The following is a 142,198-nucleotide window of genomic DNA, read 5'->3' on the forward strand; positions in this document are numbered from 1 at the left end:
TGTAACTGTGTTTAAGCATGATCACCAAAACATCACTATGACTGAACAAATCTTGTTTTTATGTGCAGGCAAGCACAAATCTGGATTAATTTTCACCCCTGTGTTGCGAATTCTCCTCTTTTTACTGAGGACCTTGTGATGCCCAATACTCCTTAAAGCCTGTGTTCCAAAATTTGGGCATACAAGAATGAGCTCTTTTCCAGATACACTTCTTTGTCTTCTTGTCTCTCTCATAGAGATTCCTGATTTTGTGAACCTTAATGTTTCAAAAACTAGAAGGACACCCTCTTCCTCACCAAGATTTTTCATCTCATGACCCAGAGAGCAACTGGACTTCTGATTTTATACTGGTTGGACTCAGCACTATAAGCAGAGTAATTCAAATACAGGCAACAGGTAAACTACCAAAATGCCTTTTGCTTTCTGACTGACCCAAAATCCATGTCTAATATTGTGTCAAAAAACACAGCAAACACAGTTGTGTTCAGACATGAGAAAATATCAAACTGAAGACAGACCTTAGCACCCAGAAGAGTTAAGAAGCTGAATGCATCCTTACCTTTTTCTAAGGTCTGTCTTCATTCCCAGCACCTCACATCATGGCCACGGTGTACCTCATGCAGCCCAAACCTTCTATCCTGCTCTCCCTGCATGAATTTTGGGCAATATTCTGTAAGTTACTTTTATGCAGAATAAAACTGAGTTTCACACCAAGTTATGCTCTGCCAATCCAAAGAATCAGCTGCCTCTTTTTTACTATGGGCATGGGGAATATTAGGAATTATTTCCATAAAAGGGTGCTAGGCTGGTATTTGATACCAGGGTCAGAGTAGAGGACATGGTCTCGATTTGACCAAGACAGAGTTTAAAAGTGGTCTGGATAAATGGACTTTCACCGTAGAGTAGACAGGGTTAGAGGTCAGCCTTTGCAGAGAAAGAACAAAAGAGTACTGATCCAACTAGGTAATTTCTGCAAAAAGCAGACTTATTTATCAAAAACTGAATTGATCTGGCTTGCACAACATTAAAGCCAAAGAATAAATAATAAACAGCACCTCCATTTGTCACATAGTAAAAAGAACAAAAGTGCACAACTGGGAAAATGTAATTTGGAGAAAAGTCCAATACGGAAAAAAATAAGGCAGAGATGCAGTAGAGAAATAAACCAACCTGTGATTTATTAGCAACCATTGTGTGCTCTGTGCCATATTTCTTTATTCAAATAGAGCCCTGTTCAGATTCTTCTGAGGTGACTTTTCAGCAGCATTTAGCACATTGCAGGGCAGGGCCTGAGGGTCACGAGTTCAGGAGAGGACTTGTGTTCCTCCATCCTCCAGCCACCTGATCTGAGCTATAGACATGACTTTCCTCAGCTGTGGTGATGCTGCTGGTGGAAAGGAATCGTCTGCCTTGAGCATTATCATCTCCTCTAAATTATCTTAGGAATGAGACTGATATAGCTGCAGACTGAAGCAGCATTTCAGTTGTCCTAGGCTGGTGAGAAGCTACAGCTGACGACAAGAAATGGAAAGGAGGAAGGGAGAGAGAAAAATGTAATTTTGGAGGGCTCAGTATGAAAATTTTGACTGCATTATTTGCACAGGCCAGACAGCAATAAAGCACAAACTTGTTGGAATAGCTTATTCTCCTCTGGCTTCAAGCAATGCAGGAAGGTCTCCCAGTGCCACATTGCCCCTCCCCTGTTTTATTATTAACCTCCTACATTTTCTCTGCCTTTAGGGATAAATTGCTTTCCAATCAGCATGGCGTGACAAGGCTAACCAGAGGCAGCCAGATCCCGTGCAGTGCTGGGCCCAGTCAGGCAGTGACCACTGCTATCCACAGCACTGACACCTCTGTGTTATTTTCCCTACCTCCCCTGACCCTCTGAGATCAGGGGAGCCCTGACCATAATGCTCAAGCAGTGAAAAAACACAAATCCTGCTGGACTTGCAGCTGGGGGAGAAACAACCTCAGGAGCTGGGAAAGGAGCTGTCAGCCTTCATTATTAATATCCAGCTGTTAATATTTAATGTCATAAAACCGCGTCTCCCTCCGCAGCCTAGTCATCAGACATGCAGGGGTCACAGCAGCCAAAATCCTTTAGACAGACAATTCAGTGTCCCTGTGCTTTAGCTGCATGCCAGGACTGCTAAAGGTGTTCTAGATGTATTTGAGATGAAATGCTAGAAGCTTTAATAAAGCCTGAGATTAAAAACAAAAAAAAAAAAGAAAGAGGAAATGGAAAAAACAGTGGTCACGTTCCTCCTGCCTTCCCAGCTAGCCCTGCTCACAACATTGACCCCATCCACAAAGCCAAAGGGCACCTGCAGCTGGAAAAAATAAACAGAGCTGGTCAAAGCATTAGCACAGCACAGACATCGCCCACTGGCGCAGCTGCAGAGCCAAATCGCTGCTCTAGCCTTGGTGTCCAGACACAGAGGGAAGGCTTGAACATGAGACAGAGAGAGGGCCAAGATTTAAATCCTTCAGACTACTAAAGCCAGATGATGCTGCATTAGGAAAAAGACTGTGTAGTCCACCCCAGCCTATGTTCCCAGGCACTGTGGCACACGCTGAGGAGCGCCAGGCAAAGCATGCCAGGAAATGCTGCTGAGTGTTTGATCTCACAGTAGATGAGACAGAGAGAGGGCCTCTATCATGGGGGGCAGACAAGGGACATTTTAGTCGTTATTTTCAGAGTCTTCACCCTCACAGCTTCACAGAAGGGTCAAACACCAACACTGCTTAGAGGCAGTTTTCCTCTCAGCAGGTGCGAGAGTGTCACCTCTGCTGGCACAGAGCCACGGGTCCTGCTCCCTGCTGCAGATCCCGGGCTCTCCCTGCTAGCGATTCCGCTTGCGCTGCCAACACTGCCACTAAAGCTGCCTCGCAGTATTAATTTTTAAAGACTCCTTCCTCCTCCCGGGCATAGATTCCGAGACAGCTCCAGAAGCCCACACATATATACCAGCGCAGCGTAGCAGCCAAATGCGTCAAACGAGATTTTAAGGGAGAATGGGGGAATAAAAAGCACAGCCAGAATGTTTTGGCATGCGGCGCAGAGAAAAGTGTGGCACCACATGCAACATCTGCTACCCTTTGGCCTTCCCTGCCTCTCCTCTTTCCACCTGTAAGCTCAAGATTGATTTCTTTCTTTTTTTTACAGAGCAGTGTAGTCAGAGGGGCTGGAGCACCCCAGGCAATGAAGAAACATAAGTAATGAGAATTCTCCAAATATGTTAGCCTGCGTGACATGAAGACAGCTGAGACGGTCCTCAAAGAATTGGTCAGATCCAGCAGAGCTCATTAGCTCTGGCTTGGGGCTACTTCTGCCAGACCTAGGTTAGCACAAGCTCCCAGGTGTCTGCGAGCCGCACTCTGGGCTCCAGGCTGCCACATCAGCCCAGCACTGGCCTTTGCTGGCACTGTGGCTTGATAGGGCACAGCCCCTCAGCGAGGTGAAGGGCTACAGAGACCTGTAGAGCACCATGCAGAGATATCCAGGGGACTCTCCAGCAAACAACCTGGGTGCAGCTGTGCCCCTACTGAGATGAAGCCATTTAACCTACCTGGGTTTGATCTGGCTTCATGCAGTGCCTCTGTCCTGCAGCCCAAATTTGTGAGTTTAGGAACACAGTGCAGAGACACCCCAATAGCCCTGCCTACAAAACCATCTTGGGTTTGCAGGGATTAGTAGTACAGACTGAGCACTCTGGGGACACAAGGGGTCTAGGTTCCTTTTTGTCTGGAAGCAGACAGCTGTGTCCTCACAGCACAGGGACAGAGTCCAGCTCAGGCTGTTATGCACAAAGGCGGTTCCTACTTCTTATGGATAATCCACAAACCAATTAGATTGCCTACAGTGAGGTATGACAGCAAGTGGATACTAAAAGAAGGTGGTTATGACTCTGGTCAAGTGTGACAAGCAGGACAAGTCAAATCTCCCCTTCTGCCACACTCTGACATGGTAAAAATTACTATTTACAGATAGCATCTCCCTGCCTATGGATAACAGTAACTTCAGACAACTCTTGCAAACTAGGAACTAGTGAACTCCAGCAGTTAATTATAGTAAATATTTACATAACAGCTGGGCCCTTCAAATTTAGAAGGAATAGTCAATGCAAGGACATGCCCTTTAACCATCCCATTTTATTACACAAATCACCAGGGAGCCCAGCACAGTAAGATTTGCAAATGAAGTGTTTGATATTGGCTGAGACATTAAACTACTTACCTCGTGCTATAAAATGCATAGGTACAGTACATCATTCTTTTTGCAGAAATTTCAACCCCATTTACTTTAGTTAACTCTTCCTCGGCACTTAATATTTTGTGTGCTACATAGAAACACAGTACATAACCCTGAATAGACATGGTGCCACCACTCTAGCAGAGTCTGACTTAAAATAAAAATGTTTTCCCCTTTGCTGTTACTAAATTTGGCATCACTTATGTAGATTCTATTGATGTGTCTAATCTACTTAACATCCTCAATGTTCTCCTATTAGCTGGTTGCTTGGGAATTTGCCTTACATGAAAGATTCTACTTCTGTCTCATCCCATGCTTTCTCCACACACACACACTGGGTAATTAAACCAGGTTCTGTAAGTGGGGTATTATCTAACCATCCAAAATGACTTGGTACTCAGAAGCATTGTAGAAAATCCTGTAATAAGCACAAGCTGTGGGTGCTGGGAGCTGTGGGTGCATGGTTTCCAGACAGAGCACAGTTTTAAAAGGATCATGGTCTGAGTTTGGAAATCCGAGTCAGTCCCAAGCACCCTGGACTGGCAGGACTCAGATGTGCCTTGGGTAGGGTGTAATCTATACCAGGAGCAAGATGAGACACTGACAACTCTCAGGAGCCCCCAGCTGTGGCCAGTGGCTGGAGTAACTCCAGAAATACCTGGACACAAAGCATGATGAGCTGATCATCTTTAAGAGCTCAGTGTGGAGGAAAGTGGAAAGTAATGAAACACAAAAATTCCAGAAGATATTTCCTTCTCACTGTTACAAAAGATTGCATTCCCAGATGCACAAATCAGATATGGGAAGGGGTTGACCATGGTTGCATTAGGCATAGTTTTAGGTGGTCCATAAAAGAGTTCTTCTTACTGAAATGTTATCCCAAATAGTATACACTGCTCTATGACTTCCTTTCTAGAGGATTTTTGTGCTACCTTAGGGAGGAAAATGCTGAAAGGTATCATAAGTCAAGGTGCAAAAGTGTGCAGTGTAAAATTAGCTGAGAAGAGAGAAGAGAGGATGAAGCAGCCCAAGAAATGGTCAGGTTTAGCCAAGGGACAGATGCTGCAAAATCAGGAACCCAAAGGACTTAATGGATGGGGGTTTTGCATGCATCAGAAACCTTCTGCCAGGCTGGCTGATTTATGTGGCTGAGAAGGCTCAGATGAACCCTCCCTCCTGAGCTTGCTCATAACATTATAGGGTAGGCTAAGAGGGTTACTCAACGTTATTACTGCTGTTGCTGTTGTTTATTTATTAATGCATCTGTATCAGAGACCGTGGCTGATCCTGGGAGTCTCGCTGTGCTCCGTGCACAGGATGCAGAGCAAGAAGGAGCAGCCCCTGCCCAAGAGAATTCCAAGTGCTCCCTTTCCCCAGATGTGGAGCAAGCTCCCAGAGCTATCCCAGAGACACAGATCCCCCTCTTTGCTGCCATGTTAGCCACTTATTATTTCCCAGCATAAATATGCTTTATAGAGAAATAAAAGTCTGCCGTTCTGAAAAGGGAGTGCTTTCACACACCCGCTTCTCATCTATAAAGCCCCATGATTTGGCATCTCAGGTTAAAGAATGAAATTATGACACCAGAATTGACTTTAGAGTTTCTGATGCTTCCTTGGATGATTGCTTCTATAACTTATAGAGACAGGGGAGCGTTTGTATTCTACTGTACACATAAATTAATATCCATACATGAAAACGATGCGTAGACAGCAGGACAGGGGCAGGGATGAGTTTGCTACAGTGAATAACACCAAAGGAGGGCTTGTCAGCAGCAGTTTCTGTTGTATTTGGAGTGTTGTGGTGAGAGTCTGCAAGAGTAATGAAGTAAAATAAAAGGGGTTTGTAGTTGACTTGTTAAAGCAGCTGAGAAATTCATGGTATTTTCCATCATCATACCATTTGAGGGGGAGTCCTACTGAAAATAAATATACATTTTTATTTTTGCTGGTGGATATAATCCAGAATTTCATATTTTCATGTGCTCTGTGTGTTTCTCACCATGAGCAGGGTGGTGGCCTAAAGAACATACGTAAAGGTATTGGAATCTGGTCTTATAATGCATAAGAGATAAGGTTCTCTTTCTCATGCTTGCTAAAAGCTTTATTTTAGTCTGTCATGGCAGAAACAACATTATTTGATTTTGCTTCTTCCCTGTGTTTCTAACAGTGGCAATATTATACATGTTGAAAAGAAATTGGAGCAAAATAAGAAACAGAATACCCCAACCCCTGCACATCCCTTAGATCTCAAAGCCTATTAAATTCATGGCAAAGTTTTAAAAGCAAAGGGGATGAAAATCACAGCCCCAGTGAAGTCAATGGAAAGCTCTCAGTGAGGGACAGGAAGTGGGAGCTGGATTCCACCACGTCCCCCCACACGGTCTTACATTAGGAACAGCAACCAGGATGTTTCTGTTTCTTTCTCACCTCTGACCCAAACCTTTTTAAAAATTAAAATAAAGTGTCAGAGATGCAGCATCAAAGGGCTGGAGGCACAAAGGAAAGGTGGGCCTGCTCCTAGCCCTGCGCACGGGCAAAGCTGTGATGCTGATGAGCCGAGGCAGCAGGTAAGACATTCCCACCGGCACCGCACGCTGCCTGCTGGATCCTGCAGCATCCTGCCGGTGCCATCAGGAGCAGCAGAGGGACTGTGTGACACACACTGGTGGCTGGACCAGATGGAGGCTTTGGACTGCACTGTGACGTTCAAGTTGTCCCCAGATCCGATGGCAAAGTCATGTGCCAGTTCGTTAGTCTGGAGAGCTCGAAGCGATCCTGGGAGAAACCCTTATCCCACATAAATCGTCTGGAGTTGATGGATGGCAGGAGCCTCAACTATAAAAATCTCAGCCAGAAACATGATAAATAGTTGCATCCTGTTAAAAATAGGCAGCAGAGCAGCAGGCACATGCATTGGCTGAGGAGGATTGCCAGTCAATGACTGAACTGCCAAGGCATTTTGGCGTTCAGCTTCAGAACAGGCTTTCAGGCTATTCTTGCAAGTGAACAACCTCTGTAATAACCTGGTTTTCTGTACACATCGAATTTCCTCTGGGTACCTCAGCAGCTGGCAGAAGAAAGCCCAGAAGAATGTTCTGGTTGACTCTGGTTTTTGTATATAGCAGATACTGGAGCCAGCTTCTTTTGGCCAAAATCAAGTTATTCCCTGTGGGCATCATTTAAATGTGTTTGCTTTACCACCAAATCCTTATTTCATATAAAGTACTCAAGGGAAAAAGTTGTCTCTCTGCCTCCTCCAGCAGAGTTCCTGCATTTACTTTAACAGTAGCGTATTTGCATGGCGCCTGCTGCATTGGAGGCTCAGACTCCCATAGTGCAGGTAATAAACAAATATTACTGTGAGCTTTCTGGAGCAACTCTCTCTCCCTCATAAGAACTTCTATAAAACAGTTGCTAGATTGCAGACGGGAAAGCAAACCTTTCAAAGAAATTCTCTCAACACTTAAAACTACTAGCTAAGTACGTCAGTCACACGTGGTTTGCTCTTTATGCAGAACCAATAAAACCTCGCAAATTTCAGTTGTAGACCTCAAAACCTCCTGTCTATGACACTTGAAACTTTCTCTCACCAAGAAATTTCCACAGTAACGTAATGTCCCAAAACCTTCCCTAGCCCATGGTCTCCAGGCTGTTCTAGCTTCATGTCTCTTCCATGCACCTTAAACATCCAAACTCAGTCTTCTTTTCATCTCTGCAGTGCCCTCCTCCTGCCCTGTGTGGTTTCTACCATGCTTCCATGTGCCTTCACACCACTCTTCCAGCCTTTCAGCTTGGCAAGAGACAGCACATGCTGTGACTCAACCAAAAATATGTAGATTTGGATGGGGGAGTTGTCAGATGCCTATCAACATGGGTAGCATTTTCTCTCCAGCTTTTCTTTGGTGGAAGTACTAACTGATCTCTTTCTTCCCCAAGTACTGCCCTGGCTCTCTGCCAGATTTGATTCCATACTGACCAGTGGGCTCAAAAGCTTGTTAGTTGGGGACTACCAGATAAACAGTGTGTTTGTGTAACTTTTGTGTCCCTAGGAAACAAGGCTAAAACAGAAGTATGACCCATGTCCATGTTTACAGATATCTCTCTTGCTAATATTTCTGTTGAACTTGCCCCTGGGACTCCAAGCAACGCTATGATAAACACTGCATAAACAGATAGTAAGGCATGGTCTCTACTCCAGTTAAAGACAAGGTAAAGTATGAAAATCTATAGCATTCAACTATTTTAAAAATGGCTCTTGTAAATAGGCAGCGAGGAATAAATTGCACACAAACACAGAGATAGTTTCAGGCTGGGACCATCCATATCTGATCAGCTGAAAACAAAGATAGATACAAAGTTGTCCTATCTGAACCCAACTTTAGAAACACAGTCTTACGCATTCACAGCAGCTCATATGTTAAATATAAAGCCTCATTTATCTTAAGAGGAAATGCTAATGAAAGGAGTAAGACTTGAACCACATATCTTGTAGGGCATCAACTTCCCAACTTAAGACTTCCAGCAGAAGCTTATCCTCTCTAGAGATTCACTACTCCACTGCCTTGCCATTAACCATCTGTCATATTTTCCTCAATAACCATGGGTTCAGGACACTCACTGGTAGGGGGGATGCTTGTCTTAAAAATCCTGGCTCAAATCTCTATGGGTGCAGCACCTCCTGATGCTGCTGTTTCACTTCACTTTTCCCTGGAGCAGTGACTGACACCTTGCTCAACCATAATTCAGGGAGATGCCAGGGAACTAGCAATCATCTTAGCTCTAGTTTCAATCTATACAGTCCTGAGCTTGATGGTCAGGTCACTTTGCTAGGAGAAACACGTAGATCTGCCCCAATTAGGCAGGGTGAGGCTTTGCAAACAGGTTTTCCGTCTGTTGAAAGATTGCTCTCACCAATGGATGGTGGGTGGAACTTGCCCACAAGCTCAGGAAGTAGCTAAGTGGGGAACATGGGCCTCTCAGCTTACCTAACCTAGAAGCCTGAATGCCTCAGTTGATTTGGGCCTTACCATAAAAATTTGGTACATAGATGAGCCAAATCAGACCAGACTTGTTCTCCATCAAGGCTCTGCAGAACACTCAATCACTTTCTTTTTGTTCACTGCATCAGGAAGGACTTACGCAATTTAAAACTGTGCATATCAGAGAGTTCAAAACAGACTGAGCCCTTCCCACCAAGAGTCCTTCTGGAGCTCCTTCCCAGGGAGCTCTAACATGCATGATTGGCTCAGTGTCAAGCTTGTAAAAGAGCCCCCTTTTGGTTACCAGCATTGGCAGGACATGACATGAGAACTAGGAATCCTGGTTTGCAAAATACTGCCATGCAAATGTCTAGAAGTTAGCTGCACACATTGCAATGAAAATGGACGTGTAGAGGTTCCCCTCATTGTTTAGCATGGTTTGGGTTTGGGATTTGAGGTTTGGTTTTTTTAAAGGAAAGAGGTTTTGGGTGGGTGTAGGAGACTTGGCAGCGAAGCATCAGGACAGCCAGTCAAATAGACAAGCAGGACTTCCATTTCTACCTCTCTTGTCTTTAATCCCAGCTTTCCTGCAGCTAAATCTATGGGTAGGGATGTAGGGAGGGAAATCTACACTTATTTATTTCTGGAAATTAGGATGAAGTCATTATAGCCTGCACAGTATGTTTGCTATTATGAAGTTGCAAACTGAGCTACAGAAAGGGCATTTAGTGGGAATTATTGTCAGCTGGCAGTCTCGGGCACTTGAGTACCCTCCATAACATGCATAACGGAATCAATTTAAACCTAGTGAAAGGGACATTGTCTGATAAAGTAATTCCTCTTTGAACACAAGATGGCAGCCTTAAATAAATGCAACCCCGCACAGCTTTTAATCTTACACATCATTAAATTCCTAATTTACACATTATGTTTTCATGGGCCAACCCATAACTCATTAGTGTTGAACTCTTGAGTTGTAAAGACCAACACACTAGACAAATGTGGGCTTCTTTATCTGCTTTTCTTTGGGTGGCAGCTCTCTTTTAATTTACCACAGAGGCAGACTTCAAATTCAACGTTAAGAAAGCTTTCTGATCTTGTGTGCTTTGTGCATCCTCTACCCCAAAGAAAAACCTCTCTGATTACTGTTCTGTACCCACAGATTTTACTGATAAAGTGTGGAATATGGAACAGGGAATACCGTCTTTTTTCAGCTTGTTCAAGATACTGGAGTTCCTTGAAAGAGGCATTTTTCTGCAGGAGGATTTCAAACGGGCCTTGAAGTAAAAACTAAAACAGACTGTACATAACACAGGGTCTGGAGCTGGTCTTCCCACTTTTCCACAAAACTTAACACACCAAATCATGTTTTGACCTCTTGTCTTTCCATTCTGTGGTCTGGGTGTTGTCTGAAAGAAGTCACAAACCCCATCTGAGCAGGAGGGTCTCCATAGGGCTCCAGTACCATGACACTAGAAATAATTCTACCAGAATGGATGGAAATGGCAAGAGAAAGGCTATAATCACTTTCCCTGCCTTGGGAACTACAAGTCAAAAATGTCAAGCATAGAAGGAGTCTTTACAAACCCAGTACCACTGCTTTAGCATTGCATGTAAGAACATAAATGGCTCTTGGGGCAGGTCAGACCAAGGGCCCTTTCAAGCCAATCCCTGGTCTCAGATTCCCCATGCAGACAGGGGCAGTGGGAAGTGTGACTCACTATGTGGGGTCAAGGAAAGCAGAGCAGCAAGGCAAGGCTTTGGGCTAAGTTTGTTCTTCCCAGCTGGGCTGCAGTTTATCGTGGCTGCAGGGCCACTGGTCTGCAAGAGCTGCTGCTCTGACAAAGCCAAACTCCAGCAGCACAAGGCCCTGCATGCCCTGATGGAAACTGGAATGAGCTCCACAGGTGGCTGGAAAGGCTGCTTATGCTGGGAAGATCAGGATCATCCTTTTCCACCAGAGCTGAACAAGCTTCTAGGGAAAGTCAGTGCTCCTCAGGAGAATGTTTTGCTATGCTACTGTTCAAAAAAAGCCACAAACCTAAGGAGAGAGGAGGAATATTCATACCTCAAGTGTAAACTATTGCAGGATCTCTTCCCTATCCCCCACTAAGCCAAATGGAGGCCATCCACAATTCCAGAAGAAATCTTGATGAAAGCCCCATCTATTCTCTTTCTACTCATGTCTCCAACAGCTCACAACGATTGCCCCACTGGGCATCTTACAGACCCTTCAACTATTTTAGAGAATGGCAGTGCTGATCCAAATCATCTGCCTGGCACCTCCATGGAGCTAGCTCCCTGTTCTTATAGGATGGATGTCTTCACCCCCAGCCAGTCCTTTTTTCCATTTGTTTTGTTATATAAGCATTCATTTTCCTCTAGTTTTCTTCATCCCTCCTTTCTCTCCCTTTCGGTGGACGAGAACATAGAACCTCGTTCGTGGTGAGTTGGTATCCACCTAGAGAGGAAAGGTCAGCAGAGAAAGAGGTAACAACCACTCAAAGTGTCTTTCTACTGACACCACTTTCCAAGTGGAACCTTCCAGAGAGCTTATGGATGGTGAGGGACAGTGTGTAGCAGCAGGGGTTGTTCTCGTGTGGCAAATAAGGGGACTGAAGCTCTTTCCTGAGACTAAACTACCTGAGGAAGGAGGTGGGCTTGTGATATCAACTGAACATCAAACTCAGTAGGTTTTGCTTCAATTTCTGGCACAGATTTAGAGATATGATTTAAAGCCAAACTGGGCTTCCCTATGCTTTAGTTTACTCCTAGAGGAAATGAGTCTTGCACTTGGAGCATTTATAGGATTCCACTCCATGCTCCTGCAAACACATTGAGAGTTGGAGACTCAAGTTGCATTCTGTCCTTTCTCCACATCTTCCCTATCAGAGATTGGTCTCGAGGTCTAATGCAACCCCCAGCAACATCTGTACAACCTCGTAAGGACATAATTTTAAAACAATGCATTACACAAGCATACCAGGAAAGGATAGATTCCTTCTGTGGTTAAAGCACAGCAGGAGGCCCTCGAAGATTTAGGTTCCATTCTCAGTTCTGCCCCATAGTTTGAACAGATCATTCAATCTTTTCAAGCTCCCAGTTCCCCTTTATGAGAGGGGAGCAGCTCTTGATGGGAATGCCTACGAGGATTAAAGCACGCAACATGAAAGAGGTGAGGGCTATATTGCTAAGCTGCATGACAGCAAGTACTCTCCTTGGCTTGCCAAGTCTCCTACGCTCCTGCCAGAGATGGGACACAGCCTCCAGAGGTGGCAATTAGAGCACTGCCAAGTATTACAGTGATGCGTGGCACACGGCACGGCCACCCCTCCTTGGCAGGGAGCCTCTCCAAACAGGGCTGAGCCACACAACAGCTCCCGGGCAGGGCAGCGTCCCTGCAGGCGGCCCGACACAGCCCACGCAGCTCCGAGCGGCCGCAGGGCCAGAGCTGGCGGCAGGCTCGGTGCCCGATGTCCTGCTGCCACCTCCGCTGCCTGAGCACGGCGCTGGGACCTGCCTGCGCCCTGCCTCTGCTGCCCACAGCCTGCCTGGCCTGACTGCCTCGCTGCCCCACCGCCCGCCCTGCCCCGGCTGCCCCACTGCCCGCCCTGCCCCGGCTGCCCCACTGCCCACACGGTCAATTCTGCCCCACTGCCCGCCCTGCCCCGGCTGCCCCACTGCCCACACGGTCAATTCTGCCCCACTGCCCACCCTGCCAGTGCCGCCCCACTGCCCACACTGCCAGTGCCGCCCCACTGCCCCACTACCCTGGCCCCAGTGCCCTGCCTGTGGCATTGCTCACCCCGGCAGTGCTGCTCCCCTGAGGCTCACAGAGTCCCCCACAACCTTCTGTTCCCCACAGCCCGTAGTTCTGACAGTCCTTCTCCAGCCAGCCCCCACCATCACCTCCAGAGTCAGCACTTCCCAGTGCCTGCCCTGCTGCTGACACCCACACACAGAGCCAGGCCATATGGACCAGCAGTCAAACACAATTTTCCCCTCATCCACAGCCCCTCTGCAGTCTCCCATCTGCCCTCCCTGCTTTGCACACAGGGCTCAGACAACCCTTTACGCGAGGGCCAGCCTCTGCAAGCCTCACCAGAATACAGACGAGACATACCCTTCAGCTACACACTGCCAGAGACAGCCCCTCACACCATGCTCAGGGTTCCCTCTGCTCCCTCTCTTTTGGCCTCCTGTGCATACCAGAGTTACTCCACACCCTGCACAGACAGACCCCTTCACTCCCAAATGCAGTCACAGACACCTGAAGCGTGCACACACGTGTGGATCCAGAACTACAGAGGCACAAATCATTGATCTTGTACAGGCAGGAGACTGAGTGGAAAGGCAGCGAGGAGGTGGGATCAGACCATTAGTGGAGGTCACAAGCCAGTGTGCTGCCTTTTAGGAAATGCTGTTACCACATTTGCAACTGCATCCACCTCAGTCAGACGCCAGCTCTGTTACCCACAACGTCACAAGGTCTTCATCTGCACTCACCACTTGCCTGTGCCCCACTGACATTTATCTTCCAGGCTGTTCTCCAACACTGCTATAATATAGGACAAACCCTATGGCAGAAGCAAATGTTCTGAATCACAAATATCTCTCCACCAGTCTGGCTCTGCATGTGCAAACACACAAGTTCTGCCTCCAGGGCTGTGTTGCATCTCTCCCAAGCACTCCCCACCTCGCTCAATACCTGTGCAACTTACAGGCAGAGAGCATTCTTCTACAAGCATCCCAAATATAACTCTACACTTCCACAGGACTGGCTTCCCAAACTGTGCAACTCAAGCAACACAAATACATCCACACTTCCCACGTGGATTTTCATGTTATCCAAGTCAACAGTGGTCTGCTGGCAGGGCAAGTTACATTGTGGTTGCCAAACCAAGAAACAGACCCCTTAGTTCATCATTAGAGGTAGATGAAGTCTGCTGGGAATGGAGACTGGGACTGCTTAGGGTTTTATTCAGCTTATTCATTTGTCCACTTGTATTAAACAATTTTTTAAAAATTGTAATATTTATTTCTATTTTTGCAGCATTACGTCTGGTGTTGTACGAAAATAGATCACAGGCTGACCCTTGTACCAAACAGAGTATATCCTAAGTAAGAAGACACAACAACTTGTAAATAATAGAGATAATGGCAATATGCAGGGTTGTTCTGTTGTCTTCTCTTGCTATATATACCCCATGATTTTACTTTCAAAATCTCTTCTCATGTTTAACACTACGGTGGGCTGCTTTATGCCTTCCTGCACTTTGGACACTAGGAAAAAACAACCCAAACAACAGTTTTTTTTCTCTCTGTCATATTGGTGGCATAATCAGCTCTGCCTTGGTTTTCCCTGGCTTCTACCACCAGTTCCTGGCCATAGGTAGTGCCTTTGGTGAGATTTCGTCCCATTTTATGCCCTTTCCATTGTCACAAGGTCGGGTCACTTCCTTAAAAGTAACCTGCTGTGGTCAAGGTTATTTCCCTTGACCTGGTTTATTGCCTTTTAAATGTTTTAATGTTTTGACTGTTTCTCAGGTTGAGCACAGGATGTTTGTTGCACTGGTTAGAGGTTAGCATTGCGAAGCCTAGGGAGTGATATATGGACGGTTCATGCTTTCTTTTGGATTTAATTTTTCATCCTCTAGTGCTCTGTGGTAAAAGGAATGTTTGCTGCTTGCCTAGGGAGACACCTGACATTTAGACTTTATCTTCTGTAAAGGCTTGGGCCAAAATTCTCTTCTCTGACTTTGGGAATGGCAGTAAAGGGCACAGAGTTGAAGTGAAGGGGGGGACAAAGAGGGATATGTGTCTTTGTGATACCAGGCCACAGTAAGGAACTGTGCAGCCCTCTGATAAAAGTCAGTTCCTCCAATATAAATGGGGCTTTCATCCCCAGGCACCACGCAGAAATTCCTCAGTCCCAGAGTACTCGTGAGCCTGGGGCTGGAGGAGAAGAAAAGAAGACAGCTTGGGCTACAATGTCCTTCTATAATGTTCTAACCAGGGGAGTGCTCACATTCTGGGTTTGGAGCTTTCACAGCCCCTGCACACTCAGGTAGAATAGAAAGGCTGAAGAAAAGGTAAAGAATGTTCCCCTGCAGTACTTTTTCTCAAGCTCAAAGCAATGAGGCTTTCCTTTTTTTTTTTTTTTTTTTTTTTTTTTTTTTTTGGCTGCCCCTGCCTCTGGCTTTATCTCATGTCCTGAGTCAGTAATGTTGATTTAACAGAGACAGATCTGACAGGAACATAAAGAATAAGGAAAGGACACCTTTCTGGAGATAACCCTCCAGTGTAAGATAGGTGTGTGAATCTTCCCATCTCCAGGGCATCAGGAGCCATGATCTCTCCCTCCAGAGAATTCACTTTCCCAGAGCTGAACACACTGACTTTCAGAAACTCTCCCCTTAGGTGCTTAGATCTGGTTTGCTACCTGGGGTAGGAAACACCAAGAGATGCTGTGCTGGTATTCCCATAGCTCTTCATTCCTGGCTTTCCCTGCCCCAACCAGTCACAGCCCCAGAGGACAGTTCTGAGAAGGAGAGCAGTTCTGTGAGAATATGAATGGTCTGATCATAGGTCAAAGATGCCAGGAGAGGTTTCTTCTGTGAGTGAAAGGTTGAAAGTTTGTGTTCCCCACCTGTGTGTACCCACACCTGCCCCTCCCAATCATCTGGATATCTAAGCTGTGGTGACTGATGGTCCATTAATAGCTAAAAAGCCCCCTTGGCACAATTGCTAAAAGAGGTATGAACTTTCTGTAAATGGCACTGGTTTAGAGTTGTTGGAATAAGTTCGACTTAGATAGTTTCCCAATTTTAAATAAGGATTTTGTGTCTTTCTTCATGAGTTCAGTGTGAGAGAGGATTGGTATGGTTGCAAGTTGCTCTTTTGCTGGCCTTCCTGTGGATCAGTAGCATTTGCTTTGCAGAATTGCAGGTGAAGGCCTTCTGCATGATTCCTTTATTTCATCAGGTATGACGGGCTGTAAAATATAGATCTGCAGCAAGAAGAACTCAGTTGTGCTCTGCCCAGTTCTCTTTTCATCAGAAATTTTCACTTGCGGGTTGTGTCTCTCAGGCGGATTCTCCATAGTACAGGAAGACTGGGGAGTTTTCCCTGCCACGCTTTGAAAGGAGGCCTGAACGTCCTCGGTCTGGCAGAATTTAGAGTGTGTTTAATTTCCCTGTCACTGAAATAAAATGGTATTTGTTTTAGAGATTTGGTGAAATACTGTTGTTGTTTTCCCGGCTGACCTTTGGAGGCTCTGTATCGCCGTGGCAGCAGGTTGCTATGGGGATCACCTCACACGGGTGGGAGCACGAACCAGTGCACACACACACCCTGGGTGCTCCGTCCTGCACCTGATCAGTGGTCCTCTACCACCGGGAATTGCTCACAGAAATCTGCTAGGCTGATCCATGAACACATAGGAGATCGAGTTCCAACTTATGTCCCCTTTTTTCCTGTACTTTCCTGTATTGTTTGGCAAAAGTAACTTTTTTCTAAGTTAGTTACTGATTTTCAGTGCTGCCATAGGTTTTGTTTTCTATTAGGAAATATAACTTGCGGCAAACTGAGGATCAGTCCTGAAGAGCTCAGGTTAAGCCAATGGTTTAAGCTATACATATTTATGATGTAATTACTCTCTTCTCTTTTTTTCCCTTGTTTTTTGTGGTTTTGTATCACCTGTAAGGTAAAAGTATGTCAGTGGTTAATTCCTCCTGGAGAAATCCAATACAAATTCAGCAATACTTTGCTGTTGGACAGATCTCTGAAAGGAAATGATTAATCTACTAACCTTGGATTTAGGAGATATGGATTTGAGTATCTGCTTGCTGCAGATTTTCCATGTGACACTGATGCGTAAATATCCTCAAATATGGCCACTAGCCTCTGTGCTTGAGTTCACAGACTGCAAAATAGCATCACCCTGTCTCTCAGTGCAATGTGAGAAGAAAGAAGGCACATGGCCTCATCTGGGTAATCCCAGATTCTTTACAAGGGAATCTGCTAGCCCACAGCAGCAGGATAAGCAGAAGGTGACTGGGAATGAGTGTGGAAGAGAAAGCGATGGCAAAATATTTTGTTACAGTTTTGGGGTGGTGCAGACACACACTACAAACTGAGGCTGCTGCGGGGATGGGTTCCACACAAATGCCTGGCAAAGGCAAGGCTATTTTCAGGAAACTAGACCATAATTTGCAACTGCTCATGCTGACACAGATTTTTCTATAGTTTCATGTCTCAAGCACACTTCTGTTTTGTATGGGCATAATTAGTGCCAGTGGCTGTCTCCCGAGGGAGTGTCTGAACTGGAACTCAGCCATCCTGAAGATACAATATCAGGAGAAGGTTATCTAAGAAAACAGGTACATCCTCCTAATCCGCATCCTCCTTCCTCATATCCCTCATGCAACCTTATTTACACAGTCCCAAGTATTTATTATTTCCTCGGCTATTCCAGAGGACAGACCATTTTTGCCAAATATTTGCAACCCTGCATGCGACGTGAGACTCACCACAGACTGACTATAAGCACCTCATCCAATCTTCCAACACTTGTATACATGCACTGTCTCCCCTCCCCCTTCCAAAACAGATCATCTCTCTGTCTTTTTGGTCAAAAATCCATCATCAAAAGTATTTATTTGTTTTAAGTGAATCCAGAAATCGAGTCTTCGAACTGCTGTCTTTTGCAATTTCCTGAGCCAACCCCATTTCTCTGCACAATTCATCACTGCTTGCTTTGTGCTCTGCCTGCTCTACCCCCGAGAAGCATTCAAAGACATCGAGCACAGGCCTTAAGAGCACACATGCCTGTGCATGGCTGTCTCTACACATCCTGAGGCTGTATGGGCTGAATTCTCCAGGATTTGGAGCTTGGGGGAGGAATGCATCCAGCAGACACGTCACAGGCAGGGGCCACAAGAAGTATTGCCAGAGCTGAGTGTAAAAGTTGATGTGTTGGAGAGAAAAATCACAAACATTCCCCAGCAACTGTCATCGTGGTCCATCTCCAAGAAGGGCTTCACATCTGGGAAGAAACTGCCTGCAGGTAATTGGGTTTGCTAGAGTTGCCTCTCTAATTAATAAGTGATTTGACTTGGAGATTGGAAATAATAGTTGAAATGATGGCATAAGCACAGGGGCATTGGGGCTGCTGTTGCTGTACTGTTCAGAAAGGACTTTCCTGCACAATCTAATGACACTGTATGGCAGTTTGAGGAATGTGAAGTTGTTTGCCCAGGAGACCAACAATGTGATAATATTGGCATATAACCTTCTAGTATTTGAGTAATTAGTTGCTTAGCTACTTTGGATAGGTCATTATTTTGCAAACTGGAAACATTTGCAAGTGGTGATATTTTCCTCGGTATGGTGAAAGAGCTAAACCTATTCTGGCAGTGTACAACTCCTAGAAATATATATGCATAAATTGTTTCTAATGAGACCATCTGCCTTTTATAGCCCCTTTGGAACTAAATAGTACCCAAAGACCACTCTGTCTTTCAGATATCCGTGGTCAGGAAGGCTGCTCCTGGCAATAACAGTATGTAGTATTTTGCAACTAGAGAAGCTTTTTGATTCCTACATTTCAAGACTTGTTTGTGTGTGCTTGCGTGCATGATGCTGCTTATATTTGTTAAAGTTATTAGGAGTCACTGTCCCAAATCTCTTAAGAGATAGCATCTGGTAACTCATCTGTTAAATTAGTATTTTCAAAGATAACAGAAAATTCAGTCTTTCACTTACAGGGCTGGGGGCAGCTTGGCAATGATTCTTCGCCATGTCAGGATCTTCCTGGATTTGCAAAGAAACAGCACTGTTTTAAAGGAATACCCTCAATTTAAAAATCACAGCTTTCTCAGACTCAACATCTCACTTTGAGGTGCTCACATTTTGACAGTGGTGTAAAAACTGTGTGACTTCCTGGGTGTTGTGTGCCCAGCTCCCCCCGAGCTCAGCATGTTGAGGACACAAAGAGGCTCAGCACCTCTCAGCCTCCAAGCAGCTGCTGTTCTGGTGCCCAAGTCAGGCATAGGCGACAAGTTTCTTCTTTTACTCATATTTATAACCTCACACCGATTACTACAGAAATAACAGGATAACCTGTAATTCAGCACTTGCCTGCTCCTTGCCTTCACTGGGCTGGAGCCGACTGACTGAGAATAGTGGAGTCAGGTGCTTTTCTTCATGTCAAGTTTTCAGTCATATCCCCTCTCAAGCCCTTCTACAGCAACACAGACCTTTAAAAAGCCTCCACTGACTGTTTGTTTGTTTGTTTGTTGCTTTACTCTGCAACCACGTGGATGCATTAGCTTTAGTCTGAGGATTTGTAAAGTCATGCTCCATGTGGTTTCTCTTTAAATACTCCCTGTAGTTTCTGTCGGAGGAGACCTCAGGCATGTGCTGGGGGACAGCCTGTCTGGGAGGGAGGGAGATCTGCATGGGCAGGGCAGGGCTCAGGGTCATGTCCCCTGGCAGCTGCTGAGGCCAGCTGGAGTCCTGACCTCTGGCTCCAGGCTGGCTGTGGCTGGGGACACTGGGTGTACTGGGTGGGCACACTGGGTGTACTGGGCATGCTGGGTGTGCTGGGCAGGCACACTGGGTGTACTGGGTTTTCACACTGGTGTACTGGGCAGGCACACTGGGTATGCTGGGCACGCTGGGTGTGCTGGGTGGGCACACTGGGTGTACTGGGCACGCTGGGTGTGCTGGGCAGGCACACTGGGTGTACTGGGTTTTCACACTGGTGTACTGGGCAGGCACACTGGGTGTGCTGGGCGCGCTGGGTGTACTGGGCAGGCACACTGGGTGTGCTGAGCACTCTGGGTGTGCTGAGCGGGCACACTGGGTGTACTGGGCACTCTGGGTGTGCTGAGCAGGCACACTGGGTGTACTGGGCACGCTGGGTGTACTGGGTGGGCACACTGGGTGTACTGGGCACTCTGGGTGTGCTGAGCGGGCACACTGGGGAGTGAGCAGGGTTAGTGAAACACCCAGTGAAGGAGGAAGGGATCTGCACTTGCACGGAGGGAGAGGAGGCCAGAAACACAGGTCATGGAGCAGGGACACAGCATTCCCACTGCAGAGGTGCCTGGCTGTTGAATGGAAAGGTCACCCAGGGATAGATGGTCTTGAGGCAGTTTCACAAACCTCTCCTTCCTACGGAACCTCTTCTCAGCGTGTGGCTTCAGCACCCCCAGATCCCTCAGAAACCTGGTGTTGGCACGGCCTTTCACCTTTTCTTGGATTAGCTCAGCCAAAAACCATGAATGCCCATGGGACAGTGCACAGGAGGGTTTTCCAGGGTGTACCTGGTAGGTGACCAGCCCTGAGGCAGTCAGATGTTTCCATGATACTCTGTCTTGAATTAAGTATTCTATGCCAGGTCACGTTAATTAACATTCCATCTGTCATAACACAGCAGGGTAGTGAGCTGAGGTGGGGGGGGGAGGAGGATAAACACTTTCCTATTCACTACCTGCTGTTAATTGGAAGAGAAATTAAATAATAAAATTTTTTTTAAAGGCTGCACTCTTTTTAAGGGTTGGTGAATCAGTGCTTTGTGATAACTCAGGTGGTTTGGGTGAATCTAAGGTCTCAACTGTAGCCAAGATTATTCCAGAACTTTAGTCAATGAGCTCAGTGCATATTCTCATCTTAATTACAGCCTGACAGCAGCCATGCTACTTACAGCTCAGGACAAATGCACATTCAGGAGGCTCAGGGTTGGAGTTTTTTCAGTCATCATCTCAGATGTCTCGCTTTGAAATCTCACTTGCCCTATTTCCTCTCAGAGGAAAGTTTTGCTGGGAAGTTTGATAAAACTCCTTTGGTGTTTTTAGAGCTGTAGTGCTTTGAAATGTATCTGAACTTTCCTTTAGAAAACTTTTTCTCCTTTTTTTCCCCGTTTTTCTTTCTCAGCTCAAACACATTCCACAATTGCTTGGCCTTGTTGTGTACTTGTTTGAGGTAGGTTAACTAGCACAATAAAAGTATTGATGAGTTAGCATCTTGTCCAATTTTTTTTTTTTTTTAATGCAACAAAATCCCATTTTCTCTTCTCACATCATATGTGCAGGAGTCACCACAGAGTTTGTGACTTTTTGAATAAGCATTTGTACACACCGTGGCAAGGAACAATATAACACAAGAGAGCTCTGGTAATGTAGGTGGCTGTGCACCAGGTGTGTCTGCCACCACAGCCATGCCAGCTGTGAGCATCCCTGTGATCCTCCCTCATGCAGGCACACTCACATCAAGCTAACCAGGCACAGTCAGCTTGGGGGCTGCTGGAGCTACTCTCTTTTCTCTTTGGCAGGGCTGTTTTTTGTAGTTTTATCCAGCCAGCTTTGCTGCTACATCTATATTCCACGGAGAAGCCTTTGCCAGTACAGAAGAGTGGTATTCCCCCACCTACAAAACACCCTGGTGCAGACACCATGTGACTCAGCTCTAAGAGCACAGCTCTGACACAGAGCTTGGTCCCTGATAGTCTTTGTTGCTGAAATAATGGGATTTCCAAGATATGGGGCTCGGGGAGAGAGTTTGCTTCTCTTTTGAATATAATGGCTGGAGTCGGGTTTGGTATTGTTTCCAGTGAAACACACTTTAAAGCAGAACTTTGTTTTTATCTGGACAGGTTTGTTTGTTTGCAAACACAGAGCCTCTATCATCAGGGCAGATCTTCTGCAAATAAGTGTCTAAGTGTGGTTAAAAAAGGCCATACGTACACAAAAGTTACCATCTGGTTTGTAAACCACAGCCCAGGGATCAGAGGGGGACTTCCCTTGCACTCTTGTCAGAGCTCCAAGATGTTTTCCTCTGGACTGGGTCACAGCTCTGAGCTGTAGTACTCTTTGTGTGTTTCAATAGAAATGAGCAAGAGTTCACATCTCAGTCAACAAATGCAAGGAGCTCTAAAAAGTAAATCAACATGAGCAAATTGCTTCTGTGGCATGGAGAACACTGGTGTGGACAACTTCACTGCTACGTACGCAAATTAAATGTTACGTGGATAAAAGGACTTTCAACCACACGCAGGAAAATTAAAAGTTCAAACGAAAATCCATGAGGTAGAGCAAGGCCCAGAGAAGAAGATGGACAGCAGGTGAAGAGCAGGGATGGACCTGTGGGAAGTCCAAGAGCACGCTGGGTTTAGTCCCTTCCACTGTAATTGCCTTGTGTGACAGAACCCCTGGAGAAGAAGAGAAGTGACAAGACAAATGGCTACATTCATTTTCATAGGTTTGGGCACTGAGGGATGGAATCCAAACTGGCACAGTAGTTGCTGTCAAGTAGTATTTCAGTGGGTAGGAGCGCCTGGAGTGATTTTTACTCCTTACCAACTCCAACATGAGGTGGATTCACCAGAAAATATTTGCCAGGGTGTGACTGAAATCAGAAGTGGACAAACAGGGTCTTCCTTTAACTGTTCTGCCTCAAGTACCACCCTTTGGACATAAAGGACACAATCAGAAGCTGAAGTCAGCGGGAAAGTGTCTGCACCCCCACCAGACCGTGCAGACAGCACTGGCAGATGCTAGAAATAGCAAGGCCTCCAATGAGATCTGGTGTTAAAATCTTAGGGTTTGTGTTATAATGTTACAAAATGTTACAATGGTCTTAAAATTTGACCGCAAGAATTGTCGGGAACCTCTCTGCGTTCCCCTCCTGCCTGTTTTTTCCTGGTCTTCAGTTTCATCTCTATCTTTGTGGTGCTATTCCAGCCCTTTCTGATTTTATTTTATCCTCTTTGCACAAAGACTCTTTTCTTTTAGGACTTGTCCCTGTTCCCCAGACTATTTTTACCAGTTCTACCTCAGTCTCTTTCCCCTGTGACTCACTGCTGGGAATCCTCCCCTGGATCATTCCTCCTTTTCTCATCCCCACAGCGTCACTCCTCCTCTGCTAGAGGTCAGAGCAGGAATCACTTCTCGATTCCTAGCTATAAAAAAAGCGATATCTTGGAAATCCAATGCCTGAGGGCAGTCTGGTGACTGCTCCTTCCAAAAGCAGAGCAAACAGGCTTCTGTGGCTCTTGCAGGGTTTAGCCAAGGTGCCCATCCCTCATGAGGTTTGTACACTGAAAGGGGAGGTGTCCTTACCGTTTCTGTTTGGTGCCACTGCATTTTCCTTTGGATGTTCAACATCTGCCAAAAAGGAGTGGGCACTGGGTGGGAGCAGGGGTGCTTTTGACCCCTTTCTGATGCCCTGGTCAGAGAGCAGCCACCAGCTCCTCCCTGGAGATGGCCACTTTCAAAGGTAGAACTCCGTTTCCTGCTGCTGCCTCCCAGCATTGCTCCTGCAGAAAGTTGTTCTCCTTGTCCTGTTAATAAAATTTTAAAGGCAATAAATCTTCGCTTCTTTTAATAATTCATTTTCATATGACCAGGTTCCAGGTGGGTGTTTAGGCTTTCACTTTCTCCTGGGTCTTTGTGGGTGGCAAGGAGCCTGTAAGCCCCATCGTTTGGACACACGGGCACTCCCAGCCCTGTCCTGACCCTCCCCGGCTGCCTGGGAGCTGCTCCTTTGGCTGCCTCGCTCTGCCCGCCCGTCAGCAGGGCCGTGCAGGGGAGCTGTGTCTTTAAGAGCCGCATCCCTTCCCAATGCCATGCCTTTGGGGTTGTGCTCTCCCTCCCCCAGACCTTAGATTCCCTCTCCGCAGGATGTCGACTGTCCTCCTTGTCTCCTCCCTTCAGTGGGATAGTTTCCTCTGCTCTTGCTGTGATAAGAGTTTGTTTTCTTCTCCAGCATACCCTGGGCTAATACCACTCTCTGCATTTTTCTGCTTTGATACCTGCATTTATGTTCTGATTTCTTTCTCTCTCCTGGGGCCACACTGCTTTTCTTTTCTCACCCAAAGCAGCTCTGCAGTAAAGACAGGTATAACTAATAGCACTGGGCTTCGTCAATGAAGCAGAGTTCAATTTACCCTTTGCAGAGATCGTACAGGCAAGAAACATCAGGCTAAGATTTATGTGGAACTGTTTGTCTAAATGGGCTTCCTACTTCCGTATTTCCATGGAGTGAGGAAGCTGCCAACATCTGCTCTGTGCCTGATACCGCTTCCGATTCCACAAGTAGAAACTTTTCCCAAGAGACCAGGAACAAGTAGTTTCCCAAGCTGGTGGGGATTTTGAATCAGGGGCTCTGTTTGCAGCAGGGAGATGGGTAGGTGTGGGTGTGGGTGTGCTCTGCATCTCCTGGCTGCACACAGCCTGCCTGAGCAGGGAAAATCCTTTGCTTCAAGCAGCTCGAACTCCACTTGCTCTCCAAAGGGAAGGGGAGACACGTAGCTTGAAGTCAGTCTTCTCAGAGGGCATGAGGGCAGAGGAGCTCTTGTTTTGCTCAGGCATCATGCATTTCCCATCCTCTCCAGAGAGAAACCACACTTTTGCTTCCACTGTTGCTGTTGTGCAGGGCTGATGAGAGAGATGATGCTTCTCTTGCCCGAACTGTGGCAGTCTTGTCTCCTGAGGGACCAAGTGCAGCTACTGGAGAACAAGCAGCATGTCCAGAGCAAGCCTTTTGCTGCTGGGCGCTCCAGGGGTTTGGTGCTGAAGGAAGACTCCAGTGAGCCTCAGACCCACAGAGACTCTTTTACACTCAGGCTTCAACTGGAGAGAAATCCAGTTTTCTGCCTAAAAGTTATGTGCTTTATGGCTTTTGGAATGTGTTCTAAAGCTCTTACGTGTCACATGTGGCCCCCTGCAAGGCTGTGCAAGCAGCCCAGCATTTTACTGTGCAGATACTCCTGCCTTCAGATGGAAGGAGATGTTGAAACTAATGAAAAATAGACTGATTTTATACTAGACCTGTAACAGAATAATTTGAGGGGAATGTGTTAACTTTTGTTTTATTTAGCTTTGCCAACTTTCAAGTCAGTTCTCAAGCAACCCAGAAGGTTTTAGAAAGTGTTTAATCTAACTCAGACAATTTCCTGAACTCCCTAACTAGACCACCCCATTTTCTGAAACACTGCCAAAAGGCCTCAGTTACTCACAGGCTCCTGCATGCTGCTCTTTCACAACTCCTTGCTGTCCTCTCACCCCACTCTGGAGCCCTTGTGTTGCCTTAATATAGCCCAGAAAGAGGAACCTCCCAGACCTCTGTCAGTGCCTGCTGGAGCAAACATTGCCAGCAGGGCTGGGGCGCCTGATGAACCACTGGCCCAGTGGCTTCCAGGCTGTGCATGATGTGAGCATGGAAACCCAGCCTGCTTGTGCTAATCTGCTGCTCCGGGTGTGCCCTGACCTCTCTCCCAGCCCCACTGCCTGTGGCACAAGCCTCTGTCCCTAGAGAACCAAGGGACGCTCCCTGTTGGCCCTACAGGACAGTGGTGCAGCCTTTCTTCACCCTGGCTCACACTCTGGGCTTCCTGTCCTGGTGCCTCTGATCCTCCCTGCCTGTGCCTGGCAAAAAGCAGCAGGGGCAGTTTCTCATGGCCAAAGGACAGAGGTGATGGTGAGCTGGGGTTGTTTAGCCTGGAGAAAAGGAGACTCAGGGGTGACCTTATCACTCTCTACAGCACCCTGAAACATGGCTGTAGTCAGGTGGAGGTTGGTCTCTTTCTCCAGGCAGCAACTGACAGAACGAGGGCACACAGTCTTAAGCTGCACCAAGGGAAATAAAGGTTAAATATTAGGAAAAAGATTTTCATGGAAAGAGTGATAAAGGACTGGAATTGTCTGCCTGGGGAGGTGGTGGAGTCACCATCCCTGGGTGTATTTAAAAAAGACTGGATGTGGCACTTGGTGCCATGGTTTAGTTGAGATGTTAGGGTGTGGGTTGGACTCAGTGATCTTGAAGGTCTCTTCCAACCCAGTGATTCTGTGATTCAGTGTGAATTCCCTCACCTCCCTCGACACCGCACGCTGAGACTATACAGCTGGATACACAGGGGCACATAGAGCACACAAGGATGCCAGAGCCCTCAAAGATCCATCTTTCAGACATCAAGAATTATTTATTTTTCCAGCAGAGCCGGGACATAGCACAGTTCTAACAAAGCTGCAACAAACTGGGGTTTTACTCACTCCCTCACTGAGAGATGCTTGCTGTTTGGGGACTTATCATCATGTGATAAAAGTGTCCTCCTCAAACTTCGCTTCCTGCTCTTCTCCTGTGCTTCCCTCTGTTGTCCACCCACACTGCTGGCTTCAAATAAGGGCAGTGAGTTCCCTAGAGCTCTCCACCACCTACTCATCACCCTGCTGTCCTTCCTCCCCTGCCTACTTGCCCGGTCCCCTCCTGGTCACAGAGGAAGTGGGATGACAAGAAAAGCTGGCTTAACTTTTCCAGGGATTTCTGGAGGAATTTGTTCTCTCAGCCTGGACCTGGACCTGGACCTGGACCTGGACCTGGACCTGGACCTGGACCTGGACCTGGACCTGGACCTGGACCTGGACCTGGCTGACTCATCTTTAGGATTTTTACTGGAAAAGGTGTTAGGCACCCACAAATTCAAATGAAATAAAAAGCTGAGGGGAAGAGGATAAAGACAGCAATGAGAAAAGTGATGATGAATGAAGCTGCTGGGTTCTACAGCTTCTTGCTGGTCAAAACTGTCACAAACCTCACCAGAAGCCATCCAAAGTGCTGGGGTCAGAGCTTGCCTTGCTGCACAGTCCTGCCATGGGATGATCAATCCCAGCATGTGCAAGAAGCTGGTGGTGTTCCCAGCTCCCCGGGCAGGGCTGGAAGAAGTGATGAAGCCTCCAGAACTCACAGCTTTTCCTCTCTCACCCACGGGAAGCAACTTTGCTGCAGGGAGGACACTGCCAATAGGGAACAGTAATTTTGTGAAGGCAAAATGTTGCCAAGGGCAGGGACTTTCCTGGAGGAAGATGGGAGCAGAGCCACTTGGGAATGGCAGAGCTGGGTTCCACGTACTCGGGTTGGATGGCTTTCCTTGGGTCTTGTAGGAGAGATCCATCTCTTAGGAGGTTAAACCTCCTGCTTCCACTCACTGGAAGTCTCTGCTCTAATCAGGATGGCACACAGGGCTCCACAGCTTCAGAGTCAAGGAGTTATTGCTCAGATATCATTTCCCTATCCTTCACAGAATTATTGCAGCAGGAAGAGGATTAACAGGTATGCAAATCGCAGTGGAGGTGGGGGAAGAGCTATGCTAAAAAATTAATAAATGCCACAGTGGTACTGCTGTTCAGGCTCTCAGGTGCCGTTTTAGGAAAGTTAATGTGTTTGCAGGGTGGCTGCAAGCCTGATGGGAAGAGGGAGCCAAGAGCCAACCTTCCCCCTCCCGGCTCCTGCTCTGGGTCGGGTAATAGGATCTCCTGCACAAGTGGGGCTGGGGACAAGCAGCCACCACCCCCTGCACACCACACACACACACAGGGACTGCACAACTGCAGCGTGTCCCTCCTCAGATGCTCAGGACTGCTGCACGCCGAGGAGGGGAGGTGGCAAGTGATGGCAGGAGCACGGCCAAAGCTGTCTGTTCAGCCAAGTGAGCCAGGGAAGGCACTCGCCGGAGTGTCTGTCTCTGCTGGGACTGACTGTGGTCCCTGACACGCTGGGCTGCGTTGACACCTCATGTCATCCCGCAGCCACACGGCACAGCCTGCTCCTGCCGTCTGGCCGTCATCTGTCGCTGGCCAGCAGGGCCAGGCAGCAGCCGGGGCGAGCAGACAGCCGAGTCCCTCCTCCATCCACCCCGGGCACCTCCCCAGCCGCCCTGTCCCTGCCCAGCTCTGATTTAAACGGGAGGCAGCACATCTGCCCCCCCACCTCACCTAACCCAGGAGAGTACAGAGAGTTGCAGGGGATGGCTAATGACAAGCCAGAGTGATTTGAATAAGTCCCTTAGTGCCCAATCTCAATTTCTAAATAAGTCTGCTTTAAATTACATTGATTTATGATTCACATATTTTTATTTGATCAATCAGTGGTGCTGCAAACCTTCAGGCACTTTAGGTGTTTCTAATCTCTCCATCCTGTTGGATGGAGGCTGTGCTTGCAAAAGGCTTGTTTTTAGCCCCTGAATCCACCAGCCAGGAGAGTCCAGCCTGTCTCCTGTCCTCTTACTAGGGCTCTTTTCCTGATGTGATCATAGCATAGGTTATCCAGCATCTCTGGGATCTCCTGCTGTCGCACCAGGACACTCAACAAGGAACCGGGGTGAGGAGATTTTGGGCACTGGTTGTGACAGTCCACATCTCTGGGAGTTTACATTTTAACATCTGTACCAGGAAATCAGGTCTCTCAGTGTCACGGGGTAAGGCAAATACCTGATAAAGAAATAAACCTGTCAAATGCATTTACTTTATAAAGGACCAAGCCCCACAGAAGTCTCCGTTGTGTATTTTAAAAACTCATGCCTTCACAAACAGACTGCCTAGGATACTGCGTTCTGTGTACTTGGGTGACACTGGCAGCAGCAGAGGGACTGTCCTTGGGGCTGTCTTGCTGTGATTCAGCACCAGCTGCTGAGCAGACCAGCTCTGCTAATCCTCCTCCTCCACATCCTCATCCTCCTCCTCCTCCTTCTCCAGCGCTGGCTGGGTGAGGGATGGGGCTGACTCACCCTGTTCTGCCTCTAAAGCGAAGCTGCGGGCCCCATGGAGCGCCAAGAGTTACCGCAGGTGAAGTGAAAGGAAACACTGAGCAGGAAAGGCTTTAACCTTGTTAGAAACTTGGTGGGGTGTTCGTAGCCCTGGCAAGTCAGACGTGGGCTGGGCGTGAGGCTGTTTTTGAGCTGATCTGCAGCTGTAGAAATAAGCCTGGGCAAGGACTTTCTGGATTCCCCCAGCCCGCACCGCCTGTGCCACATCTGCTGCGCTCACAAGATAGCCCGAGAGTGCCTGGGCTGGGCGGCAGCGGGTTCCTTCCCTCCTGACAGCTCCTGTTTACTATTAAATAACCTTGAAGGCAGAGACGCTGCTTTGTGTCCGCAGAGCCGTGCGCTGGTCTGAGGCGCTGCCTTCCCCGGAATAACACACCCTCCCTTCTCCAGGGCTTCCCAGCACACGGAGCCGCTGCTTCCCGCTACCCAGGGCCCGACTCCCACACTTACAAAGCACCTTTTTGCTGCAGCGTATTTGCATCTCTTTGTTGATTTTGCTAATCAAGCTCGCTCCTGAGCCTTTGAAAAGAGCGGTACTCAAAGGCAACTCCATCTCTTTGGGCACGGCAGCCATTTCAGGAGAGGTAACCCCTTGGGGACCAGGCAGGTTTGGTCACTGGGCTGCTCAGGGCTGTGTTGGGAGCACCAGCTGGTGGATGGGCACAGCATCCAGGTTTCGGAGGCACAGGCTCACCCAACTTTCTGAGCCAAGGTAATGCCACACTGCCACCAAAAGGGCAACGCTTCTCTGGCTCTCCCTGACCCCTGGCCCTGCTCCCAGACCCAGGCAGCACTGCCTCCTTCCCTTGCAGGGGGATGGGTGGTCTCCCACCCTGTACCCACCCACCCTGAGTGGCCTCTGGGTCTGTCCTCTGCTGGTTTAGTGACTGCATCCAGCCCCTGTGGGGACATTCCCAGGCACTGCCGTGTGCTGAGCTGGCCCTGCAGGGAGGTGACTCAAATCCCCAGATGCTCACAGCAGACAGTGGGTAGCACAGATTGGGTCCCTGGGCTGGGGAAGATGAGTTGTGCAGGGCAGCCAGGCAGATACAAAGCCACCCTCATGACCTGGAGCTAGGGGACAGAAGGGTAAACTCACTCTGGAAACCCAACTCCATCCCTTGCTTAACTGCCCATGGGTTGGCCCAATTCAGAAAGAGTAATTACACTTGTGTAGACTGGCAGGCCACAAAGATACTTGAAAGTGGTACTTACCCTAAGATGTTATGAAGTGGGGAGACAAGGTACCCAGCTTCAAACTACTTGTTTCCCTCGGTGCTTTATGCCATCAGTTCCAGCACCTCAGCAAGGGAGCCCAAGCCAGGCCCCCCTGAGTGGTTAGACACCAAATGCCCATTAAATTCCTGTGGTGGTGGTGGAGGAACTTCTCCTCAACAAGCACCCACAGACCACGGACATGACACGTGGCAGTGGCAGCCCAGGTGTCCCCACTCCCAGTGCTGAGCTCTGTGGTTAGCAGAAGCACTCTGAGAGCAGCCAGGCCAGGCTGTCAGAGAAGAGTCCCTTTGGCATAGGTTGGCTCCAGCTCTGAATTTGCAAACTGTATTTGCCAAGGGTTATTAGTGTTGATCAGCTGTTAAATAATCTGCCCTTTTCATTTCAGGAGGCCTGTCAGGACTTGCCTTCACGTAGGCTTTACTTAAACAGGAGTTTCATGGCATATTTGAAAAGGGTTTTCATTAGGTAGCCTTTTCCTTGAAATTTCGACAGCTACAAATACTAAACACTGTCTCTGACATCATGAGCGTCTGCCACATGTGTTGCCTAACCCTCTACATCCTCAGTGTGTGGAAAAGCCTGCAGCCACAGAGCAGTAGAAATCGGGCTGCAGTCCCACTGGCATTCTTCACTGTGCCAAGGAAAGACCCAAGCCAGGAGATGAAGATAAAAGCAGATCCCACAACAGAAAATGAAATTATTCCCTGTTGGAAAAAGGCACTCTGAGCTTGCTGTACACTGGTTTTAAAAACAGCCTCACCTTGCTTTGGACCTGCAGGGATACAGTCTTTGGGGTGACTTATGGTTGCATTTCAGCATCCTTGGTTTTATCTATGTCTCTTCAGGGCTCTACACCCTTTGCAATTAGCCAGAAACAGGAGCTCCAGAGCCTGGGGAGGCTGGGAGCACGGGCCACTGGTTCAAATGGGGTGGCTTGTGACTCACAAGAAAGCAGCAGGATGGGGTAAGAACCACGTTTTGTGATTAGGCAACACCGTCAAAAGACTCTGGAAAGTCAGGTCAGAAAAAAACCTCACTTCAGGACTGAAGGGAGCTGCAATAACCAGCTGGTTTCCTCACGTGTAATTATGCCCACTACCCTACAAATTTTTAAAAGAGCCAGAATGGAATGAAAAATATTGATGTAAGGATCTGAAGAGGGGGTTGCCATGCATACTGGATAGTCTTGAGTAGCCCAGTAGAAAAAGTTGTGCTACTTTGAGGGAAAAGGACCTTTGCTGTTACCAGCAAATGAATTAAAGCACCTGCCTGCAGGACAGCCCCACGCTCCATATCTCCCATTCCTCTCACCTGCAGATTTTGAGTGCCTGTTGAATTCCAAGGGCTTTTCACCGTAATTACTTCAGCACAGGGGAAGAAACCCATGGTGCCAGGGGAGTTTGCTGCTCACTGCCCCCCTGCCATGCTGGGGGCAGAGCTCTGCCCTCCCCTTCCCCAGGGCTGAGCCAACGCTGGTTTCCAGGTGGTACATCCAGGTGGATGCTGGCAGAGAAAATGGGGAGCAGGGAGGTCCCTGCAGATCTGAGATGGCTACGTTTTCTTCAGCCATGCCCAGCAGGGTAAGGGGGTGGCAGTGGGTACCACAGCAAGCTCAGTCTTCCCTTTCTCTCCCACCACTCCTCTGGGGAGAGGAAACAAAAGCGACTGTGAAAACCAACCAATTTGACTGTAACGAACCATAAAACACGGGATCAGCTCTCCACCTCTGGGTCACCTCGCCAACAGAATCCTTGGTTGTGCCTGGCTGGTACTGCCTGTGTTACGGTCATCAGGCAACAAAGCCAGCATTTAGAATTGATGAATTGATTTGTACATTAAATAGGTATTTGTGCTCAATTATTGGCAGGTTTGTTAATAGATTATTATTTAAACAATTGTGATATTTTAAATTACACGTTATTTTACAGATGCGCATTTATTTAAAAAAAAAGAGCCCCGCTTGCATCTATTAACATATTAAAATGAAAATAAAACATTCAGGCTGTTATAATGCACAATGTGGCATTACTCTGGTACTTTCCCTAAGCTAGGGAAATCTTATTTGTTTAATAATAAGTTAACCATGAATATGCAAATCTGCATCCGTGCAGTACCTCACTGCTGTCACTATTAATGAGTTGCAAATTAATGTGACAACAAAAGGAAAATCTATTTAGTGACAGATTTGTGGTTCCTACCTGGCTCAAGAGAGCAACCGTCTACAGTCACATCAGTCTGCTGGAGGAAAATGTGCACATGGCGTGGACGGGGTTTTCTTCAGGACTGGCAAACCAGAAACAAGCAAGGGGTCTCTTCACCCCAAGGGCAGCAGGCAGTGCTGCTGCTTAGGATCCATCACACTTCACTTGCAGGAAAACAGTCTCTTCACTATGCAATCAGGGGAACCCATGCAAAGCACACTAACGGGTGAAATGCAGAACTGGCAAGACTGATGCAGGTAGACATCATGGTGGGATACTTAAAATTTCATCCTCTTCAGTGCTCTTTGGAGATTTTTGCACCTGACACCGCTCCAAGTGAAACTTGGATTCCTGTTACCTTCTTCTGCTCCTCCTTCTAGCAGAAATGCAATGGTGAATGAGCACACTGAGAAAAGATCTATGTCTTCACAATTACGGCAATCAACTCTTCCGCTTTGTGGTGCCTCTCCTACCACCACTGGCTTCATACTGAAATGAAAATACATTCTGCAAAAGAATTTAAGCAGATAAAATGCTATTTTTCCAGTTGCCTTGGATCTGTACAAGTTTAAAGAAATAATGTGTGCCTTTTCCCTGGGCAAACTGATGATGCTGAATGTTTACCAGCAGCCCCACAGAGCCTGGGAATGGCAGCTGCCTGCACTTACCACTCCCTGATGCATCAATGCTCAAATGATGGGTCTCATCTACAGTTTCATTATTTAGCACAGAAATGAAGGGAGGAATCAGCTTCAAACTCTTTTGATTCATGGAGTGAGCTTGGCCCCTGGGAGCAGTTTTTGAAATAATTTCCATTCTGCTCCTGCTAACTAAAACCATAGAATCATTAAGTTTGGGAAAGACCTCCAAGATCATCAAGCCCAAACGTTAACCCAGCACTGTTAAGTCCACCACTAAGCCATGTGCCCAAGCACCACATCTACCCTTCCTTTGACCCTGGCTTGCCACTCAGTGCATCAGTGTCTCTGGCACAAGATTCCAGCTCAGCCACCACAGCAAAGCAGAAGAAAGGAGAGGAGTGGCTGGAGGGAGAAATGACCCAAACAGGAAACTCCCAGGGCTGACCCCACTCTGCAGAACTCTTGGGTAAGGCAGGAAGGCAGAGGAGGGGTTCAGTATTTTGGTCCTCAGCAGCATCGCTTATGTCAGGGGAAACTTCCCAGCACTGCCTGTGCTGTGGCTCCCCCTTAGCCTCCCTGCCACGCAGCCAGCCTGGCACTGGGTATTCCCTGGGATTTCCCAGCCAGCAGTAAGTAAAACTTTGGCAAAAGAACCTCTTTGAAGCGAGGCTCAGCTTCCTGCTCTAGCTGGAAATAGGGTTTTTCCCTATTGCACCAATGGTTGTTCAACACCTCCACAGGGCAGCACAGACTCCCAGGCAGGCAAATCCAAGTGGTAAGCAGGGGAAATTCAAGGAAACACCTTGGCTTTGCCCCCAACAGCATCAACACCAGGCTTTCACCTTGCAGAAGGCAAGAAACAGGATCGGCAAGGTTTTACCATCCCCAAAGGCTGCGTTTCCATTTCCTTATTTTTTTATTAACCTGGAGCAAAGCCAGCAGTGTGAAGCAAGCACGTTTGGCCTAGGAGGATGCACAGGAAAGCACTTTACTGGAGAGCAGTGTGAGATCAGGAACTGAACTGCTGAACGCAGCCCCCACACTGGCTGGAGCTCGCCTAGTCCCTGCTCTGTGCCCTGTAGGATCCAGACAGTCCCGGTGCTGGCCAGTGTGTCACTCCTTTGCCCACACTCACTGTCACCACATTCAACCCTGGCACGCTGCCATCTCTCCTCTCCCAAGGCAACTCTCCCCTGGGCTTGCCTCCTGCAAAATTATACCTGCATCCAGCCTCTCCTGTGACAACCTCTCCCAAAACCACCCAGCACAGGGGCAGCCAAGTCAGGCTCATGCCCCTTCCTGCTTGGCTGAGCCCTCTGTGCTCCCTGAAGCACCGTGGCCCAGCCATGTCCCTTTAAAAAAAACACATCCCGGAGTATGGAAGGGTTGTGCTATGTCAAGGGACAGCGCTGGGATCAGGTGCTCCCTGCCATGACCCTATTTTTAGAGCACAGGCGCCCGGGGCAGGCACACACACCCGCATTACAGCGGCGTGAGGCTGTTACTGTATTCGAGCACCAGGCAGGAGCCAGCATGGAGAAGGCCCAAACTGTACCCGGTGGAGGCAAGGAAAGCTGACTAAGCAGAGACGCTCGGGGAGCACGTGCTGGGGATGCTTTGAGGAGGAGCTGGCCGAAAGAGGAAGCCCTGTCAGTCTTTTGTTTGCCTGAGAGGCTCGGGGAGAAACGAGGCGTCTTGCCACACACCCCGGGAAGTGGCACCAAGGTGATTTATACCCGGCTCAAGCCATCCAAGCATTACACAGCTGATCAGATAAAGGTGTCCTTAACAACTGCTTTCAGCGTTCTACCTTGCCTTCCGTATTCCGGCCCTCTTCTTTCTGGGAAAATCAGGGAGTGAAAGCAGATGGCACTGGAGAGTAGGAGTGTCTGTTTCAGTTCCTTGAAAAGCTGGAGACTGTTTGAAAAGGAAATCCAGCACGTACATAAAAAGCTGTGCAGGAGAGACCATCATCCTCCTTACCCCAAGTCTGGAAAAAGGAGGTCGGTAGGTGTGTTAGGACTAAAAATTCCCTGTCCTGTGCAGAAATGAGACTTCGGTGCCCAGCAGCAGACAGCTTTTGGACGCATCTCTCACCTCTCGGCTCAGCTACAAAACCACCTCACCCACAGGAACAGCCCGACTGTAAAGCCACACGGTACAAATGTTTGGCAGAAGACTCGGGGGCAGCACACCACGAGAGGCAGCAGCTCTGAGTCATCCCCTCCAGGGCACCTTCAGAAATGAGGCACTGTTCTCCCTGACCTCCAGCCTTCAGGACAATGGAAAAACTTCCCAGATGCTTTCCCCAGGCACTCTGTTCAAGACCCTTTGGGTGGGGTCCTGGCCCCCATCAGAAGAACAGTGCAGTTTAAACACCTCAGTGGCAATTTGCTATCGTAAGACATTCTACTCTTAATAACAGCCCCAAATTAAAACTCAGGAGTTCACAGCTTGAATTTCCTTCCACAAGGAGAAGGCAGAGAGAGTCTGCCCAAGCCCAGGGAGCCCAGCTTCTTAGATACAAGTTCCAGAGCTGTGCAAAAGTGACATCCTGGTCACTGTCCCTTTAAATCCTCCCAAAACATGCTCATAGGTTTAATGCTCCACATTAAAACTAAAGTATTTCCCCTGGTACTATTCTCCTCCACTCTGCAGACTCCATTGAAAAAAGAATTCAGCCAATTGAAATTAGAAAGTTGCCAAAGGAGGGAAAATGATTGAACCTATTCACAATTCTTTAACTAAGAGATGGTACAGAAGGTATTGGGAACACCACATTTAAACCTTGTCCCCCCAAAAGCACCCACCTGACGTTTTCTTGCAACATGCAATTTAGAAAACCAATACAGATTGTACCCCAGATTTCATCAGCTGCTTGCCTGCACCCCTACCAGCCCTGCCTCACTTTGGAAATTACACCCTCCTTTCATAAACATCGATGAGATGAAGCTCATGTCACAACCACACACAAAGTTAATGGGAGTCACTTTAGCCCCTTCATTTCTCAACAGTTTTATTGCCTTTAAGAAAATTTTTGTAAAATATAAATACAAAGGCAGAAGATTTACTTACAAAGTTAAAACACAGATCTCAAACATAAACACACAATTCAGAAAATTTAGTTTATGTACAGTTTCAAGCAACTTCAACATATGTTAGTTTTTCAATATTTTACAAGGTACAGAAAAAATAGTTCAAAGTCTTCTTTAAATAAAGAGCATAAAATGTTTAAACATATATAAACAATCCGGTTTGATGTGTGAAAACTAAATTTCACAGCTTTTAAATTAGGATATAAAAGTTCTTACAATTAGTTGATGCGTATGGATATGGTTTAATTTATATTACAAACTATTGAATTATATCCAATAGTGCTTACCTGGCCAAAGCAGGTAATTCTGTAAACAAAAAAAACGAAAATAATATCACCAAGTGCCTTACCGAATTCTATCTCCCAAACAAGCCACACGACTTTGATCACATCACCTAGAAAAAGTATGTTCTGTGTAATCAGTGCTTTGTATGAAACAAAGTCAATGTGTGTGGGTGTGTTCTTTAAAAAAAAAATGTGTTCCGAGTAATAACAAACTTATCCCAAAGCCTGTGTGCATTTAAAGAAACATTATATAACAATTTTCTGTAAAAACTGATTGAAGTTAAAAAAAAATTCTTCCAAAATCCATCCAACTGGAATTCAGATCTCTTATATAAAGGAAAAGATATTTTCATATTTAATAGTGTCCTTTCTTTACAGAAACAATTTGATTTGAACACATATACATAAAGAAGTAGCTGTATAGAGCACTGTACATTAAATGGCCTGATGGTTCACCAGAGGATGTCGAAGGGAGGGTCCTCGTGCGGATGCAACCAGTGAAGCTCGGAGCCGAGCAGAGTCTTGAGCTCGCTTGTGAACTCCACCAAGTCCAAGAGCTCTTTGCTCTCTGGGTTAAAAGCTTCAAGGTCCGTAGCACAAGAGAACAACTGGCTGAGGGAAGTCTGTTTGTAAAACTCTGCCTCCGTGATGGTGACGACCTCCAGGTTGGGGAAGTTGCAGCGGAAGATGCGAGATGACATTTTTAGCCTCTTCACCACGTCCGAGAGCAGAAGCCAGTTCCGTGGTCTGCGGAAGCAAAGGAGAAAGAGGCTCCAATAACTGACAGTAAGTGACAGGATTCCCGACTCTCCCCCAGGATTCCTGACTCTTCCCCACATCCCTGTGTGACAAACCCTCCCCGGTCCCACACCCACAAACAATCCCTCTGAAATCAAGGCTGTTGCTCTGGGGTCGAATGTAACAGATGAGCAGGTGTTTATGTATTTATTCAGAGTACTGCTACCTGCAGCTTTGGGGAGGAAGGATCCAGGCATGCAGGGGCACTGGGACTTGTAAAACCTGGGCTCCTCAGTGCCCATTTGGGTCAGCAGCCATCCCAACTCAGACACCTAAAGGTTAGCCCAGCTGATCCCAACTTTCTTTTCACAAGTGAGGAGATGGCTTATAGTTACAACCACAAAATTCAGCACCCCTGACTTCCAGAGATGCCAATATTAAGTAGAAGCAAACAGTAAGTTGGTTTTTTGTCAGATAAACCACACAATTTTAAAATTCAATCTTTGTACTCGTCCACTTCAGGGAATTTAGATCCATCACCCAAGTAACAAAAACACACTAAAACCTACACTCCTGCATGATAAATATTTAAAACTAGCTGTCATCAAAATTGGTGCCAATGGTAAAGAACAGTCATTTATAAATCTAATTTATATCTTGAATATAATAGATAATACAACTTTACAGGTCTTTGCTTATTATTAAGTATCATAAGATCTTCCCTAAGACACTTATTTGTTTGTTCCAATTAAGAGCTTTAAACCAGTTTTGCTACAAAGTCTAGAAAAGCAGTAACGGTGTCATTTTGTCATCCACAAAAGTGTGTCCACTCAGCAGCAGAACAGAAAAGCCCATGAAATACAATTAAATACCTTACAAACATGATACCCAAATTTAAGTGCTAGAAGCATTTCTGTTTTGGAAAGTTATGAACAAGATACCCATCTGGGATGAGGAAAGGAATTAGTGTTCAAACGTCACTTTTCCCACTCGGGAATATGACAGTGAAAACTCACCCCTGACAAACAGCCTTCTCCCCTCTCACTTCCTATTAGTTTATTTCCAAAAAACCCCAGCAATTACAGTATTGATCTCTCATTTATGTTACATAAATACAAACACTTCTCCCCACCAACACAAACTGACACCAACCCAGGCAGATCATCCCAGCTGTTTTCACCCCAAAATTAGTATTTGTTCTTACCCCTGAGAGAGACACACTTGAATGTTGTAACACGGTAAGGGAGGCTCATCCAAAAATTCAAATTCAAACACATCGCTAAAGCCATCTTCATCTTCATCACCTGGGCCAGGAGGATTTGCCAAGACATCAAATCCAGATTCGTCTTTTGGCTCTAAATAAAATTGAATAAAGGTGCTAAGTCAGCAATGAAAAGACTGTTGCAGATCTTGCTTTTTTTCCCCCAATAACGTGATCTGCAAACAAAATCAGCTTGCTTCCTTCCTAGCTTCCTCCACCACCACAACAAAACAGCCCCCATCCCCCTGTTTTTAAAGTCTCTGCATACAAAGAAATAAAGGGCAACATTTGCTCACCGCACACAGAGCTGCCATAGAAATCCCAGTACAAACCAGGGTCATCAACACTTCGACCTTGCAGGTCAGTTAAATACTCTGGAGAGGAAAAAACAACAACAAAAACATACTGATGAGAACAAAAAGCTGGCAAGTTAGGAGACCGCACGTCACAGAGCCTCAACACGCATCCCCTGCACCTTCCATCAAAAAATCCCACACCACGTTCCGGGCACACATGCCACAAACAACAGCATATATGCACCATTCCCCCACATCAAATAATGACCCACCACATCAAATAATCACCTAAGGCATAAAAGGGACCGACCCAACTTTTAGCTTCAGATACTGAGAGCAGTATCTTATTTTTGTGAAGATAGGGTGTTGCCAAAAAAGGGCACTTTTTGGCCTTCACAATTATTCTGGACACCAACTTGAGGGTGAAACTGTAGCCCCAAGTAAACTGATGGAAAAGGTTTTTCCGCACAGGTATGTTCAGAAGATGTGGTTCTTTTCTACAGATATAAGTTGGGAGATTTACAAGCTGAATTGGTGAAAAGATACGGGGATTCAGGATGCTAGGAAGTCAAAGATACTGGACTTTACTGAAACAGCTGTGTGCCGTCTATACTGCACCATTTAAACAGGTAAACAGATGAGTACTTAAACTCATGGACTGTGAACACTGCAAACATGTTCAGAGGAAAGTTATTAGGGGATGCGTCTTCGTCCAAAACTAAGAGGGAAAAAAACCCTAAAACCATGTTACAACATGGATATGTTTAAAGACAAGAGCCTTTAGTGTATTTTTACAGTATTTCAGATATAAAACAAGGCACAACTGGCAAAACCAAAAATAGTCTAAGATAAAAAGCAGGACCATGGGAAAACATGAGAATGTTCAACAAACAGCTATTTGAATTGGCAAGTTTCTTATTTTCATTTCAAGCAGAAAACTGAAGGCACCGAAACAGCCCGCTGACCTCCTACCCACCTATCAAATCTGACAGTGGAATAATCCTTATGACTTATTAAGAGTTTCAATTAGAAGGAGCCCCCAAGCATGGCTGCGCTTCTCACATGCAACCTCTGGGTGTTTGCAGGCAAAGAGGGAGCTACATGCTGCCCAGCCCACCCCACCCCACAGTTCCTTGGCATGAAGTCACCCCTGCCAGGCAGGAGGGACTTTGGGGGACAGGGAACAAGTCCCCATCTGCCAGGACCAGATAGCCCCATGCAGCGTGGGCACACACCTGTGAGGAAGGTCTCCATGAGCTCACTGTGGGTCATTTTCACAATGGTCCTCCCAGAGTAGGTTGCAAGTGTTGGATCAGCACCATAGGACAGTAACAGGCGGACAATTTCCAAGTGGTCGTTTTCCACCGCGTCGTGGATCGGTCTGGTGTGAAATAAAACAAAAATCACGGCGTTACGTTTTGACTCCACAGTATTATGCAAATGTTTCTGACGAGAAACTTCTGACTGTAGATCAAAGTTATTTATAGAAAGTAACTCTATTAATAGAGCTGCCAATCATCTTATTGTCGGTTTTACTTGCACATCATCCCCCTCCCCTCTTGTCTTCAGTCAGACTGCTCAGGGCACATATTTCTGTTGCGTCTACTCCTTGCTGTACACATATTCGAGGGACAGTAAAATAATTACACCGCTGTAACAGAAACCAGGAGTTTGTGTGAAGCCTCACAAACATCATTTTGCTGCAAGTCACTCTACCGTTCCAAATCTCTGCCAATTTAACAGCGTGTTGTGGAGCAAGGCTCATTCAGCCCGCCTCTGGGCAAGCACGGAAATCAGTTACCCAAAGCTCCTAAATTATGTACACAGAAATAAGTTATGAAAATTTGCTAGGAATTAAACTTCCACGCAGAACGTCCCCTTTAAACAGTACTTGTGAATATATTTGCAGCACAATTCGACCCTTCTAATCAGAGAATAGAAAAACACATTATTTTAAGTGTGGTCCACCCAGAAATTAACGCATTTCATGCGGTGTGAGCAATCTATACAAGCTCAGACACAGATTTTGTGAGCCCTCAGAGGGATTATTCATTAATATACAGGCCTGCAATTCCAGGTTTAGAATTCCTTATCGCTAATTATAAATCGCATTAACTTTTGCCTTTAAAATTGATTACATGTAACGGGGAGTTGTCTGGAAGTAGAACATATTACCCTTCAGACTAATGAAGATGTGTTAAAATCCCATCTTTTCCTTAGACAGCAAGAGCAAGGAACTAAAAGCAGAGTCCAATGCGTGGGCAGTGATCGTGGCAGTTCAACTCAGCACAACACTCCTCCTCTGGGCTGTCAACACTGCTGCCCCCCAACAAGACTTTCAAGCTCTCAGGGAGATTGTACAAAAATGCAAGGAAGGACTTTAACCAGGATCACACACTGCCTTCCTGGAAAGCTTCCACAATGATGTTACCACGGGAAGTCATCTGGAAGCACAGCCAAGTGAACCTCTCCGCTCCATCTCCCGATCTGCCAAGCAACACTCGGCTGACAACCAGGGCTTCAACTCCCTCCTGCCAAGAGGTCACATCCCAGCACTCCTGCCTCACAGGGCAACATCCTCTGGATGTCACCACTGCTTTGGCATGACCTGGCATCCACAAGAGCTCAGGACAGAGGAGGGGAGGATCAAATCAGTCAGAGGAGGATGGCACACCACCCGTTTTCTCATCTACCACACAGCACTGCTGGTAGGAGTGGGAGGGGGGTGACTCTGATAAGTCTCAAAAACATGTTCCAGATGTATTTACTCCAAGTACTTTCCAGTAGGCTGTGACTTAGGGTGACTAACATCTGCTGCATGTGAAGGGTTCTTGTTTGCACCCATCTTGCTGGAAAGCTGCATGTCATATCAGTTTTGACATGTGCACAGTGTACTGACTTGAGGACGTGCACTTGGGGACTTTGTGGTTTGTTCCCTACTGGAAGAGGGCTTATCCCATGCTGCCTGCCTCTCATACACCCCATGCCACCAACAGAGTGAAGAAGCAGGTGGTCCTCAAGCTGCTGAGCACAGTGAACAGTCCAGCTTATGCCAATCCTCAGACCCTTGGCAGCAGAGAGCACAACCTTCAAAGCCCAACATACTGCTCTTTGGAAAGCCACCGTGACATCTTAAGACCAGAGAGGTCCATGAGGAGCACTGGCCAAGGTCAGGATAATCCCTTCTCAGTTTCTGAGGGAATGTCTCTAAAAAGAAGTCTCTGAAACTGATGCCTTTGAGACAGAGAGTGTTGGGAGGAGACAGCATTCCCGGGATTCCCCAGCAAGTCTCACCCTCCCACCTTCATCTACTGACTCAGTGCTTCCCCACAGGGAAGCATCACATCCAGGATCTGGTCAGTGCTACATCAGAGTGTCACATCCCAGGTGACACCAAGCAGGAGGCAACAAATAACAGAGGTGCCGACACGGAGGCTGCAGAAGTGTCGTGTGTTTCTTGCTGTCAGCAAGCATCTGAGGCCTGAGCTGCTGGGTCATGGCACTCTGAGCATCTACAGCAGGAAAGGTCAGCCCTGCTGCTGCAAACCCTCCCGTCCCCCACTGGGCATGAAGCATCCCTGGCTGAAAGTCTGGCAACAGGCACCAGGAGCAGATCAGCGTTACGGCTGTTGCCAAGTGCTGGGAATGTTCCTTCTCCTCCACTCCCTCGCTTTACTGGAGTCTTTAATTTTGAACTCTTTTTAAATTTTATTTCAGAATTACGATTTTCTGGTTTTGGGAGGGCGTTGAGGAGTGTTGTGGGATTACTGGTTTGTGGGTTTTCTTGTTTGTGTTTGGGGTTTTTTTTAAACTGACTTACCTAAGTGGCTTTCGAAGCTGTAATGAATTCAAGATGATCCCTTAACTTATTAAAAACAGCATCTAAATCACCGCCCAGTGTTTCAATTGATTTAACGACACTCAGACGAGTTTATTAAAGGGTGCCTGGGCATTCCCCAGGAAGGAAAAATTGCAGCACATGGGCTGTAACCCTGTGATGGAGCCTCCTTCTGCCTTTTTACATGTCACCAAGCCCAACGTGGTGCTGCGGACAGAGGCAGCAGGACAAGCAGCGGGGCAGGCAGGACCAGATTCGTCATCTCAGAGTACACAGGGAGGCTGCCTGGGCATGAGGGGAATTTATAGAGGCTTGGGGAAGGAAAGGCGTAGTAAAGTAGTGCGGAAGAAGGAAGAACAATAAATAGAAGGAAGGAAAGGAAACACTGCCGGGGATGGGGTGGGTGGGGGGGAGAGAAGGAGATTCCCCATAGATAAGTTGAGGGAGAAAAGGCAAAAACAGAGCACTGACAGACTCTTTTACTGGCTAGAACAGCTTCTTGGCAAGCTCACGAGCGGAACCATGCAAAGGCACAGCTATTTGTTTGCTTCCCCCAGCAGAGCCAGCAGAGGACGGAGTATTCTTCAGTCTTGGCAGAGTTTAACCATCCTCTTTGTAGGATGCAAAAGCAACTACTGGAATAGGCAACTTTTTCAGATGTGAAAATAAAAGAAGATCCCTGGGAGTCCTCTCCTGGGCTGCTTTGCCATACAATCTCTTCCACCCTGAGCATCGTGGAAATAAACACTCTCTATCCCTAATGGTACAGTAAACGTAGCACAGCTCGTTTCTAAAACAAACCCTTCAAAAGGCCCCAGAAGGATCTGGGGACATTCGAGAGCTGCAATATCCTACAAAAGACACACATCTCAACCCTCTCTAGTGCACTGCCGAATTCTTCCTACTATTTTTACTGCCGCAAGAGTTAGGAAAACATTTCACTGGGGGTTTATCATTGCACCACCAAAACTCTAAACTATTTAGACCACTCAGGGTTCACTCTCAGCCTCTCAGGCACCACCAGAACTCTCCTCAGTGCAGCCAGAGGTCCTGCAACTCGCCGAGCAATGCCATGTTTTGGCATTTTGTTTTTGTTCCCACCCGCTCCATTGCGCAAGGCTGCCCCACGGAAGAGGCAAGGCACGAGTTGCAGGAGGGCAGCTACGCAGGCTGACTCTTCTTTAACGCAATTAGCCGCTGGAAGGTATGGCTCTGCCAAGCCCAGCTGAAAGGACACAGGAAGAGAGCCATCTTGGCATGGTCCTCGCAGGGAAAAAAAATAAATAAATAAAAAAGGCTGAGCTCATCAGCTGCCAGCGGGAGGGATACAGCGAAACTGGCTGCAGAGAGAGAATCCAGCGAGAGAACTCCGAAGCAACGTGGAGCCCTCGCTAACAGGGAGGGGACGTCTGTATTTCTGGCATGTGGCTGTGTTTCTATAATGGCACGGGTTCAGCTGCAGAGGTAAGAGGAGAAGAACAGCGAGATAAGGCCAAATACACGCGGCAAACAGCCTCGCTAATGTCAGTTCCAACACCCCTAGCCGAGCTACTGCACTTACTGGGGTCCTGTCAGGGAAGGGAAGCTCTCACCTCTTAAGCACGGTCTATTATTATTTATAGGTAAGACGATTAAGAGCCCTCAGTGACTGCAGCACCTCGGAGACAGGTCTTAAAGATCTCCGGGTTCTACAATAATCTTTGATTAGGCACTAATTGAGCGGCAGAGTGCTTGTGTATTCAGGGTCTGCAGGCACTGCATGTGGTCTATCAGCACAGAGTTTAAGGGGAAAAACATCCAAGACCTACCACATTTAGCCTGGCCAGATGTGCTGTGAATAGGGCAGAGGGGGACATCCTGTGCCGAGCTGGGGTGAAGGGAAGGACTGCACCATTCCCACACCCCCAAACACTGTCTCCTCCTTGCCCCTACATCAGTCTGGCGCTTTGTTCGTTTCTGGCTTCACCGGGATTTCTGACACTATCAGGAACCAGAGGCTGAACGCCAGCCTCATCCCAAAACACACACATGCAAAGCCAGCACGTTGATCAGAGCACCCGCAGCACTTCAGAGATGCACAGACTCCACAGAACTTTCCTGCATCCTTCACATCCACACGGACAATCTGTACAGACCAAAGCCATGTCCTCACCAGCCACAACTTTTCAGAGTGTCCTCCAAAAAGCCGATGGCAGAGGCAGCAAGGAACACAGCCCAGAGCTCCAGGTGACCCCCCAAGCTGCCTCACCACCACAGCTGTGCTCACACAGCACACGCAGCTGCATCACAGTTACATCACTCCTCCGTGCTGCTTCACATTAACAGGCTGAACAGAACTACACACCCCCACTGCCGCTGTCTGCAGGCTTCAGAGCTCCCACAGCACCACCAGGAGTACCTTTGGATAAGTGGGGTGGCAGAGGGGAAAATAAAAAGCATATTCAGAGTCATTAAAGAAGCAGGAGAGAAGGACAAGTCCTTCATGGTGCGTTTTTTGGGTTTTGTTTTGGGGTGTTTTTTTTTGTTGTTGTTCTTTTAAAGACTTTACTGTATTTCGAAGGGTTGAACGTGTTCTGGAATTTAATTTTAAAAGCAACACAGCTGAGGAAGACTGATACATCTTTCCTCCTCAAAGTTAAAGGAGAAAAACTTTCAAGAGAGAAGTGAGATTTGTCTTATGAATGTCCTGACTTACTCTACAGAGACAGAGAAGTCTGATCCTGCCAAAAGGCAGTGCATTACACAGATCCAAAGCTCCTTACAGAAGCTTCTGCTCTCTGTCCTGCCCAACTCAGACCATTTTCCCTCTGCATATTAGTTGTGTTTTGGATTCTTGCTGTCTGTTGGGCAGCTTTCCAAATGAAAAGTAAGCCTGCCCTCAGAAAAGAGGCAACAGCACGCTGAGTTCTGACATTACCATCTATGATCAGATCATCATTATGTTCATTTCTAAAATCCATTTTCCCAAAAACAACTTTTCAGGGTACACTGGCCAAGTTTCTTCCTTGAAAATCAGCTCCGTCTGTGACTGGAAATCAAAGGTGGACTCTGAACTGGCGGGTGATTAAGACTGCTCAGACACTTCCCAGGGATAATTTTCTATATAGGTTATTCCAGCAAGTGAGACAAAAATAATTTGGGATTCTTTTTACGGTATCTCACCGCTGTTGCACAGGTCACATATTAAAGCTGAAGGCAGCAGAAAATGCGAGGCTGTTTGTCAGCCTGGAGAGCTCAGAACTCTTACAAAGACGTGGGCGACAGAGAAGGAATCTGACAATCCAGTCGGCGTTTTAATGTTCCTCCAAAAGGCTTTCCTTTGGGCTGTGATGGGCTGGTGATGGGCCGGGAACAATGGGCCATCATGAACTTTTTAATGGACCATCCTAACCAGACCTCTTTTTGTTTTCCTGACTCCTCCCTTCCCAAGTTAATAAATAAAGAGCTTAAAAACAAAAGAAGCAGGCTCTTAGTTACGCTAATTTTACCTCCCTGGCTATTTAGATGGTGATAGGAAAGGCGATAAACGATTTAAGATAACAAGCTGCAGGAGATTTTGAAGAATACAAAGTGACCTGCCCCCAAAATGCACAGACGGAATAACGCTCTGCATATGCTCAGGACGAGTTACCCCAAGGTCAGCCTCACAGAGGTGGTCAAAGAGGTGCTTTAGGAGATACACAAGAAGCTTAAAAAAAAGGTCCGGAGCAGCATTTTTTTCTCTTCAAAGCTAAAAAGAAAAGCTCGCTATCTATTCTGCCAGCACAGGAACTAAAGCACCCCTACTATTCTGTGAAGGAAACTAAAAAAAGGCTAATTCGGGATTTAAAAAAAAAAAAAAAGAAAAGGAAAAGTAAATCCGAAATATCAAATGAGCAGATAATTTAACAGTTCAGCAAACAACATTTTTATACAGCACATACAGGACTCGCACACCCGATCGCCACAAAAGCCTGAAGTGCTCTCAAAAGTAACCCTGCTAACAAGGCAAACTCCACTCTTTTGGCACAGCTCAAAGGACCTGGAGGGCACATGAGCAGGGCTGCAGCTCAAGTATCACTCCTTCCTGCCCTGCAGCTGGCAATTCCACCGACTAACAAAAACCAACCAAAGCACGACTTATTAAAATTCCCAGAAGAAGAAAGAAATTACCCTGAACTCGAGCCACAACAGAAGCGTGTCCCCACTGCTTTATTAACCAGAGAGCAGAGGAGGTCACACAGTCCCGCCCGAGCACCAGCAATAAGGCAGCGCTACCTGCTCTGAGTGTTTCAGGGTGGGGAGGGCAGGACAAGGGGAGGAGGACAAAGGAGAGGCGCAGAGGGGGGAGGGAGGCCGAGATGACCCGGTGCTGGGCCGGGGGTGCCGCTCACCTGGTTCCATCCTGGGCGCTGCAGTTGACGTCGGCGCCGTACTCGAGGAGATGGCGCACGATGCTCAGCCAGCCCCTGGCACAGGCCTCGTGCAGGGCGCAGTAACCCGCGTTGTCACGATGATTCACATCGCACGCCTTGTTTTCCAAACAATACAGAACCACTTCCTGGAAACAGGAAGGAAAACAAGATGAGCATCGAGTCGTTCCTTGCTGCGTAAATGCGCAGGTTTCTCTGCTTGAAGGTAAAGAGCGGGGGGGAAAGAGGCTAAAGACAAAACCCCTATGATGTGCTGAGTTACCCTCTATGAGATGGGTAGGTCAAAAGGAAAATAAAAGGGGGAGCTGTTGACAGTCCTGTCTGTTCAGGAGACATAGCAGAGAGCACGACTTCCCCGAGCAGACTAATTTGGGCAAAGTGACACTGAGAGCTCCATGCCCTGCATGACCCTGTAACCCCCAACATCAGGAACTGTCACAGAGGGAGAACATAAAAATTTCACAGACAAAACTCACAATTGTTCCGCTTCTGAGAACTTCTACACGTAAAGCCAGTGGGAAGGCTGTTACTCTTACATCAACATTTTTTTAACTGAAAATTCGGCGAGTGCAACAGCAGCACAGCCAACGTCAGTTTGATTTTAAAAAGAAAAAGTGCATGACCCGAAACAAAACACATTTAAGACACACAAAGGATGGTCTGCTATCAGCAAACAAAAACCAGCCTGGCTCTATCGAGATCGGGGAAATCCCATTTTCACCCACCCCAGTTTTCTGCATGCAGAAGTAAAGCCAGGCGCCAGGTTCCAATAACGAGCCCGGCGCCGCAGGAAGCCATGTGAATTTAACACAATTCATCTTGCAGTCAAATACACCACGCTCCAGAGCCTGGGCCAGACTCAGCTCTGCGCTGCCGTGCAGCCTTGGAACAATGACTGCTCCATCACTCAACCGAAAATTTAGGATGGTGCGAGTCTTCCTCGACTTGTGTCGGATGCAAAAGAAGGCAAAACAAAACAAAACGCATTTCTACGAGATGTTCAAAGCATAGAACAGCCCCCACGTTCCCAGATCAGTGGAAAACCATTAATTTTGCATTTGAGTGACATCCTTGCAAAGCCAGATACGGCACGGAGGGGGCGAGTGCTTGTTTTGCCAAAACAAGAATAAAACTACGTCGGGCGCAGCGCATTTATTCTTCCCGTTTCAAAATAAACCGGAAAGCCCGCAACAATCTGTGCTCTGGGTACACCTGACTCGAGAGCTGGTATCCAGGATACAGCATGAAACTGCTCTTTTAGCAGGCCCTCACCAACCAGGCTAGAGCTTGAGAACTAATGAGCTGCCCGTCCCAGGCTCCAGAGCATCCCCTCCACCTGCCACGGGGGATGCACCCACCTACCCCAATGTACACACCCGTTTAACCCAGGAGCCCCACAGTCCCACCTTTCACCAAACAGGGGCTCTGAAGGCTCCTGCTGATCAGCCCAAAGGCCAAAAAGCAGTCCAGAACAGATGCTCTTTACCCTGCACATGTTCAAGCCCGTAAGAAAGGGCTGTGCAAAATTATACTCCGAAGGTAAGAATTTTCCTTCAAAACCAGACCACCCTGCCAGGCAAATTAGCAGATGGATTTAGGTAGCAGAAGCAGTTGCTGTATTCAGCACCACTTTTAGCATGCAGTTACCGTTTAAAATAGACTTTGCAACTCAAAATAAAAGGTGTTTCATCTATTTTTGTAAAAAGGAAAAGGCTCGTCCTAGGGTGGAATACTTACTACTGGACAAAAAAGCTAATTTTGTCGGGCAATTCTGTGTTAAGAGGCTATAAGAACAATGTCATTAACCACAAAATGTAACCATAAAGACCATAAAACTCTACATTGTTAATTAATTAAACGCCTCATTAACTTTTTTTAACATGATTTATTCAATTTACAAAAAAATTAGCCACCACTGCCAAATACAGGAACATGTGGTGCCACAAACACACTTTTGGTTTCCCAAGCATTTCTTGCTAAGGTTCCGGGAAGGCTGTGAGAGTGCCACAGGGCAATTTAATGTCTGTTCAAGTGCTCTATTTAAACCAGCATCCTGAAAATCACTCACAGTTAATCCAAAGTGTCAAACTAGAACATAACCAGACACCTCCACCTCTGCTGCTTGCAGCTTCTAAGCCAAACTGCGCACAGCAACATCAAAGTATGCACATACGCATGGTCCATCCTCACATGCAAGGCGCTGCCCTTTTCCAGGGGAAGAGGTCAGCATCCCCCAGGCCCCAAGAAGGACAATTCCCCCACAGCCAACCTCGGAACACAGCCCTGGGGTCAGGCATTATATGCTGAGCTTTAAAACTTTGCCCCAGCATCATAGCAAACCCCTGAAGTGATGTCCATTCCTGGGCAGGATTCAGGAGCCCTACGGGAGCTGCGCAGGGGCAGGATGGTGCTCTGGAGCTCCTGCTCCTGTGGCACTGACACTGGGAACTCCCCGTGCCTGGATAAACCCTGCCTTCACATGTGTTTAAACACCCCATCACACAGCACACACTCTGCTAATGTCACTGCCTTCCCAGGAAGGATTTCATAACAAACTGTTCAGGGAACTTTCCAAGTCCACTGTCATGGTTTCACCCCAGCCAGCAGCCAAGCCCCAGGCAGCCAACTCACTCACTCCCTCACCAGCAGGACCAGGGGGAGAATAAGAGAATCACACGGGTCAAAGGTGGAAAACTTGTGGGCTGAGATAAAGACAGTTTAATAGGGAAAGAAAATGCCATGTACACAAGCAAAGCAAAACAAGGAATTCATTCACTGCTTCCCATGGCTGGGCAGGTGTTCAGCCATGTCCAGGAGAGCAGGGCCCCATCCCACTTATCAGTGACTTGGGGAGAAAAACAACATCACTCCAAACATCTCCCTCCTTTCCCACTCCGAAATTTATACACTGAGCCATGATGTCACATGGTCTGGAATATCCCTTTGGTCAGTTTGGGTCACCTGCCCCGGCTGTGTCTCCTCCCAGCCTCCCATGCACACCAGTCTCCTCACCAGTGTGGCAGTAGGAAAAGCAGAAAAGGCCTTGGTTCTGTGTAAGCCCTGCTCCGCGGTAACAAAAACATCCCTATATTATCATCCCTGTGTTCACCACAAATCCAAAACACTGCCCTGTACCAGCCACTGGGAAGAAAATTAACCCTACCCCAGCCAAAACCAGCACATCCAGACATGCAGCAAAAAGAAACATGAGGCAGAAAGACAGCTAGTGTTTCCTCTCACATCAAATTCATTACACAAGCCTTCTGTAATTTTTTTCCGAAGAAGACTCTACGCTCCCTGTAATTCCCTCTTCACAAAAAGTAAATTACAGTTTTAAGACTACCATTATCCCAAGTCATTTGTTTCAAATAGGGAAAGCAGAATGGATTTGAGAGTGGCCATACATTGGGACGGGTTGGTAACATCCTGCTGAAGCACGGCCCGGAGCAGAAACCTAGGAAGGGAAAGGCAAAGCTTCCCACCAGCTCCATCAGGGATTTCCAGGGCTGAAGACCATTTGCTGCACTGTCTTTAAGCAGCCTTGCTGGCTGCAGCCCTGCAATTTATCTGACCAGACACAAGCCACACTTCTCCTTCGACATTTCACACTCGGGTCAGCTTCACGCACAAAATCATATCCCACTTGTGTCCTGCTTCCTGCGGTGCTCTGGGGCACATCTGCGCCCTGGGGCTGAGAGCAGGACGGAGGCTCACGGCCTCGCAGCATTTGGGCTCCCCGTGGGTCCGGCAGCGATACACACAGCTTGCCAGCACCTCTGCGTGCTGAAGGGTTTGGAGTGGGATCTCTGCACAGCCTCAGGGCATCCCTGCTGCAAAGGCAGGCAGGCTGCCAAGGGCAGGCACGAGCTCATCCGGTCTCGGGGCAATCCAGCATTCCTGCCAGGGCTCGGTGGTGCCCTGCGGTGCCAGCCGCTTCCAGCTCCCAGCCCTGAATCAGCACTCGGCTCCCTCTGCACGCTGTGGCCCTGATGATGCAAACTCTGCCCTCCCCGGCCACTGAGCTGGCACAGGGCCACCGGGCTGCCACCACAGCAGCCAGGGAAGCCCCCGTGTGCCCACCAGAGGCTGCTGCCCTGCTAACAGGGGTGGCAGAAAACTGACCTGTGTGCCTGCCAGAGGTCACAGACCAGCACATTGCCTCGACTCATCCAGATTTTTCTTTTTTTTTTTTTCCTTCCACACAGAGGAATTTTTTTATTTTTTGGCCATTCTCATTCTTTGTGCGGACAGAGGAAATTCAGCTTTCTACTAGCTGCAGTAGTCTCATCACTATCAAGAAAAAACCCTCAGCTATGGAGCTTCCATGGATGATCAAACTGTCACAGCTCACCATGGGTCAAACACAGCTCTGGCAGGGTGACACAGCCACCCACCACTCTGAGCCCTGAAAAACACAAACAATGTTGAATTCTGGCAGCAGTCTGGGTGCATGAATCGGGCTCTTTCCCTGCCCTGCATTCCACCAGCAACAGAACCAACTGCTGCATGGTCCACACCACCTGAACAATCAAATCAAATGAGCTGAACCTTTAAGCCTATTAAAAACGTGTTCACTTGAACTTTTGGGTGAATTCAAGCCAAAAAATGGAAATCCCCAACCAGCTGATAATGGCAAGGCATGGTGGCACACAATGTTACCCACACCCTGGCGAGCCTGGGTATCCCCAGCTTTCTGCAACCAGCCAGTTTGATAGCAGACAGCTCCTGCAATCAAAGCAAATGGAGAGCCCTGGGCCCCTGCTTGAGCAAGACATCAGCCCATCACTAAGTTTGGGGGCTGCTCCCACTGAGCTGTGCTCAGCAGAGGGCACAGAAAGCCAAGTGTCCAAGCATACCCACCCTGCCAGACCCCATGCAGGAAGAAAATACACACCAATAGTTTGGAGCACACGCTACAACACATTCTGATTTTGGACCCACAGAAAATCAAACCATTTAAATTGTGAGAATACCACAGCGCTGTTGTAACAAGCACCTCTCCCAGCTAGAGTTGAAGTGCCCTGGGTTAGAAGAAGCCTTTGTCTAAGGTAAACAAAACCTTTCCAATAAACCCTGCCTTCCAGAGCTGGACAAGGCCTTTGCTCCACACAAAGCTCTCTCCAGCTACACAAAGGGCATTTCAAGGTTTCAGCAAATCCCCAAGGCTGGGCAGGCCCCACCTGCACCTGGGCTGATGCCACCTTCCCACGTGGGGCTCAGTCCCAGCTCCAAGGTGCAAGCAGCCCGCTCAGCAGCACAGCAAACCCTGCAGCCACGCCGAGGGCAGCAGCCACTCTCTGCAATGAAACACCTCTGCACCAGATCTGAAATCGAGCAACGGCGCTCATACCTACATGCCCATATTTCCCCAATAAAAGCCTGCTTCAAAACGGCAGAGCTAAGGGATTCATCGGTTTCTGATTTTTGTAGCAACAGGGGGCCCCTTTCATTAGACAACATTGTTCCAGCTACACCAAGCAGCTCCAGACGTCGAGTATAAAGCATGCAGAGTGCTCCTACGATGCGTCTGATCATGCAAGAGGACACTCCAAGCGCTACATCCTGTGTCACATACCAGATACTCCTTGGAGAGAAGAACAAAAATAAAACCCTTCTAAACTACACGCTCTTCACAAACAACAAAAGCAGAAAACACACAGCTCATTAAAGATCACCATAAAGATTACTTGGGAGGAAGAAAAAAAAAAAAAAAGGAAAGACATTCGTTCTGTTTGCAGTTGGTTTATATTTAAAGGGAAGTGAGGGTTACCAATAAAACTTTACCCTTTGCTCATTCCGGCGGGATGCTGCTCACCCTGCACCCCTGCCAGCTGACCCAGCAGTGGTGGGGAGTCATTCCCACAGCAACCTGCCTCCAAACCCCACACACCAGGGAAGGGAAAGCAGCAGGGGAACAGGGGGGCTACAAGTTTCAACGACCCAACCCAAAGCTGCCAATTCACTGAATTTCCATCTATAAAACTGGGAAGAGTGTGGAGGCAGATGAGCCTGCCAAGCCTCTGCCCTGGAGGGATGTCCCTTGAATGGAATGTGATAAGCTCATCTCAGCCCTCCTCGGGAGAGATAACCCTTAGAGGAGAATGTTCTCCCTGGTCACGGCAAGTTCCCATAATGCTCCGATATACCCATGTAGATTCTTTGTTTGGTACCACCCTTGCTTTCCCCCATAAATAGCCCAGCTTTTATCCTGTTCGGCAGGGAGCTGTTGTCCCTGGCCCCCTTTGCAAAGTGCTGGACAATAAAGGCTACCCTGTGGAACTGCCACACGACTCTCCTGTCTCTGTCTCTGTGTCGGCCTGGGAGAACCTCGCAAGGCAGAGCTGAAACCACTGCTAAGAGCTGATCACTTGCAGCCACAGGCTGAGCCTTGCTGAGGCTGCCCTGTGGCTGAAGGACTGCCCGAGATCCCTGGAAGGCTGTCTCTAGCCAGACCTCTCTCGCTGGGAAGATTGCGCCAATCCAGATTGGACCACAGACCCCTCAGCCGTTCTCAGAAGAAGATTTCAACTTTTGAAATTATTAAAAAAACCCAAAACCATCATCCCGAGGGAGCCTTACCTCATAGCCCAGGCGTGCCGCCCGCTGCAGCAGCGTCTCCCCCGCGTTCTTGTTGACGATGAGGCGCCGCGCCTCGGGCGGCATGGGCCGGCTCGGGGCCGTGTCCATGGGCCGGCTCGGGGTGGTGTCCATGGGCCGGCTCGGGGCCGTGTCCGGGGCCGGGCTGGCCAGGGGCAGGGGCTGCGGGACCGGCAGCAGCAAGGGTTGTGTCTGCTGCAGGCGCTCGTACGGCTTCTGCTGCTCGTACGGCTTGGCTGGCGAGGAGTCGCAGTCTGAAGTTGGCTCCGGCCGCTTCCTGACTTTCCTCGTTACCGTTACCTGTCAAAACCATTACGGTGAGGGGTTTTTAATCTTTGTCTGCACGGTACAGTGATGGGACTGTGTTTTGTCAGCAAGGAATTACGCTCTTCTACTCGTATTTAATTTTTAAAGGAAGGCCCGCTACAGCTTTTAAACGCAAGATGCTTCACCCCTGCAACAGTGCCTTCAACTAAGGTTAAGAAAAGCAAAGACAAAATGTGCAAAGCATCCACGGACAAATCTGAACGCAATCCCCACTACCATGCATGCACGACAGTGCGTTAGTCTTAAGCAAGCAGGCTCTGCCTTCTCAGAGGCCGGTGGACAATTAAAACTAAATAAAGATACCTTATCTTCTGCATTTTCGATATCTGTGGTGTCATCCCCTGTCAGAGATGACCTCCTTCTCCTCTCCTGCAGTGCCAAGTGTTTTGTTTTACACTGACGTTTCCCTGATGGCTTCTCACACTCGCTGTATTTCGGCAGCAGAGATGCATGTTGGAAATCCTCCTCTTCGTCTGTGTACAGCCCATCTGTCTTCCGGCTTTCTTTAATTTTCTGCTGTTTGGCAGCCAACCTCGAGGCTGGAGTACAGCCTTGCTGAGCCTGCCTTTTGCTGTTTGCATTGGTGGATGAAAGGCTCTTCATGTGCGGAGACACCGGGAATACGGGCAAGCCTAAATGGGAAGGAAAGGCATTACACATCGCATGGTGCGTTAAACGGAAAATGCATTGCTAGCACTTAACACAAGCTCCTCCACTGCTTAAGAGATCTACAATTACATTTTCAAATCATTAATATTTAAAGTGTTCCACATCCAAACTGTAAATAGCATCTCTCCCGTTGACGCTGCGCTCACGGTTCCCGGGCTCTAATAAAAACCCCGGAATGAAATGCCCCGCGCAGGTGCCGGGCAGCGCCAGGGCCGTGGGGATGCGTGCCAGGCCGGCTTGGCAGTGCCACAGCCCGGCCACCACGGGCAGAGCAGAACAGCTGCAGGGAAAAACTCGCCTCCTAACCTAGGACTGCCTGATCTGAAGGGGAACCAACTCCTCCAGCAGCCTGGGCCCCAGCCCGGCTTGTCTCAGTGGGGTGGAAGTGCAGACACAGGGATGGCGAGGGGAGAGGGCACAGGGAGAAAGGTGGGAGCATGGATCAGATTTTAATGGGACAGCACAGGTGGGAATGTTGAGGTCAGCCCCAACACGGCTGTAAGACAGGGAACACCCTCTCAGCAGCATTTTGACTCCAAAAACAAGCCAAGAGAAGAAAGACTACTCAAGGAGCCGACCCTACAGAAGGTCTGTGCAAGCTCTCTATCAGAAAGCAGAGGGATTTTGCAGGAAAAGCAATCAGTTATTTTTTTCCCCTAAGAACTCCATTCAGAAGTGAGTCTTTCTGGGACATTGGGACAGTAAGGCCAGCGCTCTGCTGCTTGTGGCAGGATACTGGCAGGGCTGGGTTTTCTCTGGGGGTTAGTTCCAACAAGCTGGATCCCACAATCTGGGCCACATGCAAAAAGCATGGTTAGTTTGGGGATTTTTTTTCAGAGTGCAAGCAGGCTTACAACAAAACAAGGACAGGAAAGTTGACTTTTTATAGTCTGCATTTCCCTTGGGAGGAGAATTGAGGTGACCTCAGAACCAACTCCTCTGCAGAAAAATTAAAGGTTGCTGGAAAGGAAGGGACACTTCAGCCAAACAATACCACACAACCAAGGGAAGGTGTGGAAAAAACTTTGAGAACTTGAAAGAGGCTCCCTTGCTCTGGGAAGTCTCTGAAGTGATGCTACTTTCAGAGCAGAAGAGATGGCAGGAGCAAATAAGCGGGTGCCTAGAGGAGAGACACCCTTACTTAAAGAGATTCGGTCCGGAACCAGTTGCTAAAAAAGAAAATAAAATCTAGAATCCTCTTGGTGGGCAGTTTCACACTTTAAGTCTTCCTTTAAATAGATCTGTGAAAGCAACTCACAGAAGGCTTTCTAGATTAAGGATGAAAACAGAAATCCCTCAGTTCTTTTGAGCCACTTTCTAGAAAAAGACACATACCACGGCTTGCCAAGCAGATGTCAGGGAATTTATGGGACACATGATGTGCAGATTGTTCAGCAAAAATCATTTGAGTTTTTCAGGCTTTGCAATACTGCAGGAAGGCACCTAGTCATAGGCTGAACCTATGGATGCAAGAGTGTCTTTCCAACTCTGTAGACAGCACGAGGTAAAGAGTGTTTAATTCTCATGTTCCCAACTAACCAAATTGAGTAGCATGTGAAAACCCCAATTCCAATACAGAAGTACCATCATTACCTACTTAATCACTTACTAAAGAAAAAAAAAAGATGGAAAAGATGGAAAGCAACAGCGAGGCGCTCTGGTGAGTGCAAATGGAACAAACAGCTGCATGCAGAAAAACAACAATAGAATGAAAAACTCACAGGTCCAGAGAAGGACAGAAATACTGAAAGGATGGAGAAAAAAAAACACAGGAAGCTTATCTCAAAGAACTGCAGGTTTTCCCATGCAGAGATGCCGAGGCATTGAAAGCAGAAGTTTAATCACCACCAAAAAAAAGTGCACTCCTGCCTGCAAACTCCACGTCAACTCTGTGCTTCACTCTGACCCTCCACGGTGGTGACAGCAGGCACCAGGCTAAATGTGAGCTCAGAGATGGACAGTAGCTATGCTATGCACACAGGAGCTTCAGGATCAATAACACTGCAAGACACCAGCACTACACAGAAAAAGCCAAGCATCGGCCTGGGAAATGCAAGACAACAGGGGCAGAAAAGCAGCAAGTGTTGAATCCTGAAATCCCACCCCATCTTTCTGACCACGTGAAGAGAGAAGAAAAACAAGAGTGAGCAGGAATACACCTAAATATCCATGGAAAAAAAAAAAAAAGAAAACCCAAACCAAAAACCCCAAAAAACTCAGGCCTCTGACTGATGTGGGTTGTGGCGAGTCTGACTCAGAGCAGGATTTGTCTCCCTTCCCGCAGGAGCGGGCTGCCGAGAGGTCCGCGCGGAAAAGCAGCTGCTGCCGCGTCACCTGAATGCTCGCTTGTTCAGCTCCCACCCCAGCAGCTGCCTCCTCCTGCCTGCCAAGCCCGTGGCCCCCGTGCTGCCTGCAGCCCGAGGCAGCTCCCAGGGGCTGGCACATGCTTCCCGGTGGGCGAGATCCTCCTGGCTCCTCTCCTCGGGGCTTTTGTTTCCGCGCTGTTCCGGCTTTCTCCTCGCCGCGGGTGAGCGGCTGCGGCTCCCCCGGGAGCATAGGGAGAGTTGGCACGGCACTGCCAGCAGCACAGGGTTATTGCTCAGCTGGGACCACAGCAGAGGCCGTGGCTTCTGCCTTGGTCACAGGGCTGGGCAAGCAGTGTGATGCCCTGAGGCAGCAGTATCCCCGTGTTCATGGACCCGATGCACCCTGGAGACCCAGGACGGCAACCTCACTTTGCAACAGGATCACAGAATCATGAAATGGTTTAGGGTTGGAAGGGAGATCATCCCTTAAAGATCATCCAGTTCTAACCCCTCTGCCATGGGCAGGGGCACGTTCCACTAGACCAGATTGCCATGCCCTTGTCAAAAGTCACTCTCCAGCAGCCTCTGTTAGGCTCTGGAAGGTGCTATAAGTTTTCCCCAGAGCCTTCTCTTCTCCAGGCTGAGCAATCCCAACTCCCTTTCAGCCTGCCTTCACAGCAGAGGTGATCCAGCCCCCTGATTTTCTTAGTGGCCTCCTCTGGACTCACTCCAGCAGGTCCACATTCTTCCCATGTTGGGGGCCAAACAACTGGACACAGCACTGCAGGTGGGGGTCTCACAGGAGCAGAGACAGAATCACCTCCCTCGACCTGCTGCCCACACTGCTTCGGATAAACACAATCAGGGTAAAAAGCCCAGAAGTCAGAAACCTCCACATTCCCAGAGATTTGCAGGCAGGAGTGACAGATCATCCTACTAATGTTAGACTGAGGCTTCAGAGGCACAGAGGCAACCCTCATGTCCTGTTACAGCCTGCTTCTTGGGATACAACCAGCTGCCCAGCAGTGGAGACTGCCACAACTGCAGGCAGCGCTTGAGCAGACAACAGCTGCTGCCTGCCCCAAACGAAAAAAAAAGAAGCCGCAAGTGACAGTATATATTCTCATACTGACAGTCTCTGCTTGCTTAAGAAAAGTTTAGGGACTAGTCCTGAGCAAGACAGACAAGCTGGAAGTCTCCATCCCCATGAGACTGTCATGCAGAGGATGCTCTGTCACAGAATGGGAAAAGATGTCCTCATCCCAGTCAACTAAGAACAAGGAGATTCCAAAGTTTACACTTCAACAGGGCTGGAAAAGCACCAGCAAAATTATCTGAACGATATCTAGTGTCTTTGTACAATGAACAGTGAGGTGCAATTTAGTCACGTTTATGGTTTTATAGCAGCTTCCAAACCCAAGAGTTTTTTCACAGCCATAGGGCAACCAAACCTGAATGCCTTTGGGAATGGTGCATAAAATGGGAGTCACCTCTTTTCCTCTCCCAAGGCCACGAGCCTGTCGCTGCCACAGGAGGCATTGCAGGGGAAAGCGAGAGCATGCTTACACAATACAGCTTCTTGTTAGTGACCCTCGTTTAATCTCTACAAGGTCTCTCTGAAAGCACAAAGGTATGGGGCAGGGGGGTTTGAGCCGATACCGTGCTCGCCAAGGCAGCACATAAAGCAAGGAAGTAAGAGTCAAAGCTCCTTCAAACCAAGTTTTGATCTCCTGCTCTACAAATCCTTCCGGAGAACCTCCCCCATCAATAAGCAGCAAAGTTTGGGGGTTTCTGCCCTCAGATAATCCTGCCAAGGAGAAGGACAGATGAGGAGCTTTAGGACCAAGGGGAAGCTGATACTTTTGCCTATGACTGTTTCAGAGACGCTACCAAGGAAAATCCTCACTGGCACAGGATGCTCTGGACTTGGTCCTTTCCACAGCATGGGACAAGAGGATCCACTCTCCTCTTGCTTCTCTCTTTTAAGGGGATCTCACCTAAACTGCAAGTTAGGCCAGCTGGAATGTGAATGTCTTCCAGCCAATGAAGGTCCCAGGTTTGTGAAGGAGGAAGGAGCCCAAATGCCACACATGGAGCTCCCACTCCCAGAAACAGTCGTTCCTCAAAAACAAGCAGAAGGCATGGAGAGGTAAGAGCAGGAAAAGAGAAAGAAAAGAGGATTGGCCCTGTGGACTGTGTGATTCCATTCCCCATCAGTTCTCCAGCCAAGCTACAGCAGCAAAATGTTGAAGGGAAGGAGAAAAGCATCAGAACAGAAAAATGAGCCCAGGGGCTGAGGACAGTGGGGACAGGACAGGGACCTGTCCATCCCAATGAAAATTTGGCCGATAGTATCCACAGGCTCTCCCCCAGGACATGGAATCGACAGAAATGGGATGGAGGATGGGGAAAGGAGGAAGTGGAGTGAGGGGGAAGGGAGAAGCCAAAAACAAGTCAAGGAAAGCTGAAACACTTTGAGGAAGCAATCCCTTAGGAGAGAGCTGCTGGAAGACCTCTGCCAAGGGGCCGGGAAGTGGGGTGAAAGGGGTTTACAGGATGTGCTCAGGACAAATCAGCAAAACATCCTTGTCAGGAGGAGGATGAGCTTTACTCTTGAGCATACTGCCTGGGAACGGCAGGGGAAGCCAGCAGTGCTGAGGGTGCTGGAGGTGTTGAGTTCCCAAGATTAAGAGCTGCTATAGCTGTGCTGATGCTGTTTCAGAAGCTCACAGCCTCTCAAATCCTAGGTGTGGTTAAACACCCTTACACCAACTAGCAGCCCATTTGCTCCCTCTCTTAACCAAAAGCATGCCTGCATTTTATGCCCTCCCCAGCTCTCCTCTAGAGTCATAAACTTCATCTTCACATCATCTACGAAAATATTTAAAGCCAAAACACACACGCACACACACACAAACACATAGTTACACACACATACACAAACACATTTTCTTGTCTGACAAATATCAGCTACAGTGCAATTCTTAAAGATGAGGTGTCAGTCCTTATAAAAATGGAAATCTACAGAAATATATATTATTTAAAATAAAAAAAAAAAAGAAAGAAGAAAAAACTCTCGACAATTCCTTAACATCGGTGGCAGCATGCGTCACTGTAAATGCTAAAGCCAGCTGGTTTCCCTAGTAGTCTCTGCATACCTTGTTCATTGTCACTTGTTTTGAGGGACTCTTCAGACCAACTTCTATTGCTTTTGGCCTCTGACCTTTTCTTGGTGTGCCTTTCTTCTGTGAAGTCTTTGACCTTTGCAGTGGCCTCTGGCTGAACAGCCTCAGCTAAATCTTTCCTGCTTTGCCGGCCCAACTTGCCGGACGGGGATCTCTCTGGTGACACCTGCTGCTCCCATAGTTCCCTAAGATGCTGCAGGTGACGCTGCTTTTTGGGATGGAGCCCTGTTAATTCAATGCACACCTTCAGGTTGGTCACCTCATTACAATTGGGCTCTTCTAAGTGGTTAGAGGAATTGTTTGTCATTTCCCTCTCAGGCCAGTCATCTAATGGAAAAATAACTAAAAATTAATCAAAAAGCCCCCTCAACTTAAAACAAAAGCTACATTTCACTTTCGGGGCATATAGTCTCAGCTTTAGCACCACACTATGCATTTTAAAGCTTCGCTCATTAAGGGTTACATGCACTACAGTAACTTGCACTGCTGTGGCTACAGTGTCCAATGACTAGTGCTTTATCCTTACATACCAAGTTTTTTTTCTATATACATATATATATATACATATATATACATACATATATATACATATATATAATTTCAAAGTGAAATGACAGTGCTCACATTAGCAACTAGCAAGTTCAAAAATGGAAACACATTAAGCCAAAGGGACGTTCCTTTCACAAGACATTCCTTGAGAGAGACCAAAGCAAAATGCTGTCTTACCTTTGGAGTTCTTCTTCTTTTTTGCTTTTGAAATAACTTCGTCCTGCAGTTCATCCACAAAGCTTTCATTTTGGCTGCCATCATTTTGCACTCTCTCACCAGAGTGTTTACGTTTCCTGTCCAGACGTGGACATGAATGTTGGCCAAAATCTTCTGTTGGCTGGTCTTCTGCCTTTTCATATACAGAATGTCTCTCTAAATAACATTTCTCATTTGAGAGATCTTTTTCCTCTGGAGTTTCAAGAAAGTGACCTCGGTTGTTTTCTGTACTAGTAAAGTTACCTAAAAATAAGAAACAAACAAACACCACAAGACCTAATAAATACGACACAATTCATTGTGAGAAGGCTTTGCTCTCTGATCTCTTCAATGTCATCTCCATCATGACTTAGGGCTCATGAGGCATGCAAATAAACACAAAATTGTACTTGGGAACAAGTCTCCTCTGCCCAGCCTAAGGCAGCAGTTCTCTCAACAGTTAAGCACAAAACCCCCAAATGCACACTACTTTGTGTTGTTTTTACATTAATTTAAGAAGCACAATATTCACTACACTTGTATCCATAGAAACATCACAATATGCTTTTTTAAATAAAGCAACATCTTTAGATACTGAAAGCACAAACCCTTTTCAGAAAGCAACCTCACCCCCCCCTAAACTCGGGCAAGTAACAATCCAGTTCAAAAATACCTTCTGATGACAACCAAGTATTAGTCCTCCTTTAATTCCTCATCTTTCACTAACTTCTCCCATCAAATTGCAGAGTCTGCCTTAAAAGCATTCATCCCTTTTTCTGGAGATATAAATGGGATACAGAACACGCACACACGGACACAGAAATACCACTAAGAATAGCTGTGATATTTTGCAAAAAAGCACTACTTGAATCCAAGGTTATAAAAAGGCTTCCTCACTTCAAGTAACCAGACAGGCACTGTACCTCACATGATCTCTGTCACCTCCTTTTAAAACAGACCTCACTTTTTTTCAAGGAGTATTTCCAGCAATAGCAAGAGGGTGAGCTCTGAAAAGCTTACTAGAAACTAGTCTGACAAATTAGCCACAAAAACACCCATGCTGCCTCGCCTGCACTAACTTCAGCTTCCCTCCAATACTGTTTGCCCAAATTCTGAGACAGCCTATGCAATTTTAAATGGATGCTTGATTTAAAATTACACTTAATCACCATCTTGAATAACGTTATTTTCTTGGGTTTAACCAAACTAGCAAAGGCAAGGTTAGGCAGAGACGCAGTACAGACTTCAACACAGATAATCAGCTCCTATTTACGATTCCCACATACAAGTTGGGCTTCCCAAGTGTTTTAGCCCTCCTGGCCAACAATTACTCCACACCTCTACCTCTGTCTGCAAAATGTATGTTCCATCCTACTTCCCCATGGCCCACCAGTGTCCCTTTTCCTCTTCCTCCTTCTTGTCCTTCCTCTTTCTCCCACTTCCCCCCTTCCTGCAAACGTATTTGCTGTTTTCCCACCTGGACTCCCGACAGCTCTGTTGCCCTTCCCTCCTGGAAGGGAGAGGAATCCTCTCTCCCTTTTACTCAGTCTTTTGACTTGTGCAGCCCGGCCTTCAACTTCTGCTCTTCCCCCTTATCCGGGCTGACATTGCTTCCCTGCAGCCCCTTCTCCGCCCCTGTGCCCTCCAAGACTCACCACTGGCAGCGTCTGGAGGCAGCCCAACTCTGTCCCACCTTATCCCGACAACACCTTCCTACAGCTCTGCAAACCCCTCCTGGTTTCACGACCATCCTCGAAATACCTGTTGTCAGTAATGGAAGGCTGGGGGGGTGGTGAGGGGAAACCTCCCCGGTGAGTTTTCTCTTCACCACAACCTGGAAATGGCTCCTAGTAGCACCAAGGGCTCTGGAAATGTCTGTGGGCACCAGAAGACACCCCGGCATAATTTGTACGCTGCTTGGGAAGCTGCCTGCAGGGCTGCTAGTAAAACAGCACAAGATATCGGCCAAGAAAAATCAAAACAAAAGCTGATTTTCTGCAGGCGAGCGGGACGCTCGGGCTGTTCCGCTGCTTGGCGATGCTCCTCTCCACAAGGCCGTCTGGCCAACACATGCTCCTTCCAAGACTTTAAAATGCACTTTGTCACACTTCTTCCAGCCAACAACGCTGAGATGTTCCAGAGAACAGGTATCTCAGCTTACTGTGACCATGCCTCTAAATCACAGAGTCCCCCAAGATCAGAATGAATCTGGCAGCACCCTGTGCTCGCACATCTGGCATGAGGACACCGCCCCACAGCTGTACCCTATAACAACACCAAAAGCACCAGCAGTCCTGTTTCACCCAGCGTAAAAGCAGCTGGCCCAGCCACGTTTTAAGTATCACAATAGAAATGAATGCGTCTATCAGATTTCATTTTACATTTTTAATGCAATCTGCTATTTTCCTCCTTTCATAAGGAAACATTATACTTCTGTGGTCAGTTTCCCTGAAGAGATCAGGTAAGGGCACTCTCAGCCACACTCCTGCTGCCTTAGAGCCTTCTCATCTCCAGCAGCACCGACAGCTACTCGCCATGGTTCATGCTGAGAGTCAGTCACTACACTGGGATAGCTTTCCTGCTCCTAACACTGTCTGGCCTGAGAAAAGGCAGGCACATCCTGACCAATTCCCAGAGAAGCTCTTGCAGGGTCAAAGGAAGTAGCAGGCTGTAGGGAGGGGGGGGGGGGGGTGATGGTCTTAATCTTTACGGCTTGCAGGAAACAGCAAGCTAATTCCAGCCTGCCACCACCGAAAGCAACCTGCTGCAGATTAATTCCTTCTCTATCTGCAAGAGGACTTGGCACGGGGGATGCCGAGCGCCGCTCGCTCAGACTGCGCTGAAAAATAAAGAGCGGAGAGACCTCGCTAACAGCTTGTCACTGTCAGCGTTCCTCCGGGGCTCCACACGCTGGGAAGAACAGCACACACCTATCGCGGTTCATCCAAAGAGCCCTGGCTGCCAGCAGCTCCGTGACACCTCGGCCTCCGCTGCCTGGTCACATCCCAGAGGGACCCTCAGGGGAGCAGAGCTACATCTCCGCAGCTGCCGAGCCAGGAATGCCTCTCAAGGACCGCCCGCCGCACACGCGGCTCCGAGATCCGAGATCCGTCCCGCTGGCTGCAGCGAAGGCCATCAGGGAAGCGGCATCTCCGCACACTAATCCCGGTTGTGTAATCACCCTGCATCGAGGCGGGAGCCCCGGCGCAGCCAGGGATCTGGGCGGGACGAGTCCCTGCCTGCTCGCTCCCGCCTCTCCCGCAGCTGGATTCCCAGTGCCAAAGAACAAAGGTCACTCACTGCCGGGGACACGACGCGGCCCGGGGGCTGTCGGGCTCTCCCCGCAGCCTGCACCGACACATCGCAAAGCCCGGAGGTTTTTCCCCCCTGGCACGGCTGCGGCTGCCTCACGGAGCGCAGGCTCTATTAATATTTTACCACCGGATTCCACTCTGTCCTCAAACTGTTTTGCAAGCAACCGGGATCAGACGCGACGTCTCCCCAAATTAAGATATAAATGTCAACAAGCACAGCAATATAAGCATAACGTGCGTGCCCAACAAGGATGAGGAGAATTTATCTGCTTTTGTTCCCGCCACCCCCCTCCCATGCCATGTATCTACAACATCCTCTTCTCTGCCTGAGGAAGAAAACAACAGCAAAATACTTGGGAGTTCTCGTATCATCATTATTCAAACAGTGGCGAGGTAGCCAGAAACACAGGATAAATGCTGAGTTCTCATAGCAACACACCTCTATGAGTAAGGAGATCAAACTCTTAAATGTGCTCCTTCCTCAGGCCTCCAGTATTTGCCAGTCTCACACCAGCTGTGACAACCGGCACCAACAGTTCAAACCATTTCTCACTGTCCTACCAATCCAGAAACAAGGAAGAATTAAGAAGAATTCTTCTTTACATCTGGTTTCTGTCTGAAGCAGTATCTTCTTAGTGCACAGGTTACAATCTCACAAGAAACAGTTACAGACACGCACAAACAGGCTACCCAAAAAAACTTTCGTTTTTCCATCTTCCTGTTCCTGTCAACTGCTGTCAACGAGACCAGACCCTCCCATGCAATGCAAACAAGGAAACACATCTTAGTGTTTAGGCCGCAGATTCTTTTGTTCAAATAACATGGCAGCTAAAAACAGCCTTTCCTCTTCCCTGGAGCAGCCTCTCATTGCCCTCATATGCAAGGCAACCTTTACTCATCCAAGAACAGTAATGACTATCCAAATGCTAAAACCCAATACTCAGCACGGAGATCACAACAACAGTAAGAAATTCTCTAAGGCATCCTCAGAAATCAGTTCTGGGTATCCCATGAGGCAGAGAGAACGCAGTAGATTTTAGTTTTCCCTCCAAGTACCTCTGCTTGGGAGCTTTCCACATTTGTTTCATTCTGCCCAAGCCTACCACACTGCACAAACAAGCAACCACCACTCTCAGTGCTCAGACTTTTTATTTTTTCTTCCCTTCTATGTCCTGTGGCAGGAAGGTAATAACTGACCAGGCCAAAGGACATGTTTACTGTCTCCATCTTTCATTTGTTCCAGTGTACACACAGCCCAGCAAGAAAAAAAGAAAAGCAGGGCATCTGCATGCAAAGGGACACTGGCACCTCACTACAATGCTAAGACAAATTCTGCAATGTGTTTAGGCACATTGCACCATTTACCTTCACACATACCAACTGCTTTAACTTTTTCCTAATGACCTCATGCCTTAAGATCAGGCTTGGGGTAATATTGGGGTAAGTTTGCCCAGCTAAGGCTTAAACAGGCAGTGTCTTCCATCCTAAAAAATTAAATAAACAGGTAAAGTCATGCTCCCCAGTCAAGAAATTCATAGTTTGTAGAATTCATTCCATCTTTCACACTCGGGTATGATTCTCAGAACCTCTGGAGGAGCTTTGTTACGAACCAACATGCGATCATCACGTGCCCGTATTGATGCGTGTGTCCGTGCCAATAGCTTAAATCACTTGATCTCTGAACAATCCTATGACTCATGACATATGCATCCCATAATTTATCATGTTTGTGCTATGAAAATGCACTGGAGCAGCATTGCCTCAGCAACATTTACAAGTCACCTTGGCAACAAAGCAGCTTTGCGGCTGCTCTCAGATGCCCGGTCTCAGATGCCCAGCAAAACCCAGACGAGATGGGAGAGAACTGAAGCACTTCTACTTTACTGCTTGCCTTTAATTGCTCATTAATTAGCTAACATGGCTATCTGCCTTCAATTGGGCCTTTAAAAACAAAAAGGGTAAAACAAAAAGCTAAACAAAACAAAAGCCCACTTCTTTTACCCTTCTCCAGAAGGCTCAGTGCTCGTACTTAAGGGGACTCCCAGTACAGCAACACCACGCACTGCCAAAGTCTGAGGAAAAGTTTAAGGAACCGGATATTGTGCCTTCATGTGCTTCCAAAAAAGTCTATACATGTGCAATACAGCTAGGAAAAACAGCAAGTCCGAGGACACGCTAAAAAAAAAAGGCAGTTTCCATCGCCTCAAATGCCTCTGTAAGCATCACCTGCCTGTGTTATTTAGGCTTTTGTTGCACTGGTAGGTTTAGAGGAGCCAAGGGGGCAGGCAGCTGCCAGGGCCCCGATCGGCTCTGGTGCTCCATGCCAAGCACGGCTGCCACCGTGCCGAGGCAGCAGCAGGGGAGCCCTGGGAGCTGGCTCCGTGCCACAATCACAGTTTTGGATGCAGTTTCCTTCCTCCCCGCCGACACCGGGCAGGTGAAGTGCTGGCAGCGGGGGCAGAGCAGCTCGCTGGTTTCACTCCTGAATTCCCTCCTCGCACAGGTAAAGGCAAGGCTGTTTCGCTTTCAAGCTAGCGCCAGTCAAACACGAAACAGAGGGAAACAACTTTTCAAGCAGCAAGATCGCTTGCAGGAGGCAGAAAGGAAGCAGAGGAGGCTGCAAACCATCAGCTCATTCCCGTTCAGGAGTTTTAAAGCCAAACACAGCAACAGCACGGGCAGAAATTGAGGGCAAAGGGAAGGCAAACGACAAGCAGCCGTGGCTCTCGGCAAAGGGGAAGAGAAGGCAGATCTCATCACCCCTCTGCCTGTCGCTCAGTGAGAGATGCATTAAGGCTGCTGGTGGCTCAAGCCCCAACAGAGAGCCCGAGCCACCACAGTAGAGGCATTCAAGAGGTGTGAAACTCGGCTTCCTGATTTATCAGCTGCTATCCCGAGGGGTAGGAGGTGAACCACCACGATAAAAAACTTTTACTGAGACCTGAATCTGTACTGGTGAGTATTTGCTGCTGCCCAGGCGGGCGTACAAAAAAAGGAGCTCCCTCAGCAGAACAGATCCGTGCTTTTAGGAGTTTAGACATTTGGCCAAAGTCTGAAATAGCCTGTTAAGTCAGAGCTAATTAGCGGAGGAGAGGAATGAACTAACATAAGACTGAACATACTTTCCCTGCTTCCAACAGTTACTTAACAGTCTCAAACAAATTTCAGCCAGCAGATTCAAGTGCCAGAGATCTCACTAAATGGTGAATTTACAGACAAACCATATCATCAGCCTTTTGCAAGGATGGGGGGAGGGGTTTCAGCATACAACTCTGCTTTAACACACTCATCCTCTCCCCAGCCCCCTGCTGCCCCTCCACAAGCACCCCATGTCCCTGAACAAGCCTCTGCCTTCCCTCCCTCTGTTAATCCCCTGCACACTCCCCTCAACTCCACAGCCCATCATTCCCCCCTTCGCTGAACCCTCTTTGCAGCCAGAAAAAGCCAGCACGACTGCTGCTGCCACTGCTCTTCTAGCTTTCCTGCCCACCCAGGGTGGAATTTACCAGAGGACATCACCAGGGCATCCCAAGTCCTCTGAGGAGCAAGGAGGGCTGCAATGGGGACAACCAGGGCAGCAGCCTGCCCAGCTCTCAGCTTCAGCACAGGGGCTCCAAAGGCAGCTGTGCCTTCCTCCCCGCAGCTACCTTGATATAGCTTGGAGAAGGAAAAGGCTGCCCACCTTCCAGAGGCTCAGCCTGCCTCTCCCAACCCTGCTACCCTCTCCACTTCCACAATTAGAACTTTCCCTTGCTATTCTGCCAGGCCAGTTTTTGTTGAGGCTGTCATTTCAGCGATAGCAATGCCACTTGAATTTAGGTGAGTAACTGAGCAAGTACGATTGATCAGCGTGCTCCCTGCCAAAAGCATTAACCAAAGACCAGAACAATAATTCAAAGTTATTAAATTGCCTGAATGAAATTTTCTACTAGCCCTACTCATGAATCTCCACCTACCAAAGAGCACACTTAACCACTGAGTTACACAGCTGTGCACACACACACACAGCGTAGTCTGCAGTACTATTCCTCTTGTTCTGCAATGCTTTCAGCACAGATCTTTTTTTCTGAGTTGTTCAAAACAAAGTAGCAACAGAAGGAACTGATCCGTTCCTTAAATACCTAGGTAAAACGAAACAAAACAAAACAGAAGGTGGAAACTGACAGAAGCCATATGCTTCCCAAGAGTGCAAAGAAAAAAGAAGTGATCTTTCTTGCATACAATAAAAAATTCCCTAATACCATTTATTTATTTTTAAGTTTGTATTTTAGGACACTGCATTTTCCATAGTCTTCTGACACCCTGTAACAGCCTAGAGGGAGCAGACAGCCCCACAGGGAATTTCACAGATTCTGCTTGCAAGAACCTGTGCCTCACACACACCTCCCAGCCACTGCAGAAGAAGTCACCCAGGAAAAGCAGCTTCTTAACATTTGGAGTTGTTACTGCCAGCTTGTATGGATAAGCCAGCCTGGCAGATCACATCCTTCCCCACTTCCCTTCACTCCTCTGTCCTCCATCCTTGCTTTGAAGACTGCAATACTGGCATATCTCAGCGCTCCTGCAACTTCAGGAAGCTGAACTCCTTCTTGTTTTCCTCTCTTCTCCCACATCCCTTCTGTATTTACATTATAACCTTAGACCTCTGCTTTCACTGGCTGATGTGGTACCCTGTCAGTTAAAAGGAGGATCTCTCTAAGGCAGTAACTCAGTGACAGACAGTTAACTATCTCCTGAAAAGCAGGTGCAGTGGCAACCAGAAACTTGCAAATCCCAAAACAAGCGCAGAGGGTACCAGCCATGGCAACTCAGCACCTGCAGAGGATGAGGTCAGTGACTTTCACCAGCAACACGGTGAGAACACGAAGATTTGCTTGCTTTGCTGCAAGCTGCCATGGCAAAGAGACACATACACGCTTCAGAAAGCCATCTAAATTCGCTTACATCTGTCATTGTCATTTTGGTCAGCAATGGCATCTTCCAGAGCAACCGACTTTGGCTTCTTTTCACTGTTTCCTTTCAAGTTTTCCCAGTCTGCCTGGCTGAATCTGCAGACCTCTGAGTCTTTGGTAGCTGTTTGGCCTTCTCTCTCTTTCATCTCCAACTCTGAGAAGCGCATCATTGCACGCTAGAAAGAGAATTGATATGAAAAAAAAGTCTTGCAATAAAAACTACTTCATTTACCTTACCTTACATGAAAGCATTTCCAAAGAAAAACTGACTCAAAACCAGGGTTTCAGATAGACAGCTAAGAGCAGGAATTTAACACACCTGACTTGTAAAACAGTGTTCTAGCATCTTACAAGCAAACAGTCACACAATTCTTTCATATATAAGTATATATATATATAAAAGATTATATATAAATGTATACTATATATAAAACAAAAAACATTCCATTTTGGAGGTAAAAAGAGACAAAAACCAAATAGAAATAAAATAAAACAAAACAAAAAAAACAACACAAAACCATACAATGAATAAAAGACGACCATGGCCCACAAACTTCCCTTTGTGTATTTGGAAATGAAATTTAACTCAAAGGTTTATGTAAGAGTCTAGTAATAAAAATTTGAAGAACTGACCTCACAGTAAGCAGCAGGTAGACATAAAATACTGTCCTCTTGTAATCCTTCCATCTATGTAATTAAAATGGGCACTCAATGGATCATTTAGATAATTTCATCCATTTTTATAAGCACAAACCAATTCTTTTCTTAACAATGCAAAACAATTTGGCTTAACTCATCCCTTCATTAAAAGTAAAACACCCTAAGAATATTCCTACACAATATCTGTCTATCATCCCTTAGCATCAACCTCAATACCACTCCTACACCTCCCTACGCGCTTGCTTGGCACCAGCCTTGCCTCAGACCCGCTAATGCATGGCTGCAACTCCTCACCATCCAATGGCACATTTGGCATACAAATCACAACTTCTGGGTATGCTGTGCTAGTTGGCACTACAGGCCAGCCCAGAAATTACAGCCAGCACCAAGGTAACATGCATGCCTGTCTGACTCCCCTCGAAACTGCACAAACATTGCATTAACGTGCATTAACATTTGTACCAGATCTTAGTAAAAAAGCCCTTTAAAGCCTGCTAGCCCATACATACCTGTAAGGCACACATACTATTCTTCACAACCGCCTCACTCTCATTAACAACCTTACTTTGCTATTTAAAACCATTTACGGCGAGTACGCCCCAACAAAAAAAAATTCCCTGGTCTCCCCGCCTTGTGTCGCCTCTCTCAACTTTAAAAACTCAACTGTGACTTGCAACAGAGAAATAACGACAAAAAGCGCGGCGGTCGTTGGACCGTGAGGACTCACCTGCAATGCCCGCTGCTCCCGACTGAGCTGGCTGGAGTCGGCGTAGAGTTCCGTGGTCACACACTTGAATCGGTCACCTACGTAACCGGCAGAGTTTGCGATCCTCTTGGCCAGTTTGGATGGCTTGGGTTTCAGTATTTTGCCATCGGCAGACTCGGCGTCGTCGGCTCCGTCTTTGGTATATGTCTGGTTGGCATCGATGCTGGGCAGCGCGGTCCCCATGCAGAATGGCTTCGCGTCCTCCTGCACCTTGCCAAAAGCCAGAGCTGGAGCATCGCTCTCATGCGTGCTTTCCAAGAAAACAGGAGAAGGCTGGACCGGCACTCTCTCTTTAGGCTGGCTCACAGATAAATCTTCTTTCCTTAAGCCAAACACTGATGAACTCTGGGCTTGCTTGAAATTATAGGTTTCGTGAACATCATTATTTCTTCCAAACTCCTCTCTCATTACAATAAAATCTCTGTGCTGAGACGCCTGCTCTACCTTGTGCTTTGTAGCATCATTAGTCTGATTACTGCTTTCTGTAGCAAAGCTGGCTTTCGTTACATTTGCCTCACTCTTAGCCTCTTGCTCATCTCGCAGAAGATCTGGGAAGAGGTGTTTGTCACTTTTCGCAGAGTTTTTACTATGGCCAGAGCTCTGGTGCAATTTCACGCTTTTGTCACCGGGCATTTCAAAATGCATCTTCCCACCACTCTCCAGGAGCTCTGGCAATCGGCCCCGCAGAGCCGGGTCCTCATAGCGGACCCTCTCGTGAGACCGTGACCTCCGTTCTGTCTTCTCCTCCTTATTGATCTCCAAAGCTGAATGCTGCAACAGCATGGGGTGCACCATCCCCACTCCCAGCGCATCCTGGTAGGTCATGAACTCCCCCCTCCCGGCTGGCAGGCTGTAAGGGAGGCCAGGCTTGGGAGCCAGGTGGGTGGGGTAGAGGCTGCCATTGGGCAGCAGGACAGGGTGAGGGTAGACATGTCCTTTCCCGTGGAGGGTGAGAGGGCTGATGGCGATCCCCTCCGGCACTGGGTATGGGAGGTAGCTCCTGGGGTAGGGCAGAGGCGGGGAGCGAAACGCCTCGTTGGGCGGCAGGAAGATGGGGCTGGAGGCCAGGGCAGTCTCGGTCGCCTTGAAGTTGGCTTCCTGACCACAGGATTTGGCCACCTTACTGCCGTGTTTCGCAGGGGTGGCGACGGGCTGCCCGACGTGCTGGATAACCGAGGCGGTGCTCTCTGCAGAGCTCCGGGCCGTCTTGGCGCAATCCACATTGGCATTGGGAGCTGGCGACGCCGATGCTGGCCGCCCCCCCGCTGATACCGTCCCCGAAACGCTGCCGACCACTGCCTCCGTGCCACCCATCCTGGGACAGGAGGAACTCCGTGGCTGCGGCATAACCCAGTCCAGTGCCTTGTTTTTCAGTTGGACGTTCTTCCCAGCCTCCTCACTGGGGCTGGGACCAGGAACGATCCAGGAGGATGGCGCCGTGCTGATAATTTCAGGCCTGTAGATGGGGCAGCTGTTCCCGGGAGAAATGGTTTCTTTCTGAACGATGTCACCGCCTGGCAAGTGAGTCCCCCCTCCTGCCCTTCCATGCACCAGCACCGTTGGCATGATTTTCTTACCGTGGTCTGACTTGCCGGCAGTTTCTGCATCAACCACTTTCGCCGACAAGTCCAGCGGTTTGTCGGTGACATCTTTGGTCGGGGTCTGCTTTTCCAGGAGTGGGGGAGACCTGCTGTCCTTTCGGTCGTGGCCAGCTTTCCGTGTAGGGGGGGCAGATGGCAGGGGTGCCTCCCCAGCATCACTGCCTTTGGGAAGCTTCCCATTGGAGAGGCGAGCAGGTGGAAATTCATTGCCGATGTTCACGTAGGGCTTAGGGAGCGTAACAGCAGAGGAGGGAGAGGTGGTGATCCTGGGGAAATGTTTGTGGAAATCGGCATAGGCATCCCCAACCTGGCCGGGCAGGGGGAGGCGGGGGGACGGCCGGGGCGAGTGCGGCAGCAGGAGTGCAGGATCTGCTGGCAAGTTGGCAGGGGCTGGCTTGGCGGTGGGGACCCGGGGCTGCTTGCTGCTCTGGATGTGAGGGTAGGCATGCGTGTCGACAGGATTGCCTGGGCTTACACCCATCTTCCACGACAAGCTCTTATCCGGACAGTGCACCAAAGGTGGGATTGCTGGTGAAGCTGAAGCAGTCGAAAGCCTCATGGGCGACGCCAGCGACGAAGGGATGTGAGGGGCGACGTAGTGGGAGGGAGGCAGGTATAAAAAACGTTCACCGTTCGTACATACGGGCGAGTAAGCCAGGTGCTGCGGTAAGCTGTAGGTGGACTGCTGAGGTAGCAATGCCTTGTACATATTCAACGAATACTTATTTGGTGAGTCAAGAAAAGGGTATATGGTGGGCGTTGCGCCCTCCATGTAGGGGTTTACCCAGGGGAGCCTTAGGTAACTAGCACCATTGACACCGAGGGGACTCTGCCTGTCACCCGCAGCTCGGTCCAAACCCAGTGTCTCCCCTGTCGGGACTGAGTTTTTTTGTATTCCAGGTGGCGTTTTGTATATAGCACTGAAGCCGTTCGGGGCTTTTCCAGAGACAGCTGCGCTTTCCACCGCTTCAGGGGGATTAGACTTAAACTGCATCTCTGGATTTCTTTCAGGAGTAAATCCCAGGCTGGCTATCGAACCCGTAGCATCCCGCGATTTTTCCGAGCCAAGTCCGCACAAGCTGGAATAGACAATGCTACCAGGGACTCTGAGTCCTTCCCGCATGAGCCCAGACCTGTCCATACTCAGAGCTGCAAGACTGTCGATGCGATGTGCTGTAGTTGCATCCACCTTTACAGAACAAGAAGCATGTTACTTTCACATCTCACTAACAGGACCACCATTCAAGCTACAGATAGATCAGCATTTTGGACGAGAAACAGCAACAATGCAAACATGCTGTTTGTTGTGAAAATGTACAGAGGCTGATTACACTGGAAAATGGAAGAACGGGAACCTACGGAGCAATCTGCATACCACCACAATCATCAACATCAATCTCTCCAAATCCAAAATTCAAACAGCCAGGAACAAAGGTGGGAGGACTCAAGCAGCCAGGAGTGGCCCAGAGACAAGGCTCAGAGGCACTGCTCCTGTGCAACCACTGGCTCTTCAGCCCCAGCCCTCCCAGAGCAAGAGGATGCAGGCTGTGGTGTGGAGACCAGAAAGAGAAGGATGGAGAGCCTCTCCTGCTCCAGGACCTCTCCCTCCACCACAGCTCTGCTCTGGGCGTCATCACCCCCACATGATTTATGGGGCAAGGCATCTGAGGATGTAGCATGAAGAAAGGTCTGCTGCCTTAATTTCTTTCCCACCTACTGCTCACGATGTAGACTCAAAGAAAGGAAAAACCCACCAACTTTGCTGGAACTCTGATGTTCTTAATGCTTACACGAACTATTTTTGTTACACATGCATGGCATTATTCATAGCATTCCGCATGGCATTATTCCTAACAGCAAAACTAAGAATCTGACGTCATACAACAACACATATCACAAAGCAGCAAGAGATTAACAGGATAAATAAACAAGAGCCCCAATTTCACTGTTTCACAGAAACAACCTTAACATGCCCAGGCCAACTAGGGCTGCAACAGAAAGGTGTTTTAATCATTCCTCCAAATGGATTACATAGTAACAGACAGGGGCAGGAGTTGTGGTGGGGAGGACAGGCACAGATTCATCTGCAGCATGAAGCTTGTAACTTCTTACCACACTGTGATTCAGGTGATTTTCCTCCCTCAACTCCAGTCTGCTTTTCGGTGCATCACCATCATTAACGGGAATTTTCCTATTGAAAAACAGAAGCTTACTATTTGAAAACATCCTGCACATCCCAGATCAGCACAGTATCATATCACCTCCACATTTTGATTCCCCTAGAGAAGTCCCATGAGGGAACATATTTATCCTTCTCCGTACCCATACATGCCCACTACTTTGAAAATCAAGGACCATTTGAAAATAAGCAAAAAGGATTTTGACAATGAGAACACACCAAGTACATCTCAGAGAAGCCTCTTCCAAAGCAAGCAGTTTTTGTCAAGGTCTTCTCTTTTGCTCCTTGCCCTTTTCCTTTTTCCAAGGGGAGAATATCCCATTTTAAACATACTCTGTTCATATACTATCCATAAACACTGCTGAGAATAAAATTAAAACACACACGCTAATATCATATGAACATCAGCTCTTCCATGCTAAAGAGGGAACTGCACATCTGTGCCATACCAGTGTTGCAGCTCAGGGACTTGTTATCACAGAAATCACCAATAAAGAATAGACCTTAGTGCCAAATTCCAAATCCCAGGGATGAAAATCACTGACATGCAGCAGAAGGAAAGTTTCAGCATTACCCAAAAGAACTCCTTTCAATCAAAGTGCTTAAAGGCACATCATCACCATAAAGCAGAAATGTGATTTTAATCCATTTATTTTGAAAAGATTCACCTTCCCTGCAAGTAGCACATACAGTTATTATCCCTGAAAAACTGGGAGGAAAGTGGGGAGGGAGGGTGAGAAAGCAAAGTGAGATGCTTAGCTGTTTTCCTTCAGCTTATGTTTGCAAATAGTATTCCTTGCAAAGACCAAAAACTTCTACCAGCTTTTTGGAAGCTTTTCACACAACAGTGAGAACAGGGAATGAGAAGAGAAGAAAGCACTAAAACCACGCAAAACTGGCACAGAGAACTGGAGGCACATCTGCAGCTTCTGTCCAGCGTCATTTTACTTTTTAAAAAGCTGGGATTTAAGGGAAGGGGACACCTGCCAGTGCCTTTGTCACCCCATGGAAAACTGCAATTTTGATCAAAAACCCAACTATTTTCAGCAGGTTAAAAGGTGGGGAGGAGGAGAAAATCACTTGTGGGAGACAGACACTACTGATGCTGTTTCACATGACAAGCTCTTGGTCCAAAGGCAGGGAACACCAAGTTGCAGGCACGAGCCCCTCTGCCACTGAGAGTCACCACAAGAAAATGTGCACTCTTTGGTTTAATTCCCCTTCAAATGCAAAATAATAAATTAACTGTAAAAGCACATTCAAAGGCTGCTTTGGGGGTGTCCCCACTTCACTGACCCAGGTTGTCTGTTCCATAGTAAATCAGCATCTGCTCTACTGCTCTCAGGCACTTCTTGACTCTCTCCCTTTGCCCTCCCTCCAAGCTGGGCTGATCTCGATGCAAGGTGGCAGCTTTCTGCTCCAGTATTAGGAAAGCGAGCTAACTCCGAGACCTCGCTCTGCAGTATTACAGTGTGGTTTAACTTGCCAGAAGCTTAAATATTTACCTGTCTTCATTAATTCCACACATGCGGACCCTTTCATTGCTCATCCAGCTATGAACATTGCCATACAGGGGAGTTGCAGAAAGCATGACGTCTTCTTAAAAATCAACGCTTCTCTTCACGGTTTTATATTCTATTAAAAAAAAAGGAAAAGAAGAAGAAAAAAGAAAAAAAAAAAGTTGAGGAGATTTGTCTAGGAGGAAGTGCAAACATCACAGTGGAGCAGCCAGCCTCCCTCCGGGTAATTAATAATGAATGCAGGATTGGTGTGGGGAGTGAGCTGCCTACGTTAACCGCTAAGGGAGATACCCGGCAATAAAGGAGCAAATTGAGGGCATTTATAGGTCAGAGGAGATGGATCTTTTCCCCAGCGCAGATCCAGAAAATTAAGAATCATTCCAGACTATCGACAAATAAAAGTTTCTCCACAGCATTTCATTTCCACAACAAATTACTCAGCCGGCCAAGTATACACCTGTCCCCAAATCTTCAACTCACGCAGACTGAACCAAGGAGGGAGACCCTGTGAGCCTGGGGGAACATTTAAACAACCCACAGGCACTCACAAAAGCCCTGCTTTAGGAACACCCAGGAGCAGGAGAGCATGGTAAGAACAACCACATACCGGTGCGTATTAGCTACGCTGATTGCTGATAAGGCTTTTACACGAGGACTTAAAACTGAAGAGACACTGCTACAGAAGGCATCTAAATAAAAACCTCCCTTTTAGCGTCTGCACATGACTAACTTGGAGAAAGGGGTTAAAAATAGTAAGTGGGTTGGCGAGCTCCCCACCCCTTGATTTGATTAAGTGAGGAGCCCTGGTGGCTTCTGCATCGGAGCTGCTGTTGCTGCTGCTGCTGCTGCTGCTGCTGCTGCTACTGCTGCTAATGCTGCGAGTGCTTTCCGTAATTCAATGATGCCTGCTCACTCCAGGGAAAGAAATCATTAGCGGGCTCACTGGAGAAGTATTAGCAGTCCAAGAGGATCGGCACCGTGCGCAGCCAGAGAGGCAGGTGAAAGGTAACCACATTTTCGCGTCCAGCAGCAGAGAGGGAAAGGCTTTTCCTCCCTCTACCTTGTCTAATGCCACCTCCGCTCGCATTAAATTCTAGTTTGCTGCATGAGAGAAGTGTCAGGACAAGCTGCGTTTTATTAACAGGATTATCGCGGTGCATGATTTATTCCAGTGCAAGATTTTAATTGCTCTTCGGAGGTTGAGTCGTTTCTTTTGACTGAGCTTCAGCCTGCATCCTGCTGCTAAATGCTGGGTTAATAAGTAGGGGGAGCCTTTAATGCACAGGATATCCCTCAGCTCTTCCTCTCTCACAAAAATAGAAGCCTTTAAGCAGGAGGCATGATACTCCTTTTACACACACACAAGCCAGTAACGGGCGATTGACCACTGGGAGTTTAATGCCTAACGTCTCCCAAAGCATCCATGCTTCCCCAGCAAACTCATTTCCTTTGTCAGGCTACAAAATATGCAAATGATCACTTTGGCATTTAATAGGGAAGAAGCCCAGATTGGGCCTTTAACACAATACTTCACACACGTTCAGAGAGGTTTAAGAACTGAAACGGCAGGAAAGCCTTGTTCCCCAACACTTTTTTCTCCCCTCAGAGAGGCCTTTTGTGCAAAACTCCACGTCTGGAACAAATGTATATTAATGAAACGGCGCATTGACCCTCCTTTCTCCACAACGGTTAGCTTTTCCTAATGAAGTCCGCACAAATCGCCGCGAGGAAACAAAAATCCACGGAGGTTAGTTACCGCGCTATCATTCAAAAGGAGTTATTTCACTGGAAAGACGTTTTCTGGACAGATTTACTGGTTTCCAGATGCGCCGCTCGTAATGTTTTCAATAGAGGCAGCAGCAGCATGGAGAGAGTGATTTAGGGTTTTACGTAAGGTTAGTAGCCACCCCGTGCGATGCCTCATCTGTAAGGGACAGATACTGGCTCGGAGAAGGGCCTCGACGGGCACACAGTCCCACTGTCTGTGCCCCGCTTCCCTTCGGGGCCACGGCTCCTCAGAGGGGCTGCCTGCGCCCGCCTGGTTTCCCCGGTGGAAATGTATCATTAAGATAAGGCGAGGTGCCTGAACTAGAGCTCATCAATCCCCTGACACGTGCAGATAGCGAAATGCTGAAGTTGCATGGGGGGAGCGAGAGCTTCCCCAGCCAAAGGCGGGTGATCAGGAGGCCCCATGTCCCACAGCCACCACCACCCCCGGAGCAAGGACAAAACCCGCTCAGTCGCAGGGACGTGGTGGGACGTCCCGAGGCCACCAGGCAGGTCAGAGCCCGCACGGCCGACGGCTGCCAACCCCTTCCCCAAAGCCACCCCTTGTCGCCGTGCGCCCCGGGTGCACGCGTGTGTGCGCTTATAATCATCGACGCCCTGAACTTCTCGTGAACTGTTTAAAAGTGGAGGTCTGCTGAACGAGCAGCGGCGCCACTGCCAGCCATAATTTCATTGCAACAAGCAGCAGACTTTTAACTCTTCGCACACCCCGACCCTCCCCCTCCTCTCTGTCCCCACAAGCAGCTGCCTGTCGGGGATACCGTCTCACAGAGGCTCGGCCAAACGCCGGCAGCGCCACAAGCGCTCTGCACGCTGCGGGGACGGGGGGGGGGGGACGGGGGGGGAACAATGGAGGGGGTGTGGGGGGCACCGCACCTATTTATACTCAGCTTCCGCGGGGGTGGGCGCAGCCGGTCCCGTTATGCAACCCCGACGGCGGGCTGAGCGCCCCAGCGCACGGAGGAAACCGAGGACACGTCTCTCCCTCCCTCCTCCTGTCACCCCCCGGGCCACCGTCAGCGCGCCCTAGGGCGCCGCAGCCCCCCCGGCCGCCCCCGCTGCGCGGCAGGGCGCGGAGCGGGGCTCGGCAGCCAGAGCGCGCACGGCATTTCCTCCGGGAGGTGTCTGGCCGATAAAGCCATTTGCGGCTAAATATAGACGGTGATGCACGGAGGAGGGAGGGGAGGGAGGGAGGAAGAGAGGGAGGGAAGGCGCGGGGGGGGGAGGGGGGGGGGAAGAGAGTGAGACGCGCAACGCACATGCGGTTCCGCAGCGATGCCGCCGTGTGAAACCAGTTGTGAAAAGCGCCTGCAAGCACTAACCTGCCTCCCGGCGTGCTGCCGAGCCGTGCCGAGCCGAGCCGTACCGTGCCGAGCCGTGCCGGGAACACCCACCCACCTCCCGCGCTGCCCGCGCCCCGCCGGCCCCGCGCCGCAGAGGCAGGCACAGGCACACACCGCACCGCTCGGGCAGCTGATTAAAAAGGGAAACGTTTGGGTCTCCCTCGCAACGTCAACAGACTTTTGGCAGCCATTGACGCCAGCAGCAGCAAAGTTTTGTTAACACGCTCCTGGCGTGGAAACGAGAAAAACCCGATGCCCGCGGGGAGGGGGAGAAGGAGGAGGAGGAAGACTCCACTTCTCCGTGCCTCCGGGGGAAAGAGGAGGGGATGGCATCGCCACCCGGGACAGGGCAGCCTCCTCTCCCCCCTCCCTCTCCACCCCCATGACCCCGGGGTGCCTGGCGGCGAGCTTGCGAGGTGAAAGTCTCAGCGGGGGGCGTGGGGGGGGAGCGGGGAGGGGTGGCCTGGAGGAAGCCCGGCGGGGCCGGCGGCTGCAGCGAGCCAGGAAGCGGGTCGGGAGGAGAATTGCAGCGGCGCACGAGTTCCCTTTTGGCGCCTTTACTCTTTTCCACCTCCGAGCTCCGCCTGGCAGCCTGCCAGTTTCCACTGCACAAGCCACGGAGCCGGCAGCAGCAGCGGCAGCGCAGCGGCAGCCGGCGGGGAGGGCTACGCGGGGTATTAAAAAAAACGTCTGCGAGAGCCGATGGCACCGACGGAGCGCCGGGAAACACGGCAAACAACCCAGCCTTTCGGATATTAAAAGCCATGCAATAAATTACCTCTGATCCCTCCCCCCATCACCCCCCCCGCCCCCCCCCCTTCCCCCGCCCCCTCGCCGCCCGGTTCCAGGCCACTGGAAGGATCATTTCTAGATTTGTGAAAATCCCTAAGAAAGAAATGAAAAGTAATCGGGGACTCGTAGCGATCTACTTCGATTAGCCCTCAGCCCCGTTCATCTGGAGCTTGATTTAAAGGGCAGCGCTCGCACGGTATTTATAAGCTTAAATACGAGCTGATGCTTATGAATGTGTTTAGGTACCTCGTTCATCTTGTACCTCCGACTTACGTATTTACGACTTATAGGGACAACGACCTGTGCCACGGCTAGAAAAGAGACTTCAGAGACACCGTATTGCTGCACCGCTTACAATGCGCCGTATAAAGCTCTGGCAGCAGCTAGCGATCTAATATTAGACAAGTGTTAAAAGAAAGGGGTTGGCTGCGTTTTATATACATATATATATATAAAAATAAAATATACTGTGGGTGATTTTTTGCAATCTCCACACGACATCACCGCTAGTGACACGTTTTGTAAACCAGAGGAGGAAGCTGCAGACTAAGTAGCCGCCGCACGGATCCGCGGATTAGAGAAGAAGTTTGACCTTTACCCGGGACGTGTGGCATTTCATTTAACCATAAAGCTAAGCACAATGCGCCAGCGAGATCGCTAAACCGATTTAAAATACATATTGAGTCATGCACGACAGTAGTGCACCTCGGTTTAGGCAGCGTGCAGGCAGCACAAGGGGGTCGGCGACTATTTTAAGGCTCTTGCCGCAGCCACCCCCATCGTTCCCGTGTCCCCCGTGTTCCCCCCTCCCGCGGCTCCCACACCGTCACGTGTCGAGCAGCGACCGGGACTTTCTGCCGTGTAAACACGGCGCGGCGGAGCCGACCGGGGGCACCCGGGGCCGCCGAGCCAGCGCCAACGCCCGCACCAGCGCCAGCGGGGCATCCTCCCCGGCCCGGGCACCGCCGCCCCGGACCGCTCTGCGCCCGGCCCCGGCCCCACGGAGCCACCCCCGGTGCAGCGGGGCTCCGGCGGGGTCGGCCCCCCGGCACAGGCGGCCCGAGGGAGCGGCGGCCCCCGCGCCCCCCCCCGCGCCGCCTGTCACGCCTTGGACCCTGCACAGACAGGCGCTGCGCGGTAGCGGCAGCGGCGCGTTCCCCTTTCCCATATGCTGCGAGGCGAATCATTGCATCGCTCTCAGCTGCCGGCGGCAGCCAAAAAGGGGGAGGGAAAAAAAAAAAGTTTTCAATTAATGATAAGCCTAGGAACTGGGGAAGGGGGCGGGGGAGGAGGCCAATGAGGGAAAGTTAAAATGGCTGGCGATCCTTCAAATAACCCTGGCTGCCTTCCCTTGGAGCCCACACGGCACTGCCTGCCGCGGAGCCACGGGGGAAGACCCGGACCCCCATGCACACGCTCCTCGAGGCCAAAGCTGCCTCGGGCGGCCACGGCTGCCTCCGCACACCGCGATGCCCATACCTGAAGGTTACGGGACATTCGCATGGCGGGGGCACTCACGTTCCCCTCCCCTCCCTCCCTCCCTCCCTCCCTCCCTCCCTTCGGTTAAACCACATCGTGGGGGTGCAAGAGAGGCTGCAATGGAGCTCCCACACACAGCGGGGGGAGGTGAGGCGGCTGGTACCCAACTTTGAGGCATCACCGCATGAAGGATTTCCCGGAGATTCGCGGGAAACACCGACCCCATCCGCCGCACTGGCAGCCCCGCACCGCCGCTACGGCGGCCGCCCCCGGGGCCCCCCGTCCCTCCCCCGGCTCGGGCGATGCCTCTGTCCCCCAGGCGCACGCCGCGGTGGCGGCCGGGCGGGACGCGCGCTCCGGGGGGGCCGGGGGATTCTGCCGCCGCTCCGGGAAACGAGGCTACTGGAGGAGGCGGCGGCGGAGGAGGAAGCCACAAACCGGCTCAGCCGCAGGAACCCCCGGGCCCCCGCGTAGACGGGGGCCCCGGAGAGAGCCCGGGCTCCCTCCCGTCGCCCACCCGCCGCGGCATCTCCCTACCCAGGCCGTCCGCGCCATTTTAGACACACACACACTCACACTCACTCACACACACACTCGCACACACGCGCACGGGAGCGAGGTTTCCGCTGCCGCTGCCAGAGACAACAGGCAGCAGCCGAGCCCGGGCTGCGCAGGCGGAGCAGCGGCAGCAGTGGGAGAGAGGGACACACACACGCAAGCACACACACCCACGCACCGCGGGGCCAGGCAGAAAGGTGCATTTCAGGTAATTTAAGGCCGCATTCCCGGCGCGGGGAAGGAAAAGCGCAGGCCTGCGCGCCCCCAGCCCATTAACCCGCCGCGCACTCGGCATTCCGGGAACCCTTCATTGTTGCCTTTATTCCGTATGGCTTTTGCTTTCCAGGAGGGGGATAGAAAGGAAAAAAAAAAATAAAAGGGAGGGGGGGAGGAAGGGGAAAAAAAAAAAAAAAAGAAAAATATCACCAAGCCAGCCCCTTCCCCCTGCTCGTTCCCCATTGTTCGTCCGCGGGAGGCTGGGAGAGCGCAGCGCCACGGGCTCGCCATTAGCCGGGCTCGGGCGAGCCCTCCCCTGCCCCCAATAGCTCGGGAAACTTAGGAGGCAGGGCGGGGGGCAACCCCCCCACACTGAACACAAAAGTCCCAGCGCTCCTGCGAGAGTTGGGCAAGGCCTGCGCTCACTTCCGCAACGTTATCCTTGCAGAAATACCGGAGCACGGCCCCGTTTCCTTCCCCCAGCCCCCGCCGCACCCCCGGAGGGGGGTGGAGTGATTAATGGGCCGTACGCCCTTGGTTTCCCTCCGGCCACCCCGACACACCGCTCCCCGGCGCGGAGCCGCCGCCGCACGCTGGGCGGGGGCGGGGGCGCCCCCCCCCCCCCCCCGACATCCGTCGGGGACGTTGGGAGATATTGATCACGGACGACTTCATTTTGCATAACTGCGGCTGACAGGGCCTGTGGTTCCCTCATTTACGGAGCAACAGCTTCGCGGGGCTGATGGATGGGGAGCGGCTCGCTCTGCTCCCCCAACCCCCCACCCAGTTCCCCAGCGCCAGCCCCGCCGGGACACGGTGGCTCCGCGCCTCATGCAGCAAATGGCCGCGCACAACAGGCAAATATTAAACTTAGGTGCCTCCGTCTCTCGTTTTACCTAGCGCGGCCGGCATGGAAGCCTCTCGCTTCCCGCAGGGCTTTGTCTGCACAGCCACGGCAAGGCCAGGGCCGGGACACGGGGACTTTCGGCGACCGCATGCAAGAAAAAGTGCTTGGGAAGTTGGGGGGGGGTTTCCCTTTTTTTTTTTTTTTTCTAATTCCCTCCTCCTCCCAACAACAAACAAATAAACAGCCTGGTTTCTGCTGAACAATGCATAAAAAATAGCCTCACCCTAAAGTTTATGTCGGGTTTATGGCGCTAAGGTTCCCCCGTAATGGGAAACGCTTTCCCGAGCACTTCTGGAAAGCGCTGGCGAGTCCTCAGTTACGAAAGCTGCATTACGAGCACCTCGACTAAACGTCTCTGCAACGTGTCCCGACCTCACATCCACCACCTCCACACCTTTGGAGGAAACGCCTGTCCAGCACGGGCACAGCGAGCGCCAAACACCGCCCGAGCCGACGTGCGGGAGACACCGGGGGCAAAGAAAAGGAAACCAAACACGTGGAAAAAAAAATTACAAAAAAAAAAATAAAAGGGGAATAAAAGAGGAAGACAGAAAAAGGAAATAAAAAGGACATAAAGTTGCCGGTAGCGGCCGTGCCCCGGCGGAGAGGAGGCAGCGTGCAGGCCGCCACCGGTCCTGCCTTCCCATCTTGGCGCTCCGCACCGAAACAAAGCAGCGAATCAACTGCGATGCAGATGGGCGGCTATGAATTTTTTGCTGCTGCTTAGAGCTTTAATTACTCGTTCTTGATCCGTGGGACTACGACACGACACCGCCAAGGTTAAAATGCCCTGAACAGCTCTGAGCAGATGTGAACGAGTTGGCAGACGCGCAAATGAGGTCTGCCTCTAAGCATGATAACAAGTGACTAATACATTGCATATCGCTGAAAGAAAATTATTTTTCTCTAATTTGCATTAGCTTTTTTTTTTTTTTTTTTAACGCCGCCGACATTCCCTCCTCAGAGGCAGCAGCATAATCCTGAAAATATTGCTCCGTGACTTTAAAAGATTTGGAAGGAGGCAGCAATTGCCAGTGTTTTGGCTATGCAAGTGTTTTGGCTATGCAGGCTTGTTTATCTTTCCGCCTTTGCTCCAAGGCGAAACTAGTTTCGCAAGCAGTATTCTTGCAGAAAAATGGCACATGTCATATAAAACACCAGTTTTATAGGAATTGATGCTAAAATTGTTGAATGACTACTGGTGTACTTTTGCCACTAATAGCACAGTGTAATCCATAAAGGACCAAGGGGACAGTCAAGGCCAAAAGAGAAAAAAAAGTAATAGATTGACTGGAGAGAAACAGATAAAGACAACCCATCGACCTAAACGACTAAAAACGGGGGTGAGGGAGGAAATAAGCATCTCCCCTTCTTACCTGCTTTCCACCCCAGAGCCACCTCGTCAAAAAGACAATAGTACATGGAGGTCACTTACTATATAAAACACAGCAGTTCTCGTAGGTAGCGAAATTATGTCAGGTACAAATATAGGCCAGAACCCAGTTCTCCAAGTTTCCTCGACTTTCCAGAGGCTCTTCTGAAAGGGCCAGGAGATCACTCTGGGTACTGGAGCAAACTTCAAGAACAGACAGCATTTTATATCCTACGCTCAGAAGACAAATCGAGGGGCTTAGATGCAGAGGCTTTGAGCAGAAAATAGCCACTCGGGAAATTTATGCACGAGGATTTTTCCACTGAAGACCTACTCCAGGGATTCCTGCACGTCCAGGTTATCAGGGGTCGTACGCTGCCGTCTCAGGCGATAACTTCTCTGCCAACATGTGTTTGTGAGGGAAACGCGCTGCCAGCCACTGCACCGTGCCGTGCCCCAGGCCGGCCGAAGCTCTCAGCCGGGCTGCCCTGTCCTGCCGCGGGGCTGCCGGGACACCTCTCCCGCCGCTCCCGCAAAGTCACCGGAGCCGGAGCAAACCTGCCGCCGGGAGGGATTTCCCAGCGCCGGGGCCGGGCACGGAGCCGGCCGCTCCTCCAGCTGCCTCCCTGCGCTTGTAAATCAAGCGCAGGCGGAAAGAGGGGCCGGGGGGGAGGGGGCGGAACGCTTCTCCCCGGCCAGCGGCGTTTGCTTAAGCGTCGCGGCGGGCGGCAGGGGAGCGCGGCTGGGCGCCCCGCCGCCGCCGCCGCCGGGGATGCCGCCGGGCCCCGGGGCGCCCCGCCGGGCCCCGCAGCGCCGGGCGGTGCCTCCGGGAGCGGCGGGGCGGCCCCGGAGCCACTCCGGCCGCAGCGAGAGCTTTTGTGTGCGAGTGCCAGCGAGGCGCGGGCTTTTCGCGCTCCAACAGCTGTCACATTATTTGCACTGGCTGTAAACAGCCTTCGCCTTCCCCCCCCCCCCAACCCCCGCCCCCCCTTGCCACAGAGTTAAATCCAGACTAACAATCCCCAGTTAGAGATCAAACCAACAACAGCAGCATTGTGTCTGCCTTCATTGCTTTACCATCAACTACTGCAGCTGGTTTACTCGAAACAAGGAACACCCTCTACCCACCTCCCCCGCCCCGGGGCCAGAAACGTGCTTGTTCCCGGAGGTTGGCCAGGCGGAGCCGCGCTGCCCCGGGGGTTCTGCGGGCCGGGCCGGGGCTGGGGGGTGCTGCTCCGCCAAGCCGATGTCGGCGGGAGCCGAGCGCCGCGGGGCTCTCCCCCCACAGCACAGAGGGCTTTCCAGTCAGCACTCACGCCCGACGAAACGCCTGCACAATCACAAGTTGAGCTCCGCTCTCGGTCTGGCTTTTGGGAAAGGCGAGGGGGAACCCCGCTGTAGCGGGGAAAGCCGCGCCTGCAGCTGCGCAGCGCCCCGCGGCACACGGCGAGCTCGCCCCCGCGGCGCGCCTCCGAGCAGCCCTTCCCCGGGAAAGCCGGGCTTCCCCCGATCCCTGCCCGGCCGCCTCGCTCCGGGCCGCCGCCGGCAGCGCCCGACCTGCTGTCGCAGCGAACCTCCCGCCGAGGGGCCCCTCCGCCACCCCTGCCCGGGGCGGTGACCCCGCAACCCGCGGCGGCCCCGGCCCCTCCGCTCAGCCGGGCGACAGAGACACGCTTCCACCTTCTCCTTTCCACCGTAAGGAGGGAAAAAAGAAAAAAAGCCAATAACCTAAAGCAGAACTCCAGCTTCGTTCATGATACAAGCGCCTGGAAGCAAAGGAGTGCGCTACACACTCTCTGAGGGCCTTTTGCTGGGCACAGATGGAATTTGAGTGTAAATCCTTATACCTCCTTCCCTACCCTTACTTACTTTTTCATCAGCAGCGAAGTTGGAGGAGACGTCGAATTTACATTACAGAAACATGGGGAAAATAAATCTGTTTAAGGAAACCTTTCCTTGCCCATTCTGACCCCTGGCATTACCCAAATTGTGCATCTCTTAAGTTAAAACCGAGAAATGGCAACTTTCTCTGAAATTCGTGTCCCGCACAAACTCTTGAGGAGGCCACAGGAGCTGGAATAACACTTTGTATGTACGCATATATGAGAGCCAGCATCAGTAAGGAAAAATACCTGACTTTATTGGAAGCGTATCTCCATCTTGGCCCAACTCCTGCCAAAGGGCAGTACTATCCCGGCAGGTAACGTGCTTCACACTGATGTGGTAAGTCTCCAATCGACTTCCAAATCAGATTCACCACCCAAAGACACCAGTACATATTCGCAGGTCAGTATCATCGACTATTCATTGCCTATACCTAGCTAGAAATCTGCTGGCCTGGTAAAAACCACTGCTAACAGAACAATGTCAGCAAAGGCTGCAACACAGTCTTGTGAGAGACAGGCGATTCGTGCCTACTGAGGCTCTTTCAGCACAAAGGCTTTTAGAGGAAGAAGAGAGAGAAGGGGGGAAAAAAAGGAGGGAGGGCTCTCGTGTTTCAGGGCTGCTGTCCCCTGGGAACCAAGAACCAAGTGTAGCTTCAATCAAATGCTGACTTCTCCTCTGGGAGCTCAGTAGGAAACCTGATCTCACTAGCTCATGCCTGCCTCCATGCATATAGGCTGGGTTTTCTTTCATACCAGCAATTTGTATAAAGAGGGGGAGCCAATATAGTTTATTGCAAACGAGATCTTGCAGTAATGGATCTAGAGAGATATTTCTGTAGCTAAAATAAGACAACCTTCAGCCACCTGCTCAGGGCAGGCCGCGCCACAGCCGCCTCCAGCTCCGCGCACACACGGCTCCGCTGTGGGCGCCCCTGGCACTGCACGGCACAGCCTCCCACGCCTCTCCCCGAGCCCTGCATCCTCCCCAGCTGGCAGCAGCCGCCCTGGGTTGGAGTTTGTGCAATGCCAGGTCACACTTCCATTAAAACGTTTACCCTGGGAGATCACTTCCTGCTTGCAAGTACTGTTCCAGCTTCCTCTGCTGCTCCCAACTTTAGCCAGAGGTATTTCTCTGAGACTCCGCGAAGCATCCACCCCTGCCCACTGCTCCTGGGCTGCCCTGGCACGGCAAAGCACAGGAGGTCTGCAGGGGAAGGCAGGCCAGTCCTCAGAGATCCGCATAACTTCACACCGGGCTGCTTAATTCTGCACGGGGCTTTGCTAATCCACTTTGTGCTTGACTACTGAAACGGGAGGAAAGGAAAACACTGCACGGGGAGCACGACCAGGCCAGAGCAAGGTGAGCCTGGGGGACTGCAGCCTGTGGGAAGGGCTTTCCTTAACACCCAGCTCAGCCTCCTACTGCTGTGGGCAAGTCGGAGAAGCTTAAGGCACAACCCAGCACACCAGGGCGTGGGAGCAAAGGGGATTGCCCGAGGATCAGAGATCCCTGTAGGATCTCTCCATACCCGGGAGCTTTCACATGGAGAAAGTTTGGCTCAGGGAGGGAATTTACACTTAGAAAGAGGAGCTCAGCCCATCCCTTCTTGTGCCATTAACAAGTTCTCTGTGAATTTCAAGGAGAGCTGAGAATACGCCCCTACAGCTTTGATTTCGCTTCCCTGTCCCTACCTGTCACCATACACAAATGCCATACTCAAACCATGACTAAACCAGCCCCACAAAGCTCTCTCACCCCTCCAGGAGACTCCCAGATGCAATGCCACCCCACCCCAGGGGAACACAGAGGAAACACAGCGGTGGGTGAGGGACAGGCAGCCCCACAGCACATGTCCACGCAGGGACAAGGACACCCACCAGGCTGCCCCAGGCATGGAGTCTGCTCTCTGTGCAAGCACAAGTGTACTTCTGCCTGCTATCAACTGTGCCAAGGGCCAGCTACTCCAATACTCCCGTGAAGGTGGAATTTTCACTTTTATAACCGAGGATACCGGCCCAAATGTTTTGTAATATGCCAATTCTGAAAGCCACACAAGGCCGCCAGGTGAGGTAGCGGGGTAAGACCAAGAGCTACGCCAGCTGAAAACGAAAAGCAAACCACGCTCTGAAAAAGAATGAGCTGGCAGACTTCAACCCACCGTGGCCCGTCTAGAGGTGCATGGGGAAGGACCCCACCACAGCACCAAGCCACTGCAGCTCCTGGACGCAGGAGATTACTCCAAGGGCAGCAGGAGCCACGGAAAGGGGAGCACCAAGGCTGCTGGGAGCACTCTCAGCCGTCCTGGCCGAGGAAGCACAATGACAGGCTTTCCCGAAGCAGGCTCGGCCGTGCGGCACAGCCCCGAGCCTCCCCTTTCCCCTGTGCTCCGCTGAACACACTCAGCTCTTTATCCGAGCTGTTCCCAGTGTGGCTGGTGGATTCTGCGCTTTCCACTTTAATTGTCTTATCCAAATAAAGCTTTGTTTTCCTTAGCACGACAATCCCAACATTCAGACTGAGATTTTCATTGGACAGAGGAGATATTTTATTCTCTGATTGTTTAGGGAGCCAGGGCTTACACGGAACAGCTCCGGCCTGTGTGCTTCCACTCACAATGGGCGCTTTGCAGCCCCTTGTCCCATCATGTAGATTCATTTTACGGAGTTATCAGGATGAGAATCAGGTTTCTCTCAATTTCATAGCTTTCCAAGTCTACCCTAGACTTTAACAAGTCTTTTAGTTTGCACCTAGACAATAAATTTTGTTTAATTTAGCTTCCGGTCTTTAATTTTAGCAGGTCTTCTTTTTGCATGCAAATCAATATGGCAATTACCATCTAAAAGCTCACCCAGCCCTAGGTCAATGTAAATTGATCATTGTCCGCCTTCTACAAAATAACACCGGGAGTCTGTGGTGCATAATGAGATTATACTGGAAACTGTCTTTCAGATCACAAATTATATTTCATGCTGTCAGGATATTCTCCAAGCAGACTTCCTTGCATGTCTAATCACATGGCACCAAATCTATCAGCTCGTGAGGGAGTTTTGGGGTGCAAAGAGTGAAGGAAGAGTCCCAAATAATTCAGACAACAGTTTCGGAAAACAGGCAGGCAGGTACAGAGGCGTGCTCTCACTCGCTAACTCTTTCAGCAGTGGAAGAGAGGAGGGGAAAAAAAATCTCCCCTCGGCCAAGAACTGCTGTCCAGCAAACAAGGAAAAATGAATTCCCTGCTGGAAAGCAGCAGAACTTTCCTAAAGCCACATTTGCAAGGAGTTCTTGGCCTCCTCCTTTCCATCCCCACCTCATCTGCTCAGCCACTCAAAGGAGCGCTGGCATTCTGCTCCGCAGACACCCGACGAAGGATGCACTCTCCTGGCAGAGACCTCCCTGCCCGCCACAGCCCAGGGACCTGAGTAGGTCAAGTCGGAGGGAAAGGTCGCTCCGGAGCAGCGGCTGCTGTAAGCCGGTTCCCTGAAAGGCCAGAGGATTAACGGGATCTGCTCACAGCCAGGGGAACTCCCCCTGCCTGCAGCCCGGGCCTCCGCGTTCCCTCCGGCACACACACGCGATGCAGCCAGCGAGCGCTGCTTGGCGTATTCAAAAGGGGTAAGCCCGGCCCTCCGTGACACTATTCAGGTTATTGCAAAACACAGAAAGAGGGGAGCAGGCCCGCACTGGCCATCAATCATTTCTAAAGCAACGCCGGCCTAAGGAGGAAGTATTAAACTCGGCTTCATGCTGCTCTAAGCCCACACTAAAATGTGATGTACTGCAGCGTTCGGGGGAAAGACAGCGCATTGCACATCACCTGTGCAACCCAACTATGCAGCAGAGTCCCAGCAAGAGCACAGAGCTCTGTCAAGACGCGCAGAAATCAGAGCTCGCTTGTCCTCCACGCTAAGCACCGATTTACTCCAAGCCATATTTAGTCTGAGGGCAACGTGGCTGCTTAGCTGCGACCTCAACTGCAACAGGCCTTTTGCCTGTCTTTGCAGGGGCCACTCATCGGTCAGAGTTGGGAGACCTTGCAGAGGACAGCCACACATTGCCAAAACTACGTTGGGATGTGCAGCACTCATTATTCTGGGCTGTGGTGACCTGTCCATTTTCTCCACAAACCGAGACATGAAAACATGTCAACAACTTTGTGCACTCACAGCTGCACAGATCCCGAAAGTTTGCTTGCATGGACTGTACAGGAGCCCCTGCAGCTCAGTCACTGTTAGGGCACCTTGGCTTCCTCATCAGTCTTCAAAAAAGTAAATTATCATGGGGTGGAGGAAGAGGAGGGAAGAGGGATAACAATTCTGAACTGCCTGAGAAGCTGCAGATCTTGGCACATTCTGGTAAGGGCAGATACCGTGTGTGACACGGAGCCTGGATTGTCCACCAGCACAGGAATAAAGCCAAGGCACTAGTATTGTTTCAAGACCCAGTCCATATTTGGGCATTCAGCTCACACATCCCAAGTATTGCTTTAAATATTAGAGACATTTGCCAATGTGGTTCATAATGCACTCAAATAGGAGAAGTCATTTCTGTTCGTTCTCAGATTACTGGCTTGGTCTTGATGGTGAGGGGGTTTTTTGTGGGGGGAGAAGAGAGGGAAACCCTGCTGAGTCTGTTTGCACTGGTCTCTATTAGATATGCAACAAATCTGCCATTTCCGGCGCTGCTTCTATCTAATTAGAGATGTATTTAGATGTGACGTGTAAATAAGCGCAGAGCTGCCTGCTGCCCTGGCTCCGTGGACTGCTCGGGAGCATTTCCAATAAGGCTGTAGCGCCCGGAACCAGGGCTCAGACAAAGAGGGATGGGAATGGTCTGTGCTGCAGGCGAATCCAACAAAACCAGCTTTTATCTATCGCTCTAAAGCCTTAACTGCTTTTAATCTGTACCGCCCAGGCTTGCACGCCAGGATCGCATCTCATCCACCGAGGACGTCTCAAGCACAAAAGGAAAAGCACACACGCACAGAGGAGCTGCAAACAACCCCCGACCCACCCGAGCTGCAACGCAGACCCCGCTCTCCACCTGCCCTTGTGTTCCACGAGGTGTGTTTGCTCCCGTGGGCTTCCAAACACCCCGAGGCAGGTACGCCCCGGCTCCTGCCCGCACAGACATGAGCCGAGGGCTGCCCCACGCTGTGAGCACAGACGTGGCCCCGTGGGGTGAAGGGCGCCGAGCTGCTGGGGGAGAAGGCGACGGAACCTGAAGGCGCCCAGGGAAACACGCTCCCCCCGCGGGGCCGGGAACCTCCATGTCGGGATTCCCAGCGCGGCCCGCGGGAAGAGGGCGGGCAGGGCAGGGCCGCCAGGGGCGGAGAGCTCCGGGGACGCCCCCGAGCCCGAGGGGCTGCGGCGGCTGCCCCGGCCCTGTGGCTGCCCAAGCCTCGCTCCGAGCGCTCCTCGGAGTTTTCCAGTGAGGAAACTCCTGGGAACGAAATCATCTGGCACTCGCCTTGTGAACTCTTTTCCTGTTGTGGGAAACATCTCGTACAAAGCCATCAGATGGACAGGGCAGCGCTACCCCGTCCCCCCGGCTCCAACATCATCCCTGCGATCGCTGCTGTGCTGCCGCATCTTTCCAGGCCGGGATAGTCAGCCCCGATCCCCTCTGCCGTGAAGGGTTAACAACCATCACCACCACCACCACCATTAAAAAAAAAAAAAAAAAAGAGGAAGAAAAGAGGGAGGAAAAAAAGAAAAAAAAATCGCGGTGACCTTTTCCTTTTCGTCTCCCCCACTCTCCCTTTCAGGCTCTGGTTCCTGAGCTCGCAGGGAGCCTGAGCGGCTGTCTAGACCGATCTATCACAGACGGACAAACAATACCAGGAGAAGCCCCTGCCCGGTCCCTCAGCCTCCACCACTCACCTTAGAAATGGCGAAGAACAGAAAAGTGACCGCGATACAATCCTCCCCGGTATATTTATAGCCTTCCACATAGCCCACCTTCATGCCTGACAAATGAGATTTTGTCTGCTCTCTCAACGTACGCTCCAATAAACACACACACTTTTTTTTTTTCTTTTTTTCTTGTGTGTGTGTGTCTGTTTGTTTTCGGTAACATTCCGGGCTCGTCCTTCCGATCTCGGGGCGAGCGAGGGCCCACCACGCCCGTGCGTGACGGCAGGTTTGATAGCGGGAGCGGGAGGGACGGGGGGAGCAATAGGGGTCCCGGTCACTCGTCCATATGCAACCTCCCAACCTGGAAGCTTCAATATCCGTACTCATGACGCCCCTTCGCACACGGCCCCCCTCACCCGAAGTACTCCCTGGTCCCTGCCAGCCCTCCAGGTTGCGTATTAAAGAGGTATACGGGGCGAGGAGCCGGAGGTCCAACGCTGCAAAAGGCTGGGGAATAACTAATGAGCTGTGCAGCCCATTGATCCGGTGCATACTTCCTAATTAACTCTGAGTCACCTATTTGTGACAGCAATTCAAAGAACTGCACCAGGGATAAACTGCAACCCCGGCGCGCGAAGGCAACCCGGCGGGGGGGGGGGGGGGGGGGGGGGGGCGGAGAGGGAAGAGGCGGCGGAGATGGGGGGGCTAGGGGAGGAATTTGCTCCTAATCCTCCTAAAAGCAATTAGGGTGAGCGCTGCGCTGGCTACCTCTCGGGAAGAGGAAAAAAAAAAAAAAAAAAGGAAGGGAAGGAAAAGGAAAAAAAAAAAAAACAAAAAAAACAAAAAAACACCCAGCGGCTCCAACAGCAGAACCGAAAGGAAATGAATCGGTGTGTCGCAAGGGCGACAGCACCGGGCTCCAGACAGACAGGCAAGCCTCAGCACCTCGGGGACGAAAGTCGGCGAGAGCGGTGGCCGGAGGAAGCGGAACGCCGGTCTCGGCGGGCAGCGGCGCGCACGGAGCTGCGGGAGGGGCGCGGGCGGCGGTGACCCGGGAGCGGCGGAGTCACCGGCGGGGGGTGCGGGCGCTGCCCGAGGGACCCAAACCGGCACCGCCCGCCCGCTCTCGCCCCCAGCTTTGTTCCCAAGCGGCTCTGGCGGGGCATTGCTCTTCCCGGCCGCCCCCCGCGGTAGGGCCACGGGGAGGGGGCGGGGAAAAAAAAAAAAAAAAAGAAAAAAGTTAATAGAAACCTTTGGAAAATCCGGGCTTGGCTACGTGGTGCGGGTTGGGCTCCCCCCCCACCCCCTTTTTAATGCAAACACGAATACAAAAGCTGCGGGCTCTAAAGAGCAGATGAAAGCAATGAACGGAGTTTCTGGAAAAGATTCATTAGTGGGAATTAATGCTGAGAGGAGCTCCGAGGCGATACCATTAAAGTCAGTCCCCACACTTTATCAGTTTTACACCACTCGCCATGGTCGGGCCTTTTTTTCTCTTGTCGGGGCAGATGGGGGAGGTGCTCTTTGCCTTCCCCTCGCCCCCTCTGCGATCACCGAACCCGGGATCTGACAGACATCGCGGAAACTAGAGGGGAGGGAGAGAGGAAGGAGGAAGGGGAAAGAAAAAGAAAAGAAAAAAAAAAAAAAAAAAAAAAACAAACAAAAAAACCCCACCACCAACAACAAACCACCCAACATACACACATCGCGAAAGAAAGAGGAACGTGAACGCTCCGCAGCCCTCGCCCCCGGACTCGCTCCGCGAACATCAAATGCATGCCTCATATGCTGCGCAGAGCCGCCCCACTTGGCCCTGGCTTCACAAAGCAGCCTCCGCTGCCTCCCCGCCTGGCCGTCCCCCTCCGGCCGGCCCGTTGATGGCAAGCCCCGAGCCTCCCTCCGGCTCGCTCTCCCAACTCCAAACTACATTTTCGGGCTGACTAAACTTCCGTGTCACGCCGGACCTCACGCCAGCACAGCTCCGCGCACGGGAAAGCCCCGGGCCGCCCTGTCCCACGTGCGCCGCGGCGCCCGCCCCGCCGGGGCGGAGGGACAGGGGGGAGCAGCGCCTGAGGCTCTCCCGGCGGGGAGAAGGCAGCCAGCAGCGGGATCTCCCGGCGGGAAGGCGGCGGCCGGCAGCGGGTTTTCCCCGCCGCTCACCTGCCCGCCGCCGCCGGACCGCGCGTTGCTCGCGGCGGGGAGCGCGGAGCCCAGCCCGCCCGGCGCGGGAGCTCTCCCCGCTCCGCGAGCCGGCAGCGCCGCTCCTTGCTTGCCCCGTCCCACGGGAGCCCCCGGGACGCCGGTGCTCCCGGCGCCTTCCCAATCACAAAGTGCGAGATGACGGGAACACCGCCACCACTCCCCACACGGGCGCACCGGAGCCGACAACGCGATCGGGTGCTTCCCCCCGCCTCCGCTGCCCCGAACAGGCATCTTCATAAGCAACTGCCTCCAAACTTCCCCTCCGACACCGCAGCCCCGGAGGCGCTCAGTTAGACCCTCCTGCCTCCGCCGCCGCCTGCCCGCCGCTCCCGCCCGAGCCCTGCTGCCCCGCGCCGTAACTTTCTGCCGCCCCGCCGCTCTGCCTTCCCCGCGGCCGGCCGAGGGGAGCCCCGCAACCGCCCCGGCACCGCGGGGCTCGGCGGCGGCGCTTCCGCACGGGAGCTGTTCACGGAGCGGAACACTGACCTTCCTGCCGCGCCGCGGGGCTGTGGCGTGCGCGGTCCGAGACGCGGGTCCCCCACACCGTCGCCTGGCCCTGCTGCTCTCTCCCTGAAGGGCTGCCCCGTCGGGGATGGGAGGAAGAGGCGAGAAAAGTTTCACGATCCCACTCCCCCTCTACGTGGGTGCGTGTGTCGCGGATTGCCCCAGCGCGGGCGGGTCGGGGAAGGGGCGCGGAAAGACCAGAGAGCTGCGGGGCGCGGGGAGCAGGAGCGTGGCCGCCTCTGCGCCGACGGGGCAGGTGCCCGCGGGAAGGGCTTTGCTCCTCGGCTCGGCTCAGCAGCGGGAGTGGGAGCGGCAGCCCGCGATGCTCATTCCGGCTGCCGGCTCTGGTTTGGCAGCGCCATGTTGCTGGCTTGCTCCGGGCGAAGTTCCTGCGCTGGCGAGCGCGGCGCTCCCCACATCTCGCCCGCGCCGCCGTCTCCCGTGCCCTGGCCGCCGCGGCTTTGTGTGTGTGTGGCTGGGGATTTAATTCTCCTCCTCCTCCTCCTCTTCTCCTCCTCTCTCTCTCTCTTTTTCTTCCTCTCCCCCCCCTCCCCTCTTTAGTCCGCCGGGAAAGCCGCTCTTCCTCACCTTGCCGCTGGGAGACCGGGCTCCGTCTGCTGCACGCTGCGCTCCCCTCGCATCCCCCCTCCCTCTCTCCCTCCTCCTCCTCCTCCTCCTCCAGCCGTCGCCTCCCCTCCCTTCCCCTCCCCCCGGGCAGGCGCTGCACCGAGGGAGCCGCCGCCAGCAGCAGCAGCGGCAGCAGCGCCGCCACCGCTTTTTCCCTCAGCAAGTTTCCCCCTCCCCTGGCTGCGTTTCCCTGCTCAGGCAGGGCTCGCCCGGCCGCTCGCCCGCTCCCCCGCCTTGCCCTGACTAATTGATTTGCCCCCCCTCGCCTCGCCGCCAGCCCCTCGCCTCGCCCGCTCCCCCCGGCTGGCACAGGTCGCTGCCAAGCTGCGGCGCCCCGGGGGGGGACTCCGCGCTCCCGCGCTCCCCGGCAGGCAGGAGGGGAAAGCCGCCCCCCCCCCCCCGCCCCGCCGATACTCCCCTCTCTCGCTACCCAGAAGGCCAGTGGAGAACCGCAATTACCATAAAGCTCCGTTCACTCCGCTCCGCCAAGCTGTCAAAACCCCGGCGGCGGCGGCGCTGCCAGACATCGCTGCGAGCCTCCGCGGCGGGTCGCGCCGCGCTGCCACCCCCCGCCACACCGCTCGCCCCCGGCCCCTCCGCCGGGCGCCCCCAGGCCCCCCCAGCTCGCTCCCCCCGTGATCCCGGGGACGACTGGAATACCCCTCGGCGATGCAGCCCGCGCCCCCGGTCACACCCGCTGCCTCCGGGTTCCCCCCGTCGCTCAAAGGCATTCCCGCTCCCCCAGGACGTGCCGAGGGCTCGCAACCGTCGTAACCTCCCGCAGGGGTCACACCACGAGCGGGCTCTTTCGGCAGCAGCCTCTCACATTCGCCGAGGGGGGGTGTGTCGCCCCTCGACCCCGGGGCCCCTCTCTGGTCCCGCCCGTCGCCCCCAAGTTCGCGTGGTCCGCGGCTCGGCCGCGCTGATTTCCGCGCTTCCCCCCCGGTCCGCTTCTCCGAGCTCTGAATCGGGATGGGAAAAAAAGCCACTCGTTTGTCAACGTCTGCATTGCGGGGGGCGGGGGGGGCCGAGGGGGACCTTATTAAAGCGCGTTTTCGCCTGATCCGGCTTTGGCAGCCCTTAACGCGCTTTTTACCCGGTGTGAGCAGTGTGGCAACCCGGGGTGGGGTCACGACTGAAGCGCCGTTTCCTTCGCTGATATTTCTACGGCTGCTTTAAGATTTCTGCCCGGATCGTGGAGCCCTTTAATCTCCGGGTTGGTAGTTATCGGCTGCATCTATTTACTTTGGCAAGGCAACTTTTGGCTCGGCGAGCTCGACTTGTAAATTTCACGTTCATAACGCCCATCCTCGCTGATACTCCCAGGTTTGATCCCGCAGAGCCCGCGGCGTGGAAGCTCCCGGGGCGGCCCCGGCCTCAGGGACAGGCGGGCTCTTGGCCCCACTGCTCCCCCGCACCTCCCGGCGCCTTCCCGGGAGAAGCGGGAGTTCTGCCACCTCAGCGCCGCCGGCGCCGCATCGAGCCCTTCTCGCCGCCGCTCCGTGTGGGAGCGACTGCCAGCCAAACGCCAGGCGATTAACGCGGACAGTTTGCCCCGGGGGGGATTTTTAATCGCCTCGTTCAGGTCCCTGCGCGAAAAGGCTGCAGAGACGCTATAAGCTGCAAAAGCTTCCCTCACCGAGGGCGCCGGAGCAGCGAGCAGGGCGATGGGAATTCAACGCCAGAGCAGGACGGCCGGGGCTTCCTGCCTGCTCCGCGCCGCTGCTTATCTGTGAAGGTGGAAAAATGAGCGTTCTCCAAAGTTGTCCCTACTAAAGCTCCCCCCCCCCCCCCCACAAACCCAGAAGCTTTTAACAGAGAAGCTTCACTACGTCTCGGGAAATAATAATTAAAAATAAAAAAAAAGTGAGGGTCGCCCAGTGCTCGGGAAAAGGACACAGAGTCCAGAGAAAAGCACACACACCTCACACATACACACACGGAGCCGGGTCATGGCCAGAGGGTTGGCATTTCATGAAACTGCCATCACAGGCTTTGGAGTTTCACTGCGTGTCTTAAAAAACTGGCCCGTCTCAAAGCAGAAGTGAAATATCCACCATGTGAAACCCGAAACGTCAGCCGCACCGCTCAGCTTCCTCGCAGGGGAGCCCTGGAAGCCGCCGAGTACGGGGAACGGGCTGCGGTCCCACCGTGCTGGCCGACGGGGAGCACTGCCCCGAGGATCGGCCGGGTTTGATCCCGGCGCGGCGGGCCACGCATCTGAAAGGACTCCCACACGTTTTTTTAATCTCCAATAACAAGCAGAAGGACACCTGGCCTATTACGCTGTAAAGCTATTTTTTATAAAGATGTTTTAGGGCTAGACATTAAAAGTTATTAGACTGAACACACGTGAGTTACAGGCACACAGCTGGAGGGGAGGCCTCTGCTGGATTTTTTTTCCCCCTTTCCTAGGAAAACCTCATTAAAATTGCTTCTTTCGATATGAAAGCAGAACTAGCGCGTTTCCTGGAGAGGTGGCCGCAGCCGCGGCTTCCCGGCCTCATTGATCTGGGCTTTGTCTCTCCCCACAGGTCTGTATCTGCGGTGCCAGCGGCCCGCACTTGCATCACAGAAGTCGCTCGTTTCCCTTCCCCCTGGCTGCGAAGTCCGGATCACAAGTGTGTGCCTACAGCGTACGGCTGGATGCATGTGTCAGGGGTGGTTGGGTTGTTTTTTTGGGTTTTTGTTGTTGTTTTTTAGGGTTTTTTTGTTGTTGTTTTGTTTTGTTTTGTTTTTCACTAATGGCTTAAAGTTATCTCGGGGTAAACTTGCTCCGCTTTTATTTTTAACCGTAAACTTTCTTTGTGAACGCAGCCTTCCTTCGTGGCGGGGAGGAACAGACCCGCGCTTGTTCGCCTCTGTGCCTTTTTTGTTCCCTGGGTCCCCAAGCTTTGCAGCGGGAGGCTGGCGGCTCCCGGCGAAGACATTGGGGCTTCAGTTCGCTCCTCCCGCGGCCTGCCCCGGCCGGCTGCGCGCCCCGCCGCCTTCCCCAGCGCGGGTCCGCCGGGCACCGCTCAGCTAACCCCGGAAAATTCAAAGCATGCTCTTGCCTTGCGGATTACCGGGCGGCCTCGCCCCCCTCCCACACGCCCCGGAGGGAGCTGACCCCCGGGTCAGGTCGCTGCACACTGCTCTCTCCCCGGGAGGGAAGGGGGGCTCCGCGCTGTCGCTGCTTTTGCGGCCGCCGAGGAGCCGGGGCGAGGATGCGCTCGCAAAAACGGCTGCTCCGATAATGCTAAGTACTTAACCTCCTCGTAAAGACAAATCCATTGTTAATGGCAGAATCGGCTTCTCGCAGGAGGCGTCCAAGTGGGATGGCTTTATGCCGGCTCTCATTTACCTCCAGCGCCGCCTCTAATTGGAAGCTTCCCCGCGCCCCCGGCCCGCGCACCTCAGAAAGTTGGGGGTTAAACCGCAGGAGTGGCGAGGCCGGGCCCTGGCCCCTCCACAGCCCGCTCCCCTGCTCACCAAACAGCAGCCGGAGCACACGAGTCCTTCGGGCACGGGAAATGAGACAGAGGGGAGAGATGGGCGCTGCAAAGGTAAAATGAATTAATGCGAGCGAGGTGCTCAGACAGCCTGGTGATGAGTGCTAGGAAAAGCCTATAAATAACAGATCACTGTCCTAAGCTCTGAATTGCCCTGCTTGAGTGTGTCTTAAATCAGACCTTTATCATTGGTTATTGTAAGGCTGTTTTTAATGGAAGTGTAGAAATCTGAATAACAAAACAAGACAAGCCTCAATTGGCGTTATACAGGGTCTGCAGCGCTTTCAGACCTGACACGGCGTCAGCATATTGTTACACCGCCATGCAAACTCCCCGTGCAATCAAAGGGGTTTTGCATAGCCGAAGTACTATAATTTTACTTCGTAGTTCAGGGCTACTCCGTTGACAGGAGATCCATAATTTTCTTTCCGTCTCCTCAGAAGAGCCCAAAACGCGCTCGGTTCACGGACTAAGCGCCGCTATCTTTCTTACAAAGGCGAATGACAAATCGCTCCGGTTGCCTTTGCTTTGCTCCGCACCCCTTCCCCGCTCCACGAAACAGCGGAGATGCCTGCGGTCCTGCGGTCCCCGCTGGCTGCCCGAAGCGGACAGTCCGGCAGGGACAGGCAGACAAACACTCGCACTATCGGCCTGCCCCCAGCCGGGGAGCTCGGCCTGCCGCGCCGCGGCCGGGGAAAGCGCTCGCCGGGCCCGGGCAGAGCTCCGAGCTCGCATCGCCGAGCCCACCGGGATTCGATGAGCGGCCCGGGACCCGGTCTGGGGACGGGGGCGCAGCAGCCCAGCTGCAAGAGGAGGGCAGGCTGGCTGCGAGCTGCCCCCTCCACCTCTCCCACTTGCATACCACGGCCATTTTGTCTGCTTGCGGCGCGCCCGTGTGTGTGTCCCCCGCCCCCGCCCTGTCCCCTGGGGCTGCTGCGGGCGCTGCCCCGGGCGCTGGGGCCGGGACGTGCCGGCGGTGGGGCCGGCGGGGCAGGCGGAGGTGAAAGGCGGGCGGCCCCTGAGAGCGGAGATGCAGCCGCTAGGCAAGGCCCTGCAGGGGAGGGGGCGTGCGCCGCACAAGTCTGGAGAGGAGTAAAAATAGCGCCGGCGAGGTTGTCGCTCTCCTCGCCTCCCCCCAGCCCAGCGGGGGGCAGCGGTGGGGCTCGGCGGGAGGGCGGCGTGGAGGGCTCCGGGGGCCAACAGGAATGGGAGCAGACAAAAACCCCGGCCCAGCGGAAAGCGACGCGGGCGAGGCTCAGCCTTCGCCTTTGAAGGCGATGCGCGGGAGCTGGAGGCTACAACCCCTTCTCCCGGTGGGGTCCCTGAGCCCCGGGAGGCGCGGACTGCGGCCCGTCCCCGTCTCTCGGCGGCCTGGAGAGCAGCGGTAGCGAGCGGTGACTTGGCGGAGGAACAGAAGCCACCATGCTCCCGAGTTTAAACATAATACGGCGGCCGGGGGAACCGCCATGGTTTGAAGGTGTGTTTGTGCAGACTACAGCTTGTATGTTAATAATTGGATACAGTCGATGAATCACCTCCGTCCTCCTTCTGGTTTTGTTTTTGTGTTGTGTTTTGTTTCGAAGGGGGTGGGGAGAGAAAGCGAGGAGACGGTGGCTCGGCGCTGAATACCAATTCCGAGCCCGGGTTCATAAACACTGGGGTTATTCACTCCGCCCCAGAGGTGACAGCGGAGGCCTCCGCCGCCCTCCGCGCCCGCGCCCCGCGGCGCGGCCCCCGGGCTCGCCGGCGTGCCGAGCGGGATTTGCGCCCCGGCTGGAAGCCCGGCAGCGGCGGGTGGCTCGTCGGGGTGCATACATATGAAATGAGAGCCTGCAACATCAAAGCAGCAGCAGAGCGAGGGCAGGGAGGGGCTCTCGGTGCCTACACGTGTGTACCTTTCCAGAGAAAAGCCCCTAATTTTTAAAATCGGACACCCCCGACCCCCCCGCCCCTTCACTCGCATGGCAGACACGCGGAGAGATTCTTTAGTCCTGTACTTAACACTTCACAGTGTTTTTTGCAATTAAGGCGAGAGGGGGGTGGGTATAAAGATAAGCCACTTTTTCGCCCTGCAAGTGTGAAAGATAAGATAACAGTAAGCTGGGGCAAAACGTCTGCTTACAACCTCCCCCCAGCGATTCTGATCGGTCACCTCTTATCTCAGAAAATGTTCATTTCGAAAGCAGCTTCAAAAATCCAAGGGAAAATAAAAGTATTTTCCGTTCAGAAGTGCCATTTAAAACCCCGTCCTCACTTCATTTCTCTACATCGTCGTTCCCCCCCCCCCCCCCATCACGGTACCCAAACAAGGGCAGCAGCCGCTTCATAGAGCGCCTCTCGGAAGCCAAATCACGCAGGTAATCAGAGGACCGAAACCTGTCAGGCGCCGAGATTAGCGACTCCCCGCCGCTCCCCGGCAGTGCCCGCTCGCCGTCCCCGTCGCAGGCGGGGGACCCGGCCCCTCGCTGCCTGTAGAGTGGGCAGAGACGTGCGCTAGGGAAAGCCCCGCGCCGGCCCCACAGGCTGCGGCGGGGTGAGGCAAAGCCAGGCTGCCTTACCCCGTTCGTTTCGCTGCAGCACCCCCGACGGCGGCACTCCCCCACCCCGGCCTGTCCCCAGCCAAGCTGCAGGATCTGCTGTGGGCGGCCGCGCTCGGCGTCGAGTCGGTTCTGATTCAGAGGCTCTCGGCCGCCCCTGCGCCCCGCTGCCCGGCAGGCACGGGCGGAGGCCGTGTGCGGGCAGGGTGCCCGGTGCACACGGCGGTGGCCCTGCCCTCTGCGGCATCGGGCAAGGCCCCGCCGCGCCCGCCCCGAGGCCCGCGGACAGGATGCGGGCGCTGTTCCGCCCCGGCCCGGCGCGCCTGCCACGGCCACGGCCGGGGTTACGCGCTGCTTCCCACTCCCCGGGGGCCTCCCTCTGGACTCGGAGTTCCCCCCTTCCGTCTTTGAGCCGTCGCCACCTGCGATAAACCGAGACGTCGAGTAGAAAGGTTTCCCGACACCTTCCCGAGGGCAAGGCGCGGCAGCGCCGTGTCCTCGCTGCCCTGGGAAACCTCCACACGGGCCTCCACGCGAGGCAGCGGAGTAAGTGTGGCGTGGGGGTGTGTGCGTCCCCTTGTTCCCCAGCAAAGACGCATCGAGGGCACCGCACGGGAAACGTGATAGCAGCGACCCCGCGCTGCCCCAACGTGTTCAGGGCCGGAGCGGAGCCGGGGTGGCTCGGCTGGGAGCCAAGACGGTGGGGGGGGGCTTTCCCTGGCTCGCCACAGCCCCGATCTTCTCCTGCCGCCGTTCTCAGAAACCCGTCGATGCCGTGCTCTCGAAGTGAGTGGGTCAGCAGCTGATGACAAGGGGAAAAAAGAAGAGAGCGAGCGAGCGAGCGAAATAAAAACTCCCTCCCAAACCCTAGCCTGGTGCGATTACTCATCCCCAGAGTTCCCCTAAGTCAGAGAAACTTGGCGAAGTCCCAAGGCCGAGCCGTTAACACGGTCTGAGGCTCCCCGGGCACCTTCCGCCGCTGGGCCAGGGCCGAGGGGGCCGGGGCTGAGGGGGCCGCAGGCCAAGGCCATCGGGGAATGCGCGTCCCCATCCTTGGCGCTGTTCGCGGTCGAGTTATTGTGGAGCGTTTTATCTTCACAGTCACATCGGCAGCTAACGAAGCTCGGCGGCTGCAGCCCACACGACTTTGGTTCTCTGCATTTATCCTTCAATAAAAGCCGATTCCTTTATTAGAAACAGGAGACGTGTCTCCTACCGCCCCTATCAAATCCCAACTGGCAAGGCGCAGCCGACACCTCCCCCTCAGCCCCCCCCTGCCCGAGAGGGGCAGGCGGCACCACCCCATGGCCTACGTCCCCCTCCGCCGGACCCCCCACCGCGAGCATCCCGCACTACCCCGCTCCAGCCCCCCCACGAACAGGGGCAGCCCTCGTCCCCTTCCACCGGGGCGGCCAACGCCCCCTCCCCGTGATCCCTCCCGGGCAGGAGCAGACGAGGCCAGCCGGCCCCTCCCGCGCCGAACAGCCCGCGCCGGCACGGGCAGCCGCCACCCCTCCCCTGCCAAATCAATCGCCCCCACCAGGCGCACCCACACGACTTTCGTTCCCCTGCATTTATCGTTCAATAAAAGTCGTTTCCTTTATTAGAAACAGAGGAGACGCTTCTCCCACCGCCCTCACCTCATGCCCCTTCCGCGGGCGCAGCCGGCGGCCCCCCTACCACGTCGCCCCCCCGCCGAGCGCGGACCGCCCCACCCCCCCCCCGCTCCCACCACCGCCGCCGCCCCCTAAAAATAACAATAACAGTAATAACAATAATAACAGCCGCCGTCCCCAGCAGTCGCGGCAGTCAGCACCCCCTCCACCGAGCTCAGCCCCCCTCCCCTTCCCTCTCAAATCCCCCATCGCTAGGCGCAGCCAACCGCCCCCCTCCCGCCCGTCTTTCCCCAGGCGCAGCCAACGACCCATCAAATCCCCTGGCCAGGCACGGCTCGGCCCCCGCCCGCCTCGAGAGCCCCCCCCGGGCACCGAGCAGGTCTGCGCGGCGGATGCTTATGTGCGACTCCGACTGGAGCTGCCGCTCCACCACTACCGGGCGCGGAATGTTTCCCCGGGCGCCGCCGGGAGAGCCGGTGCTCGGAGGATGCCAGCCCGCTCTGCCGTGCCGTGCCCCGCCGTGCTGTGCCGTGCCCCTCCTCCGCGGCGCGGAGCGCCCGGCGGAAATCTCCCCGCTGAGGAGGGGCCGGGAGGGAGCGCACTCTGTATCGCATTAAATTAATCGCTCGGCTCCGGAGGAGGCAGGTGATTCTGCCAAACACAATGAGGGGTTTGAGCGCTGCGGAATAAAGCGCTGTTCATGGGGCCGTGGGCGGCGGTGCCCGGCTCCACCGCGGGATCGCCGGCTCCCGGGCGATCTCGGCGCTGCTCCCCGCCGCCGGCCCCAGCGCGGGGAGCTCCGGCTCGGCGCACCCCACCCTCGCCCTCGGGATGGATAAAGGGAGGACGCGGGGGGGAAACGAGCAGCCGCCCTGGCAGCCGGGGAGCAGCAGCCCCTGGGGACGGGAAACGGGGGGTAGAGGGGGCTGTAGCCAGCTTTCCCTACACCCCCCCTCCAGCCCCCGCTGTGCGTCCCATCGGGGGCGGCCCTCTGAGATGGAGGGGGGCGGGGGGGACGGGGACGAGAATCAGCCTCCCGAGAGGAAGCAGGGGCCGAGTGACGGGGATCGCGCAGCTCTCTGTGCAGGGCGCCGGGGAGCGCGGGGCCTCTGGGCGGCCTCCGGGCGGACGGTGCGGGGCGGGCGGCGCTGCCAGGGTTCAGGCGGTGGCAGGCGTTGTTTTCCTCGGAGAGCGGAGGAGGAGGAGGAAATCTCCGGGTTTTTAATGAGGGGGTGCAGAAGGGCTGAGCGCTGGGATTACACGGCGCGGAGACAGAGCTGCGGGCTGTGTGTGCGCGCAGGGCTGGTAGTCTCCGCCCGTCTGCCTGCTAATCGCACGTTTTCCGCTGTTAAAAAGAAACCGAGACACTGTGGCCGAGCCCAGCGCTGTCTCTGTGACTGTGACATGAAAAGATGGCGCTCTCTCCCCTCCCCCAGCCTCCCTCTCGGTTTACACTTCCTCCCCAACAGCTTTTGCCTTCCAGTTTTTTAAAGCCCTCTTTGCTCCTTCCTTCCCCCCCCTTCTCCCCCGGCCGGATACCACCAGCTTCCCAGCCGGTCGGTGGGTCCCTCTATTGCGACGATTTTTTTTTCCTTTTTTCTTTACATCGCTATTTTCGCCTCTCCCTTTTCTCGGAAACCTCGATCTCTTTATGTCTCGCTCTTTTGTGAACTTCAGCGGCAGTTTGCAGGAGGCGGGGGGGAGGGGGGGGAAGGAAAAGCGGGGAGGGGGTTACCCCGTCGCTTCTGCCCCCCATCCATGTCTTCCCTCTTCCCAGGGGCAGCGGGGCCAGGAAAGTGAGCCGGATCTAGGTGTGTGGGTGTCGGGGCGGGCAGCAGGGAGCCTCAGGGAGGTGCCTGCCCCCGCAGCCGACCTGGTCGCGCTGTGGTTGCCCCGGTGGCCACGGGAGCGCTCGCCGGGGGCGGGCGAGCCGCGCTGGAGCGATGCAGCAAGAGACGTCTCCGTCGGAGGAGTTTACCTGTCTAGAAACGTGCGAGCACCAAGGTGGTCCCGGCTCCCGGAGAGGGTCTACGGAACTGTCCGCGGCCCCGCTCCGAGGCAGGAGGGCTACTCCGCCGCCTTCCACATCACTTCTTGCGTTCATCACCAGACCGCTCTAAGTGCTAAGTTTTTTTTTTCTTTCTTTTTTTTTTTCCTAAGCCTGCAAATTAAATTCAGCGCCGCTCTCCTATTTTAGTGTCTGTTATGTTAATTGCACTTAGCGCTGGGGCGCTGCTCGCCAGGGATGTATGAAGGCCTTGGAGATTAACCGCAGGCTCTTTCTCGGAGTTTTCTGAGGCAGCAGCAAGTTCCGAGGGGCTAACAGGGAGTCTTCAAGATCCCATGTGCTTTCGGGGCGTGCCGCTGCTGGCCGGCACCTCTACTAAACTCGGGGCCAGAGACTCTCGGCTGGTAGGTCAGGCTGCCAGCAGCTCCCTGTGCACCCGCAGATCTATTTGTGTAAGGATTTGCATTGCGGGACGACAGGTATTTTTCCTCCCCGTGGATGGTAAAAATGCAAAATTAGCGTGACTGTTTCTAGGCAGAGAAGCCACGACTACGTGATCTCGCTGAACCTGTCGGTTGTGCTCTCTGGAGCAGCAGGGAAACCGGACACCTTTATCAGTGGCCCCTGGAGCCGTTCTCCCGGGCGTTCGCTGTATTTATCGCCATCTAACCCTAGGCAGCCTGCGAGTGGAGTGTCACGGCCCCCTGCCCTGCCCGGGGATGTCCATGCGGCTGGCTGTGCCCCGCGGTGTTATCCAGCCACTCCGGGAAGGGGCAGGCATGTGTGGCCTTCCCAGGCATGTCCCTTCTCCGGCGTCTACTTCATCTATTCGTTATCAGGGGACAGCGCGTGGAGTGACTGAACCTAATAAGTTGTCCACTTGTTCATTTCAGGAGCATTGATTTCTGGTTCCAAGGCACTCTGTTCTAGCTCTGGCTACAGCTGCGGGGCATTTCGCAGCTGGTCTTTCGCCTAGACAAATATCAGCGAGAATGTGAGCGTTATTAGCCACATAAATAAATCATTAACGTGCACACAAATGTTATTTTAGCATAACTTCCAGGGAGAAAATATCCTGGCGGGGCAAGGCGGCCAGCCGTGCTACCTTGGACTGGCCTCGTCGCGGGCTGCCCGGCAGCGGCGGGCGGGGGTCGGCGCCCCCCCGGCACGGAGAGGCACGGCTCCCCGGCTACCGATTGAACATTAACAGGGCCGGCCGGCGTGCCACGGCCGCAGGGCCTTGCTTCGCAGACCTTTGTCTGCTCTCCCGAGGCCGGGCGGGGACGCCGGGCGCTTTTACTCCCCAAACGCGACGGCACTAATGAGATTACCGGCCGGCTGGCCGCGACTGCGGCTGGGAAGCGCCGAGCCGGCGGGGCAGAGCCCAGCCCGGCCCGGCCGCTGCGCCTGGTTAGCGCGGAGCCCAGGGCAGGAACGGCGTTCGCTTCTGGCCTCCCGCGAAGGGCCGCCGGCTCCCCCCGTGCCCCGGCGGCGGCGAGCGGGGAGCGGCAGCCGCCGCCGCCCGGGCCGCGCTCGCCCTGCCCCGCGGAATCCCGCGGGTGCCAGTAAAGCCCTGCCTGGGAGCCCTGCCAAGGCGGTCTCGCTTTGATATTCCGCTCCACGGCCGCTCCTCCGCTTGCTCCTAATCACGCAAATGCGAGCTTGCCCCGGCACTCTCCATAATAAACACTGAGCGCGTTTCGCTGGGCGCCCAAAGTAAATACTGTATCGGAGAAGCGGGGCTGCGCTGGGAAGCTGAAATCTTCCACTTTTTTGCACTTAGCAACAGACTGAGGCGTCGTGCGCGCCCTCCCCGAGCCAGGCTCGGTGTGATTTACTTTCTGGTTGCAATGCAGATATTCACTTGTCAGTTCAAGGGCAGGACAGAAACTGTGCAAGCGGAGTCTTGTGAACGGAAATCTCCCATTTACGAGGTTCTGCTCCAGCACCAAAAGCCACCCTCCAGCACCTTTGTTCTGCATGCAGCTGCTCTTACACACACACACCCCTCCGCCCTCCACCCAGCCACATCACCATCCAAGCCTTCTTCCCGCGTCTCACTCAGATGGATTCTCAGCTTTTTCCCGACTGACCCTGGGGGAGGCGGTGGGGGGGGGAGCAAAGGGGAGGGAGCCCGGGAGAGGTTGATGATGAATGACAAGGCAAATGATAAGAGCCGAAGCGACAGCAAAAGCAAACAGAAGTGGTCTCTCGCAGGGCCCAGAACCGTCCGCGGCCACGGGAGTTGTGCCTGTGTCGTGAAGGCAGGGTTGCCCTCCGCAGGCAGCCCGGCTTCTCCGGGGCGAGATAAACACATTTCGGTCACGTGGCGAGCCTGTACGGTGCCATGCTCCTATTTGCCTTCCCCGCTCGCTTTTCGCTTCTCACAATAACATGCCATCCGCCAGCCAGCTCCGAGGCTAACCTCACCTCCCTGGCGCCCGGCCAGCCCGCCCGGGCCCGGCCGTGCAGGGAGAAGCCACGACTCCCGCGGGGAGGTTGCGCCCCGGCCCGGGGCTGGCAGCAGCCCAAGCCAGAGCTGGGGAAGCGTCCGGCTGCATCCCGGTTTGGGGCTGGAACGGGAGCTGGCTGCACGGGGCCGAGAGCAGGGGCCAGGACTGGCCACATCCCCAGGACAGGGCTCAGGAAGAGCGCGGTGTTCCCGCAGGGTGGAGTTTCGCCCGGGGGCCGCAGGTGCGGGGCGTATGCGGGTGGAGCTGACTTCAGGGCGGGGGGAACCCCCGCATCTCCGTCAGGATCGTCCGGGCGTAGAATGGGCTCCGAAGAGAGAAGGGGGGAACGGGGCACCCGCGGCGAGACGCCAGCAGCTTTGCAGTTTTAAAATGGCTGAAAAGGGTGTCCCCGGGCATCCCCTTCCCGGTTGCAGCAGCGGCGAACCCCGTCGCCCCGAGCACTGCGGGCGCCGGCGGCAGCCCCTGTTGGTTACGGGAACAATGAGCCACCGCGGGCGCGCCCGGTGCCTCCCCGCTGCCGGGGCCGACCGGGGGCAGCGCCGCGGGCCCGGGGGTGCAGGCGGCGGGGTAGGCGTTCGGGGGGAGCGGGAGGCTGGAGCCGCCAAGTGAACCCCTCCCCGCCCGGCGGAACGAGCGTGCCGTTTAATCCCTTTATCCCCGCTCGCTGGTGGCAGTGCGAGCCTCCGGGCCGAGAGCCACCCGCCAGCCGCCGGGGAGGCAGCGTGCAGGCTCGGCGCCGCAGATGTCGCCGGCAGGGAGCAGGGAGCCGATCCCCAGCGGCACCACCTCCTCCACAACGGCAGCAGCCCCCGGGGACCCGGGCACGGCTTGGCCGGGCACTGGGGGGTTCGCACCCCTCAGAGCCCCCGAGGGTTTCCTGCCGTCGGGCACCGCAGCCGTGCCCCAGCACCCCACTCGGGCCCCGGCCACCTCCGTATCTCGTTCCCGAGGCAGGCCTCTCTTCTGTCCCCGCGGGAGCACGGGCTGCAACCTCCTCTCTGTCCGGAGCTCCCCGGAGCCCCTGCGCGAGCGAGAGAAGAGCAGCCCCCGGTGAGGTGCCCAGGTTGCAGCCCGTGCTCCGAAATCTGGCAATTATGCAAATTCCCAGGACGCTCTCCCCTTTGATCCGAACTTCCTCGGAATGATCTCTTCTCACTACGGGGCATGAAAATGCCTCTCGGACGTGTAAAGTGAGCTACAGAGCTCCTTTCATTCCCTTTTGTTACACGCACCGGGCTGGTCTCTCCAGCCCCGCATTCCCCAAGCGCCGGGAAAGAGGACGGAAAGGGGCTCCCGGGGGAGGCGGCGGGACGTGGGAGCAGCTCGGGCCGCCGGTTGTCATGGCGAGGCCAAGCGTCTTCCCAAGTTATGTGCGACTAATGGGTTTGTGCCCCGCTCGGCTCCGGGTTCACCTTTCCCCCCGCTGCTCGGCTCCCCGCCGACCTCCCCGCCCGCGCCCCGGGAGGCAGCGGCGGCGGCCCCCGCCCCGGCCGGGCCGCGGAGCCTCGTCCCTCTGGCTCGGTGCCTGCAGATCGAACGCCGCGGGGCTAAGGGGCACGGGGAGGCGGCTGGGGACTCCCGTCGGCGGGAGTGCAGCCCTCGAGCGACTTTAAACTCCATCTTCTGCCGCGCTCCTTACCACCTCTTGTTTCAGTTTTGATAAGTGAGGCTAACGAGGCACTGAATGTATCAGAGGTTTAGAATGTCTACACAACCGTGGATATGATTTTCGAGACTCCCAAGAGCCATGGCTGGGATTTTCTGTTATCTTATTTTCTCTCTTCTCTCTTTTTTTTTTCTTTTTTTTTTTCTTCCTTTGAAGGGATATTAAGAAAGTTTATGCTCTCTTGAAAACTACTCCTCTGTAAGAAAAACATTCTGACCGTTTGCTGGAGGCCATTTTATGAAACCTCAAGGAGGTTAATAGCTTGCATAATTTCAGGAATACCAGATCTCTCCTTAATACCTTCTTCTCAGTCTCTGCCATTTACTCAGAAAAACCAGGAGCTCTGTAGGCCAAGCACCCCCGTGACAGACAATGCATTCCTACCTGAGGGGCCTGCACCAGAAAACAGATGGATTTCTTCCCTGCTCTGCTTATACACAGTGCTGAGAGAAAACCTGCAGTGTATCTGTGAGACTAAGGGATGCACATGAAAGAGGACACAGTGTAAGGAGCCCACCCTAAGTATGGAGGTTGCATTTTTCATTTTGCTGGAATTTGCTATTTCATCCAGAGAAGCACTGGTAGATGTGGCATGAATGAAATTGTGCTGCTGCAAAACAAAGCTGGAGCAAACGGGAAAAGGAGAATTATTTGAACTGTTTCTAAAATGTTGTCATGTTTGTTAACAGCTGCTTGTCTAACTAACTCCATGTCTAACAAGCTCTTGGAAAATAAGTTTATTAATAAAAAAAAGAAAAAGGCAATGCCCCTGCTTGCTTACAATTAAATGATGACAGCTTATAATGCATTCCTTTGAGACCTCCAGTAATATCAGGGCTCAGGGGACTAGAAATACCTAATTCATAGATTTTTTTAAACCAAGAATGGACTGTTACGATCAGCTGGTCTGACCTGCCACATATCATGGGCCAGTGAATTTCAGCCAGACGTTCTTGTATCAGACCCATAAATTCTGTCTGAGCTTTTAACCTGGCATCCAATCTTGCTCTAAAGACTTTTAAGTAACAGGAAAAACCACTGCTTGCCTCAGTTGTTCCAGTGGTTACGTCCCTTCACTGTTTAAAAAAATAGAAGTACCTATTTCTGCTCAGAATTCATAGAGCTTCATTTTCCAACATAGGATCTCATTATGCCTTTGTCTGCCACATTAAAGAGATCTTGACTATCAGAAATCTCCCCATAGAGACACTTAGGGCACTTAAAGACTATGATCAAACCAAGTCATAGCCTCCTCTTGGATAAATTAATAGATGGGATTCCTTTAGTCTTTTGCAATAAGATACGATTCCCAGACCTTGAATCACTCTTCTAGCTCTCTTCTGATCCCATATTAATTTGCCAATGCACTTTTAACATGCAAACACCACAACAGAGGCAGACACAGGATTGCAGCAACAGCCTCATTCATGTCGGAAGCACTAATGGCATCATTAGGTTGACTTGTTTAAAACCCTATGCAGATTACTTTTACAGATAGCCCTAGCAATACTGACTTTATTAAAACCCCATTTAAAAAGTCACCTGTCTTCATGCAGACTAGTGTTGTTCATCAAAATCACAGTGCTGAGCATCGCTTGACCAAAGTGCAGAGCTAGCTTAGTTTTTCTGTCTGGGGCTTTTTCAGTGCTCCATCAGCCCTAGCCTTTAGTAGGGCTTCATATATTTTTCTTTTGTCTGTAAGAAGCAACTGCTGCATATTCTCACAATGGCACTAGTCCTGGATGTACAGCAACAGAGAAGCATGGACAGAGCTTCACTACACCATTCCCTCTTTTCCCTGTTCCTTTCTTGCTGTACCAAAGCCCTCATTAAGTTGCTCCAAGACTCAGGGTAGTTCAGTCCTTTCAGTGCCCCAGTGATGGGGCTCAGTTTTGGGACACTCCTCCCCAGAGAGCTCACAGAGAGATTCCATGAAGGCTTTTTCAGCCATGTCAAAGGGTCTGCTTTCACACCCCAGCCCATTGCCCATCCACCTTCTCATGAACATCTGCTCCAAAAGATGGACATTAACCATGGTAGGGCTGTGAGTGACATTGCATCAGGTGCTGCAAGCCTGGACTCTGTTGTGGATGAGAGGTGGCCTAAGTTGAAGCCAAAATGCCCTGGATTATTTGGGTGAGACAGTCTCTCAAAAGCCTCAGCAGTAGCTGGGACTGCATTGTGCTGGGCTTTGTACAGCAAGGATGAAATAGTCTGACCCAACAATCTCTTTTCATATTATTTGTATCCTCAAAAGCAGAAAATCACATAGGATAGACACACTCTAGGAAATGGCTGAGCCTCAGCTTCGTACACTATCTCTATGCTTCCTAGCAGGAGTCATACCTGAGCAACACTCCTTTATTTATTTTCCTCCCAAATTATAGGTCTTTTTTCATGGTTCCGGTTGGAGATTCAGGTTGGTCATGGTCACACATCAGACCAAAGGTGCTTTTCCTACCAAGGGCAATCAGACTGTCATCCTCTAGATCACTTGGCTTCCCAGGCTATCTTTACTGAGATCTCTGCCCTAACAGAGGTCATGGAACATGCTGGAGACTGGGGGAGCTTAGTGGGCCTGACCCATGGTCACCTCCCAGTGGGACAGTAATTATGACCTGCCCAGGAAAGCTGGTCCCCATATAGGAATGATTTTCCATTTGCACAGAGCTGCTTAAGGGACTTGCATGCCACTTACTCTGCCACTACCTCCGGGAATGTGGTGGCAGAGCATAAAGCCAGTCGAACTACACTTTTTATGCTAAGGTGAACTGTGATGAAGTTCACATTACGTTAGAGAACCTTGAGGCTGCTACTGCAATGGGTGTCAAGGCCCAGCCTGCATAAACCAACACCAAGATGGGGACAGCACAGGATCAAGGGTTAAGTTTCTTTTATGCTTATGCCCCATCTCACATTTTGCACCATTCAGTTGCACCACATCCGCCCCTTTAATCATAAGTTATCCATGAGCTTAAATTATTTTTCCCAAGACACATGGCACAGCCTCCAAGTCCTACTAGTAGCAGCCCTCCCTTCGTTTACACTTTCCACATGCCCTTGTTTTACTGTGAGTCGACACACTTGCCCTCTCTTCCTCTGACTTACACTTTCCTACCTCAGAGGACACATATATCAGAAGACACATCTGACGGGCCAGTTTATGGATATCCTCTCATACAATGGGCATTACTCCTTTCCAGATCCACTGCTAGATAGCCATCGGGTTCAAATCAAACTCTCCATTAGACCCCACTATGGAAAAGCCAGCACAGAGGAGCCACCTTTGTTATAACAAAACACCCTTGAGTTGCACTTAATTCTAGTAAGCAGCACATTATCCTCACTCGCTGTACGAAAATGTGATTTATAATTTTAAAAAGCAATAATCATTCAAACCATTGGACCTGCAGCTTTGAGGCAGTGCATACTGCAGGATGGGATTGCTTCTCTTGTGTCTAATTTACCTGCAAGCACACATCGCCCAGGCACTCAGGACAACCTGCACTTGCTTCTTGCCAGGCTGCTGCAGCCAAGAGTATTTGGGTCTGAGCGACTCTTTTGGGGTCTGCTCCCCTCCAACTCTCTTAGGGGTTTGTCAGTGGTTTTCATGGAGAGCAGAACGAGGCTGTATGTGTAAAAACCAATGTTGACATTTCCTTGTTTAAATATCATACATCAGAGGGGGGTCACAGGAGCCAAGGCCACCAGAAAGGGTTCCCCCACAAGCTATTATTTCCTTTTAAAAGCACCAGGGACTCAGCAGTCTCAGTGGGGCCTCACACCCGCTTGTCTGCCCTTCTCTGTGAGCTGCCTGACTGCTGCTGGTGCCACTTAGCAAATACAGATGTTCAGGTCTTTTTCTTTCACCACGGGCCTCACTTATCTCTGGTGCAGAGGTCTGCTACTAAATGAATGCATCATTTAAGCCCTGTTTTCAAGGCCATGCGAAATACTCACCCCGTCCACGCTCACCTCACTCTTTCCTTGCAAAACTCGTCAGCGCTCTCCTATCATATTTGAAACAAATGGCATTCAAACTTATTTTAAAAATTAATTGAACCAATACATCAACAACTTTCATGTTTTCAGAGCCTGCATGGCCCTCGCCTGGGAAATTAGAACTGCAGGAGGGTAATTTTGCATTTAAATCAATGGAGCTCTCTTTCCTGACAAGGTTGCCTTCACACTAAGCCAAGCAGCTCTACCAGGGGTCCAAAGAAGGGAGACCATTAGGTGTCCTGCACCTGTGGCACACCTGATCTTCCTGCCAGGAGAGCTTCCTGAGAAGCTGTGGAAGTGTAACCCTGACATCAGCACCATATGGGGCAATGCTGCTGGGTAGTCCTTCTTATGCCCTGTACCCTAGATCCTTTCTCTTCCCGTTCATCCAAGCAACACCTCACCTGCTGTGCCTTACTCCATGAATTTTCCCCCATTCCTGATGTGGGAGTGTCATGCTGAGAGTGAGCAGGCTGTCAAGGTGATAGCAGCTGCTGAGCTAGGAAGAAGTGTGTTTGGGGAGTGCTCAGAAAAAGGAGCAAAGAAAGTGATGGAAGACATGCCCTTTCCCAGGGAGGGAATGGCTGCAGGATTTATCTTTTTTATCTAAATCCCTGAACAGATTTGCTGCCAAAGGAAAGATAATCCACATTATGTAGAAACACAATTACATTCACATGAACACACACACACAAACACACACTGTTCCCTTCTAACCACAGGACAGAGATTTTGGGAGTGGTGGCCTTGGTGAGACATGCCAAATGACCCCATGAATAAGTCCAGGAGCTCACCTGCCTCCCTGTACCACCAGCATAGCACTCATGGTCATCTGTCTCTATAGGCTTTAAAGTTTTTCTTCCATTTTTTGGGACAGGCAGGAGCAATCTGTCTTCTGTGCCTACAGAGTTCCCAACACTCTGAAGTTCCTGAAACATAACACAACATTTGTGAACCTGGAAAGATAAAATACCCTTCAACATTAGCATATGTCGATCCCCCTATTTATCTCTGTGTGTCCTGAGCCTTACCCTAGTCCAAAATTGCTCCTTACTGTTTTATATTTTGATAATAAGAATAAGATATTAGATGATACAAGGCAGAGTCTACCCCAAAGAAACAAGACAGGCAGCACAAATGGAGCTTCTCAAAATATGAAGGCATCATTTAGGTGGTCATGTAATGGTCTTTAAGATTTTTGATGACAGGACTTTTGAAATCGTTTTTCCCTTTCTCAGAAGTGTTCTGAGGGTGGTGAGATGTCAAAACAGTGAAAAAGAGAGACAAGACTTGACAAACTGTAACTGGGAGAACATCAAAGGTGTAAGCCTGGCTGCAAGAAGGCCTGCAGGCTGGTGGGGACTGGGTGCCTGCAGCCTGTTACTTTTTGCAGAATTAAGACAAGCAGCAACGGGCTGAGGTTAGAAGAGGGGCCTGGGGTGCACCTGTGTTCCAAACTGAAGAAGCTGTCATACCTTTTTGGTGTACCATCCAGCTGCTCCAAGCCACTGGGGTTTGCCCATTCTGCTTTAGTAATGTTCTCCAGTGCTTTGTTTCTGAGGCTCAGCCATAACAGCACTTCCAAGGAAATCTTAAAATTCCTTTGGAGCAGCAAGGGGACAGCGGTGGGAAAACTATCGGAGCAACCTTGCTCTGAGATGCTGGGACTTAGATCCACCCAGGCATTAATTCAGTGAAAGCCAGACAGGATCAGGCTGAAAGTGGCATAATGTGCTGTTGGAAGCAAATCCACATAGTTTCAAGTACACACAAACCATTTTCTATGGGACGGTGGAGTGCTTTACAAGAGCGCTCAAGGGACCAGGTGACTTTAAGCATGGTGAATTTCAGCTGCATAACCAAGGCTTAACACTGTGACCACGGCCCTCCCTGAGGTAGGGATGACTGCAAAGGCCAAGCCAACAAGTTGGAAAGGATTGTTTTCCGTTTTCATGGCTACTGTCTGGTTTTCCAGCTTCTTGTTATGCAGACTGCTTGAAAAGTGAAGTATGTTACCATCACAATAGGAGCCTGTGTTTTGTCTCCCTTCTAAAATGCTGGATGTACCTAGTCAGGGAGGAGCTCCACGCAGAACCTACAGGGAGGTGTGGAGACCCTGGGCCCATTTTTGCCTACTGCTCTTCAGGTTGCTCAAAAGTTTCAGTCCTGCCTTCAGACAGTGAACAACAAGGCTCAGGGCTGGAAAGAGTGGTGGTATGTAATACCTATGCAATATCTCTCCCCTCACAAGGCAGGGACCAATCAACTACACCCAAACCCCATCAGGCCCCTGAGAAATGAGTTTCAGTATTGGTTTGCCACAAACCTTGTCCCAGATACAGAAGAAAGACGTTGTCTCAAGCCAACCTTGTTGTTGTAAAACAACAGAAAGGGTTGTATTGACACACACATATCTGCTGCTGTCTCGTTCCTGCACTCTTCTTTCAGGTGCTTCCTTGGCATGGGAGGGTATCCCCAAGCCCACATTCGCAGGTACCTACAGGACTGCTTCCAGCCACAGTTTATATTCAGATTTCTCAGACACGAGTTACTCTGACATCTTCAGACACACACACACAGAAGGATCTTTCTGAATGCCATCTGCATCATCTTTTGCTCTCCTGCTCCCAGGCAGACCAGGGCTCAGCCTGCCCAGGCATGTGCCACACCACACCTCTTCCCCATGGTCTGCCCAGAGTCCATCGCCATTTCCTGCACCTTCCACCGTGCCAGCACCAGCCACTTCTGGAGGACCAGAGCAACTGCTCTGGTGCAACAAGGGCACGTGAATCATTTCCCTCCTTGCCAGTCCTCTCTGCTGTGCTCCAGCAGGACCAGCACAGTGCTCTTGCTCTGCTCCTTAAGCAGCACTCAGAGGTACAGGGCAGGTTATGGATTTTTTCCTCTCTCTGACTTTTGGGCTCAGCAGCAGTACCTCTGCTTGTAGGGCTGCACATGCAGCTGTGCCCCTTTGCTTTCCTTTGCCGTCCTGCACAGAAAGCTGCACAGGCTTTCTGCTGTGCCCCTTTGCTTCCTCTGCCGTCCTTGATGCGTTCAAACTTCCTCCAAAGGCCAAGAGGGTGGAGGAGAGCAGAGGGGGAAGGCAGAGGTCTGTGGGACACCGGGGATGGGAATCGCTCCAGGGTGCTGGTGAGGAGCATGAAGGCAGCTGGTCAGCTCTGCAAGCGCAAGGCAGTCGGGAGCAGGGGGACTTGCATGACCTGGGGCCGGGGCCATCACCGGGTCGGGGGACAAACCGCCCCGGCTGGCTCCCGTCAGACTCCCGGGGGACAGGGCACAGCCCAGACACCGCTCGCAGCCCCACGCCGTGCTGCACATCCTCCTCGGGGCCCCGGGCGCATCTCACCGGGAAGTCTCTCGGCCCCGCAGTCCTCCCGGCTAGCTTAGCCCGGAGGAGCCCTGTCTCGCTGCTGCCGTCCCCAGCCTCAGCCCCGACGGCACAGCCCGTTCCTGCCTCGCCAAGGGTTACGAGGTGGTGCTGGAGCCGGGCAGTGTTTTCCGGGCTGAGGAACGTGGCCTACATCAGCCCGAGCCAAAATCCCCGCCGTGCAAGTCACCCCTGTCCTGCGAAGAGCCTGCGGTATCCTGGCTGCCTGGGGGTAGCAGGGAGCTCCAGAAAATACCAAGTGCGTGCTTGGACTGCATCAAAGGTATTTATTTGGATTGTCCCTTGGCTATAACTTCCATCGTTTGCCTTTGTTTTATAGCTGCTCAAGTTTACTTGCAGAATTAAGACAGATTTGGGGGGGAGGGGGAGGAAGGGGGTAGGAAGCCTTTGTTCTCCGGAGTGTGCTTGTCTTACTTTTGCATCATGTGGCCCGAGCGGCACACACACACATCCCCCCCGCCCCGACCGTATTTACTCTATCTCGAGTGAGTCCTTTGAAGGAGAGGGCAGAGTCGTCGTTAACCCTCTGCGTGCCTGCTGGGCCCTCCGCCGGCAGAGCCCGCCTGTGGCGGGGACGCGGCCGGTCCTGAATCCCAGAGCCACGGGTGTCGCTTTGACGGACGGCATCAGTCGTGTGTTTGCCCCCCTCCCCCCAAAAAAGCCCGCAGCGGCCATCCCGTGGCGGTCTCCGCTGCAGCAGCTCGCAGGGGGATCCAGCAGCAGTGGGCCTCTCGGAGAGAGCCCGGGGATACCCCCTTGATCACTAGCAGACTGGGCTGGAGATGCCTACAAACTCGAAACAGCTGCCGGGCTTTGCTCTGGCCTGACTGCTAAAATACGCCGATCTCCTTTTAATCTGTTTCATATTCACAAATTAAGCACTTAGCCTAGGTAATAAATCATGAGGCAGTTTATGAGACTAGCAGGAGACAAACAAGTGGAAAGGGAAAACAATCGCCTAAAAGTAGATTCCGTAAAACTGAAAATACAACTCGGAAATGTAACCAGTGTAACTCGGAAAACCTAGTCCGCGCTCCCCGGGGCGGCGGCAGAGCCCCCGCGGCCCCGGCGGAGCCCCGCCGCTGGCGGGAGGGGCCGCACCGGGACCGGCCGAGCCCGCACTTGTCGGCGCAGCCGGGCTCCGGTGGCACCCCGCACTCCGGCCTTTGTCTCCCCGGGTACCGGCCGCCCACACCGGCTCCACCTGGGAGAGACTTCCGCGGCAGCCGGCCTGGAAATAATGACTCGAGCTGGCGATAACCTCCTCTTGCACACACGCACACCGGCTCGTCTCTGGCTGGGGCGGGGAGGAGGGAGGAAAGTGATGATGGAAAAAAAATTAACTGCGGGCTCGTCTCACGCCGAGGCGCTCGCAGGCGCCCGCGTAGGATGTGGCACTAACTCCCCGGTGTCCCCCGGAGGTGCCAGGGGGCTCCGCAGCGCACGCTCTCGGCCACCGGGAGCAAGGGAGAGCAGCAGCTGGAAAGTACCGCCTTGGCTACCGGAGTTGTCCCCTGCTCCTCCGGGATGGCCGGTGGAGGGGGTCACCGCGGCCGGGAGGGACACACGCCCCCCCAGCCCCCTGTGGGGCCACTGTCACGCTCGCCACCCACGGGCGTCGCGGGGCGGGGGACGGGGCAGGTCCCAGCCCCAACCCCTCGGCTCCTGCGGCGGGAAAGGGAGGCGGGCGAGCCTGCAGAAGTGCCGGCCAGGCGCTGGCAGCGGGGGGCTGGGGCACTGCTGCCCGCGGCCGGCAACCCGGGATTTCCCGGCGCTTTGCCCAGAGGCTCTTCCCGGGAGAGCCGCCAGCCACTTCGGGGCACGAAGCCGAAGTCCCCAAGACAAAAGATCCGACGCTAAGACCCCTCCTGGCAAAGTCGCAGCGTGCCGAAAGTATTTCGCCAGAGAGTTTTCCCCCGCCCCCGGCGGAGCTCCGCGCCGGGCCGGTGGCGCCGAGCCGTGCCGAACCGTGCCGAGGCGTGCCGTGGCGGCGGGGCCGGAGCCGGGTGCAGGAGGGGGAGCGAGCAGGGGAGGGCGGCGGGGCTGCCGTGTGGGGGACGGTCGGGAACATCCCCCGGGAGAGGTGAGGGGGGAGTGGAGCCGGGATTTAAAGGAACTCCCGCGAAAGGGAGCGACACAGACCTGCGGCCGTCCGCCGAATCCGATCTGCCGAGCTGTGGGTGCGAAGAGGCGCTGTCAGGGGCTATTTATCTCTCGCCGGAGCGGCGGCTCCGGTCCCCGCATCGCCCGCCGGTAACAATGGCAGCGGCCGGCGGCTTTCCACGCGCCTGGGAGGCGGAATGGATGGCGGAAGATGCCGCTGCGCTCCGCTCACACGGGCTCGTTCATGCATCCCTCTTGGCCAGAGCCTCTCGCTACTGCCGCTCCGCCGAGAGCTCTGGCCCGCTCCCCCCCACACCCCCCCGCTCCTCCACCCACCCCCCACAGCCCGCCCTTCCCCAATTTTCCATTTTCAGGACTTTGGCACGGAGCCAGACATGTCAGGAGGGGATGAAACTTGACACAGAGATCTCAACCCAGAGCGATTTCCTCCTACCCCCGCCCTTCCCACCTCCCCCGCCCCCGTCCCCAGCCCCTAAGTTAACTCGAAGATAGTTTGGCCATATTTCAGTTTGAAAAGAAGGGGAAATTGCAGGTCACTGGTGCACGGTCGGGCCGGGCGCATTTTTTTAATTTAAAACGGTAGACATCGAGAGGCCTGAAAAGCATCTGCAGCCCGTGCACTTTAACTGCTCCTCCCGGCCGCGGTGCGGTTAACCCCTGTGTGCCTCGGCCGCCTGCCCAGTTCCGCCGGCGTCCCCTGCCCGCAGGGACTTCGGACCCGTTCGGGCAGCGAGCCCGGCGCGGAGCTGCGGAGCGCTTCGCCAGCCTTTCCCCCCCGCCCCCTTCGCCACCAAACGTCGGGGCCGGGCCGTACCCGCCGGCAGGATGAGGCCCCCGGCGCGGAAGGGCGGCCAAGCGACAAGGAGCTCGCTGAGGGGTCCCCCTGCCGCTCCCCGCTCCCTCCGCCCACGTCCCCGCCCTCGGGCGGACGAGGCCGCGCTCCCCGCTGTGCCCCCGCAGAGCCCGCGGGGCAGCGCCGGGGCCCCGGGGGATGGGAGGGATGCTCGGCTGCTCCTTTCACCCTCAGCCGGCCCCCCGCGGTCCGGGACACACCGGAGGGCTTCCCTCACCCCTGGCCAGCTGGGCATGCTGATAAGGGCGAGCGATAAGGGGGGAGTGGGGGTTGGAGGGTGGGGAGGGAGACGGACCCGGAATGAGGGAGGGAAAACTCCCGAAACGAGGAGAGCAGGGAGCGGAGCCCGAGCTAACTCCGGGGAGGATGCCTCAGCACTTTCTCTATTATGCATTTCCAGCACAAGGAAAGCTAATTCCTCCGCTGAGGGCCTCAATCAGGCATTTATTTGACACTCATGATGCATGAACGGCTAAACACTAGTCTAAGCGGAGGATCAGCCGCTAGTTTATAGCTCGCGAGGTTTTTTTTTGATGCAGGTGAATTATGTTGATCTCTGAATGCCTCGTATTCCTAGTGGCAGCCGAGGAGGCGGGGGGGGGGGGTGGGGGGGGGTGGGGGGGGTAGAAAGGGAGTAGAGAAAAATAAAAGAAGAGGGGGAGTGTGGGGGGGAAATAAACTTCTTCAAGCTCCTCTACCGCACACCCGGGAAACAATTTGGCCTGAAGTTCTGGCTGGCACCCGTCCTCAGGGCCCTCTCCTGACCCCCAAGTCTTCTCCTGCTGCTCCCGCTCGCCCCTCCACGCTGAATGCTGGCCCGGCCGAGCCCCTCAGACACTGCGGCCGGGCCGGGCTGCTCTGCGGGGCCTCTCCACGCCGCGGCGGGGAAACGCTCCCCTGGGGAACGGAGAAGTAGCGTGGAGTGGGGAGAGTCACGGAGACAACATGGAGGGGGGAGAAGAGGAGGAGGAGGAGGGGAGAAACCATATGGAGCAGGAGGGAGGGAGGAGACACGGAACGAGCGAGCCGGGAGAGCAGGGGAAGCAGCGGGAAGCCGGGTGGCCGCCCCGGCCCAGGGCGCTGGGGCGGACGGGGGCGGCCCCCGAGGGGCCAGTGGGGGCCGGGGGGCTCGGCGGAGCGTCAGCCAGGCCCTGCTGCCCGCCTGCCCTCCCTCCCTCAGGGCTCCACTTTCTCTCCATCTCCCCCACACTCTCCTGGGTACTGCCCTTTATTCCTCTCGCCCCCCCTTCCCCCCCCGGAGAATTTATTTTAATTTTTTTCCCCTCCTGCTGGCCTCCTTCCAACTGTTGTTCCAGGACCGAAAAAAAAAATAACAATTAAGTAGGAGTCATGTCTTGTGACTTGCACAATCTCTTCTAACGCCTGAGTTCAATTTTACACAACATTTAATACAAATATTAAAAATCAATAAATCAGGGAGGTTGTTAATGAAATGTTACAGTGAGTGTGTGTCACCAGATAGGATTTTGGTGGGAAACATGTCTGATTTAGCAAAAGCTGAATGCGGTTGTATTATTTATCCTTCTGCTAAAAACAAAAGATAAAGGTGTTCATTAAATCATATCAAATCGAATTAAACTCTATTGGCGGGTCCCTCCAGCAGAACAGAAGTATGAAAAGCAGGGGATGGAAAATGAATCTCAATGCATCTCTTGACAACGGAACAGGAATCGGAACGCATTAAAAATAAATCAGAGCGCTGCTGTAGGTCACAACAGAAGGATTCGACTGTAGTGGAATAATGGGACGAAAGGCAGAAAGGCAGAGACTACCCTGCAGGTACACCCTGGCACTAGAAGGGGAAGCCAGATTTTTTAACGATAGGTCACACCAGGTCTGTAAGAAACAGTCTTTGCCCCATTCACGCTGCTTCTTCATGTCCCCCATCCCTGGCTGTCGGGACTGCAATGCTCCCCAGCTTCTCGGCATGCTGCCAAGTCAGCATTTGCAGGCTGGTGGCTTTGCCTGCCCCACCCCGGGCCTTTGCACCTCTCCCTTTTTCCACCCTGGCCTGTCCCCGCTCTCCCTGGCTCGAATCTGCCGTGCTTTAGCCCGGCCTATCGCACTCTTCAGCTATTTCCCGTGACCCGTCTCAGCCCTTGCAGGAATCCTTCGGAGCCGTCTGCAGAGAGATCTGCCCAAAACCTGGCAGCTGCCCGGGCGGTGAGGAGCGGGAGCGTCGCTGACAGCGGCCACCGCCCTGCCCGGCGCCCGTCCCGGTGGCAGCCCGCGGTGTCTCCAGCTGCGAGGAGTGGCATGGGGTGACAGGACCGGGAGGGATTCTCCCCTCTGCCGTGATGTGGCCGAGAGATGATGGCGGCGGTGTAGCACCCCTGGGAACCCAGGCCGCGGCTCCCTGGAAACTCGAGGGGTGCGGCTCGCTCCCGCTCTTCCTCCCGGCGTACCGAGGCCCCAGCTCGGGCCGTGCTACGGTGGGAACCATGGCAGCGGCAAGAGGTCCTCTCCTGCCACGGCCACGCCGGGAAAGAGAGGTCTGTGACCGCCGGGGCGAGTGTTGCCGGCCTCTTCTCGAGCTCTCGTCCAGCTTCTCCAGGCTTGGACTTCGCTCCCGGCTCTCCTGACGCAGCTCCTTTCGTCCTCCTCTGCTGAGGGCATGCAGAGTCCCTTCCTCATCCCGAGAGCGTTGAGGCTTTTCTGGCCCTGTTAGCAGCTGGATGCAAAAGTGACGTCCCCTCCGAAGCCTCCGTGAGCAGAGGGGCTGCACAACCCCTGCTCAGGCGGGGGCCGCCTCTCCCTCTGTGTGGGCCTGTGGCAGCCGACGCTGCAGAAAGGCTTGAGAAGAGCGATCGGAGGAGCGGACCCCCGCCCCACCACACCCCCTGCCCGGGGGACCAGTGCCATTGGAGAGGCTGCGGGATCAGCTCTGCCTTGCCGCCTGCAGAGCCGGGAGTGAGCGAGGCGGCGGCGGGAGGCGGCGGGGAGGCTGATGCGCGGCAGCCGGGAGTGCTCGGCACCGAGCCCGGAACGCGCCGCCAGAGCCGGGAGCGCGGCGCCCCCGCGGTGCGGCCAGTGGGGCCGACACGGCCGAGCCCCGGCGGCAGAGAGAGCGGGAACCCCCGGGCATGGCTTGCAAACCCTCCGGGAGACGCCGTCTTGCCGCTTCACGGTCGGAAGGCTCCGCTCCCGCTCCCTCCAGCTCTCCCTTCTTGCCTCCCCGGGGCCGGCCGTGCCGCGCAGCAGCGGTTAAGCGTGCAGCACCGCCGGAACGCGATAAACAAGGGTGGCCATCTGCCCTCCGCCCGCTGCCAGCCCGCCGGCACCGCGCCCGGCAGCGCACGGGGGTTGCTTGCCCCGGCCCCGCTCCCGTCCCGGGGCCGCGGGAAGCCGGCGCGCCGCGGCGGCGAGGTGAGGGGTCAGGGGGCCGGAGATGCTCTCCGCGGCCGCTCCGGACGCGGCTGTATACTGGCCCCGGGGACGGTGCCGCGGGCTCATCTCCCCGGGAGCGCAACTTCTGCTCCGACCTGAAGTTGCAGCTCGTCTGTTTGTTTATTTCCCCGGCCGCGGTGGCCGGCTGCCAAGCACGCCGACCTTGCCTATTAAAAACCCATTTCTCCTGCCCTGCGCGAAGCAGCAGTTTGTTCGCCGCGCTCTGTTGTTCCGTTAAAATAAAACGCTGCAAAGTCTGCTCGGGGGTGCCGGGGGAGGCTGGTAATGGGGGCGTGGGGGTGGGGGGGTGGTGGTGGTGGTGGAGCTTTGCCCGCTTCACGCGTCCCGCCCGGGGCCACCGCGGTCTCCGGGGCGCCTCCCGGCACAGCCCGCGCCGGCCGCCGCCGTACGCCGGGATCGCGGCGGGGCGGGGTGACCGCCCCGGCTCCCCGGCCAAGCCATTTCCTGCCCTCCGGAGCCGCGGCCCCTCGCTGGCGGCCAAGCAGTAGCTGGGTCTGGCTGGGGGACGGCGGGCATCGGGGCTGGGCAGAGTGGTTGGAAAAATCAACACGCGGCAGCGGTGGCGGAGGGCAGCGGCTGATCCCATTAGCCTCGTCAAGCCGGAGCGGCTGAGCCGGAACAGCGGGGTCACCGCTGCCCGGGGCGCCCCGGGGAGCCGGCCGGAGCGGCGGGAGGGCGATGCTGGGTTCCTCCCCTCTTTCTCCCCCTGTCCCTCGGGGTCCCCATGCCCTTATCGGCCGAGACAGTCGAAGAGGGCCGCGGAGGGGTCGTTGCTGCGTACCCACCTCCGGGGGCAGGAGCCCGTCAGCTTTGTGACGCTGGGCTCGGGGCCTTTTCTCCTCGCCGCTTTGTTCGGCTGCGGCACTGCCCACCCGAACGCGCTCCGGCCAGCCCGACCCGGCCGGGCCTCGACTCGCAGCTCCCTCACCCTTGGCACTACCCCGGTGCTCAGAGCCCCCTCCAATACCCGAGGGTGGCCTCTCTCCTCTTCTCCTCTAGGACGATCTAGAAGTCGTCCGAAGCAAGTTGCTTTTAGAGCAGATACAACAATAAAGTATATTGAAATTAGTCTGCGGTTGGTGAGTTTCCAGCGATACTTAATGGCACTCGCGGTAAACAGTCCCTCTCTGTGCGAGCGGGGAAAATCATCCAGACACAAGCACATTCCACCCTCTTTAGGGCTCCCTGGCTGTTATTATAGTTATTGCATTACTCTGGTGTAAGCCTTTTGTAACTAAGCTTCTATAAAGCCCCGCTTACAAGCACCCTGATTAGAATTTTCCTTGCCAGTAACCAAAGGCCACCCGCTTTCCAGTGCTATACAGAGGGAGCCGTCAACAGCCACCCCTCTGAATGTACGCTTTGTTCCTGGCAACAAGGAAACGAGTGGGCTTCTATTGGGGAGAATGCAACCCTTCTTTTAAACATCACACAGCGAGAGCTGATGGGGCACTGGGCTTCGGAGAGGCTGCGATGGAGGGAGAGAGACACGGCGGGGTCACGGGAGCGCGGAGTGGCCGAGCCCTAATGCTACCCACGAAGCGGCTGCCACTCAGCCGACGGCCGGAGGATCATCTGGCTGATCCCGGCTCAGGGGCGGGCGGGGACGGAGCCGGGGCCTGGAGGAAGAAGAAAAGGAGGGCGCCGGATAATGGTTTCCCAGCAGCACACTCCACTCCGGCACCCTGTCTTCCAGCTCCCCAATCAAAGGGAGAGCAGCGGTTCGAAGGCCCGGGGTGGAGCCCAGCACAGGGAACGGTGGTGACGTTCCTAGGGACTCACCCAGCACACCCACCATCCCCATCCTGAACCCGTCCATCCGTCCCGCTGCCCCTCCAGGAATGCTTGATGCCCTGGGAAAGTAAACGCTGAGCGGGTGTAGAACATCACCATTTCTGCACACACTGTTTAGCTGCCGGGCACCCCCATTTCCAGGGAAGAAGAATCCCCCGGTGGCGAGGAAGGAGCCCGGTTCCCCTGGGGCGCTCCCTGCGTGCAGCTGCTTCCCCGCAGCCGCGCCGGCGAGCGAGCAAGAGGCGAGCGGCCTTCTTCAGAAGGCTCCGCAGCCAGGCCAGCTATTGTGAGCGCCCCAGAGTCCGGGTGTAAGTGATTACTGCGGTGTGTCCAACATGTATGTTAGTGACATTACTAAGGAGGTGAGAGCTTGGTGCTCAGAGGGCCGAAATGCTGGGCTTTCGCTTTCATTCAGGATGTGTGTAACACAGAGTCTTTTCTCAGCTCGTCTGATTTTTAACTTCCTCTAAACCTCTCTCTCTCTCTCTTTTATTTCCTTTGCTCGGAGAGCAGCAATGAGAGACCGAAAGGAAACACGCTGCTGCTGTGCAAAATGTGGACCATGTGTGGGAACTATTTGCTCAGAGTGCAACTGCAGGCACCAGGCGAGGGGCTGGCAGAACCGGGGAGCGATGGAGAGCGAGGCTATGTTTCTCTCGCTCCTTCCCCCCCTCCTTGTCTTCCCTAAAGCCAAACCACGGAGCTGTGTGTGTAACGGTGCGTTTTACTGACTTCTCGCTGAGCTTGTGTTGGGGTGGTTTGTCTTTGGGGTTTTTTGGGTTTTTTTTTTCAGTCCAAGGCTTTCACGGTCTGCTTTTGTGCCTCAAGCCTCACCCACCTAAAGCCTCAAGCAAAGGGTTAAATCTTTGGAGCCCTGTAAGGAACCAGAGGGGGGGAAAATGAAGAAAAAGAAAGAAAAAGGCGGGGGGAAAGCAGTGAGAGCGTGAAGAAGCGGGCAGAGAGGGCTGCACGGTCCCCTGATCGTCCTTTTGACGGCTGCAGAATAATAAAAATAATTAATAATAATCCCTAGCCTTTCTTTTCTATTTGGCTGTACCAGGAAGTGCCTCTGGCCTTGAAACTCCCTATTACCTCTTTTCCCCCAGCCCCCGTCCTTTCCTTGGGAAGTGAGAAGAAAAAGGTCTGCAGCTGACAAATATTATCCATCCTTTTCATCGATCGGAGCATATACAGATGTGATAGCTTGATGTACGCTGCAAACCGGCTGATCCATCGCTTTCTCCCTCTCTGGCTGGCTCTGGTTCGGCCCCCTCCTCCTCCCCCTTTGTTCTTTCCCCCCCCCCACCCCCGCCTTTCCCTCTCTTTAAATAGATTTCAAGGCGCTGCCTGTTGGAGAGCAGCTCTCCAGAGAGAGCAAGCTATTGCTTTCCTTCCGATAGCCTCCCCCCTTCTCCAGTTTCCAAACAGAAAACAATCCCCGGCCCGAGGAACCTGTGCTGGGCCTGGCGGAAAGAGTTAAACTAGCAGCGAAGAGCGAGATAAGGAGGCATCTCGCTGCACCATCGCTTTCGAGTCCTGTGCTTAAAAAAAAAAGAGAAAAAAAAAAAGAAAAAGAAAAAAAGAAAAAATTAAAATAAAGAAAAATGAAATTAAAATAAATAAAAAACAAATAAAAATACAATTCGCGGCTCCGCGTCCTGCACCATCACGAGAAGAGGCAGTTTATCCCGGGGCAGCGCCCGACCTAATCCCGGCGGAGGTGCCCCGGGCGGACCGGCACGGCACTGCGCGGCTCGGAGCGGACGGGCGGCTGGGAGGCGGCTGGCGGCGCGAAGCGAAAGGGTTAAGCCTCCCCTCCACCGCCCTCCTCTCTCGCCAGAGAATAAGCGCTCGCACGAAGCGTTTCTGAGGAGGCAGGCTGCGAGCAGGCCTTTCGCAGGGGATCCATGGCTACCTCGGTGCTTGTCACCGAGACGCTGACCCTCCCCTGGCGCCGTGCGCGGCCAGTGCGGGCCGCTCGCTACCAAGCACTTGCAATCAGTGTTTCCAAAGGTTAGCCAAGGTCCCCGGTCCTCGCAGACGGGAGGCGTTACGAAACCGCCTTTGTATCTGCAGGAACTTACATAAAAAACAGACGAGAAGGAGGCGAGGGAGAGAGAGCGGCTATCTCCAGGCGGGGAGCGAGCCCGGGCGGTGGGTAGGGGCTGTTCCCGGGCGGGTGTGGGGACCCCTACGTACATCTCTCTTTGCCCGGGCACTGCGCTGCCCGACGGGCAGCTCGCCCGCGGAAGAGCCGGGGCAGCCCTCGTCGCCAGCCCCCCCCCCAGAGCTGCCCGGTGCTTGTCCGGTGCCGGGGAGAGCCAGTCGGCGCCGGGGCTGCCGCGGCCAAAATGGAGTGGGAGGAGGGAAAAGTGCTATCCGGAGAGCTGTTGTGACAGATGCTAAGCTTTGCCCTGCGCGTACTGGTGAGAGAAGGAGTTAAAAGCAAGCTGCTTTTTCGATCGAGCTGCTTCCCCGAGCGTCGGAAGGAGCGGCTTGCTAGAAAGCCGTCCATCAGCAACCAGTCCAACCTGCCCGTGATAATATGCGATCAACACCAAATCACCCCCGCTAGGCACGATCCATCATCGCTACGATGCAATGGGCCCTTGTATGGATGTGTCTACACGGGGGGCGGGCGGGGAGAGAAGGGGAGGGAGCGGAAAAGAGAGAGGGAGAGCGTGTGTGGATGTGTGTACGAGGGGGGGGACCGCATCATTCAGCGGAATGGGAATCGCCGCCTCCCCCGGTTCTCGGCGAACGGAGCTGCCCGAGCCAGCGGAGCCGAAAGTTGCTGGGCCGGGGCTGAGCGGGGAGCCTGGCACACGGCCCCGCCGCCGCCTCCGACTGACATCAGCCTCCCCTCCCCCTCCTCGCTCCTCCTGGGCAAGCTTGACTGGCGTAAAATTAATAATTAATAGGGTGAAATTGATTAAAGGGCTGGGCGCGCGATGGGGGCGCTCGGAGAGCCCTTCCCCTACCCGGTCGCTCCGCATCCGCCTCCCCGCCGGCAGCGGCCCGGGAGCGGGGACTGGCCGCCGCCGGCGAGCCAGGGGAGCTCCGGGGCAGCTCAACCCGAGCAGGAAGGAAAAGGGCGGCGGGGACCGAGGAGGAGGAGGAAGGCGGCGGCTGCAGCAGCCAACCCCGCTGGGTGCCTGGCTGTAACCGAGATCGGCCGCACGGGCAGCGGCGGCGGCGGCAGGCGGGGTCTGGCCCCGGGGCTGGCTCGGCTCGGCTCAGCGCAGCTGGGTGTGTGTGTGTGCGTGAGTGAGCGTGTGTGTGTGTGTACAAAGCCGGGTCCCGGGAGCTGCCCGAGGGCGGTGCTCGGCAGCACAAGGCCAACCCCCCCCGGGCCCCCCCGCTTCTCCCCCACCGTGATCAGTCTCTGCCACGGAGGGAGTGGGGAACCGCAGGGGACGCGGCCGGGCCAACGCACGCCTCAGCCTCCAGCCCCGCGGAGGTGGGAAAGGGTTAAACGTTGGAGGGAGACGGGGAGGAGGACGGGGGATGGGGAACGAGGGAGGGGGGGCCGCCGAGCACAGCGCTGAGCGCAGGGAAACCACAGCGCACCTGGGCTCGGCTCGGGAGCCGGAACGAGCCGCCGCCTCCTCCTCCCTCTTTCCCTCCCTCCCGCCCTTCCTCCAGCTCGGTGCCTGCCTGCCCATATCGCGGCTCTATCTCTGCAGCAGCGGGAGCTCAGCTCCTCTCCTTCTATCAGCTGCTCCCTCTAACCCCAGTGACCCAGATAAGAGCGGCCGCCTCCCCCCACACCCCCGCCCGCAAGCGCGCCGGGGGCCCCGATCCTGCTTCTCACCGGCCCTCCCTGCCCGCCGCGCCGCCTCCCGCTGCCTCCCTGCGGGGCCGCCCCCGGCCGGCCGCCTCAGCGGGTTCCTCCCGGCCCCGTGGCTCCGGCCCCGACCTCCGCGGGAGGCGGAAAACCTGGCCCAGCGCCCGGCCCCTCGCTGGGCTCTGTCCCCCCCCGCCCCCGGCTGGGGCGGCGCTGCTCCCCGGTACCCCTCTCGGACAGCTTGGGGTTATTGTTTGCCTGCGCTGCGTCAGCCCGCCGTCAAAATAATAATTAAAAGCAAAACAAACACCCCGATCCGGTCTTTCCTGGACACGCGGGTCGGAGCCACCGCAGCCCAAGTGTTGTTATTCCCGGGCTGGAAATAGCCCTGGCTCCTCCCTGGACAATCGCCTGTCAGAGGCCTCTTCTCTCCCCTCCCTGGAGGCCCTTCCCTGCCCTGCTTTATTTACTTTTGAAGTGTCTGGATTGATGGAGAACTGCGAACGGCACTTTCGTCCCCCGGCTCCCTCCTGCACCAGGGCTCCGCCGGAGCCTCTTACCGCACCCGGCGCTCCGCGCCAGCATGACCCAAGATAACCCGGCCCCGGGGAGGCCGGGGCGATCGGGGGAGGGCGCTTAACCAAACCAAACAGATCGATCCGTCCCCAGCCGGGGCCACGGAAGCCCAGGGTGGTAGTGGAGGGTATCGGGGCACCCCTCGCAGCCGTTCCCGGTCGGCCGGAGGGAGCCGCCGTCCCAGAGTAGCCGGTCTGCCCAGCACGCCCGCTGGGGTGGGAAGGCGGAAAGGGAGATCGCGGCGGGGCCCGTAGCGACACAAGGGATAAACACCAAAGTTATCACCAGCCGTGACCAAAATAAATGCCTGTGATAAAAAAGCACTGACAGGATGATCCATTACGCGGGTGTCACTGCCTACAACGAGGTTCAATCAGATACGCCGGTTGCCGTGGACAACGGGGGAAGCGGCGGTACCGGGCTGACGACTTTTCTGGAGAGACGGGTGGTGGTTGCCATCAGGGAGGTGACACGGCGCGATCTGCATGAGGGTGGCCCGGCATCGCAGGAAGGGACAGACCGCATCTCCCGCGGCCGCCGCTCGCCTTGCGGCCCCTCTGCTCGTCCGGGAGGCAGCCCCGAACCACAGGCACATCCTCGGGGAGAGGAACATCTTCCCCTTACGGGCGGCCCCTCAGATGCGCGCACACCCTCCCATCTGGGATGCGGTCGGGTCCCTCCCCGGTTGGTGCTCCCTCGCCCCCGCTGTCGCGGGCCCCGGAGCGCGGCACGGCGCGGCTGCGGGCGGCTGCCCGCTCCCCAGGCGCCCCACTTCCCTCCGCAGCCCGGCGGTGGAAATCAATGAACGTTTGTTCCGTGCGGCGCGACCGTCTTGCAAGCGGTGCCCTGTTATTAGTGGGGAAAGGGGGAGAGAAGAAAGGCTCTCTGCGGACTCCTCCGCACGTCCTCGCCTCCGGCGGAGCTACTCGCAGGTGCCGGAGCGGGGGCAACGGGGGCCGGGCTGGCTGTCAGCGCCGCCGGGAAGAGCCGTACCCCGGGGCGTAGGGCTAATCGAATGGCAGGCCAGCTCGGCGGTACGCCGCGGCCCCGGGCGGTGCGATTAATGAAGGCTCAGGGGCAGTGGGGATGGGTAAGGGCCGGTCCTCCTTATGCCACATTCCTCTGGATCGGGCCGGGCCGGAACTTGCCCCACACCGGGGAGGTGGCGGCGAGAACATGATCCTACGGGCCTGGGGGCGACCAGCTCTTCTCCCCCGGCCCTCCGTAGGGGCGAGCAACCTCCTGCCCGAGGTGGGGCATGGCAGGGAGCAAGGGACGCTGCCTCTCCACGCCCGCGGGAGGAGCGATGCCAGGGCCGTCCCCGCCGGTGCCACGGTGCGTGACACGCCAGCCCCGTGTCTCTCCGGGGTGAGAAACTTCCTGGCTGCTAGCGACGGGTGGCTGCGCCGCTGCAACGCATCTTTCGGTCCCGAGATTCCCCCCCCCGCGCCCGCCCCGAGCGTAAACGCATCCCCCCCCGCCCCCGCCGCCCCCTTCCCGTCACGATTTAATGCTTTTCATGTTCTTCGGCAACTGCGTTTCCGCAGAGAAACCCCGGCGCGCTCGCAGCTCGGCTGCTCAGCTGTATTGTGGAGAGCTCAGGCACAGCCGGAGTGAATCCATTACGCCTCGATCCTACAATACAGGTTTATGCGGATACCCTCTGATTTACATTTAAAACAGTGCACGGGCATTGTCTGCTAGCCTGAAAAGAAAACACAGCCCCGTAACTTCAAATGACCTTCAAAGCAATGCAATTAACTCTCGTAATTATCAGTACACGCCTTTTAGAAAAAGACACAGGTGCTCGCCTCGGTGCTGTTCCACCTAGTTAAGCAGCCTCGTCCTACCAGGGAATGCCCCCGTCTCCCCCTCCCCCCGCTTTGGAGTCCCCAAATCTGGGACTCGCTCCGCCGTTCTTACATGTCGAAACCTCCCTTCACCCTCCCTTCCCCCGCCCGCCGCCTGGGCTGAGGGACAGCTTGCTCAGCGCGGCGAGGCTTTGTCACACCGCCACACACACACCACCACCACGTCGCTGGCTGGTGCCGGCGGCGGGCGGCGTGGTCGCTTTCCCGGCTCCCACAAAGCGCTCCCCTCCCGCCGGCCCCCGGACCGCAGGCCACGCAGAGCCGAAATTTAGGTTAATAGGATGGGCTTTGATCTGTGGTCCCCTTCGCCCGCCCCTCACCCCGAACGACATCGATCCGCTGCATTTATTCCCGCGCCGATCGGCCCCCGGCGCTCCCGCAGTCACTCTCTTGCGCGACCGGAGAGAATAAATAAATATTCCCGAAACACCCAGCCGATGGTGGCCCGCGGTCCTGCCTGCCACGGCCCCGCGCACGAGTGGCAGAGCCCCGGCGGCTGAATGTGCAGTGTCATGATGGCTCCTACGGCCCGCGGGCAGTCCCGGGGGCGATACCGGGAGCGGCGGGGACAGGGGCAGCTCCGGGGGTGGCTGCCGGTCCCGCAGGAACCGCCACCCCCCTCCCCTTCGCCCCTCTTTTGCACACACGCACACACAAAATAAATAAATAACGAGGCGGCTGGAGCCATCTGGGGTTGGATGGCTTCTCATCTCATTACAGAGCATTAGGAGAAACAGGCAAATATACAGCTATTAAAATTAATCGCCTCGCGCTGTCAGCTGAACATAATGGAAATTATTTATAGGCTGCCTACGATGCCTTTCTCGTCACGGAGGCTTGGTGCGGAGAGACGCACTCGCGGCTCCCGGCACAGAGAGGCGTTCGGGGCCGTGCGGGGGTCGCCAGGCTCGACTCGGCCCCGACCAGAGAAGTTTGGGAGGTCAGGGCGGGGGGAAAGAAGAAGAGGGAAAGGCAAGCGGCAGAGGCGCTGCGCTGAGCGAGTTTGGGTGGCTTGTTTTCAGGTGATTGCAGGGGAACGGTGGAGACGCAAAAAAGGGCAAACCGCGGTGTTGGGGGCCTCCCCAGGCTGCTCTAGCGGAGCGTGCTCGGGGCGGTGCGGGGCAGGGTCCGGGGCAGCGGGTGGGCTCTTCCAGAAAGAAATCTCCTCTGCAAACTGCGCATAGTGCTTAGCAGGCACCGTGCGATGCGGTGAGGGCACGCCGCGGGAGGGGGCGATGCGCTTCCCGAGCGATCTGCCTGCAGATCTCTGCTACCAGAGGAAATGTTAATTGTCAGCCCTTCCGCTTCAGCCTCTGGAGCGGGTTCTTGGAGCTGTTTGCTTATGCTCCCGGGGAGATGGGGGTTTCTTCCGCTCAGGGAAAAAAACCTAAACCCAATTGACTCCGCTAAGGAAAGCTGGCCTGTTTTTCCGACCGAGAAAGAGAATGTATTTGGGAAGCAAGGGGAAACGCTGCCCGTGCATTTCCCCGCTCCGTCCGGAGTAGTTTTGGCCAAGACAGCCACCTCGGCTCGGCCGGGGCGAACCGCCTCCTCCCCCCGCAGCTATGAGGCTCATCGCCGTGCTGTGCCCATGTGAGGACAGAGCCTCTGCGGGGCAGGAGGAGGCAAAGTACAGCGGCCACGGGCAGCGGAAGCCGCCGGGGCAGCCCGGGTGGCACCTGCAGGGTCGAAGGGAAGGTGCGAGAAAGGCCGAGCGAGAGGCTGGAAGCGCATCTTCGCCAGGCTTGAGAGGTTAATAAATATACCCGTCCCCTCTTCTCAGCCCGCCTGAGGCTAAGACTCACAGCTCAGCGGGTAATTGACAGTCTCAATCCAAAATTGAAACATGTGTTAACAACAACGCCACGCATCCTAGGAGCTACCCGGGAGATCGCCACCTCACGGTCTTTATATATTATTTGAATCCACCGGAGGAAAGTGTCACGAGATTTTCAGAGCACGTTTCACCCCTACCTGTAAATCAGCTCTTATCACTGCTGGCTGCTCAGACAGAGCCAGCCTCTGCTCTATAGCGCAGGAGGAGAAGAGCCATTGCTCCCTCGCAGCGCTGCTTCCGCGCCGCCTCCATGCGGAGCCCGCCGGCACCCCCTGCCCCTCCGGGTTGGACCCGGCGGCGGGGCAGCGCCCGCCAGACCGGGTCCGGGAGAGGGCCAGGACCAGCGGATGCAAGACCCGGACGCGGCCGGGGCTGCGCGGCTGCTCAGCCCTCCCTGTCCCCTCCCTGCCAGAGCAAGCAGGACCGGTGTTCGTGTCCCACCCTCCCGCCAACCCTTTTGGGAGAGTCACAGAGCCGCAGCTGGGATCAGGCGCCCGTACCGGCGCAGCATCTTTCCCATGCAGTTGCTCGTGAGGATTCCCGCGTCGAGTTGACGGCCTTGCTCTCGTCAGCGCTTCAACAGCCACAGCGGGCTTGCCTACTCCCTGCGGTGTCAGCTGAGGATTCCCTCCCCCCGAAACCCCTCTAAGGGCCTATGTTGTCCCTGGCAGGAGGGATCGGGTCGGGGCGGGAAGCGCAAACTTGTGCCGAAGTGGTTGGACGTGCAGAGGCAGGACAGGACTGGCAGGGTTCCCCAGGAAGGGCAGGTCTCCAGGGCCTCCCACAGCCAGTTCCATCCCTTCCCCTCGCCGTCGCCATCGTCCCCTTTTCACACCGGGAGCCCGTGTGAGGATCAGCGTCCCCCTGCGGGGAGGCGGCAGCGGCTCCCGCTGCCCCTGCAGCCCGGGCCCGCTCACCAGAGACGGTGCCTCCGAGCTCTGCGCGGAGGTCACGAGCAGCGGAGCAGGCAGATGGAAAATCCCAGTTCCTGCCGTACATAAACAAGGTGGGGACGGGCAGAACGGCCCTCGGCGCTAAGCGGGAGGGGAGGGGCGTGGGGTCCCTCCTCCATGGCCCGCTGCCCGCCCAGCCACGGCTTTTGCCCCGGGAGCTCCCTCCTCCGGCGGGCGCCGGCCGCGCTGCGCTGCGCGGGGGCGGATGGGCCCGGGGGCTCCGTCCGGCGAAGGGACGGGACCGCCGGTGGCAAATAGACTCCGCGGGCGGTCCCGGCAGTCGAGACCGCCCGGGCACGGCGCGGGCAGGCTGCCAGAGCAGCAGCGGGGCACAGTTTCTGCCCGGCTTCCTCGGCCCCGCAGCGCGTCCGCCCCCCGAGCGGCTCGGCAGCTCTCGCCCACGCGTGCACTCACACGGTCGCACGCTGAGTCACACGGGCACGCCGCCTCTCGTACACCGTGTCACGCATACGCTCCGTGTGGCACACACCCTGCCGCTTCTCCATCGTGCCGTGTCACGCACACGTTCCATGTAGCACTCACGTTCCGTGTCACACGCGCATTTATTCCCACGCACACTCGATGGCTCTCTCGCACGGGCACTGCATCCTCCGGGGGAAGTACGGCAGCTCTCACACATTCGCTGCCTCTCTCAGCTGGGACACACGCCGAGGACCTCTCACGTTCCCTTTCTCACGCGCGGGCTGTCACACAGTCGCACACACTCTGACCCGCACAAGCGCAGGGTTTCCCACGCAGGCACACGCGCGCCGCCTCCCTGGCAGCGCGCTCCCGCTCCCCACGCACATCGTCTCGCAGGCACTCGCCGCCTCAGACTTCCACACACACGGAGCCGTCCGCTGTCCCCGGCTGCTCTCCGGGCGCGTCACCACCCGCCCCCGCCCGCCCCCGCACACACACGCGGGGCCCCCGCTGCTCACGGCCGCTGGGAGCGGTCCCAGCGCCGCGCCCGGGCGGCCGCGTGTGTGCGCTTGCGGGAAACACGAGGACCTTCCCTGCGGCCTCTTTGGCAGCGCTCCGCCGCCACCGCCGGGCCAGCTGCGCGGCCCCGGTCCGGAACAGCTTGTGTTTGTTCCCACCAGACGGCCGGGCGGGCGGGGGGAGGAAAGGTCAGCAGGTCCCGCACCGCGCAGCCCGGGGCTCCGCTCCCCGCAGTGCCCCCCGCCCTGAGTTACACGGGGCAGCGGCGCAGCCTCCACCTGCCGCCGGGCATCCCCAGGCCGGGGAAACCCCCACTCCTTTCCAAACTTCTCTGTCACGCTTTACACGCTCGTCCCCCATTCTCCGTCCCAGGCTGATGCTGAGGCTGCGGCCCGACCCCCGGACGGGCGGCTCCGGGGCAGGCAGCGCCGTGCACTCGGCGGCTGCGATGTGCGTGCTGCCAGAGCCAGCCGGGGAAAGGCCAACGGCGCCCGAGGCGCGGGCCGAGGTAGCCGCTGATCTCTTGGCAGATCCAAGAGCGATTTGGCCGCCACAGCCGGGAGGCCGGCCCGGATTATTCATCATGGGCGGACGAACACAATCCCTCTCCCCTCCCCCCCTCCCCGTCAACCCTGGATATTTTGTCCCGGCCGCACAAACAATATTCAACTTGTATCCTCTTCCTCGGAGGCACCGGGAAGCCGGCGGCAGCCAGGAACAGGCTCCCGTGCAGCTCACGGCAGCGGGATCTTGTTTCCCTCGCAGACGGCGGAGAGCGGCGGTCCCGAGGGAAGCGGGCGCTTTCCGCCCCGGCCCGGCGCACGGCGGCGGCCCCCGGGCGCTGCCAGGCGTCCCCTGCGGGGCTCGGCCACCGCCCGGCTCCCTCCCGCGGGCGGGGTCCCCGGCTTTGCGAAGCGCCCGCTGGCAGCCCGCGGAGGGCGGCGCTGGCAGCCGGCGCTGCCTGCCCGTGCCAAGCCGCGGGCACCGCGGGGCTCGGCGGCCCCGAGCGCTCCGCTCGCCAGCCAAAGCCGAAATGAAAGCCAGCTCCGCAAATTCCCCCGGGGTTTGCCTGGCGCCGCTTTCCCCTTTTCGTCCCCGCAGCCTCTCTGCAGTGGGAGCTGCCAGCGGCGTGTGTGTGTGTGTGTGTGTGGGGGGGGGGGGGTCCCGGGGAGCAGAGCTGTCCCTTGGCCCCCGAATCGATCCCGGTCCCCGCGCGGGCTCAGAGCCCAGCCGGGCTTCCCTCGCCCTCTGTTGGAAGCCTCCGCGCGGTGCGGGGCCGTGGAGCCGGCGAGGTCCCCAACACCCCCCCAAACCCGAGCGAGGGGACGCAGGAAACGTCTCCTCCGCGCTCAGCGGCGAGCGGCGGGGGCGGCACCGCCCGAGCGGGGCCCGGAGGCCTCCTTTCCCTTCCATTCCTCGTTCTTCCTCTTTTCCCTCCCTTCTCTCACAGTTCCCTTTTCCCTTCTATTCCTTGGCCTCCTCTCGGGGGGCCACCCCGAGAGAGCGCTCAGCCGAGTGCATCGTGCTCTTAAATCAAGCCTGGATATTTAAAGCTTAACTCCCAGTTTATTTTCGTCCAAGACCAAAAGCGCTCTCTACTTATTCGGGAAGCTATTTAAATACCTCCCCCGACCTCCCCTCGGGGTTATGAACGTTTGCTGCTGGAGAATTTCACAAAGGTATTTGTTACCGTCGCCCCGGCTCACCAGGACGCACCGCGGGAGCCGAGGAGCATTGCCGAGGGCCAGGGGGGATGTGCTTTGAGACGCTGAGGGGAGAAGACCTCCTTTCAGCCGGGGAATCGCGGTACTTCACACTCACTTCGTGGTTTATTACTACGGGAGGAATCTGTTTATAGTCAAACCGTATTACATTGGGCCGTATCGATTTTCCAGCAGTACTCCCCACCGATTTAATTGTTTTTAGGAATGTCAATTGCAGCTCTCATGTTCCCTGAATTCATCAGTGTTCAAATGATAAACCTCATCATCGCTCTAAATCATACGGCAATCTGCTCGTTACCGGCTGCCTGTCCAGCCCCCCCCCCCCCCCCCCCCGCGCCCCCAGCCCCGCACACAGCCCCGGACGTGTGTCAGGGTGTATTAAACTTCACCAGAGCCACAGAACCGCGTTCCCGCCTCTCTCTCCCTTTCACAGCCCCTCCACTCCATCTTTTAAGTTTTACTGTCTTAAAATGAATGCACCGAAGAAATACACCCCTAAATTAGTCACGGTTCCCGGTTTCGGGTTCTACAGTTCAAAATCCCCTTTGCAGTGTAGAGCAGAGCAGACAAAACCAGAGGAAAAAAACCCCAGCAACCAACCAACCAAAAAATTTAAAAAATCACCCAACAACAACAACAAAAAAAGGCACAACCCACACAGAGAAGTCATCGAGTCTTAAAAAAATAATTAGGAAAAAAAACCCAAGCTGAAACTACGGACAAGGCGCTGGAAACTCCACGCTGGTGCTGCTCGTGGCTGTGCTAATCCCAGAAGGCGGGAGCAGATGGAACCCTTGCCCACTGTACTGCCCTCCGCGTCCGCGCCCGGATACGCGTGGGCAGCTGCGGGGGACCCCGAAGCCCTCGCCCGAGACCGCCGGGCTCCGAACGGCTCTGCGGTTCCCAAGGGACACCGGAGGGTGTGGAGGGGCAGGCGCAGAGACCCTCCTGCGGCAGGGTCGGGGACCCGAGAGTCAGTGTCGGGTATTCCCGGGAGGAAGAGCGCAGCCCGCGGTGCCCGCGGGAGACGAGGGTGGCGGGCAGTCCTCTCGGGAGGGCACGGCTGTGGCGGAGCGCCGCTTAGCGCAGCTATTTCGGCAGCTTTTCCTTCTGCTGCTGCGGCTGCTCGGGAACCACTTTTCCCCGTCACAAACATGCCCTGCGGGCAAGCTCAGCCCCCACGGCGGTTTCCCTCCGTGGCAACCTTTTCGCGGGCTCTCCGCCCGCTGGTTCCCAGAATGATAGTGAAGTGCCTCTGCGGACAGGAGATTAATTTGCTCTGCAAAGTCAGCCACTATCGCTTGGGGCTGCGGAGGGGTTTATTGCACGGGTGGGGGATGAGGTGGGAGAATCCAGGCCGGCGGCGAAACCCCACAGCGCTCGCGGTTAGAGGCATGGCTTAGCGGGGCGACCCGCGGGGAGGAGGCAGCTTCTCCCCGCGGTGAATTTGGGACGTTTAAGGCCATGGCAGCGTCCGCCCTGGAGGCAGGAGTTACCCTACAAACTCAGGTCGGACATCCACGCCCAGACTAATCAGGCCTGCGGGCCGTTTTCCCCCCCGAAGTTTCGGCGCAGCAAGGGGATCCAAGCACAATAAAACATCCCCCGCCCTGGCGCCGGGACAAAGCCCAGGCGCTGACTCCTCGCTCCGCTCAGAAGCCCCCAGGGCAGGACTTGATGCCGCGTCTGCCCTCCCCGTTGCCCGGCACCCCCCTCGCTCCTCGGGGAAAGCCTGGCTCCCGGCTGCGCGCAGCCAGGGCCCGCCGGGAGGGCTGCGAACCGCGCGGAGCCGGGAGCGCGCTGAGCCCCGCGGAGCGCCGGGCGCGGGTACCGGGATGCGCACGGACGGCTCATCCCGCTCCCCGCCGGGCCCGCAGAGCGGCGGCCGGGGAAAGTCGTGCGGCGGGCAGCCATCCCTCTCCTCTGCCGTCTCCCGCGGGCAGCCCTCGGCTGCTGTTTATTTTGTTATCAAATCAATTAAGCTGCCGTTCTCGTATAAAGCGGGGGCTGGAGGGGAAGGAGGAGGAGGGGGTTTGAAGTAGAACTGTGGCCACTCCTTTGACATTGTCTCACCAAGGCAAAGAGCTCCTCCTGTTGGAGAAATGATTTCCTGCTGGATGGGAAACCCTCACAACACGCGAGGGATTTCACTACTTTATTTTGAGTAACGTGGCTTCATGCTATACTATGCCATTATTTTATTTTATTTTATTTTATTTTATTTTATTTTATTTTATTTTATTTTATTTTATTTTATTTTATTTTATTTTATTTTATTTTATTTTATTTTATTTTATTTTATTTTATTTTATTTTATTTTATTTTATTTTATTTTATTTTATTTTTCCTCTATTTCCTTTTATTAATTTTATACTCATTTATTTATTTATTTTAAAAATTTATTTTATTTTATTTTATTTATCAGTCAGTGGTCTCTGCACCAACGACCATGCCAGTCATCCGATGGAAATGCTCTTCGGTGTTCTACTTCTCTGTGGCCATCATGTCTGGCCACTGGTACTGGGTCAAGCACCAACTTCAAAACAGTGGACCTTCCTGTGCTGTGCATAATGATCCAGCCCTCGTAATACCAACACAATATTTGACACCTTGTGAGTAGCATTGAGCAGATGTAGAATTTTTTGGCTTCATCCAAAGTCTCCCAGAAATCTGTCCCAGTTGCTGGATCGCTGGAAAAGTTTACATTGGTTCCCAGAGGCCATCAAATCAGCTCTCATGCAGGGTAATTTCTAATCTGTGCTCTACTAAATTCATGCCCATGATTATATTAAAAGTTTTTTTAAACTTACGGTGTCTGTTAAATGAGGGAAGTTGAACTGGGGACCCAGTATAATTACAACTGGTATCTTTTGGGGAATCCTTGGTAGAAAAATCCAAGCACTTGATGAACAAAGAGATTCTCCCAGAGCCTTGCGATTTGCTGAGAAGCCTCCTCTGAAGGCGGTGTCTGGCTGGAAGCACAGATCTGGCTGCCAGAGGACAGCATTTGGCCAGCCCATCCTGCAAAGCACAGGACTACTGGGTTTCTACAGGGTTTTTTGCTCTCTCTGTCTGAAAAATCTCTGTTCTTTGCCACTCTAGTTGCCAACCATTTAAGACTGTACCCTATCAAACAGTAAATATTTGCTTATTTATAAAAGTGCAAAGAGGATCTAGATCTCCCCCATCATAGAATGCTACGTTCTAAACTTACTCATGTTTAGTTTAAAACCAACTACAATACTCATTGCAGATACTGACATCAGAAGAAAAACAGTGCTTTTGCTCCTTCCCCATGTTGCAAGAACTCTAAAGCCCAGTGCACTGGACAGGTACCTCATAGGAGACACTTTCAGTAAAAGCCACTGATTATAAAAGTCTTAATTTCTGGGCACTCAGCTATAGCCTGTGTGGAAAAGTGGGTTTGCTTGCAAACAGCAACTATTTAGAAAAATTCCAGCTTAATTCTGGCCAAAATGTTAAAACATGCACGTGCAGTTATGTTGGAAGACAGTGAAAACTGTGAGCAGAAGGTGCACTTCAAGATATTTTCTACTGTTTCTGCCCTGTGAGATTATCCATTTTTGAATGATTTACTTTACTACATTTGCTAAATACAGTTGAGTACTGTTTTTTAACCAATGACTGCACTGTCTCAGGCCATCTGCTCCTCCTACCCAATGCTGCAGCAGTCCAGAACTTCATGAGATTATAGGGCCACATCCTGGTCAACACAGAAGTGCACTCTCATTCACAGTGGGAGAGCAAAGCCAACAGTTGTGATCTTAATGTGTTCACAAAACAACAATTTTGAAAGAAAGACGGCTTATTATTTTGTTATGTTTTAGGGGTTACTCCTTATCACCACTTTCATCCTCTCTCAGAATTTACTGAAAAGAGAAAAAAAAGAGTGTCTTACCTACACCAGGCACTTCCAAAGCCATAGAAACAATCAATGAAATTGCTAGTGTAGCCTTCAGCTATCTGCAAGCATGATTTCACCTTCTCCACGCTACGTCAGCCACATCCACCACCCACAACCCACACACCTCCTCCCTCTGTCCCCACATGAGCAGTGTAAATGTAAACTCAAACTGTGCACTGTGGTTTGCAGGAGGCGCAACTGTGTGGATCTGGTGCTCTGAGAGGAATTCAGGGTGTATGGTCTCAGCAGCTGGTGGGAGGGAGCTATGTGGTGAGATGGTGCAAATGTTTTTTTGTTTGTTTGCGAGTGGGAATCTGTTGTAGGAGAGTTCATGGTTTGGAGAAGTTCTCCCCTCCTCCCTGTGCTGGTGTGAGTTAGGTGTTGCACTGAGGAAGCTCCATGCTGAATTCTGTTTTCTTGGCCGGAGAGGTTTGCGTGCAGGGCTCAGGTTAAAGGTTTCAAGTGGGAAGGGAGGGAGGAAGCCTGTGGGTTCTAGAAGTTGGTGGGGTGACAGGCCGAACGTGATGCTGTGGTTAATGGCTTCAAAACCCACGTGAAGGCTGGGCTAGGGACTTCATGGCTTTCTAATGTTTTTGTTAGTGGGATGTGCCACGAGCAACTTTATTGGATTTTAAACAATATTTTTGGTTTGGTGGGATTTCTGTGCAAACATTGACAGATGGCATGGGTAGCTCATGTATTTTCATCTCTGTTCCTCCCCTAGTGTCTTGCAAAGCCCTAAATCTTCACATACCACCTTGCTTTCTGTATGACCTCTTTACTGGACTCCCCTTCTCTCTCTCTTTTTCCGGACCATGTCCTGGATGAATTCTATATTCTGCTGTGTCCAGAGCCCAGACTAACTCTTTTCTCCTGTTTTCTGACTCTTTGGTCAGCTCTTTCAGTGCTCATTTATACAGAATCACTGGAGAGTTGATGTATTATGGGCACAGAGAAAAAAAAAAAGGCAGTGAGGGAGAAGAAAAAGAGAAAGGGGATATGTGTGGGACAGTAAGGAGGGCAGCATGAGAAGAGGTGGTAAAGATACTGAAGTGTAGGTGGGGGCTTGTCTGTAATGTTCTCTGTGGGTTTGCAGGACTGACAAGCTCCAAGGGGGAGGAAGAGGTGAGAAATCTGGCTCTGTAGTCAATCTGGACCCTAGCAGGGAGAAACGGAGGAACTGTGAGCTAACAAAGCCTGGGCAGCCCCTCTACCCTGAACAGCTTTCATGTAAGCTTTCCTTCCCCTTTCACGCTGCCCCACACAATCCCATTGCTGCAGCTGCCTGCACCCCTCTGCCCTGGCAGCTGAGATTCCCGTGGTGCAGATAAACTATGCCAGGGAGAGACTGAGGGAGCAGGAGCAGGACTGGGCTCCTGGAGGGGTAAAAGCCTAGCAGCCCTAAACCCCATGGGGTCAGCCCTCAGAGGAAGCCCCTTGCTCTTGCCTCACCTTTGTGGGGCAGTCGGGGATGGCTCACTCAGCACAAAGGTGCGGCTCCTTTGGCACGGGCTGAGCGCAGGAGAGTAGAAGGTGACGTGGGTGAGACTTCTGCAAGGACAGCTGCAAGTGCTGCTGATCTGGTGCAGAAATCCGGGCCCAGAGCCAGGCTTAGTCCATTCCTCCTCTCCTGCAGAGGCACTGGGGCACTTGGGTCTTAGTGGGGCTTAACCACTCACACCCAGTGCCGTCACTTGCTTGTCACATCACGTGCACAGCACACGTATCCCACACATCTCACTCCCCTGTTACCTTGAAAATCCACCTCCGTAGTTTCTATTATCAGGTGAGTAATGCAAGAGGTGGAAGGCTTTAAAACTCACATTACTGACAAACCCAACCATTCCTGTTGGCTAAACTCAGCATAATTCGGACCTGCCACCCAAAGCAAGAGAAATGATTTGCCTGAAATTCCTCAGGTACAAAACAACAGAAACCTTGAGGTGCCATCAGATCTTCCATCTGCAAAGTCTGGTATTTATAATTATTTAG

General features: G+C 53.0%; 1 protein-coding gene across 8 annotated transcripts; it reads right to left on the minus strand.

The window, feature by feature from the left end:
- Positions 1-36,477: 36,477 nt before the first annotated feature.
- Positions 36,478-95,197, minus strand: BCOR (BCL6 corepressor). 8 transcript variants are annotated; one of them, XM_066177026.1, is made up of 15 exons: positions 95,150-95,197; positions 75,650-75,779; positions 74,078-74,156; positions 70,326-73,154; positions 69,572-69,625; positions 68,931-69,114; positions 60,655-60,936; positions 59,902-60,255; positions 54,072-54,400; positions 53,424-53,741; positions 46,806-46,972; positions 39,830-39,975; positions 38,595-38,672; positions 38,242-38,392; positions 36,478-37,046 (listed from the first exon to the last, which is right to left on the minus strand). In XM_066177026.1, exons 2-15 carry the CDS (start codon positions 75,733-75,735, stop codon positions 36,752-36,754), a joined length of 5,352 nt encoding a protein of 1,783 aa, XP_066033123.1. In that variant the 5' UTR covers positions 75,736-75,779; positions 95,150-95,197; the 3' UTR covers positions 36,478-36,751. The 8 variants fall into 8 exon arrangements, with proteins under 8 accessions (XP_066033123.1, XP_066033122.1, XP_066033124.1 ...); XM_066177025.1 differs by having other exon boundaries at positions 94,544-95,164; XM_066177027.1 differs by lacking the exon at positions 95,150-95,197 and adding an exon at positions 84,454-84,681.
- Between the last annotated feature and the right edge of the window lie 47,001 nt (positions 95,198-142,198).

Source organism: Chamaea fasciata, unplaced genomic scaffold (assembly GCF_029207755.1).
Source record: "Chamaea fasciata isolate MVZ Bird 193981 ecotype frontalis unplaced genomic scaffold, bChaFas1.0.hap1 SCAF_2, whole genome shotgun sequence".
Taxonomy (NCBI): domain Eukaryota; kingdom Metazoa; phylum Chordata; class Aves; order Passeriformes; family Sylviidae; genus Chamaea; species Chamaea fasciata.

What these genes read in the sequence shown, in the direction of transcription:
- BCOR (XM_066177026.1), bottom strand. Translation starts at nt 75,735, where the DNA reads ATGCTTTCTGCAACTCCCCTGTATGGCAATGTTCATAGCTGGATGAGC. An exon ending in AAAGAAGAAGAACTCCAAAG is followed by an intron (nt 60,256 to 60,654) that starts GTAAGACAGCAT and finishes TTTTTCCATTAG; the next exon opens with ATGACTGGCCTGAGAGGGAA. An exon ending in CAAGTGTGTCTCTCTCAGGG is followed by an intron (nt 37,047 to 38,241) that starts GTAAGAACAAAT and finishes TTGCTTCCGCAG; the next exon opens with ACCACGGAACTGGCTTCTGC.